The 144179-nt window shown below is 35.7% G+C and overlaps 4 protein-coding genes and 1 pseudogene across 7 annotated transcripts; 3 read left to right on the top strand and 2 right to left on the bottom strand.

The window, feature by feature from the left end:
- The first annotated feature begins 72091 nt into the window (after positions 1-72091).
- On the top strand, positions 72092-74848 carry LOC145613787 (uncharacterized; annotated as a pseudogene).
- Positions 74849-84854: 10006 nt separating this feature from the next.
- On the bottom strand, positions 84855-95147 carry LOC145614882 (BTB/POZ domain-containing protein At1g30440-like). 2 transcript variants are annotated; one of them, XM_081669955.1, is made up of 5 exons: positions 94637-95147; positions 93030-93185; positions 91747-91816; positions 88752-89969; positions 84855-85757 (listed from the first exon to the last, which is right to left on the bottom strand). In XM_081669955.1, exons 2-5 carry the CDS (start codon positions 93086-93088, stop codon positions 85218-85220), a joined length of 1887 nt encoding a protein of 628 aa, XP_081526081.1. In that variant the 5' UTR covers positions 93089-93185; positions 94637-95147; the 3' UTR covers positions 84855-85217. The 2 variants fall into 2 exon arrangements, with proteins under 2 accessions (XP_081526081.1, XP_081526082.1); XM_081669956.1 differs by having other exon boundaries at positions 93030-93162.
- Positions 95148-104798: 9651 nt separating this feature from the next.
- On the bottom strand, positions 104799-105443 carry LOC145613786 (uncharacterized). The gene has a single exon (XM_081668839.1). The coding sequence runs from the start codon at positions 105441-105443 to the stop codon at positions 104799-104801; it is 645 nt and encodes a 214-aa protein (XP_081524965.1).
- An 884-nt stretch (positions 105444-106327) lies between these two features.
- Positions 106328-124336, top strand: LOC145614832 (phospholipase SGR2-like). Of its 3 annotated transcripts, none has more exons than XM_081669893.1 (21): positions 106328-106776; positions 107509-107609; positions 108177-108353; positions 109546-109701; positions 110976-111047; positions 111123-111275; positions 111693-111743; positions 112693-112863; positions 115383-115532; positions 116201-116266; positions 116376-116963; positions 117065-117140; positions 117261-117382; positions 117487-117559; positions 118547-118649; positions 120281-120374; positions 120474-120536; positions 122705-122750; positions 123054-123154; positions 123579-123625; positions 123739-124336. In XM_081669893.1, exons 1-21 carry the CDS (start codon positions 106530-106532, stop codon positions 123965-123967), a joined length of 2886 nt encoding a protein of 961 aa, XP_081526019.1. In that variant the 5' UTR covers positions 106328-106529; the 3' UTR covers positions 123968-124336. The 3 variants fall into 3 exon arrangements, 2 of the variants coding, with proteins under 2 accessions (XP_081526019.1, XP_081526020.1); XM_081669894.1 differs by having other exon boundaries at positions 106643-106776; positions 107498-107609; XR_014107173.1 differs by lacking the exons at positions 122705-122750; positions 123054-123154; positions 123579-123625; positions 123739-124336 and having other exon boundaries at positions 120286-120374; positions 120474-120538.
- A 9773-nt stretch (positions 124337-134109) lies between these two features.
- On the top strand, positions 134110-138163 carry LOC145614891 (FCS-Like Zinc finger 5-like). The gene is made up of 2 exons (XM_081669962.1): positions 134110-134606; positions 137540-138163. Exons 1-2 carry the CDS (start codon positions 134275-134277, stop codon positions 137691-137693), a joined length of 486 nt encoding a protein of 161 aa, XP_081526088.1. The 5' UTR covers positions 134110-134274; the 3' UTR covers positions 137694-138163.
- Positions 138164-144179: the final 6016 nt, after the last annotated feature.

The raw sequence follows: 144179 nt of genomic DNA, 5'->3' as shown, positions 1-144179 counted from the left end.
TCCGTACTAATTACTAAGTGGAAATAAAAACCCTCGGTCATAGATTAGTCCAAGAACAAAATGAACAAATACATGTGGGTTAGTACCAAATAAACCACATAGCATTTAGTCACGATGATGCAAAAAGTTCTCAACCTAAAGTCAAGTTCTATGTTCGGCTATGGTCAAGCTTTGGGTGTCAAAAGGGTACCATGGTTAAGAGTTTGGACGCGGTAGCAAGGCAGCCTCCCTTGAGGGTGTATGCCAACGGGCGGCTCCGCGAGTTCGTGATGAAATCGAACTCGACTCCATGGTTTGGGTGGATTTAATAACTCGGATGAACCCTTATTGCCATGAGCGTTTTTGGGCTGTTAGAGCTTAAATCCCCCGGGGCTAAAACGTATGTAGAACACATACGGTTTTTCAGAAAAATCGAAGGAAGTCGACTGTGAGAAGGGAAAATAAGCCACCGGACTGATTTTAAGACTGCCGTGACACGGCAGAAATTCCCGTGTCACGGTACAGTGTACCGTCAGACGGTACATTATACCGTGACACGGCAGATTCTGCCGTGACACGGCAGTCAGAAAATCTGACTGGTGCCCTGTTTTTCTTCGTACGCAATCAAGTTGTTCAACTTTCCCTACGGGACAGATCTAAATTCGACGTTAAAACGTCTATGCTTATGCAAAAATGCCAAATTAATCACAGGAATATTTTTCAAGAATCTTTCAAGTCTCATCCACTCATCTCGATTAAATACCGATCACTCAAATCGATAAATAACCAAGAATCCTGCCCAGTGGAGTCGCCAAATTGTAGGCGTCGTTCGAAGTGCGCCTACATTAAAGCATGGTGAATATGCTTGGCACTCATAGGAAGTAGGAATTGACATTACGATTAGGGAAAACGATTAGGGACAAGGAAAGTAGGGAGCCGCCAACAAGTTTTTAAGGAACTTGTAAACCGTTCACGGATCATTATAAGGCAACCACGAAAAGGGACAACGATAGGCAACAACGATTGACCCGTGAAGGTTACACCCCATTCATAATCCATGAGATTACTAACTCCATATGGTTTGGAACCACGAAAGGAGGATCGGGGATGATGGTACGAACTGAGTCATGGAGTCACATTCGCCCATATTGGCCTCTACTCGATTCTTATATCGAAAAAGCATTCCTTTGATCTCAAAGGCATACAAAAAAAATTCAAATTCGCTCCGAACTATTATGATGCAAATTGGTTTAATATTAATGCAACATATAATTCTATAATATTGTGATCACTTCGATTTAACAACAAGATTAAAAAGGAACCTAAACCGGTTGTCCAAATTATCTTATTAGTCGTGATTTTCAATTACATATTCCCTTTAAACATGCAATATGGTGATCATAAAATATAGACATTAATAAACATTAATATTGGAAGCAATTCAACAATAAATCCAACAATAAAAAATCGTTAGAAAAATAATAGAAATAAAAGGAACATGATTCCTTACTTTGATTTTGTTTGCTTGCTACTATAAAAACAATAAACGCGTTAGTAACTTCAAGGAAAATTAATTAAACAATAATTAAAATTAAATTAAATTAAATGAGTTGATTTGGGGCCAAACGCTCAAAAAGTTCTACCTTTCACGCCGTGGTTTAAGGATAGAACCCCGGGTAAAGTACGGACACCTTGGAGTGCTTAAGGAAGGTATTTTGAAAGAGAGAAGGGTAGGCTAGTGTTTAGGCTAGAGCATAGAAGAGAAATGAGAGAATTAATTGATGCCCCGTACATCATAAATGAGGGGTTATTTATAGGAAAAATGTGCTGAGGGAACACACGGAACCCTAAAATGACAGCAACCCTAAAACAGTATCCCGTGACACGGTAAAGTGTACCGTGACACGGTAAACTCCACCGTCAGACGGGAGAGAATCCCGTGACACGGTACTCTTTTGAGTGACGCGGGATACTTTTAAACAAACGGGGGAAGAAAACGCGTTAGGGTTTACGCGGAAGGGACACATACTGTACCCGTGTCACATCAGGTCTCCCGTGACGCGGGATTCTTTGCCGTCAGACGGGAAAGATTCCCGTGGCGCGGGATTCCTTGCCGTGACACGGGACAGTTTTGTCCTTTTTTCCGTCTAAATTCATTTTTTAACCCTAATTTCACTCAGCTTTTAAATGCCGATTGATAATTTCGGGCCATTTTATGATTTATTAAAAATGGGCTAAAATAAGAATAACAAATAAAAGGTTTGGGCCAAAAATAAATAATAAAAAAAGGGTTTTGGGCTGAAATTAAAACTATGCTTTTACCAAACACCAAGACTGATCCATGGACCATTCAGAAATACGAATTTAATTAAATATGATTTTTGAGCACTCCCGGGATTAAATACTGAACCCGACCAATAATGACGGTGAGAGGTTGTTCATCATCGGGTTTGGTTTTGGGGAGACATTTTTAGGTGTCTACACCGGCCTAACGTTTTCCCTTTTTAAAACAAATAAAAAAAACCTTTCTTCGAAAAAATGGAATATTATATTTTAATGATTCCAACTTTGTCAATTTAATTATAATAATCCCAACGACTTTTAATTATTCTGCAATACTCTTAACTTTCATTTGCATTCTCTTTATTCCATCCGGATTACCAGTTATTTAAAGGTAAGGTTATAAAATGTTAAATAAATTGTTTGACACGTAATTCATGGTAATTGGTTAAAAATAAATAAAAATAAAGTAATTTAAATCAAAAACCCAAAAAAAATAAAAAAATGAAAGACCACCAGCCACACGCCAAACGTGGTTTTGCCACCTTCGCGGAGGTACTTGGTGTCAGGTGAGGTTATGAGGACTAGGGTTAGGGAGGGGGTGGTTCAGTGAGGGATATGGAAGGGTGTAGTGCCACTGCCAGTGGTACCTTGGTTTTTCTTGTTTTCAAGTGATTTTTCTTTGATTTAGGTATAGATGACTCTTGCTAGCTGATTTGGGATTGTTGGAAGAAAACACATGTAAAATTTGGTATTAGTGTACAATAATAAAAAAAATTGGATTAATTAAAGTAAGACAAAAATCGAGATTTTTAAAGTCTATTAATCCCAAAAAAAGTACCTAGCCACGTCACCAATTTTTATAATCTATTTGATTTTTTGATTCATTTGTAGAGTCAGATATATGACGGCACATGTATAGATGTCAAGAATTACATAAATTCAAAATTTTGTTCCATCGATTATGTAGTCACTATCTCATATTAATATGCTTATGTATTGGGAAATGAATAAATCCCTTATATTATATTAGAAATTGTACGGGATAGTATTGGCACCGTTATGACCATAACGAAATTACTCTACAGTAGCATTTTTCTTCTACTACTACTAATAGCGGCATAATCTTCATAACGGCTTTTGTCATAGCCACGTGGAGAGCTGCTTTCGACCACATAGGCACCTACTACCTTCTAAGTCCACTTGCCACCGATGACGTTAGGTGGATGGCACCAGGATGGTAACCCAAACATAAATAATTATTAAGGTACGATCTTTAACTTTTTAAGTTTTTTTCTCTCTTAAAATATTCTCTCGTCTCCTTTCTTATTCCTTTCTCTTTAGTTGTTAATTATTTTAGCATCGGAGCGGTAATTTCCGAATAATCCCCGTATTAACTAATTAGGTAATTAACTGGCCGATTAACCTTTATTGGCCCCAAGATACAAGTTATCGAAGCTTACACGAAACATAAATCATTGTTAAGGTTTGTTAAATTATTTTCTTAAACTATGTAGTGATGAATTGAAGTTGATTTCTGACCTCAAGAACAATTAATTCTGAAAATATAGTGCACAGCAGAAAACATTTTTATTGGCTTAGAAAAATGTTTGATCGAGACAATTAAATAACTGTCTTTTTTTTTTTTTTTTTTTTTTTTGGTGTGTGTGTTTCACCCAATTCCCCCTTTTGGGCTAATCCAGATTCGGGGCTTTATTTTGATTGGTAAGCTTACAATCCCCTCCCAATTGAAATTGAACATGCGGTCCTCTCTACGAAAGGCAGCCCCAGTTACTGTTGAACCAACAAACTGGCCTAATTGCTCCTAGGATTTGCAAGCATTTATATCCAATCATAAATTATTATTCGGCTATGAATGAATTTCTTTATTAAATATTAGGATTATAATTGACGTAGGTTATGGCGTTTTAAGAGTGTTTTTTTTTTTAAAAAATAATTTTTAATATGATTGTGTTTGTTATGTGTGTTTTTTTTGTGTGACTAATTTAGAGTTTGGTGGCAATCTCGTTTTAATACCCTAATATTGTAGTACTCTATCTACATATATGTGATAAAGAAAAGCTTGGTGTATTTTTTGTTTTATTATTAATTTTCTCTCAAATTTTCAAGTAATTTATTCTTTATCTACGTACTTTAAGTTCCGGGGAAATAACTTGTTTTAAAGACGGTAGATTGTAATACCCTTACAGTTTGTGATTTTATGATGTATTAAATTTGAGCATTAAATTTTTAAAAAGTCTAGGTTTTATTTTGTAAGATTAGTATAAAATTAGAGTTTTCATTATGTGAAAAAAGTTAATTGGAATTTTATTTTGGATTAAACTTCTAATTTTTCCATATGAGAACACCATCTTACTATTATCGTTGATACTTATGCATTAGTATGACATATTGACATGTATGCATGGTGTCAAGTAAGCAAGATACGGATAGGTTTTTTAAGGAAACAAAATTAATTTTATAGTTTTTTATTTTCTTTTGATGAAACCTACATCCAATTTATATGTCTTCTTAACTAAGATAAGCAAATACGAAGTATTAAACTATAATTCAGCTAAAACAGTGCAAGAATGAACTTAAAGTGTGACATTGCTGTCCTACTTAAAAAATAAATATGTGACTAAAAAGAATTCTAGATTTTAGTGCGATGAAGCTACATATCTCCCACAATAATCTTATGTTGTGCTTGTGTGATAACAACCGCCAACTAACACGACATTATTGGTCTAATATTGCTAAATTAGAGAGAAAATAGAATAGAATGGCTTGATTATTATTCATCTATAGGTAGAGTATTTATACAAAATTTACCAACATAAGATAGGAAATAATATTCCTAAAAGATATACTACCATAATCATAAACCCTAAATATATTATTCTCTAAATATATCTTAACATAATATAAACCTAAATATATTATTCCTTTAATGATATATACGGAAAATATATCAGACATATATTTTCCGATATCCCATATCTCTAACACCCTCCCGCAATCGTAGCGGCAACGAACGTTGCGATTGGAAATTCATCAATTTGTTGAAGTCGATCGAGTTGCACTACTCATCTGTTGATGTCGCCTTCAATTTTTTATATATATTTTTTTATTTTTTCAAAAGACAAGCTTTTGCAGCCACGACCCTTTGTTGGTGTCCGTAGTCTTCTGCCACGGCCCTTTGCTGGTGTCCGTAATCTTTTGCCACGGCCCTTTGCTGGTCTCCATGGTTTTTTTTTTTGCACGGCCCTTTGCTGGTGTCCGTAGTCTTCTGCTACGGCCCTTTGCTGGTGTCCGTGATCTTCTTCCATGGCCCTTTGCTGGTGTCCGTAGTCTTCTGTCACGACCCTTTGCTGGTGCCCGTAGTCTTCTGCATGCTACGGCCCTTTGCTGGTGTTCGTGGTTTTCCTACAAAACTTTTTTTAAAAAAAATAAAAATAAAAAGTACGCCAAACGTGGCTTTTCTTCATCTCCATGGAGATGTATTACGGAGAAAACAACTCACATACTCCACTAACCAAAAAAAATTCTAATTAAAGAATAGAAATTTCAAAGAGTATTAATATAGCGGAAGCAAATTATATGAATCCCACCGGTGGGTTTAACTTTCTAACCCACCGGCAGGGGGGAAATTTTTGTGAACGGTCCCAAGATTTAACCTGCTCTTGATACCATGCTAAATTAGAGAGAAAATAGAATAGAATGGCTTGATTATTATTCATCAATAAGTAGAGTATTTATACAAAACTTACCAAGATAAGATAGGAAACAATATTCCTAAAAGATATACTACCATAATCATAAACCCTAAAGATATTATTCTCTAAATATATCTTAACATAAAATAAACCTAAATATATTAATCCTTTAATGATATATACGGAAAATATATCAGACATATATTTTCCGATATCCCATATCTCTAACAAATATACCTATCACCACCAATGCGGAAAACTCGTATAACTAAGATCTCACTCCTTTATGACAAATACCATAATTGATATAAAGCTTTCAAGTCATTTGAGGGTCAAAAAAATTAAAAGGTATTGTATGAAATATTTCAAACATCAACTTTAAGCCCCACTATAATCATGCATTTAAGCATAGTGGCGACCAAAGGAAAAGATGCTAGAGATTAAAGAGTCGCCAACAAGTATTAGGAACTTGTAAATTGTTTACGGCTGTGAAGGTTACACCTCATTCACGATGATGATGGTACGAATCCAACCTAAAAGAGGTTGGACCTGCAGGACTTTAGGGTTTCACTCATTTGGGGTGAAGGTTTATGGTTAGGGGTTGCTGAAAAGGGCAGGGGAAGGGAAAGGGAGGGGATCGATTCCGGTAGAGGGAACGGGGAGGGGGGACGATTCCGGTGGAGGGAATGGGGAAGGGGTGGTTTCCGGTTCGAGGTCGGAGTCAGGGCAACATTAAGAGGAAATCGGAGGGGAGGTTGGCTGCGTAGGTGGGGGAAAGGGAGGGGTGGAGTCGCTGGCACCAATTGAAGCTCTAGGTGCCAGCCGCCGGCAGGGGGGAGGACCTGGCGATTGAGGGGAGGGGCTGGCTGGGTTATTTTTTTAATTTTTTTTATTTTTTTTTAATAAACTTAACGAAACCCTAACAAATTTTAAGTGGAAGTGAAATTTTAATTATGTGATTTTAGGTGGTAGCAAAATAAAAAATTAAAAAAAAAGTAACCAGGTAGCAAATGTGACACATGGTTATTTCGCTAGTAGCAAATGCAAAATTTTCTTTCACTTATATATATGGATTTCAAAGCACATCATTTTGACTATATATATATATATATATATATATATATATATATATATATATATATATATAAAACCGTGAATTAAATTAAGTCTTATGCTCATATGTAGAGTCAGGTGTACCATGTGAATAAGTCCCCACCAACTTCACTTGAACCTTTTCATGCCCTAACCATTCAAGTTTTGTTAATATTAGGGTATCCTAAGCTCGCGATGCGCGCAAATGGCTAACTCTTACAGAGAACTTGTACTGCATATAATTTACACCTTTGGTTTGGGTGGTAGACCCAGTACTTTTATTACGTACTATTTGGTTTATGTGCCTATGTGGTGGCTTTGTAGAAGTATAAGAAAGTAAACAAAATTTTGTATGACAATTATTTTTTAATACCCCTCAAAATTTTGATTGTGTTATTTCAAAATTATTATTAAATAATATTAAATTAATTTGCATCCCTTCATAACTTAAGCGGCAATTGTTAGTTTAAAACTCTTAATTGGTTTGCATGTTTTAATAATACTTAGTGTGTTTTTCTTCAAATGAATTGTTTTTGAGCTTTGGTCTTACGGAGTAATAATATGTGAAATGTTCGTTGCAGGCTTGCAGCTAAAAACTTAATAATGTAAGCTCTTTAAAGTTCTACGGCCATCTAATATTTATACCTATATCTAATACTAAAACAATAACTAATTAGTTATATTTTTCCTCTTAAATTCTCTCCATAACTAATACCATTTTTTTTTCCTATTATCGATTTCCCTTAATTTTATTGATTTTAAGTTCTTTATACCTTTTTCTAAGAGAGAGTTTTTTATATTTCTTGATAACATCTGCTCAAATATCACTATTTAATATGAATTGCATATGAATGTAATTGGAGCCAAGTCATACCGTTGGAGGAGGCGCGGTATTCAATCTAGCTACTAAGTGGCCCATCATACAAATAAAGAATGTTGAGAATTATCTTCGTATAACAGGCACATTAAGAAGATGATGATTGTTGTCCACTCTCTTAGCAGCATTAAGAAGGGTTATATGAATTAACATAAATAACAGAATTCTCGGAATATTTAACAGACGGTTGCGGCAGTTAGTTTGTTATTTCAAGTCGTTAAGTCGGTAATGAAGATCAAGAAACCAAGATCGCCATTTCTTGATTATATATTACCCAAAATAAATCAAACATTAAACCTCTTATTCTTTAAGAATATTGCGCACATTTTATAAACCTAGATATTTTATAAGCCATAGGATAAGCATAATCATAAGAATTGAGCAAACGCATGATGTAACATCAAAAACCAAATAGATAAAAATCGAAACAAAAATTGGCATTTCTTGATTATTTTTACTAACTAAAATAAATTAATCTTAAACCTCCAAGAAGTTATATCTCACGCAAAATTGATTTGTTTTATATTTTAACTCAAATAAATATGTTAGGCTTCATTAAATTATATGTTGTGCTACATAATATGTCGAGGACGACGAAACCCGCGGCAAAATGCAAATCAATCGATAAAACTAACAAAAGATTAACAAAATCAAATAAAGACATTGAAAACAAGCAAATTATACTAGAGTTCGTTGTTTATTGATAGAAAAAACTAAACAAGCTACATAATGTTCTAATAAGCTACAAAATACGAGTTATAACAAAGAACTCGACGCAAGTACGTAATAACAAGAATCTAACGAGAAGAACAAGATCGATCAAAACCTACAAATGTTTGACGACCCTTAACCTATCAAAGAAATTAAAAATCACACAAGAACTACATGCTACATATGGTTCGACGCGGTAATAACGACAAAGAAAAATAACTCCTCGTCTTGCTTTATTTAATTTGGTCGATTCCATGATAGACCGATTAAACCACCTTGGTACTTAAACTTAGAGAAGCGCACCAAGCAGTTGAAAAAGAATGACAAAGCAAGATCGATAATATTGAAACCTACCCATTTGAACGACCCCTAGCAATGAAATATCATCAATGTTGTTCAAGCCAATTCCACATTGCGAACCTTAGTACTAGCACGGTTTCTACGATCTTGAGAGTAACAGAAAACGCCCAATGTATTCTGATAACACGATTGGGTATCGTCGTAGGTGTAATATACCCAAAACAGTAACGCCAATAGTAGCAGAAGAACCGAAATTAGGACCGTGAAAATGATCGTATTATGATTCATTGTTTTGTTGCAATGGAGCTAGGGTTGAGAACTAAGAAGTTGAAGTTTTATTAGCGATTGAGATTGTTTGTAGTGGAAATATGAGTAGGTGTGTTGACTAACAAAGACGAGTTTCATTTATATAGGACATAACGTTTCTTCAAAAACCAAATAGATAAAAGTCGGTGACGTGGCTTGGTCGTCTGATGGCAGTTAGTTTGTTATTTGACTTATTTCAATTAGTTAAGTCGGTTATCGAAATCAAGAAACAAAAATAGCCATTTCTTGATTTTGATTTTGATTTTGATAGTAATTAAAGAAGCATTTTTAATAGTTCATGTCATGCACATAGTTTAACTTTTTTGATTAATATTGTTTAGAAAGTATTTGATGTCCTTATATAAGTAAGGGTTATAATTAGTTGTATTTGGGCGCGTATTTGTAGTGTTATATTCAATCTTGAGCAATAACTATCGTTATTTTTTTTGGGGTCATGTGTGTGGGATCTTAGACATAATTATTTACAAAAATACATCATATCTTCCTTTAATTTCTTACGATTTGAAATACGTGGTCTAGCTAACATGGATATGGTTTCGATGTTTGGAAACTCGATTTCCCCCTCGCCCTTTTCCTGTTTTCCGTCTAATTTCACTCTATTAAACCCTAATTTTATCATCAACGCAAGAATCCTAATATTTAAAGAAAAATCATCTCCTGCAGGCCACCCGGGCCATGTTTTCATACGATGGGGGTAACCTCGTCGTTCGAGCTTTGGTGGAGTTCTTTTGGGACACCACCAACACCTTTCACTTTCCCTGGGGTGAGATGACGGTCACTCCAGCTGACTTCAGCTTCATTACGGGGCTAGAGTTCTAGTCTACTCCTCTTCCTTTTGACGTCGGTGTCACCGTCTATTCACCGGAGGTTCAGGAGTTGTTGGGGCCGATCATTGTTCGGGCCCAGGCCGAGGCTCAGTCGGGACAGCTGAGTTCCCGATGTATTCATCGCTGCACACTGGCAGCAGCTTTTGAGGATGATGCTACCACCCGAGAGCAGCGGGTGCGCATCTTTGTGCTGATTCTACTATCAAGGACATTTTCCCCTGATCGAGGTAGTAGAGTACTTCTTTACTACCTGTCCGTTGTTCGCGACCTTCACTTGGTCGGGACATATGATTGGGCCAGCATGGCCTACGCAAACTTTCTATTGGGCTTGCGGCGTTCCTGTCGTCACAAGGCCTTGTCTGGAGAGGTAGCCCTTTCCAGCTTTTGGAGGGTCGTAGAGGTACATCTCCTTTCCTTTTTGAGGTTTTAACTCTAGATTTAGAAGCATAATCTTTACTGACTTTTGTCTTTTCATATAGATTTGGTTCTACGAGTACTTCCCTTCTCTTGCGCCTGCGAGGCCTTCTCCTCGCGTGCTCCCCATTGCTGCCAGTTGGGGAGGCCGCCGAGGTCCACCGGAGGTGTAACACCTTCGAGAGATGATCCTCTCGGTAGGTTTCCATAACTCATACTTTTCTCTCATCATCTTATGATATTAGTGCCTTATTTAGTGATTTTTGCAAGAGCCTAGCCCGGTCTATCGGCCTTGGGCTACCTTTCCTATCTCTGCGCTGGCGGGGCAGTACACAGCTGAGTGTCGCTACTTTCTGGGGACGTACGACGCGGTGGTCTACCCTAGGGGAGAGGGTAGCCATCCAGCACTCCTCAGATACTTTTGTCGTTCCTGCTCCTCCACCCCGGCATATGTTCCACGATGCCCTGCAGCGGGATCGTGCTGGTGGACCTACTCGGGGTACTCCTTGGAGGTTCTACGTTCTCCTCGAGTAGAGCTATGAGGAGGACCTGCTACCGTTTCTAGCGCCGGCTCCTGTCCTTTCAGAGGAGGCAGCGGTATGCTTTTATTTTTTGTTTATCTTTCTTTAGGTAGCCCCCAAGTATTCTTCTAACTTTTTATTCTTAACAGGTTGGCCCTAGGGAGTTCATTCCTCCGAGGATGTCCATACGCTACCAGGGCATGTATGGGCCGATCGAGGAGCTTATTCCTCCAGCTCCAGAGGGAGAGAAATTTGTGGAGCGGTCTATTCCTCGTCACCAGACTCGAGTAAGTAACTTCTCATATATCATCTTTATGTTTGCTTCATAATTGTTACTGACTTGGTTACTTTGGCAGTTTTCTCGCGAGGTGGTGACGGCTATGGCTAGGTGCATAGACGCCTTTCGCAGCCAGCTTGTGAGGTTGCGGAACCGTGCTACCTGTCGTAGCAACGATGTCGAGGAGGTATTACTTTTTGCTTTTATCATTTTTGACTTGCTTTTTCATTTGCTAACTTTGATTTACTTTTGCAGGGGCAGCCTATTCCTTCTCCACGCACTCGGTCGAGACCCGAGCCTAGGAGAGAGACTACTAGGTCCGACTCGAGGCGTCGCCGGATTACTTCCGGTGGTCGGGGTGGTCGTTCTGAGGCCGCCGCTGTAGAGGACTCGGCGTCATCACCTGAGGATGCTCAGATCGGGCCGACCATTCGAGGTGGGTTGGGTGGTGGGACGTACGAGTTTGGCTCGTCGTCACAGCAGCCTTTGCAGCCCCAGCCTCTTTCTGTCGGGTTTCAGGGTGAGGTTAGGTGGCCTGGCCCTGAGTTGCAGTTTGCGCCGCCTGGTGGCTCAGGGGACGATGATGGACATACTCCACGGAGTAGGACTTTCTTTGATACATTTGGAGTCCCTCGCGACGTGCGACCTCCATCGCCATAGTTGTACCTGTGTTTTATTTATTTTGACTTTTGTAGGACTTTGTCTATTTTATCCACATGATTTATGTACTAGACACTTGTATATATATGCACTTATTATTTATTAACATTTTATTTACATGACTTATTATTTATTAGTTTTTATTGTGCATGTGAGTGTGTGAGAAAGTGTAATTTTTGCGCAAAATTTCCGTCATTTTTAATATTAGTGGAGGGTACCGACTCTCTCCCCCAAAAAAAGAAATGAAAAAATGAAAAAAGTATAATTACCTACGCACAATAAAGGAAAATAATAAAAAGTCAAGTCAAACTCGAATTCAAGCAAGTAAAAACACGGTTTCCTACGCGTAATAGGTGTCGCTGTGAAGAAAGATACTGGCGCCACGTAATTAAACATGTCGCCACGCGACAGTTTTGTCGCTTGGCGACAGACTCACTTTCCTATTTCCTACAGAAATTGAATTCTGTCGTGAAAAAAGCTTATAAATAGCCCCCAAATCCTCCGTTTACTGCATAATTTAACCAGTTTATTAATTAATTAACTAGTAATCATGCCTTTAGCTAAAAGAACTTTTTGTGGATACATGAAGGAGTGGTGTCGTCTTTTAACTTCTATAGAGAAAAAAGCATTAGATACTTTCCACATGGGGGGTATGTTTGGAATAAAGGGGGTGTGTCTTGACATGGATTTTATTTACTCTGCCATAGACTATTGGGACATTAATACTCACTGTTTTAGATTTTTCCATGATGAAATATGCCCTTTACTGGAAGAATTTGGAGCCATTATAGGCTATTATTCCACAGATCTTGCGGTAATGCCTAGAGTTCGTGAATATTATTCTAAAGATTTTGAATGCTTTTTTGATCTAAGGGGTATGGCCTTAAAAAATATAGTGCATGGTAATGTAGTTGATTTGACAGAATTTGCACATTATTTTTATGACAATCGTAATCCTGAATTTCGTGTCCATAAGAGAAGAGCTTTCCTCTTTTGTATGTTTAACCAATTCCTTTTAGTTAGTGGTAAGGATAATGAAGGCCAAGCAATAATTATATCTGTTATAGAACAAGTTGAATCCGGGAGAAATCCAATGCCGCTAATTGTTGGAGAGACCATGCTATGGTTGGATGCATTAAGAAAGAATCCAAGAGCGCCTTTTCGAGGTTCTCCAATTTTATTACAAGTATAAAAAATTTCCTAATTACAAAGAACAAAAAATATTTTTACACTGTAATACTAATCAAATACATATTTTACAGATATAGCTCATGGAGAGGTTAAAATTTATTAATCCTCCTGACGATATACACACATATATTCCAAATTGCATAGTCCGGCGAAAGAAACGATTTTTGAAGATAGGTCGCCGTGAATGGAGCAAGGTGTTTGCTTCCGGTGATTTTACCATAAGCTGGATCGTCCCTTGGTGGAAGATTGAGGCGATGGTTGGTTGTAATAACCAAGCATATGGTCGTCTCCCGAGCTTGTCAAGATTGACCTTCTATTTTCCTAGTAGAGTTATGAGACAATATGGTCTCGCACAAACCATCCCTACAGGAGATCTCCGCCGTCCTTATGAATTTCCTGTGTCACAAGAGGTTGAGCGCTTTGACAAATATTGGAGTGGTAGGCCCTTATGGGAGGTGGTTAGCCACAAGGATCCACCTTGTTTGTCAAACTAAGTGAAACAATGGCTTGATGGAAAATTCCAGAAATCTCAAGTCAAGATTGAGAAGACTGATGTGAAGAATCGTCTAGGTGACAAAAAGGTCCCTGCTAAAGAACGCCTAGGGGAAAGGAGAGAATTCAAAACTCCTATTATGCCAAGGAAGAAAAGTTCTAAGAAAGACAAAGGTAATAGGAAGGTTAACTCTACGGAAAAGAAAGTTTGGGTAGAGAAGAAACATGGGGTTTTAGCGGAGGGGGAAACTATCTATACTAAAATAGAGTGTAGATCTTCTAATGGATGTCTCCTAGCAAAGGTGATGGGTCAAGACGAAGAGAATGAGGATAAAAATTGGAAGAGGATCAAGAAAGAGAAAAAATAATAGAGCATTACTTTTCCTTTGATTTATTAGACAAAGTTAATTTGTTTTAGTTAATTTTTCAGCTTTTATTTCATTAATAATGTAATTTCTTTATTAATTAATGAGATTTCAGCTTTTATTTTTAATTAACGTTTTAATTAAAGCAATGAAAACAATTACAATATTTATTTTTCGGAGAATTAATTCGAGTACGGAAGTCGAATAAATTTCCAGAATATACGAAACTTGCCCAGACACTGCTATCCGATTCACTGTCGCTGTCGAATTGGCTCTGTCGCCTGGCGACAAAATTGTCGTCTGCGACAGAGGCTATCTTCTGGCGCCAGTCTTGAAATTTTGCAGACATGTATTTTTTACCTCGGGGATACAGAATTTTGAAAAATTAAAGTGACTGCACCCTGTCTGGGTTGCCTACGTATCCTTTGTTTAAGGAATCAGGCCAAACGTAGCTCTCTTGAGTATTTTACTCAAGTACTTATGGGTAGTAGTTCTTAAGTTGGTCAAGGTTTGTCATGTTTGAAAATTCATTACCATCCATGTCCGTTAACTTAGCCGCGCCTCCTGACAGGATTGTTTTGACAATATATGGTCCGGACCAATTAGGCCTAAATTTTCCTCTTGGGTCCAAAACATTTTTCCTTAGTGCTTTCAATACCAAGTCCCCAACCTTGATATTTCTAGTCTTGACCTTCTTATTGAAATGTCTAGCCATGCGGGTTTGATAGCATTGGGTGTGATGTAGAGCCTCTAGTCGTTTTTCATCGAGTAGAATTAGCTCTTCATACCGTGCTCTAGTCCATTCGACTTCATCAAGTTTACTTTCTAACGCAATGCGTAGATTTCTAACTCTACAGGTTGTACGGCATCCATTCCATATACTAAGTTGAATGGCGTATTTCTTGTTGATGTTCGGATTGACGTGCGATAACCCCATAGTGCGAAGTGAAGTTTGTCAGGCCAAACCTTATAATTTTCAGTCATTTTTTCAATGATTGTCTTTAAATTTTTATTAGCGGCCTCAACTGCTCCATTTGCTTGAGGTCTATAAGGAGAAGAATGGTGATGTTGAATACCATACTTTTGTAGCAATTCTTCACATTCGGCTTGAAAGTGAGTTCCATTGTCACTTATCATTTCATGTGGGACTCCGTATCGACAAATTATGTTTCTTTCGATAAAGAGTGCTACATGTTTGGCAGTGAGTTTAGCATATGATTGTGCTTCCACCCACTTTGTGAAGTAATCTATTGCGACTAAGATGTATTCATGACCTCCTGTTCCGGGAGGTGTGATCTTTCCAATTATGTCTAATTCCCCATGTAGAGAAAGGCCATGATGAAGTGTAGGTGTAGAGGAGATTGAGATGGTGGGATATGTTGCAAATTTGCATAGATTTGGCATTTGGGGCATCTCTTTCCATATTGATGACAATCCTTATTCATGGTAGTCCAATAATATCCTTCTCGCATTATCTTTTGGACTAGCATTTTGCCATTAACATGTGTTCCACATATTCCTTCGTGGACTACTCTCATAGCTCTTTGAGCATCCTTTTTGCCTACACATAATAAAGCTCCACCTTTAGGCACCCTTTTGTGTAGTTCATTTCCTATGAGTACAAACTGGGAAGCTAAAAGTCTTATTGCTCTTTTTGCTCTTTTGTCAGCATGAGGAGGATATTCTCCTTTGGTGACATAATTTAGTATATCTATGAACCATGGTTCTTCTTCATGTTCTTCCTCTTGGATCACTTCATCGTCTTCTATAGTTTGAATGTACGCTGGTTTATGCCTTTTTTCTATGGTTAAAGGCATTTGCTCAATTTCCTTAGGAATTCTAACCATTGAGGCTAGTCTTGCCAAGGCATCGGCGAATTGGTTTTCCTCTCTAGATAGATAAGTGTAATCCACCTTTTCCAACTGATCGGTGAGAGTTTCCAAATATTTTTGGTAGGGAGCTAAGCTTTCACTCCTAACCTTCCATCTTTTCGAGATTTGGTTAATGATTAAAGAAGAATCCCCAAATATCCGGGGTTTCTTTACACCTAAGGCTAAAGTAGTTTCGAGGCCTACCACGCATGCCTTATATTCGGCTGCGTTGTTGGTGACGTCGAAATCTAACTTAATGGATATAGGAACATGTTCTTCTTTAGGTGATACTAGTAAGACTCCTACGCCGCATCCCTTTTGGTTTAAGGCTCTATCGAAATATAGAGTCCATGTATCATCCTCTGTCATCATTAAACTTTCGTCTGGGAATTCATTTTCTTCCGAGGGTGTCGAATATTCTATTGGGAAATCTGCTAGAAAATCTGAGACCACTGATCCTTTAATTGCCTTTTGCGGCATAAACCTTATATCGAATTGAGCCAAATTCACTATCCACCTTGAGATACGCCCGTTAAGTGTAGATCTTTCGAATAGGTATTTAAGGGGGTTCATTCGTGAGACTACGTAAACAGTATGTACAAGCATGTAATGTCTTAACTTAGTTGTGGCCCACACCAATGCGAGGCACAACTTTTCCAATGGTGTATAGCGTGTCTTATACTCGAGCATTTTCTTAGTTAGGTAGTAAATAGAATTTTCTTTACTCTCTACCTCTTGTGCAAGCATGGCTCCTATTGTTTCCTTTGTGACGGTTAAGTACAACCTTAGAGGTATTCCAGGGAGTGCTGGAGCTAATACGGGAGGATTCGAGAGATAGGCTTTGATCTTTTCAAAGGCTTTTTGGCACTCATCGTCCCATATAATTGGTACATTCTTCTTAAGCTTCTTGAATATTGGTTCGCATATTGTGGTTAGCTTGGATATGAACCTACTTATGTATTGCAACCGGCCAATGAATCTTCGAATTTGCTTTTCGGTTTTGGGCGGTGGCATGGACATGATTGCTTTGATTTTGGTGGGGTCTATCTCTATTCCTCTAGAGCTTATGACATATCCCAAGAGTTTTATAGAGTTAACTCCGAAAGCACATTTGGAAGGGTTTTATCTCATGTTGTATTTGCTTAGCCTTTCAAAGAACTTTTTTTAAGGCTATTGGGTGTCCTGGGCGGTCTTTTGACTTTATGATCATGTCATCTACATAAACCTCCACTTCTTTATGCATCATGTCATGGAGTAGGGCAGTCGCTGCTCGTTGGTAAGTAGCACCCGCGTTTTTCAACCCGAATGGCATTACTGTGTAGCAGTAAGTACCCCAAGGTGTTATGAACGTCGTCTTTTCCATGTCTTCTTCAGCCATGAGGATTTGATTGTATCCTGTGTACCCGTCCATAAACGAGAGAAGCGCATGATTTGCTGTATTATCTACCAAAATATCGATGTGTGGTAAAGGGAAGTCGTCCTTTGGACTTGCCTTATTTAGATCTCGATAGTTGACACACATTCGGACTCTACCATCTTTTTTCGGAACCGGGACGACATTGGCGACCCATTCGGGGTATTTAGATACCTTGATAAAACCTGCAGTTATTTGTTTTTGCACTTCTTCTTTTATTTTAAGAGCTACGTCGGGTTTCATTCGACGTAAATTTTGTTTTACAGGTTTCATTCCTGGAATTAATGGTATTGTGTGTTGAGCTATCTCTCTATTAATGTCTGGCATATCTTCGTATGACCAAGAGAATACATCAATAAATTCTTTAAGTAGATTAATTAAATCGGTTCTTTCATCTTTACTTAGTGTTAGTCCGATTTTAACTTCTCTTTTAATGGTTGGATCTTTTGAGATATCAACCGTTTCTGTATCCTCAATTATTGGTGTCTTGTTTTCAAGTGTTTCCATTGCTTTAATTATTTCTTTATCATTTTCATCATTAGTTAAGCAATGCTCGTCATCTTTAGATAAAGAAAAACAAGATGAATACGGGGAAGAAGACATATTATTGAATTCAGAAATCATTACATCAAATAAAGAAATGCATGTCTGTCGGGAATTGATTGCTAACTATCCTAGGATTAGAAATAGAAGGCGAGGGTACTACAACTAAAGGTTTGGAAGACTCGATAGGGGAAGACTCTAACTCAGACTCTGACTCAGACGATTCTTCGAACATTGGTCCTTGTCCTGTAGTTACTGAAATCTTCCTTCCATTTGTAGTGGTTATCTTCACCGTCTTGCGCCATCCACGCTCTTGATCTTCTATTGGAGTGATAAATTCCGAGGGATCAAAGCCTTCACTTTGGAGAACCGTTTGTAAGAGTGAGGAATCATCTTCCGCGTATCTTGGCCCATTCTTTTCTCTTCCAAAGAGGAGTCCCATGACATTAAAGTCAAAGCAAGGAGGTGCCTTCTCCTTATAAATTGGAGCTGGGATCTCGTCTAGGAAGTAACAATCCAAAAAGATCTCGAACCCAGGTTGTCTTATGCCATTTACAACGAAGGGTTCAGGAAATTCATGACAAGGATAATCCTCTCCTTCTCTTATAAATTGTCCATTTAAGGTGAGAGGATATTGATCCATGGGTATCTCCCTCTTTTGTGCACGAGCATTCCTTCGTGCTCTTGATTTTTCCTGGGCCCACTTAAGGTCCTTGCGAGTTGGTTCAAAACCAAGTCCGAAAGTATCCAATTTAGGAAGGCCAGGTAGTCCCATATGTTTAGCTATTCCTTTCTTCTTTCCTAGAGTCATTCTAGGAAAGTGTCCTTGTTTTCTTAGAATAGCGTTAGTTGTCATATTTGAGTGGAGGTCGTAATGAAGAGGGGTCCTTTCATCTTCCTCTATTAAGGAGACCTCTTCGCTAAAGCCCCACAAATCTTCATCATTTTCATCATGTTCCACATTAATTAGTGGATTTTCGACCGTTTTGATTCTCATGGATGAAGCATCAATGGTAATTGGAATTCCTCCAACTATGGCCTTTACTTGTTGATGAAGAGATGAAGGGACGGCCTTTAGATCATGAAGCCAAGGGCGTCCCAATAGCAAGTTAAAAGATGCCTTGATATCCACTACTTGAAATGTGGTGGCATGTTCAATTGCACCCGCCGTTATATTCATGGTAATTGTCCCTAGTGCTTGACGGCGTGAGTTATCATAAGCTCTTATGCCTTGAGTTGATGGAAATAAATCCTCATCTCTTATTCCTAACATTCTTGCGATTCTAAGTGGGCATACGTTAATTGCTGAGCCATTATCCACAAGAGTCATAGGAACGTTCATCCTCTTGCATATCACTGTGAGATTTAGAGCTTTATTGTGTTTGTCACCTTCCGGTGGTAAATCCTGGGAGATTAATATAAAATTATTATGAGTAGTTTTAAAATCCGATTATAATAATGTTTATGTTGATTTAATTCAAAAGTCTTATGTCATATAGCTGGGATGTTTTAATTTAATTATTTGTGATTATTTGTAAACCTTATATTAATTAAGGTTATATTTATTTGTAGGGTGTTTTTGATCAAGATCCTTGAGGTTCTTTTATTGTGTTTTGCTAAGCGAGGATCAAGTTACGATTATGTGGCTAAATACCTTGAAAGTGATTGATTTGAATAAACATGTTTGAATGATTTACGACGAATTGAATTAAATTGAATTGAATTATGACTTATGAAATAAAAGTATGTTTAAATAAATTGGTTTTGATAATAAATTGGAGTATTGATTTTATATCATGTTTTGACTAATTAATTTATTATCCATGTTTTAAAAAGGGTTTGATGTTGAAATTATTAAAATGGAGTTTATTATTCTTAAAGGTTTGAATTATTGGATTTAAAAGAGGATTTATTGAATCATTGAATTATTATTATTTATGCTTTATAAGCATGTTGGCAACCCCACTATGCGGGTTTGGTTGCTGTCAGAACCTTCGGTCGGAGGTACAAAGCTATTTACTAAAACAGTTCTGGCCTTAACCGAGGAAAGTTCGAAAAGCTAAGGAAGCAAGGCAAGAATCAGCTTAAACCCTCAAAAACAGTATACTTAAAGAAAGGAATAGATGTTGGGCCTTGGACTTTGCATGACCGGGTCTTTTTTCAATAACAGCCTTGTAACATAAGGAGACTAGCTTGGGGGTTGTGCACACTTGGGAGAGGAATTGGTTTTAAATAATTGGAATTGGTTTTATTGATTATTGACATTTGAATATTGAGAATTGGTTTTGAATCATGAGTTTGGAATTATTAGAAAATTGGTTTTAAAGCATGTTTGAGAATAAATTGAGTTTAATTATCTTGCACTTATCGTACTTAGTATATTTTGCTAACCCGTACTTCTTGTTTTGTTTTGGTTCGCCTTGTTTAGTGTAATGATAAGCAGTGTTGCTTATTTTCTGATGGAGTCAATAAATTATGCATTGGAGTCTCGGGATTGGTTTCACTAAATTAGGAATATTTGGTCCTTCTATTTATTTTTGAGTACTCATGACAATGGTTACTATTTATGGTTATTATTAATAAAGAAGAGTATTTAAGTTTCCGCTGCTAAGTATTGGTTTATTTTAGTAAGTTTGAGTAGCCTTGCGTTTTCACGCCACAGTAATACGCCTAATTCTATCTCTACGAGATAATTATACGTATTATACTAGTATTTCCGTAGAGTAAGATTTGGGGGTGTTACAAAGTGGTATCAGTTTTCAACGTCCTAAAAAGAGTAAAATTAGAATAGTAATAAAAATTGTGGGTAGACTTAAGAGGGCATATAAGATAGATAGAGTTCGCATTTATATGTGAGTCAAAGCTTTATTTTACTAAAAAATATTTTCCTATTTGTGGAAAGATGAAGGAGAAAAGGATGCTCGAGTTCTCTACGGAGGCCTATAATGGGTACGTCTCTCTGTCTAGGAAAGACTCTCCTCAACGTCGTAGGTAACTTTCCTGGGAGACGCAGGCTTGACCGTCCTTTAATCTTGATTCAAGTACATATTTATTATTTTTGAAAATAAAAAGAATTGAAATTATTTGAAACTTGAGTATGCGATTATGTGTACTTTAAAGTTGGTGTTAAAACACCTTAGGGTTTGGTCAAGAGGTCCGAAATTTTTGAGTTATTACCCATGGTTGGGTAATCTTGAGTTATGCTTGGTTGAGTTATGAATTGCTTATTGATTGCAAATGGATTTTGAATTGGATTGTTTGTGTGATTTGACACTTAATTAATTGTTTGCATGTATGTGTGAAACAGATGAAAATGATTGATGCAATTAGACACCAATATTTTGACATTCATTACTTAAAAGATAGTGGAGTCACAGTTAGTGAATTCATAACTGGAATCTGTACTTTGGCCTTGACCCTTTATGAGAAGAGTGGTGAGGAATCTATGATCCAACAACCTTGGATGGTCCTTTTGGCCTTGGCCCATTTGCCTAGGGTTGAGAAATATCAACCTCTCTTTGACAAATATGGGGATGTACTCAAGGAAGATGAGATGTGGAATGAGAAGCATCATCATGAAGGGAAGTGGTTAGCAACCATATATGTCTAGCCTTAAGAGGGACTTGCACTATGTGGAGCGCAAGTATGAACCTAGGAGGTAAGTTGTGAAAATTCCCACGATCCCAAAAGACCGCACATTTGAACCTAATGACTAAATGTACTTCTTAAATGCCCAAGTACCTTTTTCATATCCAAAGAAGCGACATAAGTATGTGGAATCTAGTGATGAGTCCGTACTACTTCTTGGTAGGAGCAAGCATTACCATTCTCTTAGCCAATCTTTGAGCTTTGAATCTTCGAAACATTCTAGCCCAAAATCCCCTTCCACATTGCTAAAAGACCCAGAACTCGTGCCCAAGTTGCTAAAGAAAAAACCTCATGCTCAAAAGCCCAAAAACACATTTCTTCTTCAAGCCAGAAGGGTGGCCACCCACGTTTGGTGTGTGGCTGGTGGTCTTTTATTTATTTATTTTTTTTGGGCTTTTGATTTAAATTACTTTTTTTTATTTATTTTTAACCAATTACCATGAATTACGTGTCAAACAATTTGTTTAACTTTTTATAACCTTTTCTTTAAGTAACTGGTAATCCGAATGGAATAAACACAATGCAAATGAAAGTTAAGAGTATTGCAGAATAATTAAAAGTCGTAGGGATTATTAAAATTAAATTAACAAAGTTGGAATCACTAAAGTATAATTTTCCATCTTTTTCGAACAAAGGTTTTTTTTAATTTTTTTATTTTGAAAAGGGAAAACTCTTCCCCTTACGGCAGCAACCCCACAACCACCAGCCAGGGCTGCCACCACCGCCGACGACCAGAGATTATTACCGGCGGTAGCAGCGTGACCACCCAGCCTTAGTGCCCAACCTCTCCTCTTCCCCTGAGCCATCTTCCTCCACCCTAAAACCCTTCTCCCTCCCCTCGAAAACCCCCCTCCCCTCACTGACCGCAAGCCAAACCCCCTCCCCTGTGCAGGCGAAACCACTTCGCCCCCCCCCCCCCCCCACTGACCGTCTCCACCTCCTTTCCCCTTTGAACCACAATCCAAAAACCCCAAAATCGAGTGGTGTTAGGGTTTTCGACCTTTTGGTGGTGCGTTAAGGGGGGGAAGGGGGTGCAGACAACCGGCGAAAGGTTAAGCCGGCACGGGGGAGGGGTTTCAGGCGTCGGGGATAGTGGCAGCCTGGCAGGTGGCGGTGGTGGGAGGGAATTTTTTTTTTTTTAGTTTTTTTTTTATTTTTAAGGTTTTTTTTTTAAAAAAAAAATTGTTAAAATAATTGACCATTGATAGTGTGACACGTGTCACATGTAACCTTTTAAATAGGTTACCAACCGGTCATGTTTTATTTTTGCCAGATATGTATCAAAGGTGGTGTTATTGTGGAATAATCAAATGGTGGTGTTATTTAGGGAAGACCGGTTAAAGGTAGTGTTATTTTTGACAAATTTTCCTTTGTTTAACTTTGTATAACCTTTCTTTTAAGTAACTGGTAATGCGGATGGAATAAAGAGAATGCAAATGAAAGTTAAGAGTATTGCAGAATAATTAAAAGTCGTTGGGATTATTAAAATTAAATTGACAAAGTTGGAATCATTAAAATATAATATTCCATTTTTTTCGAAGAAAGGTTGTTTTTATTTGTTTTAAAAAGGGAAAACGTTAGGCCGTCATATACTAATTCAAATCATATTCCGCAAGAGCGATAGTGCTTTGGGGGGAAACGTCTATACAATCATACAAATAAACTCTGTGTTTCTACGTCGCGGGTATTCAATCTAGCTACTAAGTGGCCCATCATACAAATAAAGAATGTTGAGAATTATCTTCGTATAACAGGCACATTAAGAAGATGATGATTGTTGTCCACTCTCTTAGCAGCATTAAGAAGGGTTATATGAATTAACATAAATAACAGAATTCTCGGAATATTTAACAGACGGTTGCGGCAGTTAGTTTGTTATTTCAAGTCGTTAAGTCGGTAATCAAGATCAAGAAACCAAGATCGCCATTTCTTGATTATATATTACCCAAAATAAATCAAACATTAAACCTCTTATTCTTTAAGAATATTGCGCACATTTTATAAACCTAGATATTTTATAAGCCATAGGATAAGCATAATCATAAGAATTGAGCAAACGCATGATGTAACATCAAAAACCAAATAGATAAAAATCGAAACAAAAATTGGCATTTCTTGATTATTTTTACTAACTAAAATAAATTAATCTTAAACCTCCAAGAAGTTATATCTCACGCAAAATTGATTTGTTTTATATTTTAACTCAAATAAATATGTTAGGCTTCATTAAATTATATGTTGTGCTACATAATATGTCGAGGACGACGAAACCCGCGGCAAAATGCAAATCAATCGATAAAACTAACAAAAGATTAACAAAATCAAATAAAGACATTGAAAACAAGCAAATTATACTAGAGTTCGTTGTTTATTGATAGAAAAAACTAAACAAGCTACATAATGTTCTAATAAGCTACAAAATACGAGTTATAACAAAGAACTCGACGCAAGTACGTAATAACAAGAATCTAACGAGAAGAACAAGATCGATCAAAACCTACAAATGTTTGACGACCCTTAACCTATCAAAGAAATTAAAAATCACACAAGAACTACATGCTACATATGGTTCGACGCGGTAATAACGACAAAGAAAAATAACTCCTCGTCTTGCTTTATTTAATTTGGTCGATTCCATGATAGACCGATTAAACCACCTTGGTACTTAAACTTAGAGAAGCGCACCAAGCAGTTGAAAAAGAATGACAAAGCAAGATCGATAATATTGAAACCTACCCATTTGAACGACCCCTAGCAATGAAATATCATCAATGTTGTTCAAGCCAATTCCACATTGCGAACCTTAGTACTAGCACGGTTTCTACGATCTTGAGAGTAACAGAAAACGCCCAATGTATTCTGATAACACGATTGGGTATCGTCGTAGGTGTAATATACCCAAAACAGTAACGCCAATAGTAGCAGAAGAACCGAAATTAGGACCGTGAAAATGATCGTATTATGATTCATTGTTTTGTTGCAATGGAGCTAGGGTTGAGAACTAAGAAGTTGAAGTTTTATTAGCGATTGAGATTGTTTGTAGTGGAAATATGAGTAGGTGTGTTGACTAACAAAGACGAGTTTCATTTATATAGGACATAACGTTTCTTCAAAAACCAAATAGATAAAAGTCGGTGACGTGGCTTGGTCGTCTGATGGCAGTTAGTTTGTTATTTGACTTATTTCAATTAGTTAAGTCGGTTATCGAAATCAAGAAACAAAAATAGCCATTTCTTGATTTTGATTTTGATTTTGATAGTAATTAAAGAAGCATTTTTAATAGTTCATGTCATGCACATAGTTTAACTTTTTTGATTAATATTGTTTAGAAAGTATTTGATGTCCTTATATAAGTAAGGGTTATAATTAGTTGTATTTGGGCGCGTATTTGTAGTGTTATATTCAATCTTGAGCAATAACTATCGTTATTTTTTTTGGGGTCATGTGTGTGGGATCTTAGACATAATTATTTACAAAAATATATCATATCTTCCTTTAATTTTTTACGATTTGAAATACGTGGTCTAGCTAACATGGATATGGTTTCGATGTTTAGAAACTCGATTTCCCCCTCGCCCTTTTCCTCTTTTCCCTCTAATTTCATCCTATTAAACCCTATTTTTATCATCTTCAACGCAAGAATCCTAATATTTAAAGAAAAATCATCAAACTCCGATTGTAGTCCCTTACATTAAACTTATAGGTAATTGGAGGCAAATCAAATCAGGCAAGGAGAAAACCCCTTTGTTAATTACATGAATTTATGCATTTGCAAATCAAATCAGGTAAGAAGTTGAAGCTTTTTTTTTTGCGATTGAGATCTTTTGTAGTTAAAGTAAGACTAGGTGTGTTGACTAACAAAGACGAGTTTCACTTATATAGGAATAGGACCTATCATCCAAACGGTTCTTTATTTTTTTTTTTTATCACCCGATCACTTATTTGGGCTAATTAGGTTCGTATTTTTACGGGTTTTGAAATACATGGTTTGTAATCAAATGTACAAATATGATCACGAATATATAATAGATAAGATATGAGTAAAAATTGAAACTCTTTAACAAATTTAATCAAGTCAAATCTAAAATGGATTATTTGTTCATTTGTTGACTTACTGGAAATGCATTGATATATTTATATTTATCTTTTAAACTATGATGATGAATTGCTTTAATGTTGTGCCATTATAAATATTACTTCATATTGCCAAAAAAAAATGTTTCAGTTCATAGAGAATACTACTATTTAATAAAATTTAGCCAATATTCCTGAAAAGTACCTTACTTCTGAAATGTAAATTTAAGGAAATTTTGACAATTACCACCTTCTGTTATGTCCATTTTAGCAATTACTACCTTCTATTTTTTTTTTAAATTACCACCTTCTATTTTCAAAAACATCAAAAGTTACCACCTTCTTGCCCCCCAACTACCACGTGACATCATTTTGGGCCCATTCTTTCCTTTTTCTCCCTATTTCCCTCACATTTCTCATTCCTATTTGGATTATCATCTCCCCTTTCACTTTTTTCCCCACAATTACTTTTGCATGCCCCCAGTTTACAATAATTTAATTGTACATCGAAAGATTTGCGGAAATTGACCCTTTTTTCTTACAAAAGTGACCCTATTTTCTTTATAAAGTGAACCTTTTTTTTTACAAAAGTGACCCTTTTTTTCACAAAATTGTTTTTTTTCCACAAAAATGAACCTTTTTTTTTATAAAAGTGACCCTTTTTTCCACAAAAGTGACCCTTTCTTTTCACAAAAGTGACCCATATTTTACAAAAACACACTACTCTCCGCCAACTTTTTTTTAAAAAAAAAAAAAAAATAGGTCACAAAATTCAGAAAAAATACCTTTAATTTTTTCGTTTGAACTAGTAGTAGGAGGAGCAATTGTCTCCATCTTTGAAAGCTGAACATTCGCATCATATTTCAAAACTAAAATCATTACATGAACATACCTTAAAATAACCAAAAATACAAAAAAATAGATGAACATACATACCTCAAAATTGGATGTAAAAGAAGAATTAACAAAAGAAATTACAAAATTAAGTTGAAAACCAAGATTAGATAGAAAAACAAGAGTGAAATTGAAGAACCAACAAAAAAAGCAAGAGGAAAGAAAACGAGAGTTGACAACCAAGGAGATAGAAACTAGAAAGAGGGGTAAAGAAGAGGAGAGAGAAAAAGAAGAGCAGAGGAAAGAGAAACAGGGGAAAAAAAGCAGGAGAGAGAAAACATGAGAGTGGTAACAAATTTTGAATTTCACGCATGTAATTGGTAACCACCGCCATTCAATAACTTATTGTAAACCCGCTTTTTTTAAACTTTTGTGTTTTCCCCAAACCACCAATAATTGTTCGTCAATTTTGATTTAGAGAAGTGAATTGAAGTGTTTTTGATTGTTTGGGGAAAAAAAAGTGAGAGGGGGGATGGGAATCGAGTTAAAAATGAGAAATGTGAAGGAAATAGAGAGGAAAGGGAAAGAATGAGCCCAAAATGACGTCATGTGGTAGTTGGGAGGCAAGAAGGTGGTAACTTTTGCTGTTTTTGAAAATAGAAGGCGGTAATTTTCAAAAAAAAAAAAATAGAAGGTGGTAATTGCTAAAATTGACATAACAGAAGGTGGTAATTCTCAAAATTTCCTAAATTTAATAAATAAAGATATGATTTATTATCTCAGTGCAATTTGATGTATATGTGCTAATTTAATCCTCAATTAAAGCTTAATGGTTTTCAAAACCAAATTAAAGGATCGACTAGACTTTACAACAAAAGAAACCAAATTAATTGTTATTTGTTTCCTTGTTTATATGAAGCGGTAACCTATTAACTTTTATGCTGCAAAACTTTGAAATTTTCTAGTTATATTATTCAAGTTAGCTTGCTTGCTAAGTGAACTAATTTCATAAATTAGATGTGCTTAAATTAAACATTTAGCCTGTTATTGCTGTCGATGTTGCTGTTATTGCTAACATTGCTACTTTTATATATTTTGTTGCTGCTATATATGGTTGTTGTTGTGGAGGAAATACTTGTTGATTAGTCTGATTGACAATGAATCTAAATCAAGGGGTACATGGATAATTTTATTAGTTTAATTAAGGTTAATTTTGTAAGTTTCATCCCTTTCTTTCTCCCTTCTTCATTCTTCCATTATAGCAACCCACCTTCTTCCTACTTGAAATCTCTATTGTAGACCAGCGCCACCACCCTCTATTGTTGGTAAAATACATGTCGATTCCAATAACAAAATAAAGAAGATGAAAGGGAACAAATACTTAATCTCAATAACGCAGTTGTGCCGTAGAACATAATCTACTGCATTAGAAGAGAAATACGCCACCACCATTACAGGTTTCCTGGTGATGCACACCCGGGCCCCCAATGTTAACACAACTCTCCTCGTAATTCGTGTATCCGAATCCGAAGAGTGGAATTACTCAAGAACTGTTTAGATCTCAAAAAGTAAGTTTGTGTTTTTGTATTTAGGGTTTTTCCAAAAGTCATATCATTAAAGAGACTCTCGTTTGTTTTATAAGTAGTTTGTTTTACAAGTTCCAATACAAGGAAACAAAATAAATCTAACTAGGCCCAATTGATATCCACTTCAAATAATACCTGACGCACACGATCGTGTAGAAAAAGGTACATGACCATGTAGATGGGTTTGTATGCAAAACCACACGACTGTGTCGAGTAAGATACACGACCATATATATCACACAAGATCATGTAGTACAAGATACATGACCATGTAGCGGATAGGGTGGGCAAACAATCTGATCCGAACGATCCGATCCTAGATCCGGTTGATTCGATCCGAAAAATTGGATATTCAATCCGGTTTTTTCAATTTCAGATATTTCGGATATTTTGGATCACGACTTTTGGAAAATCAGATATCCGATCTGGTTTGTTATATACAATTAAAAAAAAAATTTAAAGTAGTGTGGTATAGTGTATATCTATGTTTGTGTGTTTGGCAAAGCCCTAAAAGCCCAAATTCATACTCTAATTACACAGTCAGCCACTCTCTGTCTTCCTCAATTTCTTTTTCATGCATGCAGCCACCGCATCCAACTCACACACCACTAGTCCATCTTCTCACCTTGGTCACCTTCTCCCACATTGTCAATCGTCATCGAAGCCTCTAGGCCTTCCACCATCCGCCTCATCGGAGCCACCAAAATGAGAACACGAGTTACTTTATATTTTTTACAACTTTTGATTGTATTACTTGTTTATCCATCTAAGCACTGTTATCATGTACAGAGTGTACAAATCCATGTAAAATTTTCTATAGTTTATGGCATTGAGGAATATGGATTATGGATTTCTAATTTTCTAATTTCTATAGTACTCGCGAGTCAATGGAATTTTATAGTGACTCCAACTACTCTTAATGTTCTAATTATAATGTAGTTGTATTTTGGGTTTTTACTTTTCAGTCAAGTGAATTTTTTTTTTATTATTTTATTTTTTATAAGTATTTTTTCTTTGCCTTAATAATTTAGTGAGCTTTACTGTACTTGAATTTATTGATTAAATTTTAATTTGTTATTACAATTTAGAGAATATACGAAGTTAAACAGCTCAAAATAGAGGCATTTTGCAAATATTTTTAAAAAAAAATAAAAAATTAATATTGATACACGGAGATATCTGGTGATCCGATTCGGAATTTCGAATATCTAGTTTTTTTCGGATCGAAAATAAAATTCCCGATCTGAAATTTTCGGACGAAATTTCAAATCGGATCGGGTCGGATATCTGAAATTGCTAGCCCTAATAGCGGATAGTTGTACAACAATTACTTTTCAGCCAAGGAGTTACTCTCGTCTGATGGTTCGAACGAACAAACCCGATTAAGTTTGAGATAAAACCTATCTGATTGCATTACTAACTCCATTACTTAAGTTGGTTAAAATAGCTTCCGGGAAGAAGAAGCTACCCTAAGGAATTGATATAGCCCTAATTTACACCCTTTTGCTGCTAGCACTACTAGAAAATAGGCAAATACAACGCAATATTTACGTCTGAAACACCCTCTTTTTCGACGAAAATTCCACCGGTTGTAGAAAAACCTTTTGTAGGAAAAACGGCCTTTTCTGAAGGAATTTCCATCGGAACATTATTCCGACGGAAATTCCCAATCCGTCAAAAGTGAATTTCAGGCTCGGAAAAGTCCGTCAGAAATTTCCGACGGACAGTATTCCGCAGGAAATTTTCGACGGAAATTCCGTCAAAAGATTGTTAAAAAGAAACAAAAAAAAGCCTGCCCCACACCACCCGTATCCCCTTCCCTACTAAGTCACCTTCTAAATTCAACATACCACCACCGCAATTCACCCCACCTACCACTACAAGAATCAGGTCGATTTCCGACGAATAAGTTCTGACGGAATGTCCGTCGAAAATGCCAAAATTTCCGACGTATTTATATTACGTCAAATATTTCCGACGGATTTATAATCCGTCAGATATTTTCGACGAATTTAAAATTTTCGTCAAAAATCCGTCAAAAATTTTCAACGGAATCTAAATCCGTCGAAATATATGCACTTTTCAAAGGATTTTTCCGTGTGGAATTATTATTTCCGACGGATTTTTATTCCATCGGAAAATTCCGACGAATTTTCAGTCGGAATTTAATTTTATTTTTTTTAAAAAAACCCCTTTAAAAGTAGAAACCCTAATGTAGCCCCTCCCCCACCTTTTTCTTCCCGCCTCTTTTCTTCCCCTTTCTCTTCTCTTCCAGATCTACTTCTCTCTCCTCTTCACTTAGATCTCTTTTTCTCTTTCCTCTTCACTGCATGTGTCGCCTTTTCCTTCTCTCCTCTTCTTTCCCCTCTTCCTTACGACCGCAACAAAAACCACCACAACCTCTTTCTTCTCTCCTCTTCTTTCCGCCTCTTTCTTCCCACCACAACCTCTTTCTTACCACCACCAACATCAACAACACCAACACTGCAACAACCACCACCAACATCAACCTCAAACAATGGCGCACTGCCCAACATCCACCACGAAACAACAGCCACCGCCGCAATAACACCATCGCAAAACAAAAGCCACCGTCGTGAATATCTCATGGTCTCTGCAACAACACCACCGCGGAAAAACAGCCACTGTCGCGAGCATCTCAAGGTTTTTTTTGTAGATCTAGTTTAAACTTAGGTTAAATTGTAGATCCTGTTTTAATTTGGTTAAACTATAGATCTTGTTATAATTTTGGTTAAATTGTATATCTTGTTTTAATTTTGGTTAAATTATAGATATTGTTGGTTTTTTTTTTTTGTTTTTTTGAACATTTATGCTTATAGTTAATTATCTATGTAATCTTTATGTTAGTTTATAAATTTATTAAATTATTGTAATGATCATAGTTAATTGTCGTTTTTCTTTTTAGGATATTTTGTCAAAAACTACATATTAAAAGCCATTTTTTGCGAGAAGTAGCTACCTAATAAAAAAAAAGTTGTTGTAAGAAACTACCTATTAAAATGAAAATGTTGTAAGAATTACTCTTTACCGGATTTTCAACCTTTAACTAATTTCTCCGACGTTTACCACCCACGTGCCGATCACGTAACATTTTAAGACCTTTTTTCATGCCCCGCCAGCAGTGCTACCTTCCTCACCACCTCCCCACCACCACAACACCCCCAACCTACCTCAAAACACCCCCAAATCCACCCTCTCTGATCTCCTCCCCAAAAGCAACACAAGCCCTTACTCCTTCGCTATTCCTCACCGCACGGCGCACCACCACACTCCCCTCTATTCCTCCTGACGCGAACTAATAGCACTGGCACACAACTCTTCCTCACCATACCTCGCTCGCTGCTCATATCTCTCGCATCACCTTAATACCCATAGCCACCAACAAATTAAACAGCAGCCAAGTCGCCATTCCAACGACGCTAAACCCAACAACATAAAGCAACAACGAAGTAACCCACGACATTAATTCAACCAATTTCAACTCTCAAAATTAGCCCAAATTAAGAAACCCGCAACGCATTTTGTTAAACAGAAGTAGGGGAAGGGGAAAATGACGCAAGCTAGGGAAGCAAATAAGCAAGGGATGGATAAATTGATGGATATAAGGATTAAATGTTGATGTTAGCCACCAAATTGGGGAAAAAAAGTTGAGAATTTGGTTAATTCAGAATCATGTGACAGGCGGAGGGTGGTCAACGCAGGAGAAATTAGTCAATGTTAGAAATCCGGCAAAAGAAATTTTATTACAACATTTTTTATTTTAATTGGTAGTTTTCGCAACATTTTTATTTTAATAGGTAGTTTCATACAACATTTTTTTTATTAGGTAGTTTCTCGCAAAAAATTGCTTTTAATAGGTAGTTTCTGACAAAATGTCCTTCTTTTTATTGAAATTCCGATCAAATATGTATATCTATTGGTTTGGATTTTTTGTGGTAATTATTTCCTTTTTGTATTATTTTTTCCAGGGTAAATATCGTTTATTAATTTTTAGTAGTGTTTAGAGGTGGTGTGGCGTGAGGAATAGTGGTGTTTTGAGGTGGAGTATGGTGGTAAGGTGTGTTGTGGTGAAGGTGCATGTGTGGGGGTGGTGGTGCCGCTAGAAATTTTTTATTTTTTTTATGCATTTTCCATCGGAAATTAATAATTTTTGACGGACTTTTCCGGGCTGGAAAGCCTCTTCCGACGGACAGATTTCCATCAGAAAAGTGGTTTCGACGAAAATTCTATCGAAAAAGGTCATATTTCCCAAACTGTTTTCCGACAACCGGTTTGGACGAAAATTCCGTCTTCCATTGGAAACGAGTTTATCGACGGAAAATAGGGTGTCTCCGACGGAATTTTTCTATCGAAAATTGGATTTTTTCTAGTAGTGCAACACTGATACCACCACAGCAACCCCACCCACCACCGAAATTCCCCACCAAAATCCCTGACTTACAAATACCCACTACCACAACCCACAACCAACTCAGATCCAACAACCTAACCCAAACCTTAACCCAGATCCACCCACCTAACCCAAACCCTAACCCAGATCCACCCACCTAACCCAAAACCTAACGAACCCTAACCTTTTATAACGTTTAAAAAATTCCGACCCAAAAAAAGAACAAAACACCAAAAAATCCCCTTAAATTTTTTTAAATAACCCCCAAAAGTACCGTCATAAATTTTCAAAAAATCTGAATAAAGGACAAATAAAATCAAAATTTTGAAAAAAAAAGATACATACCTAAATTTGACCACGCAAAACCTCGAAATTGAGTTTACAAGGCTAAATTCGACCATGAAAACTGTAGATGGTCGAAATAGACCTTAAACCCTCATTTTACACCGTTGATGTTAATAATGATGTTTGTGTTGGTGTTGTTGTTCACGTCGATGTTGTGGCGGTGGGTGATTAATGTTGGGATGTTAGTAGTAGGCCTGAGTAAAACTACCCGAAAAACCGAAAACTCGAAAACTCGTTCCGTTACCGTTCCGAAATTAGGGTACCCAACCCGATAACCATAACGGGGTAGGAACCCGTTCCGATAATTTGTTATCGGGTATGATTTTTTGTTATCATTTTAAAATTAACAGTTACCCGTTATGAATAGATAAGCAATTTTTTATTTTTTTTTCCTACTTACATCTATTTTCCAATATTTAGACTATATATATATATATATATATATATATATATATATATATATATATATATATATATATATATATATATATACATATATATATATATACATATATATATTAGGAAATTTTGACTTTTACCACCAAAAAATTTGGACAAATTGTTTTTTACCACCTACTCTTTTAAAAGTTGTATTTTACCACCAAATAAACTCAAATAATTGTTTTTTACCACCTACCGTTTAGAAAACCGTTAAATCTAACGGAATTTTTTTAAAGTCTTCGATTTTCGTGCCTAAAATATGTTTTTCATAGGTTTAGGGGGGCATTTTGGCCCTTTGGGTCCAATTTGAGGTCAAAATTGATAAAAAATGATCGAAAATACCTCGTTCTGCGTGATTAAAAATACATCGAATTGCGTGAACACGCAAAATGAGGTATTTCGGATCATTTTTTACCAATTTTGACCTCAAATTGGACCCATAGGACCAAAATGCCCCTCTAAACCTAGAAAGAACATATTTCGGGCACGAAAATCGAAGAATTTTTTTAACACCGTTAGATTTAACGGTTTTCTTAACTGTAGGTGGTGAAAACAATATTTAGAACTTTATTTGGTGGTAAAATACAACTTTTAAAAGAGTAGGTGGTAAAAAACAATTTGTCCAAATTTTTTGGTGGTAAAAGTCAAAATTTCCAATATATATATATATATATATATATATATATATATATATATATATATATATATATATATATATATATATATATATATATATATATATATATATATATATATATATATATATACATCAATCAATGATTAGTAATATTCAATTTGGTCAAGACCATGTGGTAATGTTTTAATTAATGTTAAAAAATATCATAATAACTAATTTATTAAGTTTAATTATCACTATTTGATACCTTATCGGGTACCCGGACTTATCGGTTCGGTTTATGGCCTGGATATCACTTTTAGTGATATTGGTTTTCAGGTACCCGAACCGTTAGTAATAACAATACGGGTACCCGTGCCATGCTCACCCCTAGTTGGCGGTGGAAGTGGATGGCGGTGGTAATTAGAAAGAGGGGGGAAAGAAGAGAAGGTAGATGAGATAAAGAGACAAGCAAGAAAAAAGAACAAGAAAAGGAAATAGAAGAGGAGATAGAAGAAGAAGGAGAAGAAGAAGAGGAGGAAAGAGAAGAGGAGAGAGAAGGAGGAGCGAGAAGTGGAAAGAGAAAGAAAAAAGGCAGAAAAAAAAAAGAAGGGTATCTCTTAGGGTTTTTTGAAAAGTTTATTTTTCTTTATTTAAAAATTATATTCCGTCAGAAAGTTCCCACGGATTTTATATCGTCGAAAATGGTACTTTCTGACGGAAAAGTACATAATAATGTTTCCGTCGAAACCATTATGTCGCTGCTATATCTCTGTTTTCTAGTAGTGCTGTCTTTTTGTTATCGTCGTAAAGTGGTTTTGGAATGGTTGTTGAGGAAGGAGGAAGAATGGAAGAAGAAGAGGGACCTGATGAATAGTACCTTTCGGAGAGGATCAAGGGGTTGTGATGGTGATGGCGGCTGAGACGAACACAAGAAGTCGAAGATGCACTACTAAAAATAAAGGTTTTTGCGACCATCGCAAACAGTCGCTGAAAATAGCAAAAACAATCGCTGAAAATAATTGCGACCGCCAACGGTCATAACGGGGCGGTCGTTATTCATTTGGTCGCAAAAATTCATAATTACAACCAAATGACTGTCGCATAAATTTGTGACTATTTTCTTTATTTAGAACAACCAGCATTGAAACGGTCGCAAATATTAATTGTGACCGGTATTGTAAATGTCCCAAATATTACCATTTGCGACGGCTATAAGCGATCGCTAAATATTTAGGGAAAAAAACAAAAAAAAACAAATGAAACCCAGCAGAAATCAACCACAAACGAGAATGCATAAATTAATAAAACCACAAAGAGAGCTCGAAATCAAACCAGAAATCAAACAAAACCAACCATACTAAGGAAAAAATCCAACCGCAAAACGAACTCAAAATCAAACCAGAAATAACTCGAACAAGGAAATTCAAACATGAAAATCAAACCAACGGAAATCAACCAAAAAATCATACTAGAAAAAATTTCGAACAAGCTAAGGAAGTTTAAATTAGAAAATCAAACCCACCAAAATTAACCAAAAAATATTTCAAACAAGGAAATCTAAACCAGAAAAATTCGAACAAGGAAACTCAAACCATGAAATCAAATCCACAAAACATAAACACAAAACCCACAAAGATCAAACAAAACCACATAAATTAAACAAAACCCACATAGATCAAACAAAAACCACAGAAATCAACCAAAAAAATACCAATTCAACAGTCGAATAAGAAAATACGAATAAAAAACCAACCAAAATTCAAACAAAAAATCAAACATAAAATATAAACACAAAGTCATACCTCAAAACCCGAATTAACTTTGAATGTCACCTCGAATTTGGTATAATAATGTTAAATTCGACCATGAATAGTCTAGATCTAACGTTTTCATGGACGAATTCGACCTTAAAAACCATGAACTTGTTTAACGCCACCACTTAAGCATTGAACCAAGAGAAAGGGCCGTGAGGGAGAAGTTGCTTGACTCGCAACTGATGTGTTCATTTTATATACATATTTACCCCCGCCCCTTGGTCGTAATTAGTAGTTTTTTTGGCTCCTTCGAGCCACTTTATTTACTAATTTGTGTTTTCTAGTGTTTTTGTAGTTTTGCTTGAGTTTTGTAGGAATTTGCGTACTTGGAGCATTTTCCCGGATTTTCGAGGAGCATTTACAAAAGTTGGAAGGCCGCGACCACTTTTGATAGCCCAAGACCGATTAGAGGTAGCAAATCGGTGAATAAGGGCTCAGTTTTGGAGATAAGTTAGAAGGCCCAAGGAGATACCCATGAAGCCCAAGAGCTCCGCCCGGACCAGCAAGGCCCCGCCCGAAGGCGCGCCCGGCCGGGCGGGGCAAAGCAAGCCCCAGCCTTTCTCACGCCCGGAGCACGCGCCCGGTCGGGCGCGAGAAAGCTTAAGAAGAGCAAAAAGGCGGGCCCGGTCGGGCGGCCCTTTGCCCGACCGGGCGGGTGGATATTTTAGGACGTTTTACTTTCGTTTAGTTTTGTTTAGCGTATACTTCCTTGCTTAGTATTAATGTAATTTTATTAGGCAAGATAAACACTTCTTTTCACTTCTCTTTACTCTAGTTTTAGTTCCTTCTCTCTCTACTTAGACTTTCTCTCTCTAGACTTTACTTTCTCTTGTTCCTAAACTCCATTGTAATTCCGCCGTCTTGGTACGATTTCTCTCTTATTAATCTTAGTATTTTATTCATTTAATTTCTTATGTCTTGTTTAATTATTATGTTTTATTTAGCTTTAATCATGTCCGAGTAGTTCTCTTTCTAGGGTTTATGGGGATCTAATAAATAATATGAAGGGGTAATTTTATGATTATTAATTGTTAATGCTTAATTGATTTCCTATTGATTGTTTAAATGCTTTGCAATTTAGATTTGGCCAGATTTAATTGTATGAGTTTAGAAATATTGATTCGAGATTCGAGAGATGAGAATTGATGTTTAGGCTTAGTTTCAATAGGCAGATTAATTTATAAATGGTTAGGTTGAGATTCGAGAGATGAGATTTAATACCGGTAAATTAACTCTGTGATTGTAATACGTAGCGAAAGCCCTTTATGATCTGATTAATTAATGCATTGATGATTGATTATTATGTTTTACCCTGGAATATTTTTTATTAGTGAACCTATGCCCTAGGCTTTATTATTATTGATTTCTTCCCTAATTATTCTTCTTACTCATAATCTTTGTAGCATAGTTATTACTCATAAAAAGACTTGTTTCCCTGTGGATTCGACCCTACTTCCCTATCTGCATAAGCTAGTGGACTTAGGTCATTATTTTTGATTAGGTGATACGACTTTAGCCTGTCAAAATTTGGCGACGTTGCCGGGGAAACAGTTTTATTTTTATTTCTAATTGTTTTTGTAGTCTAGATTTTTTTCTTTTGCCTCAAAGGACATTAGTTCTATGAGGTAGTTCTAATATCTGTCTTTTTAGTTCTCTGTTTATGCCCAGGTGTTCCAGATTAGGTTACATTCCATTCGATCCTGAGATCGAGCGCTCTTTCCATAGACAGAAGAATTTTTATAGGCAAATCCTGGCAGGTTTTGGGAGTAACGATATTCCTAGAAATCCACTACCTAACTCTAGTGATTCGGAGCACTGTTCTGATTCAGAATTGGAGATAGGTACACCACCACCACCTCTACCTCGCAAGCTCAGCGATTATTCGCAGCCGTCCCTGACGGATTTTCCACATCTTTCTCCTACACCTGATCTCGAGGGAGTCCAGTTCGAGATCAAGCCCCAGTTTATAACGATGATAGAAAGAAAGCAGTTCAGTGGAGCTAAGGGTGAAGATCCTAATCTACACATTGCAGATTTCTGTCAATATTGCAATACTATTAGGCAGAATGGGGTAACACAGGACCAAATCAGGGAGATTATTTTTCCCATTTCTTTATGTGGAAAAGCTAAATTGTGGTTTAATGGTTTGAATAGAGCTGCACTTGGTATTACTAACTGGGAGACTCTTGCTTTGAATTTTTATAATAAATATTACCCTGCAGAGAAAACAGCTTTACTGAGGAGCGCCATTTAGAATTTTGCCTAGGAGCCAGATGAAGCATTATATGAGGCTTGGAAAAGATTCAAGGATCTGTAGAGGGAGTGTCCCCACCATAACTTGGAAAAGTGGCAGTTAATTCAAGCTTTTTACAATGGATTAGGAAATGCATCTAGGACAATTTCAGACTCCGCAGCTAGCGGTAGATTTATGAATCTTAATGTTGATGATGCAAGTCAGGTTATCGAAGATATGGCGATACATAATTCCCAATATGGGAATTTTAGAGGTTATACTAATAAGGGCAAGCATCATGTTGATTCAGTAACCCTTATGCAAACTCAACTTACTTCTATTTGCCAGAAATTAGATAACCTTAGTACTAATATTCCTAATTTTGTTGCTAATGTTTCTGTTGTTTCTAATAATGCTAATGATGCTTTTTGTGAAAATTGTGGAAGTGTAGGACATTTTAAGCAAGATTGCAGGAGTTCGATGGAGCAAGTTAATGCTTTCCAAACCTACAAGCAAAATAACCCATAATCCAATTCCTACAATCCTGGCTACCGGAACCATCCCTACCTATCTTACCGTAGCACCAATGTTCAAAACCCTCCACCTCCACAACAACCACAACCAGCACCCCCTCCACAACAAAAATATTACCATCCTCATGCTAACCAGAAACCCCCATCACAAGCCCCTACTACATCTTCTGACCCTGCTTTATCAGAAATTAGGGCAATGCTGACCAGTATGCAAAAACATATGGAGAGTAGAGACCAACAAATTGACTCTATTATAGCCCATAATAAAGTCATGGACACCCTAATTGCCCAATTGTCCTCTACCCTTCAATCTCGCCAGCAGGGAGCCTTACCAGCGCAGGGAATTCAGCCTACGGAACATGCAAATGCAATTACCCTAAGGAGTGGTTCACACTACGATGGGCCCCCAATGCCCAAAGAGGATGAACCTGATTTAATTAATATTGTTAATCCTGATTCACTTGTACCAAATGCCCCTGCAGGGCTCCAGGGTAAAATTGCTAATACTAATATTTCTGATGATTCATTGCAGGGTACAACCTCAGGGAAGGATGCACCCCAGGAGAAGAGTAGGGAATCACCACCAATTATCAAATTACCATTCCCTAATCGCTAACTAAAGACTAAGTTGGACAAGCGGTTTGGTAAGTTTCTGGAGGTTCTTAAAAATTTGCAGGTAACGGTCCCTTTTACTGAATTTATTACACAGGTTCCTGCATATGCTAAATTTATGAAAGATATTTTGACTAGGAAGAGGGCCTTTAATGAAGTAGAAACTGTAGCTTTTACTGAGGAATGTAGTGCATTGTTACAAAATAAATCTCCTCCTAAATTAAAGGATCCTGGTAGTTTCTCTATCCCTTGTCATATTGGTAATGTCTTCATAGATAAAGAATTATGTGATTTGGGTGCTTCTGTTAGTGTCATGCCATCGTCTATTTTTTCTAAATTGAATATGGGTGAATTAAAAATTACTAATATTACTTTGCAAATGGCAGATCGTTTTGTTAAATATCCCCTAGGTATTTTAGAGGACGTCCCTGTTAGAGTTGGTAAATTTTTCATCCCTGTTGATTTTGTTGTCTTAGACATGGCTGAGGATACACAAATTCCCATTACATTAGGTAGGCCTTTTCTCCATACTGCAGGAGCCATTATTGATGTTAAAAATGGTAAACTAACCCTATCTGTTGGTGATGATAATATTACTTTTAAATTAGGGAAAGTTTTGAAAGGTCCTATGCTAGAGGAAAATTGTTGTTTGATTGATGTTATCGATATAATGGATGATATTTGTGATGACAGCTTGACACAGATTCTTGCAAGGGATCCCTTGGAAGAAAAACTTTGTGGAAATTTGTCTACAGGTGATGCGAGTATATGGAGTAAAGAGGTGGATATCATTGAAAAAGCTCTTGCCATAGGAGAACTTGATGACAACGAGAATAAGAAGGTAGTAAAATTAGTTCAGGAATCAACACCTGCAGAGGTAAAGAAACCTGAACTAAAACCTCTCCCTTCTCATTTAAAATATGTTTTTCTTGATGAGCAGGAAATGCACCCTGTGATCATTAGTACTGCACTTGATGACCCACAAACTTCCCAACTTCTAGAGGTTCTTAGAACCCACAAAGGGGCAATAGGGTACAGTATTGATGATCTCAAGGGTATAAGCCCAGATTTTTGTATGCACATGATACACTTAGAGGACAACTACAAGCCCTGCATTCAACCCTAGAGGAGGTTGAATCCTAATATGCAAGAGTTAGTCAAGAAAGAGGTTATGAAATTACTTGATGCAGGTATTATCTATCCTATTTCTGACTCTAAATGGGTAAGTCCTGTTCAGGTGGTTCCTAAGAAGGGTTGGATGACTGTTATAAAAAATGATAAAAATGAATTAATTCCCACTAGAACTGTTACAGGGTGGCGTATGTGCAGTGACTATCGTTGATTAAATGTCGCCACTAAAAAGGACCATTTCCCTCTCCCCTTTATTGATCAAATGCTTGAGAGGTTAGCTAATCATAAGTTCTTTTGCTATTTGGATGGGTATTCGGGATTTTTCCAAATTCCGATCCACCCTGAAGATCAGGAAAAGACTACATTTACATGCCCTTATGGCACTTTTGCATATCGTAGAATGCCTTTTGGTTTATGTAATGCACCTGCTACTTTTCAACTTTGCATGATGAGCATATTTTCTGATTTCATAGAGTCTATTATGGAAGTCTTTATGGATGATTTTAGTGTCTATGGTTCTTCATTTGATTCATGTCTATTTAATTTAGCTAAAATCTTTAAAAGATGTGAAGAATGCAACTTGGTCTTAAATTGGGAGAAGTGTCACTTTATGGTGACAGAGGGAGTAGTCCTTGGTCATATTGTATCTGATAAGGGCATAAAGGTGGACAAAGCTAAGATTTCAGTGATTGAGCAATTACCTCCCCCAGTTAATGTTAAGGGAGTTAGGAGTTTCTTAGGTCATGCAGGGTTTTATCGCTGTTTTATCAAAGATTTTTCTAAGATTGCTAAACCACTAACTCAGCTTTTGCTTAAGGATGCCCCTTTTGTTTTTACTGACGAGTGTCTTGAGTCTTTCAACAGGATTAAGCAGGCTTTGATATCGGCACCCATCATATGTGCACCCGATTGGAATCTTCCATTCGAGATCATGTGTGATGCAAGCGACTTTGCTCTAGGACCGGTGCTTGGACAGAGGAAGGACAAAGTTTTACATGCTATCTACTATGCAAGTAAAACTTTGGATGAGGCTCAAGTCAACTATGCCACCACGGAGAAGGAGTTTCTTGATGTTATTTATGCTTTAGAAAAATTTAGATCATATCTAGTTGGTTCTAAAGTTATTGTTTTTACTGACCATGCAGCTCTAAAGTACTTGATAGCCAAAGCTGAATCAAAGCTTAGGCTACTCCGGTGGGTTCTCTTGCTCCAGGATTTTAACATTGAAATAAGGGACAAAAAGGGTGCAGAGAACGTAGTGGCAGATCACTTGTCACGAATCAGGTATGATGAGGGTAAGAATTTTCTTCCTATAGATGATTCATTCCCTGATGACAACCTGTATGTAGTAATAGAGCAACACCCCTGGTATGCTGATTTTACAAATTATTTAATGGGTGGTACTCTACCTCTTGACTTGTCCTACCAACAAAAAAAGAAATTCCTTAATGATGTTAAACATTATTTTTGGGATGATCCTTTTTTGTTTCGTGAGTGTGCAGATGGATTATTTCGCAAGTGTGTTCCCGAATGGGAGGTACATGGTATTCTGACTAGCTGTCACACTTCACCTTATGGTGGACATCATGGTCCCTCTAAAACAGTGCCCAAGATAAATGAGTCAGGATTTAATTGGCCCACCATGTTCAAGGATGCTAACTTTTTTGTGCAAGCTTGTGACTCTTGCCAGAGGACTGGCAACATCTCGCGGCGGCATGAGATGCCTCAAACTGGGATTTTGGAGGTTGAAATTTTTGATGTTTGGGGTGTTGATTACATGGGACCGTTCCCTTCTTCTAGGGGGAACCGTTATATTCTAGTCGCTGTAGATTATGTATCCAAGTGGGTAGAAGCCATTGCCACTCCTACCAATGATGCCAAGGTGGTCCATAGGCTCTTCAAGAAAACCATTTTTCCTAGATTTGGAGTACCTAGAGCCATAATTAGTGATGGAGGATCCCACTTTCATGAGCGGAAGTTAGATACCCTCCTAAAGAAGTATGGTGTTTACCATAGGACAGGGTTAGCCTACCATCCCCAAACTAGTGGCCAAGTTGAAGTGTCCAATCGTGAGATCAAGGTCATCTTAGAGAAGGTGGTAGCAAAATCTAGGAAAGATTGGACTGATAAGTTGGATGACACCCTTTGGGCCTATAGAACCGCATTTAAGACCCCAATAGGTACCACTCCTTATAGACTTGTGTATGGTAAAGCATGTCATCTTCCAGTGGAATTAGAGTACAAGGCATATTGGGCTATTAAGGAGCTGAATTTGGATGCTAAGCTAGCGGGAGAAAAGAGGCTTCTACAACTTAACCAGCTTGATGTGTTTAGGTTGATGGCCTATGATAGTGCGCGAGTCTACAAGGAGAAGACTAAGAGATGGCACGACAAGATGATCCTTCCGAGAGAATTCAAAGAGGGTGATAAGGTGTTGTTGTTTAACTCTAGACTTAAACTTTTCCCAGGAAAGTTGAAGTCAAGGTGGTCAGGTCCCTTCACTGTAAAAAGGCCCAACAAGTTCGGTTCTGTAGAGTTGTTTGATGAGCATGGTAACGAGTTCAAGGTAAATGGTCAGAGACTCAAGTTATATCATGAAGGGGCTACAATTGGTGCAGTTGAATTACTACACCTAACTAGTTCCAGTTCAACTTGAGAACACTATGGTAAGAAGGTCGTGCGGGACCTAGATAAACCAGCGCTTTGCGGGAGGCAACCTGTATTTTACTTGCTTTTATTTTCGTCTTCTTCTTTTTCTTATGAGAGGAAAGAGGAGGGAATTTAACGAGTTTTATGAGTTTTTTGGTACAGATTAGAGGAAAAGAGTTAGCCAAATTTTGAAGAAAAGCTCACGTCCCTCTTTACTCTCGGGCCCGGCCGGGCGAAACTTAGCCCGACCGGGCGCGAGAGTTGACGTATACGGAGTTTAAATTAGCCCGACCGGGCGGAGGAATGCCCGACCGGGCGCGAGAAGCAGCTCGAAATTTTGAAGAAGATCGCCTGACCGGGCGCGAGAAAAGGTTCGAAAAATGGAAGAAAATCGCCCGACCGGGCGGTGAGGCGCCCGATCGAGCGCGAGAGAAGGGTCGTGGAAGCTGAAGATCGCCCGATCGGGCGAAGTGGGCGCCCGACCGGGCGTGAGAAAATAATGCTCAATCAGTTCAGATCGCCCGACCGGGTCCCAAGCCGCCCGGCCGGGCGCGACATTCCCCCCCCCCCCCCCCGGTCCCCTTCTTTTTTTTTTCTTTCTTCTTTCCTTCTTACCTTTCCTCCATTCTTTATCTCTCTAAAAACCTTAAACCCTGTAACTTCTCTCTAAGATCTCTCCTCCAATTCTTGCCCAAATTCAGAAATTCTTACATATTTTCACTCCTCTCTTCATCCTCTACAATTCTACACCAAATTTTTACAATTTCCACAAACTTCATTTTTCGACCACTACTCTAATGGCGGCAAAAAGAGCAAGGAGCCTACTCGGAGGAAGTTCAAGCGGTTCTCAACAGTACGACCCAGCGCTACAACTCCCTCAATGGCCGACGATCAAGATCGCGACCCCGGAACAACGGAAAAAGCTTGAGGTGCTCTACGGACGAGAGGTAATTCCCTCACGGTGGTTACACCGTCCCACTTTAGAAGCTTTAGGAATTTATGGTTTTATTAGAAGATTTTTGAATGATATTGGTATGCGTAAATTTGTAGATACGCATTATTCGACATACCGTGAATTAACATGTGAATTCTTATCTTCTTTAGTTATTGAAAATCATAAAAGTGGTCCGAAATTAATTTTTAGGCTTAATAATAGGAATATCACTCTTTCTTTTGTGGAATTTTGTAAATTATTTGAATTAGAACCTGATTTGGATCGACAGTGGGATGCCGAATTAAATGGAAGATGTTTATTTTGCTTTGACTGGTATTTCTTCTGTAACTGCACAACATGCTAGTGCTAGGCCGATCCACCACCCCGTCCCCAAAATGTGGCAAAGATTTGCCGGTGTCTGTTTCCTAGGTAGGAACGAACCCCACAACTGTCAGACCAATGAACTAGCTGTAATTGGCCATTATATGTTTGGGTTCGGGAAATTGAACATAGCTAGGTATATTATCCATCACCTAGGTAGACACGCCACGGCTAGTAACACGGCCACTACCCCCATCCGTCTTGGTGGCATTATCACTAGGATAGCCATCAAGAAGGCCGGTTTTATAGAGAGTGGACCCCACCGCATGACTAACATGGGACCCGACACCTACATTACCTCTAGGTACCTTGAGGAACTGGTGTGGTTGAGGGTAGACGGGAGCCAGGTCACCCATTGGTGCATTAGGACAGGGACTGAGCAACCCTTACCTATTTTTCCTTTGCCCAACCCTGACCTGACCGCTTTTCCCCCAGGGCAAGAGTCTTACACTTATGCCCTATTAGTTGCCCATGCTAGGGGTGAGGATCCACAGCAGGCCCAGCCACAGCCAGTAGTTGAGCCTATTCCACAGCCACTTTCACCACCCCGACAGTCCTATTCCGTCCCTCATGGTGACTCTGACCTGGTTTGGGATTTGCAGAGTATAGGTCAGGCCATAGGTCGCATAGAGCATAACCAGACTGATATGAGACGGATGCTTGGGTCCGTCGACCATAGGATAGGCTACCTAGAGAGGAACTAGGGTAGGGGGCTCTACCCCATTTATGATGATTATGCTCGTCGGGGGAACATTTCCGACGAAGCTATTTACCCAGACTGGTTCCAGCCACCACCTCAGGGATACGATAGGGATCCCACTGCCCATGGTATTTACACAGACTATTCTTCATTCCATGGGTATGGCCAGGACATGCCTTTTGGGGGACCCGGGGGGGGGGGGGGGGGGTTACCCGGGGGACCCGCAGATGGTGCAGGTTCTAGCGGTGGAGCAAGTGGGTCCACACGGATGGACCAGGATGAGGATGAGTAGCCGGCTGGGCTAGCCTCGAGCCAATGAGGACATTGTCTGATCTTGGCTTGGGGGAGATTTTTGGATTTGGTATATATTTCTTCTTCCTTTTCTTTTATTTCTTTTTATTTTTGGTGTGTTTTGTTAGTTTAGATTTATTGCTTTCTAGATTAGTTTTATTGCTTTCCGTATATGAAAAATACAAAAAAATTAAAAATCAAAATAATCAAAAAAAATACGAACCAATGAATTGTAAATCATGTTTCCTTGTGCCCCTCACTTGAGAAAAATTGTTTTGATTCTTGGTATTTGATGATGAATATTGTGGATTTGTTGATCATGATTTGAAGTTTAATTACTTGGATTCCTAAACATGCATTAATTTTGCCCAACTACATGTGAATATAGTGCTTGACTAGTTGATTTGGTTAGGAATGTGTGAATAGTTCCTGGTATATCAATGAATTTGAGTATTGGTTTGCAATGAGTAGTGTTTCATGACTCACTATTATGCACATGTGGAGGACGAAGGCATTTGTTCTTGTAGGTAGCCTTCAGATTTATTTAGATACATTTGTTCCCTTCTTGCTACCCATGTTGTTGCCTTGACTTTTTATTGTTTATAGCCACATTACAAACCATGTTTTCCCCATTGGTTACTAGTCCTAAGCTTGGCTTGGGGGAGCTATTAGTGAGTGAGGTAAGGGAGTTTGTAGTGTGCACATTATTTGCACAGTTTGGGTGGGTTTGAGAAGTTATTTGTTCTTGATCATATTTTTGTTTTGATGAGTTTAATAGTGTATATATTAGAAAAAAATAAAAGTGTGATTGAAAAAAAAAAAAAAAGAAGTTCAAGGGAAAAAAAGTGAGAAAATAAAAAAAAAAAAAAAAAAAAAAAAAAAAAAAAAAAAGGAAAGTGAACTTCTAGGAAAAAAAGAGCAAAAAGAAAAAAAAATAAAAAAGTATGATGTTCAAATCGTCTAAGTGAAGGTTTATCAAAAGAAAAGAAAAAGAAAAGTTGAGTTTCATTGTAAATATTTGAGTTTGAGTTTGAGTTCAAAGTTTGTTTATTCACCCAAGTTCTTTATTATCATATTTTTAGGGGTGAAATTTTGTAAGTATTAGGTTTGATTTTTTATGATTGGAGTATATTTGGTGGATTTGTGTTGGAGTTAGTTTTGTTGGAGATGTTTATGATTATTTTTTTTTTTTGGTCATGGGTTTATTAGAATATGGCTCCCTTTTAGCATAGCTTTTCTCTCACATATTCCCAAATTTATCCTACCCTTTCACCCTAGCCTTACATTACAAGCTTTAAAAGACCTTTTTACCTTGTGCATTGAGTTGTGTAAATTTGAAAGTGTTGTTTATCAATGCAAGTTATGACTTGACATATTCCGAGTCGACTATTAGGTTGAGTGTATGTCTTTTTAAACACACGAGTGTTGTGATTTTGGGAGGGCATTGTTCACATTAAAGGGGTTGGGATGGAGAGCGATCGAGTACATCTTTTACTCGCCACATAAATGAGAGTTGAGTGTGTGAGCACTAGTCTTGAATTCTATATGCTCTTGTGGTTTGCTCTACTTGACAATTGTTGGGGAGGAAGGGTGATTAGATGAATAGGATTGGTTGATTTTGAAGCATGTTCACTTGATTTGCCTTGAATCGTTTGTGCTTGATTTTTATATTGGGGTGAGGCATGTTTTATTGTTCATTGAGGAGCTCTTTTCTTAGGGACAAGCAAAGGTTTGGCTTGGGGGAGTTTGATGTGTTCATTTTATATATATATTTACCCCCGTCCATTGGTCGTAATTAGTAGTGTTTTTGGCTCCTTCGAGCCACTTTTATTACTAATTTGTGTTTTCCAGTGTTTTTGTAGTTTTGCTTGAGTTTTGTAGGAATTTGCTTACTTGGAGCATTTTTCCGGATTTTCGAGGAGCATCTACAAAAGTTGGAAGGCCGCGACCACTTTTGATAGCCCAAGACCGATTGGAGGTAGCAAATCGGTGAATAAGGGCTCAGTTTTGGAGATACGAGGCAATTGGGCCAAGTCAGAAGGCCCAAGGAGATACCCATGAAGCCCAAGAGCTCCGCCCGGACCAGCAAGGCCCCGCCCGAAGGCGCGCCCGGTCGGACGGGGCGAAGCAAGCCCCAGCCTTTCTCACGCCCGGAGCACGCGCCCGGCCGGGCGCGAGAAAGCTTAAGAAGAGCAAAAAGGCGGGCCCAGTCGGGCGGACCTTTGCCCGACCGGGCGCGTGGATATTTTAGGACGTTTTACCTTCGTTTAGTTTTGTTTAGCGTAAACTTCCTTGCTTAGTATTAATGTAATTTTATTAGGCAAGATAATACACTTCTTTTCACTTCTCTTTACTCTAGTTTTAATTCCTTCTCTCTCTACTTAGACTTTCTCTCTCTAGACTTTACTTTCTCTTGTTCCTAAACTCCATTGTAATTCCGCTGTCTTGGTACGATTTCTCTCTTATTAGTCTCAGTATTTTATTCATTCAATTTCTTATGTCTTGTTTAATTATTATGTTTTGTTTAGCTTTAATCATGTCTGAGTAGTTCTCTTTCTAGGGTTTATGGGGATCTAATAAATAATATGAAGGGGTAATTTTATGATTATTAATTGTTAATGCTTAATTGATTTCCTATTGATTGTTTAAATGCTTTGCAATTTAGATTTGGCCAGGTTTAATTGTATGAGTTTAGCAATATTGATTCGAGATTCGAGAGATGAGAATTGATGTTTAGGCTTAGTTTCAATAGGCAGATTAATTTATAAATGGTTAGGTCGAGATTCGAGAGATGAGATTTAATACCGGTAAATTAACTCTGTGATTGTAATACGTAGCGAAAGCCCTTTATGATCTGATTAATTAATGCATTGATGATTGATTATTATGTTTTACCCTGGAATATTGTTTATTAGTGAACCTATGCCCTAGGCTTTATTATTATTGATTTCTTCCCTAATTATTCTTCTTACTCATAATCTTCGTAGCACAGTTTTTACTCATAAAAATATTGGTTACTTTGATAATTTAGATTATAATAATTGATTAGGAGTAGAAAGACTTGTTTCCCTGTGGATTCGACCCTACTTCCCTATCTGCATAAGCTAGTGGACTTAGGTAATTATTTTTTGATTAGGTGATACCACCTACCCTCCATGATCACCACCCACCCCTCTATCCACCTGATCTCCACCACATTGCAACCGCCCCCACACACTCCACTGAACCTGCATGGCTCCATCCCGATATTTCCATTTACCTTTGATTTTATATGCTTTGAAATACGTGGTCTGTCATCAAATTTACAAATATGACCACGAATATATAATCAATGAGATATGAGTAAAAATTGTAAAAAATTAAAACTCTTTTGATAAATTTCAAACAAGTCTAATCTAACATGGATATGATTTTGATGTTTAGAATAGTCATACCAACGGGCCGAAAGAGGAAATATTAAAGAAGCATTTTTAATTATGATTTTGATAGTAATTAAAGAAGTATTTTTAATAGTTCATGCACGTACTACGTTCAAGGTTTTTTACTAATATTGTTTTGAAATTATTTGAAGACCTTATATTAGTTAGGGTTATAACTAATTGTAAGGAGTCCTTCATGATTCTAGTTGAAGTTTGATAGTGTTAATTTGGAAAGCAAGGATTGAAGTGTGTTTAAATAGCTTAATACTTTCTAAAATGTTTTTAAAAATTAAATATCTACATGTGAAAATATGTTTGGATAAGTTTATTTTATCATGTTTGGATAATAGGAGTAGTATTGATTTGTATATAAGCATGTTATATAAATTCTATTCCATCATGTGGATTTGGTTGATAAGACTATGAAATTACACGATCTAGTCTTTTCTCAAGTATAACCACACTTTTTACAATTAGTATTATTTGCACCATGGTGCACATAGAAATAGGTGCATCACGTCTATACTTTTGAACATTAAATAAAAAAAAATTGAACATTTTACAAAAAAATGAACATTTGGTAAAATATATGAACACGTCACAAAAACTGAACATAAACATGCAATTTTTATGTTCATATTTTATAAAGAAAATGTTCATTTTGTATACAGTAAATGTTCAGTTTATATATAAAATTATTACGAGTTAGACAAACTTCTTTCAAAATTTGTCTAACTCGTAATAATTAAAAAACCATTGTTCAGATGTCTTTACTAAATGTTCAAAAAAATTTATTGTTCATATTTTTTTTACTAAATGTTCAAAAGTATAGGTGTGTTGCATTGCGATTGTTCAGATTTATGTGCTAAATGTTCAAATTTTGCGATGTTTAGATTTTTTTACTAAATGTTCGAAATTCACGATTGTTCAGATTTTTTTACTAAATGTTCAAATGTATAAGCGTGATATATTGCGATTGTTCAAATTTTTTAACTAAATGTTCAAAATTTGCAATGTTCAGATGTTTTTACTACATGTTCAAAATTTACAAGTGTTCAAATTTTTTTACTAAATGTTCAAAAGTATAGGCGTGGTGCACCTATTTCTAGGTGCACCATGGTGTACCTTAAAATTTGCGCACTTTTCATTATAAGATACCAGCTAGCTTGGGGCCTTGGGCGGTGAGCCCACTTAAAGAGGAAATTTGGAATAAAGTAATAGATTTTCAATACATTAGAATTTGGGCCAAAAGATCAACCCTTAAACCTTGGGTTTTTTTTATTAGTCATACCAACGGGCCAAAATAATTTAACTTTGATCACCTTTTCAAAAAAGTCAATCACCTTTTCATAAAAGTCAATGTGACACGTATATAATTGAATGGTATTTTGAAATGGATATTTTAATTTGTCATTTGGTGTTTATTAATATTGTACTTCCTTCGTTTCTATTTTGATAACATGATCAATTTAGACACAGACTCTAAGGAGTGGAGAAAAAATGTTATGGCAAGTGAGTAGACCATGCGCTTAAGCTTATTTATTCAAGTTTGTTGTGGCCTTGTGGGGTTAACCAAAATGAAGAGAAGGTTTTGCGTGAGACCGTTTCACATGAGTCCGGTTATAATGAATATACTCATTCCCCCCCCCCCCCCACTGCCACTAGTTAGCCAGTTGTCAGCGGCCGGCGACCACCCTCCCCCTCCCATCCCCCTGTGCTGGCGACCATACCCCACCCATTCCTCGACGTCGGCAACCCTTTTATTATATTATCTGATAATTATAATCACTGAATTTGAATCATACACACATACAGTTTTTGCACGAAAAGCTGAGTATTAGTAATAAAGTGATTGAAGATGTTAAATTAGCAGTTTGTTGTTATTGAATCAACTGTTTTGTTTTCACTTCATTTCTAATCCAATAGTAGGTCTGGATTTTATGCATTTGAAGTATGGAATTTGAGGATTTTGGGGGAAAAAGTGTGTTGTTTGGGGTGAGCGAGTGGGTGCTGACCCATTTGAGCGGTAGCAGGACAGTCTAGAGGACCTTTCACAAAAATCAGGTTTTTGCATTGGTTGCTCTGGTGGGGGTATCTGTTGAGCCCATGAGAAAATCCACATGTGAGTGAAAGTGTTGTCCCACATTGAAAGAGTATAAAAGTGAAGAGAAATATTGGATTGTGTATCCCACATTGAAGTAAAAAGAAAGTTATGTCCACTTTATAAAGCTAAGGGGCTACTCCCCTCATTGCCATATGGTTTTGAGGTGGAACCTCCTTGGTCGTATAAAATGGACAGTTGTGACGGGTGTGGCCCAGACCCATTTATCATGGTATCAGAGCCAGGTTGGGTTGTGTTGTGATCTAGGCCAGATTAAGGACAACTCACATGTGAGGGGGAGTGTTGAGCCTATGAGTGTAGGCGTCGTTCGAAGTGCGCCTACATTAAAGCATAATGGTGTGAATATTCTTGGCACTCATAGGAAGTGGGAATTGATATTACGATTAGGGACAACAATTAGGGACAAGGAAAGTAGGGAGCCTCCAACAAGTTTTTAAGGAACTTGTAAACCGTTCACGGATCATTATAAGGCAACCACGAAAAGGGACAACAATAGGCAACAACGATTGACCCGTGAAGGTTACACCCCATTCATAATCCATGAGACTACTAACTCCATATGGTTCGGAACCACGAAAGGAGGATCGGGGATGATGGTACGAAGTGAGTCATGGAGTCACATTCGCTCGTATTGGCCTCTACTCGATTCTTATTATGAAAAGTATTCCTGCAATCTCAAAGGCATACAAACAAAGATTCAATTTGCTCCAAACTATTATTAAGATAAATTGGTTGAATATTAATGCAACACATAATTCTAATTATTAGTGATCACTTGATTAAATAACAAGATTAAAAAGAAACCTAAACCGGTTGTCCAAATTATCTTATTAGGCGTGATTTTCAATTACATATTCCCTTTAACATGCAATATGGTGATCATAAATAATAATAGAATAAACATTAATATTGGAAGCAATTTAACAATAATAGCGTTAGTCAAATCAAATAATAATAATAACCATGATATTAGCAATATAAAATAATAATAATAAGTAATTAAATTAATTAATTACTCACATTATGCGCGCTCCTTAAAATTGCTACATCATGAATAAAATGTTAGTAACTTCAATAAAAATAAATCAAATTGAAATTAAATTAAATAAAAGGTAGAGTTGATTTGGTCCAAACCCTCAGTTAATTATACCTTTCACACCTTGGTTTAAGTACAAAACTTCGGGTATTGTATGGACTCCTTGGAGTGCTTAAGGAAAGAATAGTGTTTAAGAATATAGGTTTGAGGCTTAGAATATAAGAGAAAGAGAAGAGAATGATTTTTGGTAGAAAAGAGAGGAAGAGAGAAGGATTTGATGATCAAGCTTGTTGATGATTGAAAAAGGGGAGATATGACCTCTATTTATAGGGAAAAAAAGAGGGGTCGAATCAAGAAAAGATAAGAATTCGAATCGGATAAAACTCTTGCGATAGACAGCAGTTTTTACGGTTTTTGTTTTTATCATATCTTTTGATCCAGAAATCGAAATAAGATGAATAAGATATCTTTGGAAAGCTCTTGAAGTCTACTTTCTAACCCAATTAAAATCAGATTAAAATATATTGTAGAATAAAAGATATGTCCGAAATATTGGGACGGTGTCAGTTTTGGATAGAGTTTCGTATTTATTTTATATCTTTTTCGTTAAAGCTCGGAATTAATATTATAATGTATCACTGGAAAGATAATTTCAAGAGCTATCCAACCATATAAAAATCATATAAAAACTATGAAGTACGAAAATAATTTCTGACTATCTTTGAATGTCTTTCAATTCGAATCGAATTACTAGAGGAGTTTTATTCTATTTTAAACTCTTTAATCTTATCTTTTCAAAAAGGATAATTAGGATCTTTTAGAAACTTATAGAAGCTTCCAATTAATCCTAATTGGATTAGGAGTGGGATTAAATCCTTTGGACCCTCCGCATGATCATTGGGTCGTAAGTAAGGTGGGCTTAGGTTCGGTTTGGACTCAGTTTAGTATTTTGGCCATAACTTATTCGTTATAACTCGGATTTGGGTTTATAATATATCGTTGGAAAGCTCCTTTCAAGCCCCATCCAACCATTTAACAATTGGACCCGGATTATGGACCAAAATAAACTGATCTAAACGTATTTATAAAATGGACACGAAATGAATTATTTTAAATTAAAGGACACAAAATGAATTATTTTGGGTTTAAAGGCACGAAAAGAGAAAATTAAGTTATGGTTTGGAGAAATGGGCTAGGAATTGGGTTGGTTTATGAAATGTATCGGGATTGAATATGGATTTAAGCACTCCAAAGATTAAATACTCAACCCGACCAATAGTGGCGGTGAAAGATTGTTCATCATCGGGTTTGGTTTTGGGGAGACATTTTTAGGTGTCTACAATGAGAAAATCCACATGTGAGTGAAAGTGTTGTCCCACTTTGAAAGAGTATAAAAGTGAAGAGAAATATTGGGATGTGTATCCCACATTGAAGTAAAAAGAAAGTTATGTCCACTTTATAAGGCTAAGGGGCTACTCCCCTTATTGCCATATGGTTTTGAGGTGGAACCCACTAATACAAAATGAGTCTTTTCTCGACGCTTAAGTCTCGACGCTTTGCCAAGGGTCCAGTTTGTTTGTTTGGGCCGATATCCGGTTCCGGTTTCGGTTCCGGTAACTCGTTCGGATGAAGGCGGTGAAGAGGGAGGAGGAAACCAACAGAGAAAACCCATGTTCAAGAACTCGAATTCGGGGGAGTTTCCTTGCTACGGCGGCGGCGGAGAGAATAAGGAGGTGGAGAGAGAGTGAGAGTTCTTAAAGGTCTGAGTTGGGGTTTCAATTTCAAATGAGGAAAAATAATCTAACATCGATCGTTAACGTTAAATTTGGAGAAAACGGGAACTCATTACGGGAAGAAGCATGTAAACTGCGAAAATACCAATTTGCCCATCATTAAAATGGAAATTAGACTGAAATACCCTTGATATTAACAATACAAGTTGATATCAGATATCAACTTGTATTTGCTCGGAATGATCTGTGTTTTTCTGTGATTTCAGTTGCAATCACTAGCATAATGACTTTGGTTCTCTCTCTGAATTGTCTGTACTGAACCAAGTGGGGAAAGAACGTGAAACAGTATCTTTGTGAAAATGATGGCAGATTTACCTGCTTTAGTAAGCTGACTGATTGATATTCTTAGGTAGTATGATTCTATCTTGTTGTTCCCATCTCAATTATAATTTTATACCTGGAACATGATCTCATGATTTCCTATTCATGTATATTTGCTGGATTGACTTGACCAATATGCTTCACTAATCTACTTGATTTGTCTTATGTATTCAGATTGAAGATGCAAAACTTATAAAGGAGTTGGCAGAAACAGATACTGTAAATTATGGACTCAGTAAGAAAGCGTATAATGCATCAGTTGGTATTAGCAAGTTCTTAGATCAATATGAGATGTCCAAGCTTTTAAAAGGGCCATATGTGAAAGGTGTTTTCTAGTTTCTCTCAACTTTTACTCTTATATTATGTCTACTATTTGTTGTAGGGAAATTGTGATTGACATTATGCATATCCTAGCCTGAGTCTTGAGATTTGTGAAGGGTGAAGGACCATATTGCAGCTTAAGAATTCCTTTCGTACGATAATCAGCTTGTTTCTTTCATTTCTAAAGTCTTTTTATTTAAGTATACTAAGATTCATTGCTAAAGTCGTTTTTTTAAGTATACTTTCATTTCACTTTTGCTCTGTCTCATTACTCAATGTTCTTGCTTGTTTATTTTCCCACCCATTATTAATGAGGTGGCACTACAGGAATATGTCCACCTTTGAGTAGAATTCAGTTAATGACGTTGAGGTTGCCAGGGGGTTCGTGAATATGGTGCGTGAAAGTAATAGTATGCTGGAAGGGTTGCTAGCAGACCTAGCCAAATCTTCCCACTAGTTAGTTCATGGAGCTGCCCAAGTCAGGGAAGGGTCAAGGTAAATTGTGATGCCCATTTGGGTGTTAAAATCGGGTTGGGGGCTGTGATCAGAAATGATGAAGGGAATGTTGTTGCTGCTGCAGTGGGGCAGGAGGGTGCTGGGTGGGATGTAAGGTGTGCGAGAAGCTGCTGCCTGTCAATATGGTCTGCTTTGGCGAAGAGGTTGGGATACTCTGATGTTCAACTTGAAAGTGATGCCTTGAATGTGGTGAATGCTGTCCGAAACAATGCCAAAAGATTTTCCCTTGTGTTTCTCCTATATGATGATATTTGTAGGCTTTCTTCCAGTATTAGTTCGTTTTTAATTTCTCATGTAAATCGGTCGGGTAATACTCTAGCTCATAATGTCGCTAGATGGGAGACTAGAGGTTGTGAGTTGTGACGAATTTGTATCTTTGGGTCCTTTTCCTCAAAGTTTATTGACTTTGGCGGAAATTGATCTTCTTTAATATATTTTCCCCGCTGGTTGCCCTCAAAAAAAATAATACAATATATATATATATATATATATATATATATATATATATATATATATATATATATATATATATATATATATATATATATATATATATATATATATATATATATATATATATATATATATATATATATATATATATGTATGCAATGTTTTATTTTTATTTTTATTAATTGTGTTGATGTTTTCTTTTATAAATTTGGTGGTTAACTACGTTCTTTATTATTGTTGATTATTTTTTTTAATTTAGTTATATAGAATATTTGTTTATTTTAATTTAATGTTATTAATTAAATTTATGATAAATTTAAATAACTATAATATATGTATGATGGTAATAATTTAATAAAAAGAAAAAAAAACTTAAAAAAACATTTTAGACGCTTTTTGCTGACACGAATAAACGCAAGACAACAAAAACGTCGCTTAATTTGAGTATGTGGACATGTAAAAGCGTCACTAAAAAGCAACACAAATTTGAGATAATGCGCGAAATAAGTATTTTCCGACACTTCGTACATAAGGTAGGACAAATAAAAGCGTCCACCAATCCGCAACCACCGCCATCTTAAATGTAATACCCCGTAATTTCATACATATCTTCCTAATTAATTAATTAGGAATTATTTTATAAAAAGGGTATTTTAGTAAATTTATTATTTGGCGCCAAAATAATATTTGAATTTTGGCGCCAAAAGTATTTTGAAAAGTAATCATTATTTTGGATAAGACTTATTATCCATTTATCCTATTTTAAAAACCAGATTATTTATATATTTCGGGTATTTTAATTAAGGAAAAAGCTATATATATATATATATATATATATATATATATATATATATATATATATATATATATATATATATATATATATATATATATATATATATATATATATATATATATATATATATAAATATATTTTAATAAGTCCGAAAATCCCATTTATTTAGCTAATAATTTTGGATTTTCTTATATATAAAATCTGATTTTTATTAGTTAAATTATTTGGTGAATATTTGGTATTTTATTATTTAATTATTTATTACAATAAATATTATTTACACAATTATTTTTAATTCCTTAAAACTAGAAAAATATATTCCTAAATACTAAATAGGAAGGCCGAAAATATGAGCTTAGGAAAGCTCAATAATTTCGGCCATCCCATAAAGATTTTGGGAAAATATTTTGATAATTTGTATTTTTAATTATCTCCCTAAAATCTCCTATTTTCCATAATTCTACTTCTCCATCTTTTTTATATCCAATAATTATATTTTCTTGCCATTCATTCTTCTTAATTATTCCCCAAGCAATTCCAATTTCCTTAATATTTTTCATGACATACATACCTTCCATATTCAATTATACACAATCCCTTCAAATATCAAAACTTTCCTTAAATCTTTGCTCACTTCTCCAAGTAATCTCTTAAACCTTAATTACCATAATTCTTCCTACATTTATCTACCATGATTCATGCTCATACTAGCCTATAAATACCCCTTCATACCTCTCACATTCTTCACACCAGTTCTCTTCTTTTCTTCTCCTCAATTTTACACAAATCATCCCATTCATCTTTGAAGCCAATTTTCGGGCACTTCTGGTCAGTTTTTGGGGTAGTGACGTTTCACAGAAAGTTATCCTCTCGAAAAATCCTTGAGGTTAGGCTCAAGAATCACTCAATTCGGAGCTATATCAAAGAAGTTATAGCCTCTGAAAGTTCTTCCTATTATTTCCTACGCAAATCCAATTATTTTCTTCTCCTTTTCTTTTATTCAATTATTATTATTATTATTATTATTATTATTATTATTATTATTATGAAATTATCATTAGTAATTTTAATTATATAAAATCAGATTTTAATAATATTCATGTTGAATTAATTTAAGAGGTTCATGTACATATAGTTGGGAGGGTTTAATTTAATTATTTGTGATTATTTGTTAACCTTATATTAATTAAGGTTATATTTATTTGTAGGGTGTTTTTGATCAAGCTACTTGAGAGTTCTTTTGAAGTGTTGTTGGCTAAGTAAAGATCAAGGTACGTTGGGTGGCTAGATACCTTGAAAGTGATCGATTTGAATAACATGTTTGAATGATTTTATGATGAATTGAATTAAATTGAATTGATTTATGGTTTATGAATTAAAAGTATGTTTAAAGGATTGGTTTTAATAATTAAATTGGAGTATTGATTTTTATAACATGTTTTGATTAATTAATTTATTATTCATGTTTAAAAAGGATTGATTTTAAAAGCATGTTGAATTTATTAAAAGAAGTTTGAATTATTATTATTAAAGGTTGAATTATTGGAGTTAAAAGAGGATTTATTGAATCATGGATTTATTATTATTTATGCTTTATAAGCATGTTGGTAATCCCACTATGCGGATTTGGTTTATTGGTAAGGCCTTGGACTTTGCATGACCGGGTCTTTCTTCAAGAATAGCCTTGTAACATAAGGAGACTAGCTTGGGGGATGTGCACACTTGGGAGAGGAATTGGTTTTAATATGAGGAATTGGTTTTTGAATAATTGGAATTGGTTTTATTGAGTATTGATATTGGAATTATTGAGAATTGGTTTTAAACCATGAGTTTGGAATTACTGGATTATTTATTGGAAATTGGTTTTAAAGCATGTTTGCGAATAAATTGAGTTAATTATCTTACACTTATCGTACTTAGCATATTTTGCTAACTCGTACTTCTTATTTGTTTTAGTTCGCCCTGTTTACCGTAATGGTAAGCAGTGTTGCTTATTTTCATGTTGGAGTCAATAAATGATGCATTGGAGTCCCGGGATTGGTTTTCACTAAATTAGGAATTTGGTCTTGTATCTATTTTGAGTACTCATAACTTTGGTTACTATTATGGTTATCATTAATAAAGAAGAGTATTGAAGTTTCCGCTGCAAAGTATTGTTATTTTTTGGAAGTTGAGTAGCCTTGCGTAATCACGCGGCGGTAATACACCTAAGTTGAACTTGAGCAGGGAAAGGTGAACGAAGAGCAAAAGTCACTACTAGAAAAGTGCCGTTTTTCGACGGGAAAAATTCCTCGGAAACACCCTATTTTCCGTCGGAAATAGGGTTTCCGACGGAATTCCGTCGGAACGTGTCGTCGGAAAACCCTTTGTAGGAAAAATGGCCTTTTTCGACGAAATTTCCGTCGGAAATACATTTCCGACGAAATTTCCGACGGAAATCATGCATCGGAAGACAAATTGAGGCCCGGAAAAGTCCGTCGTAAATTTCCGACGGAAACCAAATCCGTCGGAAAATTCCGACAGAATTTCCGTCGGAAAATTCCGACGGAATTTCCGTCGGAAACTTCTACCAAAAAAAAATAAAAAAAAAAACCCACCCCACCCCACACCACCACCCACCACCACGTCCAACCCCCACTGCCACCCACAAGCCAAAAATAAAAAAAAAAACTCACCCCACCCCCACACCACCACGCACCACCACATCCAACCCCCACTGCCACCACAACCCACCTAACCCGAACTAATCCACCTACCAGACCCACCACGACCCTAAACCAATAACCTAGATCTACCACCACCTTAACCCATTCAACCCTAACCCGAAATAACCCACCCACCACGACCCTAGCCCGAAATAACCCACACACCACCGACACACCAAACCCAGATCTAAACCCGAACAACCCCCCACCTAAACCTAGATCTAACCCCACCAACCACAGTCCACCTAAACCACCCACCCACCGCCCACCACAGTCCACCTAAACCACCCACCACCGCCCACCTAAACCACCCACCGCGGCACCAAAACAGCCCCAACCACCGTAAATATTCAAAAAAAATCGAAAAAAACATCCAACAATTTTTAAAAAAAGAGATACATACCTTGTTCCACCTCCTAAACCTCGATATTGGGTTTATGAGGCGAAATTCGACCATGAAAACTCTAGATCTAGACTTTTCATGGTCGAATTTCGCCTAAAAACCTTCGTTATTGCGTCGTTGATAATCATGTGTGGGTTGTTGTTGCTGCTGTTGATGGTCGACATTCACCTCGAGGAAAGAGAAGACAGGAAGGAGTAGAAGGAGAAGAGGAAAGAGAAGGGGAAGGACCGAAGGAGAAGAGGAAAAGAGGAGGAGCAGTAAGAAGAACGAAGGAGAGGAGAAGAGGAGAGAGAAAGAGGAGCAGTAAGGAGACAGGAAGAACGAAGGAGAGGAGAAGAGGAGAGAGAAAGAGGAGGAGGAGAAAAGGAGAAAAAGAGGCGGAAAAGTGCTAGGAATTTAGGGCAAGGGATTGCATTTTAGGTTTAAGTAAAAAAAAAATTATTTTTAAAATTGTATTCCGACGGAATTTCCGTCGGAAATTTCCGACGGATGTATATTCGGTCGGAAATTATACTTTACGACGGAAAAATCCGTCGGAAAGCACATAATTTACGACGGAATTTTTTTCCGTCGGAAATTTTCGACGGAAAAAAAATCCCTCGAAAATTATGTGCTTTCCGACGGAATTTCGTGTCCGTCGTAAAGATTCTGTCGGTATTCAGCAGTTTTCTAGTAGTGAGTGTAAGCTGAGCGGGCAGCACCAAGGTTCTCTTGGTCCCATCCATCTCACCTCTTTTGTGGGGGAGAGAGGAGATGGACCAGCAATAAGCCCTTACAAAGATAAGTAAGAGGCATAAAACAATAAGTCCCAACTGAACAAGTTGAATGACATAAATAAGTCGCAGCTGAACAAGCTGAATAATATAAGTAAGTCGCATCAGAACAAGCTGAACGACATAAGTAAGTCGCGGCAAAACAAAGAACGACATAAATAAGTCATAGCAAGACAAGTTGGATGACATGAATAAGTCACAACAAAACAGGTTGAACGAGACACAAACAGGCTACATCCAAGCGAGCTGAAGGGTGCTCAAGTAAGTCTCTACAAAAACCAAGTAGAGGACATAACACATAAGCCTTCATCATAAACAAGATGAAAGGCATAAAATTTTATAAGTTCCCACCAAATGCAATAAAAGGCCAAAGAATGAGAAGGCCCTATATATACAATTAAGTCAGGAAGCTAAGTCTAAAAATCAATACGAGTAAGAGCAATAGGGAGTCCAACCTAGGAGGCTTCACCTAGTACGACAAAGGGGCTACTGAGCTAAGATTTAGGTGCTACTACCATGCCCAGCAGCATATCTAAACAAGCATTATTCTCGTTATTCTAGTATTTTGTTTATTTCACAACAAATCATAATTTGTCAAACAAAAAAAATAATCTCAAGGGCACTTTTTCATTATCGATACTAGTTCACCTGGTACAATGCTTATTTATTTACTGGTGTATTTCATTGATTGCACTTCTTGTGTGCCCTTGAGATTCTTTATTCTTTATGTTCCCTTGGGATCTTCTATTTCTTATGTCCTTGAGATTCTCTATCTCTATCTACATCCACATTACTTGTTACCTAGGCATTTCATCTACTAGTAGTTAAGTGTTCATATTCCTGATGAGCTTTTATTGTTGAACCAAGCAGCTGAGATGGTTTAATTTTGGGGTCACATGTGGAGATGGTAATGACCTCTGATATGAATGAAGTGTTATAAATGTTAGATTTCGGGAAAACTCCTCAATCTGTAGTGTGTACCATTGATCAAATATATAGAGTTTACAACGCTAGGCCTTTCACGTTAGGAATCCTAGATACGATAAACTTACAAAATAATATCCTAATCTGTGAAAAATATTATCCTAAGTATAATATCTATCACACCCCCGCAGTCGTAGCGGGAGGAGGTCGTACGCTAAGACTGGACCTAAATTCCAGAAATAAATCTCGTGGTAGGCCTTTAGTGAAAATGTCCGCAAACTGATATCTAGTAGGAACATGTAAAACCCGTACTTCCCCCAAAGCAACCTTTTCTCGAACAAAATGAATATCCATCTCCACATGTTTGGTGCGTTGGTATTGTACCGGGTTGCCAGAAAGGTAGATAGCACTGACATTATCACAATAAACTATAATAGCCTACCGCAGAGGACAATGTAACTCAGCTCAAGTAATAAATTACGAAGCCAACACGCCTCAGAGACAACATTCGCGACGCCTCGATATTCTGCTTCTGCACTCGATTTAGACAAAGTATGTTGACGCTTAGATGAGCAAGACACGAGGTTGTCCCCAAGGAAAAAACAATAGCCCGAAGTAGAACGCCGAGTATCGGGACAACCTCCCCAGTCAGCGTCAGTGTAAGTAATCAATCGATGAGAAACAGTAGGATATAAGTGTAAGCCGTGATCAATGGTACCCTGAACATAACGCAGAATGCGTTTCAATGCCTGATAATGAGGTTCCCGGGGATCATGCATAAATAGACAAACCTGTTGTACCGCACAAAAATATCTGGCCTGGTAAAAGTAAGATACTGAAGAGCACCTGCTAAACTGCGATACAAAGTAAGATCCTGCGCGAAAAGGCGGTCCTGCATCTGCACTAAGTTTAGACTTAGTGTCAACTGGAGTAGCTGCAGGCTTACAAGAGGCCATACCTGCACGCTCTAAAATCTCCTGTGCATACTTTTCCTGTGAAAGTAGCATATAAGAGGGTTTGCGGGTCACCGCAATCCCCAAAAAATAACTCAAAGGACCCAAGTCAGACATAGGAAACTCAGTTTGCAACTGAGAAATAAATCATGTACGCAACCTGTCAGATGAGGTAGCTAAAATAATATCATCAACATATAAGAGCAAATATGCCATATCATCACACTGCCGGAAAGTAAAAAGAGAGTTGTCACTCTTGGAAATGACAAAACCCAATTTGACTAGAAAATTTGCAAAGCGTTGGTACCAAGCTCTGGGAGCTTGTTTCAAACCATAGAGAGCCCTGCGGAGCCGACAAACATGAGTAGGAGCCCTCCGATCAACAAAGCCCGGAGGTTGATGCATATAAACAGTTTCCTGCAAATCACCATGTAAAAAGGCATTTTTGACATCTAGTTGATGTATCGACCACTTTTTAGCCGAAGCTAAACTGAGAACAGTACGAATAGTGGCCGGTTTAACTACCGGACTGAACGTCTCATCACAATCCACACCAACTTCCTGCGACCTGCCATCACATACAAGACGAGCTTTGTGCCTTTCAAGGTCACCATTAGACTTGTATTTATGCTTAAAAAGCCACATACAATTAACAACATTCACCCCCGTAGGCCTAGGCACCAATTCCCATGTCCCTGTCTTAATTAAAGCAATATACTCATCATTCATCGCCGCATTCCAATTTTGGTCATTTAATGCTTGTTTATATGATTTTGGAAGTGGTGATTTTATGTGACGTGGACCCGAGTTTTGAACGGTTAGGTTGCAATACTTAGGATTGGGCTTACAAATTCCCCTTTGACTACGGGTGACACGGGGGGAGGGAGGTGGTGGCCGAGTGGGCTGAAGAGGTGGCACGCCACGCATGGGTGGCGGAGTGTAATGTGGAGTGGCTGGGCTGTGAGGCTGGGCCAGGAGTGTAGTGTCCCCGCAATTGGGTTGCCGCGTGTGTGGTGTGGGGAGGGTTGGGGAGAGTTAGGTTCTGGGTGGGCCGCTGCTGTTCCAGCGTTCGCTGGCCCAGTCCAGTTATGGGGGGGAGTTTCTGCCTAGGCCGAGGGAAAAACAGCGCACGTTGGCCCACGTTGCTGGTCCGTCTGGGCTGGCAGATTTGGGCCAGGTGTGCGTGTGGTTTGAGATGGGCTTGGGGTTGGATTATGTAGGTGATTTCGTAGGTAGTAGTGGGTGAGCAATGGAGATTGTTCATCAAATCCTAGAAAATCATAATCCAAAAGTTTATATTGAGCCAAATTCTTATATGGAAAAGATGACTCATCAAACACCACATGCCGAGAAAGAATGATTTTATTTGTGGTAAGGTCAAGACACTTATAGCCACGGTGATTGGAAGGGTAGCCTAGGAAGACACATGGAGTGGATTTTGGAGCAAGCTTGTTAGGAGCGGTTGAGGCTAAATTTGGGAAACAAAGACAACCAAAGACTCTTAAATGATCATAAGATGGGTTTTTGCGAAAGAGAGCTTGAGCCGGGGTCAAGTTGTTTAAGGACTTGGTTGGCAAAAATATTTAAAAGATAGGTAGCGGTCTCTAAAGCATGAACCCAAAAGATCGGAGGAAGAGAGGCATGGAATAGTAAAGTGCGCTTGACATTATTTATGGTGCGAATCATACGTTCGGCTTTGCCGTTTTGGGAAGAGTTGTGAGGGCATGAGAATCTAAATACCATTCCATTATCTAGACAAAATTTTTTAAACTGATCATTGTCGAATTCACGACCATGGTCACTTTGAAAGCATTTAATAGGTCTTTCAAATTGAGTTTGCATATATCGTCTAAAAGTAAGAAAACATTGGAAAGCTTGAGATTTAGAAGCTAATGGAATTGCCCAAACATAATGAGTGAAATCATCAAGAAGAACCAAATAAAATTTGTGACCATTACTACTACGAATAGGAGATGTCCACAAATCGGCATGAATAATATCAAAAGCACAATAAGTTTTACTATTCGAATCATAAAAAGGAAGTCTAACATGTTTCCCTATTGGACAAGAATTACAAAAATTGGAGTGATGCTCCTTATTGTATTCAATAAAATTATTGCTCCTAAGAAAGCTCAAAGAGGGTGCTCCCAGATGTCCTAGACGATCATGCCAAGTAGAAGGAGCGACTGTGGTGAGAGAAGTGGCAAGACATGCACTTGGGTTATTGGTGGTGATAGGATAGAGGTCCCCGGAACTATTGCATCTGGTGATTACCCTCCCCGTTCGTAGGTCCTTCACAGAAAAACCATTAGGGTCAAACTCAATAGAAACCAAATTATCAGAAGTAAATTTACGAACAGAAATAAGGTTTTTAATGATTTGGGGGGCAAGGAGTACATCTTTTAGAGCTAAGGGTTTGTTCGGGAATTTAGCATGACCATAACCAATAATTCGAATGCGATGACCATTGCCTACTAAAATATGATTATTAGTGCTTAAATTAAACAGGGGAAGAAGATTACCGGAAGTATGAGTCATGTGGGAGGTGGCTCCCGAATCCATATACCATCCATTATCCGGTGTGGATAACCCCGAGGAAGAGTAAGCACTACCAAGATCCGTTGGAGTCATGGGCGGACCAAGCATGGGTGACCCAACATAATAAGACTGTTGTTGTGGACTTGGAGTATTGGGCCTATGCTGAAGTTGGCCTGAAGTGGGAAACGGTGCCGATGGGATGGCCCACTGTTGAGGCCAGTAGAACTGTTGTTGGGGCCAGGCCCAATTCTGGCCTATTGGGCCCGTTTGTTGCGAGCCCTGCTGCTGGCCCTGTTGTTGTTGCGAGCCCTGTTGCTGTGAAGACTCGCCATGGCTTTGGGACTGGCCACCACGACCCTGGCCGCGACCCTTTCCGCGACCACCCTTTCCTCCGCCGCGGCCACGTCCAGTCCCACCACTGCGGCCACCACCAGTCGTCGGCGACTGGTCAGAATGTGGCGCCGAGCTCTGCTGTGCGACGAAAGAAGAGGCAGGGGAGTTGTTCTCGGTATTGCGACGCGACTCCTCCAGAAGAAGTCGAGAGCGCGCGGTGTTGAAGGAAGGTAAGGGGTCCGTTTGTGCAATCATAGTAGCGACGGTGTCGTAATCGGTCTTGTTTAGTCCGGCCACCATACGGAGGACTAACTTTTGATCGGAAATAGGTTGATCGACATTCGCTAATTGATCGGCAATGCTTTTTAGCTGCTGACAGAATGCGGTGACCGTCTGGAAGCCGTCTAGATGAATTGTATTCAACTGAGTTTCGAGATATACCGCCCTCATGCTCTTGTTGTCTTGAAAGATGTCCTGGATACGATCCCATGTCTCTTGGGCAGTAGACTTCCTACCAAGTATTGTTTCAAGAAGATCCTTCGATATGGTGTCGTAGATCCATTGCTTAACAATGACGTCAAGCTGTTTCCACAGAGTGTCAGAAATATATGAGGGTCGTGGAGTGTTAGAGTCAATGTGGTTTAGAACATCATAAGCGCAGACATGATTCTCAAATAATTCAACCCAGCTTGAGTATTGAACTTTCTCATAATCTAAAGGGGAATAGAATTTTTTATGTTGGTCACGGTGAGAGCGGGGTGGAACTCAGGTGTAGAGGGTGGAGGAGGTGGCGGTGGTGGCGTGTCACCATCCTTGGCCATGGTTGAGAGTCGGTGACAGAGTTAGGGGTAAAGCGGAAGCAAGAAAAAATTAATTTTTGGTGAAAAAAAAAATTAATCGGATCGAAAACCTAAAGCTGTGATACCATGTTAGATTTCGGGAAAACTCCTCAATCTGGAGTGTGTATCATTGATCAAATATATAGAGTTTACAACTCTAGGCCTAATCACGTTAGGAATCCTAGATACGATAAACATACAAAATATACAAATAATATATCGTAATCTGTGACAAATATTATCCTAAGTATAATATCTATCAATAAATTCTATGGAGCTTTGGAGTTTGGATTGTTTTTTGGGAAGTATCATGCTATTCACCTATATATTACTGATTACCTAATTTGTGTAACAAAGATGCCATAAGAAGATTTTGTAGCTTATGAGTGATGGATACAAGAAAGATCTAGCTAATTACTTGTCCTTGAAATGCAACTCAAAATCTAAGGGGAGGAGAGATTAGGACAGTATTGGTGATATTAGGTTAATTTTGTTATAAGCCTGTGCCTTGTGGGTTTAAGTTTTTTGGGGGGGCAGTCCTTTTATCTCCTGGAAAAAGACCATATATATACACACGTAGTGGGGTGTGTATCTGTGTGTTTTTCTGACATTATCAGGATTAATGAGTTCTTCATGAAATCTTATCAAATTCCTGTTAGTTTTTGATGATTATTGAGGGACTTCTTTGTGATTAGAGCACACTTTGATTCTTTGGTTAATAAATTTGATTCTTGGTCACCCTTGGATGTGCTAATTACCTCAGATAGATCTGGTGAAACGACATAGCTTTCCAGTGTCTGGAATGGTGAGAATCGGTGTGTTCTAAGAGTTCATTGGTTTGCACAAAGTGGAGGACTTGATTGGCTTCCTCTTCGGGAAGATGTTGTTGAACAGTTGGAGTTTGCATATCGTAGACAGGTAATCTGCCTGTTGTGGCTATACCTGTTTATTTTATTATTTTCTTAAAAGGTTTCTGGTTCTTTGACATCCTCTGTTTGCTGTCTTCTAGCTTTGGTAGTAATGTTGTAATACCCCGTATTTTTAACGTATTTTATATTTTATTTATTTATTTATGAAGTATATTTTGGGTCAAACTATTTTAATTATTGGTTTATAGATTAATCAAGTATTTATATTTGGGTCAACAAGTATTTAATCCAAATGTAGCCCATCTTTCTTATGAACCCAATCACCCTATTTTTACTTTTGGGCCACCTATTTCAACATTTAAAGTCCATGACTATATGAAGCCCAAACCTACACTAATTACCCTACACTATATATATCTACTAGATCCCCAAAATTTCCCACACAAAAAGGTTAGTCTTATTTTCTTCCTTTTTCTCTCCTCTTTTCATTCTAGCTATTTTGATGATTTTATTTATGGGTTTTGGTTTTAATTATTCAAAGTATGTTTGATTAGTATCATAATTATGTTTTGATGATTAAAGATTGTAAATTTAAATAATAAAGTGTTTTATTTTCAGATTTCATAAAATTATAAGTTAGTGTTTTAAAATTATTAAAGACTTGATTTTTAGGGTTTTCATGAACAATTGATTTAGGGCTTTTATAGTAATGATGTTTTGAAATTTTGGTGATTATAGCTACTAATTAGTTTAACTTAATTCTAGATTATTTTGAACACATAAATTCGTGTTCTAATTTATAGATTCCCGTTCGTTAATATTAATCCCGTTTTAATCCCGATCAGGTTCTAAACTCATTCAATTTTGACAAAAAAGTAGTGTTTTCCATGTGGAAACAACGTTTTAAGAAAGACTCACTACCCATGGTAGTGAGCACCACCCTTTCGTGGCCAAATTCAGCCTCTAAGTATGATTTTCGGGCAGTTTTTGATTTTTAACGAAGTTTTTTTTTAATTTTTATCCTTGAGTTTAAAGGGTAAGAGATAATTTAATTTTTCTATGGATAATAATTTAAGTATGAAGATGTATTTTGATGAGGTTTTGAAGTGGTTTTTTATTAGTTTAAAATGCTGGAACTTTATTTAAAGTAGTATAATTGTGATTTTAATAAAAGGGTGTGATAACCTATTAAAAAGGAGTTTAATTAGGGGTTTTTAAATAATTTTCAGATTATTCTAAATAGTTTAAAGTGAGTTTAAGTTGCTGGAAATTGTGTATACAAGAGTAATTAATTTAGTATTATTGTCCCTTTATGTAGGAGACTTGATTCGGGAATTGTTGTAGTGTTTTCGGCCACTTTATGGGCTTAATTGAGGTACGTTCGCGTACTTAGCTTATTTGATGATGTAGAATCATGCTAGGTTTGGTTTTAATCGATTACAAGTAGTATCATGCTAAGGTTCATGTATTAAGTTGTGAATTATCAGTATTGGTGATTGAATTATGAAGCATGAATTTATTTGTGATGATCTATGGATTGGAAATTATATTTTTGGCATGAGTATATGGACTACATATTTATTTATGGCATGTTAGAGGGCATGTTTAATTAAACTAATTGTTTAATTATGTTTGGAATATTGAAAAGGAATTTTATTATAGTTCATATAATTTTTATTGATGCATTAAGCAAGAGGAAGGAGCTATATAAGTGTCTATGTACACAAGGAATAAATAGTATGTTGGTGCCTTTGTGCACTTAAGGTGTTTTTAACACCGAGGGATAGGATTGTTGGCGCTTTATGCGTTTAAGGTGTCTTTGACACTGAGGTAGTTTTAAAAAGGGTTCAACATTAAATTATATGTGGTCACTAATTATTCAAGAATTAAATTGGTATGTTTGTTTGATTGAATAATTGTTGTTGATTGAGTTATTATGCTTTGGGAGTCATCACCAAGTTTAATAATCTGTAAATAACGTAAAGTGAAAGAGATTACGCACCAAAACTCTTGGAACGTATATAACTTGAGTATGAACATATGGGGGGAGTTATGTGACTTTATATTTGATCATAACTTCTAATGGAGTACAGGACGTTGTATATTCCTTTTATTATTATTATGCGCTGGAATTCCGCCACCAATGTGTGGCATAGGTGATGCTGGCACGGTTAGCTCCCGTGTCAGTGGGCCTCAATTTATTGAGGTAGGTTTAGTTGGAAACCCGTTCGATGCGTAATCAACGCTAAATGAATTATTTAGTGTCCAGTCAAAGAGTCTTGTTGTTTGTTGTGTGTGCTTGTAAACAGGTGCAAAGAGGTAAGTCTGTGTGATGATAGGAGAATGCATGGTAGTGTGTTTAATTACGCTTATGTACTCAGCTTTGCTGATTGTGTGTGTTGTTTGTGTCTGGCTATGTCTTTATCTTGGCCCTACGATGATCCATTTCTATGGAGAGTAGTGGGGACAAGTGGAGATAATCTTTTCAGGCGTTGAAGCATATTCATGACGGGACATGTGTGAAGAGCGAATCATGCTAGTTTCTATTAGTTGAGAAGTGGTTTATTTCTTTCAAATATTATATTATGTTATGCTTATGAGACTAACGCAAAGGTTTTCATAATTTAATTGGTTTTGATAAGGGCCTTCAATGGTTACAAGTTGTAGGTTGATTTTATTTGACTTCGTTTGACTTTGGTTTTAATCTTTACTTTCGTTTGGTTGACTTTTAAGTTGACTCGTTTTTGAATGGTTTTGAGTTAAGTCTTTCGCTTTGTGTCTTTGATAATTGCCTTAGCCGTTTTCACGGTGGCGGTAATATCTTAGATATTCCTAAATCGTATTTTAAAAAGAGTAAAGTGTATTTTAAAGGAAAGGAATTTCTAGGGTGTTACAAATGTGGGATATAATTTCCTTTCCAGTGATAGATTATTTATCTGAGCAAATTCTGCAATTTGTTGCCAGTTGAAAGTGCTTGAAACTTTAAATATTAGGGGAGGACATACAAAACATCTAAGTAATATTCATTGCTTACTTGGGTATTTAGATTTGTGTCGTAGATCAATGCTTACCCTTGTGCTTTATTCTATTTGATGAATGAGGAAAATTTGTTAATTACTACCTCAAAAAGAGAGGCATTGTCACTTACTACCCATAAAAAAAAAGTTTCTAATTACTACCCCAAATTCACCTAAATTGCACCGATTACTACCCGAGTGTACTTTCTGGTGATTTAACTCACCTTATGACGTCATAACCCACATTTAACCACACTTAAACCTAACTCTAGTATAATTAACCTAACCAACCCGAATTTTAAAAAATTATCCCAAACTAATTACCCCTCCCCCCCATTTATTAACCTCACCTAACTGCCTAAATTAAAAAAGGGTAATTCTAATTTCTCTCTCATCTCTCTCTCTCATATGAACTCCTTCTTCTTCCTTAGCAAAACCCCCCTAAAACCCAGATCAAATTGCAGTTCGTGTGCGCTCTAATCCCATTGAAAGCTCGCAATTTGCCTAACTAACAAAGTAATTTTCTTATAAACAACATTCGAACTGTATTTTGCCAAAAATGCGGAAGAACAAAGAAGTTGTCATTGGAGGAGTAAAGAAAACAGCGCCTGCAATGCCTTCTACTTGCTCGAGCAATTTGCATACTCATCTAAAACCAAAACCAATTGCTATTGAAGATTTAATTTTGCTCAACTCTTCAATTATGAAAAAAACCCAAACTTTACAATAAACTCTAAAAAATTTGTCAATTTATCACAACATTGAAGGAAATTAATCAATTACCTTCTCAAAAGCCTTCCTATTGCGACCTAAAGCGTGCGATGTGACAGGAGGAAGAACGAATTGGCGATTTACAGAGGATAGGATGAGAGGATTTGGGTTGATAATGGTGAAGGAGTCGTTGGAGAAGTTGAATTGGGTCTGCTTATTTGATTTAGATCAAATGAGTGGTTGGGGTAAATTGTGTTAGTTAATTTGTGTTAATTAAGGTTAATTAGGTTCATTAAGGTTAAAATTTGGGTTGGTTAGGTTAATTGTACTAGAGTTAGGTTTAATTGTGGTTAAATGTCGGTTATGACGTCATAAGGTGAGTTAAATCACCGGAAAGTACACTCGGGTAGTAATCGGTGCAATTTAGGTGAATTTGGGGTAGTAATTAGAAACTTATATTTTATGGGTAGTAAGTGACAAGGCCTCTATTTGTGAGGTAGTAATTTATAAATTTTCCGATGAATGAATTGAATATTTGTTTAAAATTTGAAACAGCCTCCTGCTTTTAGAAAAAGTGTTAGGCTGGAGCTGTTTCTTGGAAGTTTATCTGCAGATAACACATAAATATATTCAAATAGCTATTAGGGCACTTTAGCATGTCTCATGGCCAGTTTCTAATTCAAAGCTCATAGCTTATTGGTTTATTAAGGTAGATTGTTGATTCGACCAGTATAGAGTAGTCACTAGTTACCAATATAATTTCTGTTATACAAATTGGCACATTAGGATAGAGAGCATTTTCTTTTAGATAGATAGTGTATTAATTGGGTGTTTTTCTTCTTCTTCTTCTTCTTCTTCTTCTTCTTCTTCTTCTTCTTCTTCTTCTTCTTCTTCTTCTTCTTCTTCTTCTTCCTCTTTTTTTTTAATTTTTTTTTAAAAAAAAAATTGTCTTTGTTTTTTAAATGTACTCCGCGTCGTTTTTTAATCACGGCGTTGGAGATCATGCACGTAGAAGGCCATGTGCAAGGTGCCCCTAGCACAGGCCCCCAATTTAAAGGGGCCCAATTTTTTTTCCAATTAAAAAAAAATCTTGTTTTTAACGCCAAAGGACAGCAAGGAGGAAGGAGAAGCAACACTGCAACATTCACGCATTCAACTTTCCCAATTCCCATTCAATCAATTCAACCTTCCATATTAATTTCTCCATGTTTTCAAATTCCTCCATAATACATCAATCAACACTATGGAAAATTGTATTGCATATTTTCCCATACAAGGAATTTCAACGGAAAAAAAAATAAACTCAGTCAAGAAATCAATTTCAATCTTCCGAATTTCTCGTTATATATCAAACGGTAATTATTTTTTCCTATACATGGGTTATCTTCCATTCAATAATCTTCATCTATCTATTCCCAATTGTTACAATTATACTTTATACAAAATCAAAAACGGATTGAAGGGTTGAAGCAATTTTTTTTTCTTTTTGAGGGGAATGAATTGTAGCAATTGAAGCAATCGGTTTTAGGTAAATTTATTATTTTTGTTTTTAATTATTTCTGGGTTTGATAATTTCAATTGAAGCAATTTTTATTTCTTTTTTTTAATTATTTTTCGGCCCTGTTTGAATGCTTCGTGTCTTCTGGTAAATTTTTTTATTTTTGTTTTTAATTAATTGGGTTTGATAATTTCAATTAATGAATTGAAGCAATTTTTATATCATTTTTTTTTTAATTTTTCGGCCCTGCTCGTGTTGCAATAGTGATATTAAGTGAGAATTTGTTCTATCTTTTATGTACAGCTTAACTAAAATTTTTCTCAAGATGTTTTAACTATTATGCACATATTCAATCTGTGATAATTCGTGAACTCGTGAAGCAATCTTCATTGTTATTTTTGATTTTTTTTTTATGTCAATTGAAGCAATTTTTAAGTTTTGATTTTGTTTATACTCTTCTATATCTAAGCAATTTTATTTTTTGAAGGTCCAAATTGGTCGTATTCTTTTGAACAAAGATTGAGAATCAACGTTATCGAGTAATTCGCCAATTCGTCCAATTGAATGAAATAAAGCTTCTGCTTTCCAGGTTTTTTAATTTCAATCCATATATATGATACTGTAATTTTATTTTATTTTTTTTTGAGATTTTGAGATTATGCCTCCTAGAAAGTATGAATCTGGGTCTCAAAAGCGTAACAAAAAGAGAAAATTAGAAGTGTTAATTAATTCTCAAAAAGGTTCTATTGATAAATTCGTTATAAAAGAACCTCAAGTTCCTCTTGTTGAGCCCGTTGATGATGTCCCTATTGAGAATAATAATGTTGATGTTGATGATATTAAAAATGTTAATGTTGATCTTGTTCGTGATATGCCTATTGCGGAGAATGTTGATGATATGGATAATATTTTTGATGATGTGCCTAGTGTTAATTGCAATGTTGATGATGTGCCTTTTGAGAATGATAATAATGCTGAAAATATTGATGATATGCCTTCTGATAATGACAATATTGATCACCGTGAAACTAGTTATATGCCTAATATATATGATCCTAGAGTTTGGGATGGTCTTGATTCTAAAATGATTGATTTATTAGTGAAAAATGGTCCTAAAAGAAACAATTCTATTGTGAAAGGTCCTAAAGATAAATCTTCAAGACGATTTACGGCAAACTTGTATACTAGAGTTTTATCAAACGGTGAGAAATGTGATAGGGATTGGCTTGTTTATTCCAAAGAGCTTGATAGAGTCTATTGTTTTTGCTGTAAAAATTTTAAAAAAGGGATGGGAAGAGGAAAATTGACAAATGAAGGATTTTCAGATTGGGGGCATGTAGGTTTTAGACTTAAAGAGCATGAGACAAGCATGGATCATGTTAAGAATATGACTACTTGGTATGAGTTGCGTCTTAGGTTTCAAAAGAATCAAACTATTGATAAGACGACTCAAATGCTAATTGAAAAAGAAAAAGACCATTGGAAGAAAGTAATGCAAAGAATTATTTCAATTGTCAAATTTCTTGCCAAACATAATCTAGCCTTTCGTGGTTCAAATGGGAAACTATACCAAAAAAGTAATGGTAATTTTTTAGGCTTGATTGAAATGTTGGCCAAGTTTGACCCAATCATTCAAGAACATGTCAATCGTATTACTAATAATGATATTCACATTCATTATTTAGGTCATACAATTCAAAACGAGTTAATACTTTTGCTTGGTTTTGCAATAAAAAATGAAATCATTAGAAAGATAAAGCAAGCAAAATATTTCTCGGTAATTCTTGATTGTACTCCCGATGTTAGCCATCAAGAGCAAATGTCATTGATATTAAGATATGTGAATGTCTCTAATTTTAATGTTTGCATTGAGGAATCTTTCTTAGGATTTTTTAATTTAAATGATACAACTGGCCAAGGGCTTTTTGATGTTTTACAAAATGAATTGAAAAATCTTGATCTTGATATAATGGATGTGCGAGGACAAGGCTATGATAATGGATCTAATATGAAAGGAAAACATCAAGGAGTTCAAAAGAAATTTTTGGATTTAAATTCTAACGCTTTTTATACTCCTTGTGGTTGTCATAGTTTAAACTTGACATTATGTGATATGGCTAACACATGTAGTAAAGCTAGAGATTTTTTTGGAGTCATCCAACGTATATATACAATTTTTACAGCTTCTACTAAGAGATGGCAAATCTTGAAAGACAATGTAAAAGGACTAACTCTTAAGTCTTTGTCATCTACTCGTTGGGAAAGTCGTGTTGAAAGTGTTAAGGCTATTAGATTTCAAATGTCAGATATACGAGAAGCTTTACTTCAAGTAGCCGATAGCAATGATAAGGATTACAATATAAAGAGTGAAGCTAAATCCTTAGCAAATAATGAGCTTGGTGATTTTGAGTTTTTAATTGCAATAGTTATTTGGTATGAAATACTATATGCAATTAATTTAGTAAGCAAGCTGTTACAATCAAAGGATATGCTTATTGATGTGGCTATTGAAAAATAAGAGGCTTGATTTCTTTTTTTGAGGGGTATAGAGAAACTGGTTTTTATAATGCATTGAGTAAGGCTAAGGAAATTGCTATTGAAATGGATATTGATCCTATATTTCCCCAAAAGCTTGAAATTAAAAGAAAAAAACATTTTGATGAGAATAAAAGCACTTCATCAAATGCTCCTCAATCTCCAGAAGAATCATTTAGAGTTGATTACTTTCTTTATATATTGTTGATCAAGCTATTAGTTCTCTTTATACTACCTCCGTTTCATATTTTTTGCAACTTTTGCCAAAAATGGATGCTACACATTATTTGCAACTAATCTTTTCTTTCCTTTTTAGGTTGTCATTTCTCTCTTTCTCTCTCCTCATCACGTGCATTCTTAATTTTCTCTCTCTATCTTACACTCACAAACAAATTTTGCCTAAGAGTCCGTGCACTCTTCAAAGTTGCAAAAAATGTGAAACGGAGGTAGTAAAGATTTGAGCAATTTGAGGAGTATTTTTGGTTTCTTATTCACTCCTTAAAAGATGAAGTCATTGGATGATTTAAGTTTGAAATCCTCTTGTTTGATTTGAAAATGCACTTATGTCTAATGAACAATCAGATATTGATGGGAATGAATTATACGTGGAGTTAAAGTTGCTTAAAGAAATTTTGCACCATGACATAAAAGGACCTATTGATATTTTGATATTTTAAATGATGTGGGTTGTTTTCCTAATGCTACTGTTGGATATAGAATTTTGTTGATTATTCCTGTGACAGTTGCAACTGCAGAAAGGAGTTTTTCAAAGTTAAAGTTATTGAAGACATATCTTCATTCTACGATGCTACAAGAAAGGCTTAATGGATTGGCGATGATAGCAATTGAGAATGACCCTTCTAGAGAAAGTAGAATATGAAGACTTGATTGATGATTTTGCCTCAAAGAGCGTTCAAAGAATATCACGTTTTAAATAAATAGAAGTTAATATAGCTTAAGTTGATATGAGCCTTGAGTTGTATTTAGTTACTATTATCAACATGAATAAAATATTCGAATTTAATTTTGCGTAATTGAATATGTCATTGTTATATGAAAGCATTTTCATTTTGCAATGTATATATAGAAAAATTGTGCATTGCCTAAATTATAGATTAAAAAAAAATATATAATTTTCACATTGTTAAGGGCCCCTTTTTCGAATTGGAACAGGGCCCCCAAAATCATTGCTACGGCCCTGTTGGAGATTTAAAACTATTCACACCTACTGCTTTGACCGTCTTCTGTGTTGTATATGTTAGGAATATAACATAGTTAAGTGGAGTCTTGTTAGATTCGTCTTGATATATATTTTCAAAATATTAACTTTTTATAAATTTTTCAAAAGTATAGTTAAAGATATTAAAGGTATAAATTGTGTATCACCAAGTGTGAAAACCCCAACGTTGCAATTAAGAATAAACTAAGGAAGTATTATGTCAGTAGTATAAGGATCATGCAAAACAATAGGTCCACCTGAACCAATCTCCATTAAACAATATAAGCTAGTCAAATAAAAGCTATTTTTTTTTTACCTAGTGCGAATTAATTTCACTTTGAAAGAGGGGTGGATGAGATTCGAACCCGTGACCATTGTGTCACGCTGGCTCTTGATACCATGTTAAAGGACCATCTAAACCAAAAACTTAAGCTGATGGTTAAAGCTCAAGAATATGTTTTATACTCTATCAAAAACCTTTTTTTTTCTTTTTTTTTTCATCATCATCAATCTTTAATACCTTTTCAAAAAATTTCTTCAAGATTGGAATGATTGATTGAATTTGTTGTCCTAGTGTTTGGTTATAGTGATTTGACAATTTTGATATAGTGGTTTGGCATCGGAGGACAATTCAACCATCTGGACTTTTTGCAGCTCGTGTTGAATTACAAGGCTATACCCTAGTATGATATTGTCATGAGTGGAGAATTGTTTCTTACATCTGAACTCAATTGTAATTATTTCTTGTTGATATGCAGGGACTGTATGCCCTCTTTACTGGAGAGGATGACACTTGGGAGGCGTGGCTGAATGTCGATGCTTTAGGCTTTTCCACTATCATCAATTAAGGAGGAAATGGCGTGAAGCTAAAAAAAAAATATCGGGGCTTTCCATCGGTGGTGAAACCCAATGGAAGCCCCTTCAAAATTAACAATGGAGGCTAGAGTTTAGGAAATAGAAGAGAGAGAGGAGGCTAGGGTTTATTTTTTTGCCAACAAAACTTTCTTCGCATTATTTACATTTATTTGTATATAATTGATCTGTACCTGGATGCCCTCTTTAAAAAGAACTGTAAATGTTTAAAGCCCTTCTGATTGCTAAACCATGCCCAATTAGCAATGTTAGTTGAGACGAACACTACAAGAGGGGGGAGGGGTTGAATTGTATGTGAGTTCCTAGTGACTACTTTTTTCGGAATATAAAACAGAATATAAAGGAACTAGCAATGCACACACGATTTTACGAGGAAACCTTCCAGGGCCCAACGGGAAGTAAAACCTCGACCCTTTTAAGGGATTTCCAAAACCAAACCACTTCACTATAATAGGGATAAACACCAAGTTACAACCTATTATAATCAAAGCTTTACTCACAAGTTCCAGAATGAACTTGCTACACAATATAACCCTATCCTACCCAATCTATCTAAGTCCCACATTTAGATTCACTCGTACTCCCAAAATACTACAACTCACAGCTTCACCCTAGAAGCTCTCAAAACTGTATGCAATGTTAAATTCACACACTCACCCAAATAACCAAACCAATACAAAGTATATGACACCTAGTATATGATAGCCAAGCTATGCACGAAACCCGAAACTAATATGACAAAGTTATAAGCTTAGCAAACTTACACAAATTAAGCACAGAGATTTCTTCACGCATAAACTCACTGAAAACTTATGAAGTGAGATCTCTACTATTTATACAAAACTAACTTGTATATCAAGTAGGGTTTCAAAAGATAAAGATGTTAATTTTCCAAATCTCAAAACACGGGTTTTAAGTATCATTTTGAAAGAAAATCTTTTCGGAAAATAAGATAAAGAAAGATTTATCAAAAAGAATAATATCTTTTGATAAACAGATTTTAAGAAATAAAACATTTAGAAAATCTTTTCTTAAAATCTACTTCATATGTTTATCTTTTCCGTTTTAATTAGATTTGCCAAGCATCTTTGTCATGCTTTTAATGGGTTTCATGTTTATCCTACTTAACATATTTAACAATAAATCTAGAAGATAAAATCTTAACTAAATTAATATTGATGCGCCGCGGTTTTGTAATTGTGGATTACTTGGGCTTCACACAGACCAGGACTGAGTTCCTGCTGTCACTTGTACTCCAGTTCTCAACTGGAACTTTGCAGGCTAAGTTCTTTCCAGAACTCACTGTCTTTAACGCAGACCAAGTTAACACCTCAACTTGTTGTCTTCAAGTTCCTGTTGGAACTTAGTTCTTGTTAGATAACTCTTCTTCTAATTTGACTAACTTTTCATCAAAGGTCTTTTCATGTTTTCTTAGCTTAGGTTACTCTTCCACCACCAAGGTCTACTTCACCTGTTCTAATCAAACACTAATAAACCTTTATTAGTTAAGTTTGTTTTAGTTTAAGTCCATCATCATCAAAACCTTTAAGCTTCAACAAGCAAGATGTCGCTTCAGAAGCGCCACAACCATAGCTGTAATTAGATTTCTCATGATCTTTTTCCTTTTGATCTCTCCAGTCAGACCTTCGGTATTTTTGTCTATTCAGAAGCATAAGAATTTTCCTCCATATCCCAGCAGCAAATCTACACTGAAAGAATAGGTTCTCAAATTATCATGATTTTTTTTTCTTTTTTTTGGGGGGGGGGGGGGAAGAAAAGACGTTCTAAATTCTAAATATTTTTGTAGTGACTAAACTATGAGTTTGATGATTTGTTATTTGTGAACATTACTAAAGCAATACAAATTGAATTTAATAATGGATTATATCATAACAGATATTGTGGTATGTTTTGAAACACATATGACAAATTGAGTTTTTGCGGAAAGTTAGTAGAAAATCAATCTAAGCCTTAATCCCATAAGTGGGGTCGGCAGCATGAACCTAAGTTAGTAGAAAATATTTATCATAATGTTACAAAAAGGCTTTGAGTTAACTCGTGATGACGTTCCCTTTACCTAAGCTGTCTTTTAGAAATAGAGAAAAGGGGAAGTCATTCTGCTAGCAATCCCTAGTAATTCTGGTACTTAATTGTATTTTTTGTATTTTTGTTTGAGCTAAGATGAACACTGAATATAGGTAAGCAATAGTTCGTATTAGTAATCAGTGTAATTTACAAACTTCCCATATTCAAGAGGTGGACATCGCTCCCAATGAGTTTCTCTTACAACAAATTTTTGTCTCCCTTTCTTACTAGAAAAACTTGCGTAGACCTTATTGTGGACCCGAAGTTTATACACACGCAACGACATTATATCGAACATAGTTACCCTTATTTTTAACATAGCTACCTTATTTTTAATATAGTAACCTTTATTAAAACTTGTATAACGTTTAATAATATTGTGAACTTGAAATACGACGCTATGAGCCTATGACCCTAATTTTAACATAGTCACCTTTATTATTTATATTGACCAGTATATAAAATATTTCATTAAAAAAACTAACCTCTTAGGCCTATATATTACCAATCAAAATGGCTTTTATTTCAACATAATGACCTTTTTTAATTATAGTGACCTGTTTTTTATTAATGAAACAACCATGGTTTCATTAATGTTAGTGGTCCCAAAAAAAATCTCGCATATAACTAACCAACAGATAGTAGCCAGTTGAAATAGTTACATAATTATCAAAAAGCATGGGCAAGAGGCTTTATATTCTCAAATGATGCTTCCATGCCTTCTCCTTGTCTTCGGGATGTGACTTCCTTAAAAAGGATGTATAAGATTAGTTCCAGAATTTGTGGCAAATTTGCCCTTACTGTCAAGCTCAGCCTCAGCCTCAGCCTATTCAGACTAGAGTAGATTATAGTAATGAACCCACAACTTATCTTAGGGCTATATATAGTTCTCGAGGGTAAAACTTCTAGGCTACATTGCATGAAGCTGATTGAAGAGACAATCGGCACTCTTTGAACATTTAAAGTGGCCCAAAGTCCATGAAGCAATTCCATACAAAAATACAGAAAAAGAGTATCTTTTTGTGCTATATGTTAAGAAAAGGGAACCTATAATTAGCGAATTAAGTTAATTAATTAGACAGAAAGAGGGAGGGTGAAGAAAAGAGCTACTTCTCCTAGATGCCGGAATCAGAATAAACCAAAATAAAGCAACTCTATACAATCAACTCATAGAAACTTGTTTCTGTCAGATTTTGTGTAAAACTCCTCAGATTGGAGTGATTCCATTGATCAAATATATATAGGGTTACAAGAGTGAGCCCTAAACACGTTAGGAGATCTCACAAGATAATTACAGAATATTAACAAACTATATCCTTCTATACAAAATAATATCGAGAATATTTATCATATTCTATCACACCCCCGCAGTCTTAGCGGGAGGAGGACGTACGCTGAGACTGGACCGAAAATCCAGAAATAGTTGTCGAGGTAGGCCTTTCGTGAAGATGTCAGCAAACTAATAACGTAAAGGAACGTGTAAGACCCGTACATGCCCCAACGCCACCTTTTCTCGAACAAAATGAAAGTTCATTTCGATGTGCTTGGTGTGTTGGTGTTCTACGAGGTAATGGGATAAATAAATGGCGCTGACATTATCACAATAAACAACGGTGGCCTTTCTAAGAGGACACTGTAACTCCAAAAGAAGATTACGAAGCCAACATGCCTCGGCAACAACATTTGCTACGCCACGATATTCTGCCTCTGCACTTTATTTAGAAAGAGTAGGCTGACGCTTAGAAGACCAAGAAATGAGATTGTCACCTAGAAAACAACAATACCCTGAGGTCGACCGACGAGTGTCAAGACACCTGCCCCAATCTGCATCAGTATAAGTAATCAATTGCGAGGATGATGAAGGATATAAGTGTAACCCGTGATCAATGGAGCCCTGAATGTAACGCAGGATGCGTTTCAATGCATCATAGTGAGCCTCTTTGGGGTCATGCATGAATAAGCAAACCTGCTGAACTGCATAAGCAATGTCAGGGCGAGTAAAAGTCAGATACTGAAGAGCACCTGCAAGACTGCGATATAGTGTTGGATCATGAAATTTAGGCCCTGCCTCTGCACTTAGCTTGGATTGGGTATCCACTGGAGTCGCCGCAGGTTTACAACTGGCCATGCCTGCGCGCTCTAAAATTTCCTGCGCATATTTCTGCTGTGACAAAAACAAGTATGAAGGAGTACGAGTGACAGCAATGCCCAGAAAAAAATTCAGATGACCTAAATCAGTCATAGGAAATCTTGTACGCAAGTGAGAGATGATGCGCTCGAGTAACAGATCTGAGGATGTAACCAACACAATATCATCAACATATAATAGAAGGTATGCCATATCATTCCCGTATTGGAAAATGAACAAAGAACTGTAACTCTTAGAAATGACAAACCCCATCTACAAGAGAAAGATAGCAAACCGTTGATACCAAGCCCTTGGGGCTTGTTTTATACCATAGAGAGCCTTGCGGAGTCTGCAAACATAGCCTGGAAATCTCTTGTCAACAAAACCGGGGGGTTGATGCATATACACACACTCTTTCAAATCACCATGTAAAAAAGCATTTTTAACATCAAGTTGATGAATTTCCCACTTACGAGTCATAGTCAAGCTTAACACCGTACGAATAGTGGCCGGTTTCACAATCGGACTGAAAGTTTCGTCACAGTCCACTCCTTCAACCTGTGATTACCATTACAAACAAGACGAGCTTTGTGTCGCTCCAAATCACCATTAGAATTCAATTTATGAAGAAAAAGCCACATACAATTAACAATATTCACCCCCGTAGGCCTAGGGACCAATTCCCATGTCCCCGTATTAATTAAAGCACTATATTCATAACGCATCGCAGCATTCCAATTTGGGTCGGAAAGGGCTTGTTTGTGATTTTTGGGAAGCGGGGAGCGGGTTATTGGATGACTCGGGGTGGTGGTGGCAAGGCCGAATTTTGGGTTCAGTTTAAAAATGTCGTGTTTGGAACGTGTTTGCATTTGAGGAGAGGGAGGTGGACGAGTTGGTGTGATGGGGGGCAGCCACGAAGAGGGGGAGGTGTGTAGGCAGGGGAGCCCGAGCCAGCAGTGAGCGTGGCTGGGCTGTTAGGTGCAGCAGCACTGCCCGAGCCAGCAGAATGTGTGGCTGGGCTTCCTAGTTGCACTGCCTGGCTCGGTGCGGGGCTGTGCGAAGCAGCAGGGGTGGCTGGCAGCTCTGCCTGGCTAGCAGAATGCGAGGCAGCAAGGCCAGGCAGACTGGTCCGCGGGTAGGCTGCAGTGTGAGGCAAAATGTCGCGGCCTGCTGGCGGACTACACTGTCCGTGGGTTTGAGGTGGGTTTTTGGGATTTTGATGCATCAAACGCAATGAGGGGTGATGCAAAAAATATGGAGATGGATCACAGAAGACAAAAAAATCATAATCGGATTGGCGATACATAGAAATGTTGCGGTATGGAAGAGTATTCTCATCAAAGGTGACATGACGAGAGATGATTATTTTGTTGGTTTTGAGATCCAAACAACGGTAACTTCTATGGTTGGAAGGGTAACCCAAAAACACGCAGGGTGTGGAACGAGGTGCTAGTTTGTGAGACATAGTAGTAGACAAGTTCGGAAAACAAAGACACCCAAAAACCCGAAGGTGATCATAGGACGGAACTACCCCAAAGAGAGCTTGAGCCGGAGTGATTTGATTGAGAGTTTCATGGTATCAATATCATCCATTGAAGGTTGAGAGTTTTTATTCTTCTATATCCTTCTTGTGAGAACTAGGAAGAATTATCTCACAAGATAATTACAAAATATTAACGAACTATATCCTTCTATACAAAATAATATCGAGAATATTTATCATATTCTATCAGTTTCAAAACCCAAATTGACTATCCATCCAATGATGAGGTCTCTTCAAAAAATGAGTAATAAATATCAATACTAGGAGGATTACAAAGTAAGTAACACTGAATAACATGTTCTGAGTAATGTTTATAGAAATGAAGAAGTTATGCGCATTTGAAGTTAAGATGTCTTATTTGGCCAAAAGTTCATCTGAACCTCTTGAAGGTTCGCCTGAACTTCCTTAAAATCTTAAATCAGCTTGTTTGGAGAAGTTAAGCTTCACGGTGATTTGCCCGAACTTTTAGTTGCTTTCTCGAACTTTCAAGACATTCCGGGTTACTACCTTTGTATTTTCGCTTGTTTGGACAACTTTATTTTATTTTAAGCTTAAATTAGTAGGTTTTATTTCTCTCCATATAAAAGGAGAAGAGAATCCGTTGTAATAGACATAATTCTTTCCTCTTTTGAACTTTGAATGAGAATTTTTTTTTTCCTCTCTCCTTAATCTTGGTGATTATTTGCAAATTTATGTGATTCTCCCCTAGTATTTGCTCTACTTTGTGTTACTACTACACAAGTCACATTAGGTAACACCAAATAGTTACACTTTTATAGTTGTACAATAATTCGATATATAAGTAATATTAAACCTTTATTGCATAATCTTGGTGATTAATGTAATATAATAAGCTAAGAATTTGTCGTTATTTGTTACTTATTCTCTCTCAAATTGCACCTTAAACATTGAAGCTTGGATTTGGGAGTTGGTTTTTCTTGGTTCTTGTTGTAGCTATATGGTATCAAGAACCTAGGTTATTAGCCTAAAAAGATTCTACTCCCCCCGTCCCACAATATAGTTCATGATTTCCTAGTTTGGAGACCCAAAATACTGTTCCTATTTCTATTTTTGGATAGCATGTAAAGACCATTATAACCTCACTTTCTTAACTTTATTCATAGAACTTCCTAATTTATCTTTAAATTATCCACATGTCTTGTACTTTTTTCCACTTTCTCTCTCTATCTTTTGTCTATATATAATTGTACTTTAATTTCACTTTTCTTCCCTTAAATTATCCACTTGCCTTGTACTTTTGTCTAACTTTTGTCTACTTTTAATGTACGTCATTTCTTAATTACAGTGAAAAAACACAAACAAGAACTACAATATGAGACGGTGGGAGTACCTTTTTAATCTCTCTTCCCCTTTCTCAAAAGATCTCATCTTTCCCCTACAAAGTTCAAATTTTTCTCTCTCCAAGTTACAAACTTACCCTCTTGAAATATGGATGATAGGTATTTTTGTGAAGATGAAGAAATTCACCTTGAGCACTCTAGATTGGATGTTCTAGAAAGGAAGTTTGATAAACTTTTTGATGTTTTGAAAAATAAAAGAGGCCCTAGAAGAAAGAGAAGTCCAATTGGAGAATATGGTTCTCACTCTCCTCACCGAAGAAGGGAACACCACCAACGTCACTATGAGGACAATCATGTCCGAGGCATCAAGTTGGAATTTCTGGATTTTGGAGGTAATCTTAACCCTAATGCATTTCTTGATTTGGTTAAAAGTATGGAAAACATGTTTAATTATAAGGGTTGTAATAATGAAAAACGTTGTAAATTGGTCATCCATAAACTTACAAAACATGCTTCTTCGTGTTGATAACTTTAAGTTCATATAGGAGGAAAGAAGGAAAATCTAAAGTCGCTTCTTGGGAGAAACTAACAAAACACTTGAATTAGTGCTTTTGTGCGTGCTAGAGATTATCTGCAAGATGCTTATTTTAAATTGAATGCTTATGTCAGTAGAGAAGTGTGCCAGGGAGTTTGAAAAGCTTTCTATTTTGAGTGAAATTGAAAAGGCCTCGAAGCATAGGATTTGCTATGCTTGTTGATGGACTTGAGAGGAAGCTTGGACAAAAGGTTCATGTTGATGCCCATGGAAGAGTTTGAAAAGTGTGATAAAATGAGTATTGTTGGTGTGTATTCTAAACCTTCTTTTAAGAACCCATTTGCTTCAAAGTGAGACAAGCAAGCCCATTTTCAAGGATGACAAAGATAAGGCTCCATGCATTCTTCTAGAATGGATGACAAAATCAAGAGCAAGAAAGTTTGCTACTATTCTACCAGAAGTTTACAGGCTACAGACATTTTGCTAATGATCGAAGGAAATCAAACTTTCCTCATTAATATTGTCTCTTTTATTATCGTGTTTAGCTATATATAATTTTGTGTTTGATGGTGAATTCCCAAATTGTTACATTGCACACATCCATTATAATAGAATAGATTGTGAAACTTTAGGGGTGAAGTGAGTATGGGATTCTAAGGAGATGGAGTAGAATTAGAACTCTTTAGGTATGAGATTTCATCAGTAAAACCCAACTTAACAATAAAATTGATAGAATGGATTCTAAATAATCTTCCATATATGTCTGTATCACTTTATTCACTGCTGCAACCGATAAGTAGCAGGCTCAACCAAGGATTCAATGACATGGAGTTCGAATCCATTACAAAAGATCCAACCAAACGACTTGTTTTTTAAAATTCCATTTCCAATATATGTATAACACATCCTCCTAAGTTTTAACTATTTGAGTGAAAAACACTTGTCAAAATAGATATATTCATTATTTGACTTAGTTTTAAGCAGAGAAATAATTGTGAAGATAAATTTTGTATTTGGATGAACTCAACCTAATCAATCTGAATGCAGAGTGAAAGAGCCGGAAATGCAATATTACGGAACAAGCAGTAGACAGTAATCACAAGAACAAGCTTGTCCCCAGACTTCAGTTGGAGATCATCACATAAAATTGCACTCGAATGCAACACCTTACGAAACAAAGATGACTAAGCAACAGGCTAAAAGCTCTGGAATAACAATTTCAAGCAACCAATTGCAAATACAAGCTATACTCCTCCACAAAATGTAGCAAAATTATATCACAGGCTTTAATCAACTAGCAGAAACAGATGTCTTAAGAAGAATGCACATGTAACTCAACGAGATTAATACATCTTGGATGTATGTAGTCCACTTCATTACAAAGACGTGGTCACTGGTAAAGATGGGAAAAGAATGTAGAATCACTAATACACAATCTGGGAGATCCTGCTCCAGTTCAAGAGATAGAAAGATGGTTAGCAGTGAAATTTGATCGGGCTTCCAAAAATAAATGAAGGAATTGGTAGAAATGGAGGCAGCAGCTACGATGAGAAAGAGGAAAAAAATTACAAGTTCTTTTTGTGCTTCCCTGGCTTTTCCTTCAACTTTTCAATTTTTCCACTTAAAACGCTACTTTGGTTACTGACTGACCCTTCTTCAGCACTGCACATTTGAGACTTCAGCCTGAAACCCAACTTTTTGGACACATTTCCCCAAGCGCTTGAACTCTTACCTCGACCAAGTTTTTCGATTTCATTTCTCATGTTTGTGCACTCCTGCTCGAGCTCAGAAACCCGCATTCTCATGTTGTCCATTCCAACTTTCAATACCTGATTCTCTTTCACTGCAGTAGCCCAACCTCCTTCATTGGATCCAACAACGCCACTTCTCAACTGTCTGGAGCCTTCAAGATTCTCTGAAACCAAAAAGCAGCCAGCAATCGAATTCCTTAATTGGAGCTGCTCAAAGAAGAGGACTTGTACTACTATTCTTAGGGGCAACCTCTCATTCTGGGCGGCATGTGTACAAGCTTCCAAGGATAATTTCTGACAATCCATTAGCCTACACAACTGTTCTCTCTCTGCTTCTGATAACCAAGGATGAGACTGCATATAACAAAATCATCATTAGACACATAAGACTCGAGAAGATGGGGCATGGTATAAACAAAAATAAACAAACTTACAAATACCTTGATAAGGAGACAGATCACAAGAGGAAAGAAAGAATAAATACAATAGGTAATTAGCCAGAATACAGGAAACGATAAATATGGACTGTACTCCTAAGAACATTACCAGATCTTCAACTTTCAACACTGTCTTCGTTATTTTTTTTTTTTTTTTTTTTTTTTGGGGGGGGGTGTGGGTCTGTGGGAGGAGGGGGGGTAGTTATGCAAAGGAGGATCAAAAGCCAATAAATCTAGGGTACTAAAATTATTAAAACTTAAGATAGCATACAAATTGATGATTCTTTAAGGCAGTCCCTCTCACAAGGCTTAGGAAGAGATTGTGGTTCCTCGATTGCTATTGCTGTTGTTGTTCATTGTTTAGGGTTTGCGATTTAAATTCCCATTTTCGAACCTTATTCTATCTTCTCTTACCTAGTTTTTCAATTTTTTATGCCAGACTACGCTTTTTGTTCGGCTAATGTATTATTCTGTTTTTATTTTGAATTTTCAGGTGATTTCAAAGTCGGGTTTTGATAAAGTTCGAATCTTTCTACAATTTGCAAGATATCCAGATCAAGAATTTGGTGATTCTGTAATTTCTGCTTCTAGAATTCGCTGTTTTTGTTCAGTCAATCTTTTACCTAATTTTCTTTTTTTTTTTCTTTTTCTTTTGTGTGGTTAGTTACATAGCTATATTAATCTTATTTAATCATGTCTTCCTTTAACAATAATCAAATCAATTTGCTTTCATCATCACTTCCAAAGTGTAAATAATACTAGTACACAAACATTTGGTTAATACTTGTATTGTGATGCGTTCTTGATCAATTCATGCTCAGTTATAGCTCTGTTCAAAAGTGTATGACTTTTGCAATTCTTAATCCTTGCACTGATTTGAATCATCAGTTTCTGAGTTTAAAGAAAACTTTAAAGGTTGCCTTCTATTTGGATTTGGGTATGTTTCAAATTTGGACTAAAACAAACTTGTAATATTCTAGGTCTTGATGTATAAACTGATGTTGTCCCGTGACTTAGGGCTTAGAGGTTTAGATGCTGGGCATTTCTGCTGAATCGTTGTGTGTAGATGTAAGGTCTTTATATCTTTTTATTTGGAATATTAAATAGCAGAGCTCCTCCAATTCAGTTGAAAATCTGTTTTTATCTTTGTTTCTGAAGTAAATTAGATTGATAATGGATTATTGGATATATTCAACTTCTGGTATGAGGTATGATATTTGGAATGGGAATAAAACTTATCTGGAACCACATACCTTAAACCAGGTTTTGATTACATATAATGCAAAGTATGAAAGTCAAACCCCCATTAACCTCATTTGTTCTATGATCATATTTGTATGTGTTGTCTCACTTATGTGCTGGTTTTAGATATCTTTGATTTCCTGGCCTAACATATCCTTTTGTTTTTGTGCTCAACGGTATAAATTTCCTCTCTGGTTTAATCCGAGTACAAACTTAGAAATAGAGTTTGTTATAAATAGCATTTAGACACATCCATATTTTACGTGTTAACACTCTTATGGTTACTTTATCAATTGAATCTGATTTTCTGTGTCTTTGCAAAACCCAGGTCTTCGCAGACATGGAAGAATGGGATGTCAAACCGGAAGAGAATACAAAATTTGGAGAGACTAGTCCTTCAGCTGTGACAATATCCTAGAGTCTAAGTGTCTCTGCATGTGTACTTTCTTATAATGGGAAAAGATAAATGCCCACCCCAGTCTGTTTTAGATTATCTCAAAACATATTGATGGCAAAAATATTAAAGATATGATGTGCTTGGTGGTTGTCCCAGCTACAGAACTTCTATGTCTATCTTATGGTGAAGGATACGAGTGAACGTACTATAACTGTGCTTTCTAATTCATATATGATGCTGTTTTGGTTTTTGACAAGTGAAATATGTCCAGGGTACTAGTAGGAGTTCAAAGTGAAATTGGTGGAATACAGGTTTTGCTTCACAATGAGTCCAATGATTCTTTGATGGAAAGATCATATTTGAAGTTAGTGGAGTAGGTATCTCCTATTTTGAGTTTGATTGGTATCTTACCACAACCCTACCTCTGTAGATACCCTACCTTGAAGGCTGTGAGGAATCTGTTCTACAAGAGGGGTTCTGAAAGGTTAACAAACAGAGAATTGCTTTGACTGACAACTTTATCATTGAGCAGGTAACTATCTCTGTTTGTTTTTATTTTCTCCTGATAACTAAATGATTTTTTAGGGTGAAGATGAAACACATCTTTTTGAATTGCAATTCTTGAATCTTATGAAATGTATTAAATATTCCTGCCATTCTAATGATTAGTTTATCTGACTATCAATTCAGACAAAACCTTTTCTTTTTTTATATATATATATATATTAACGTAGCTCAACTACTATTCTCTTCTATTAAAATTTATAGCTAAAACTAATATATGATGCTAAACCAATCAGGCTCTTGATAAGTTTGCCACTTGAAACTGAATTTATGTTATTTATGTTCATGATTTCAGCATGTTCCTCTTTTCAAATCCATCTAATATTATGAATGCTTTGTTTATGAATGCTTTGTTTTCTAAGCTCTTTTTTTTCTTCTTCTTTGAGTACTATTTTAAATTGTGATTGTGTCTTATGATAATGTTTTAACCTTATGGTCAGCTGCTAATAGTCTTTTTTTATTTCAAAAAAAAAAAAACACTATTAACAGCTGGCCTAGTACTACGCCAGTTGCAAATAACCACTATTAGCAACTGGCCTAAGTACTATGTTAGTTGCAAATAAAGACTATTAGCAGCTAGCCTAATACTATGCCAGTTGCGAATAAATACTATTAGCAGCTGGCCTAGCACTCTGCCAGTTGCGAACCAGATTCCATGAGAAGAGATGCAACAAAACAGATACAAAGTATGTAAATATTTAAAATTACCTTAAGATATATGTCAATAGCACGATAAAGGCCATCATCCAAGGGCCTTGCAAACTCCGGAACAGCTCCAGCAAGGGCTTGAAATTTAGGAAGTTTTAAATTAATATCAGGTGCCACCTCAGCAAGGTACCCATCAATCAATTTAGCAACCATTGTAATAGGGGTCAAAGAAGGTGAGCCTATCAATTGTCCATCATCAATGGAACAAGGGGAGGCACCCCCATTTGCCTGATCCATGATGAGGAAATGCTCGAGAATCCTGTGTACACAATCCACATTATATAGAGTTTCCATTGAATAAGAAAAGTTGGGCATTAAAAGGTCTTCCAAATTTGCTTGATCAAGCTGCATTCCAACTCTCTTTTCCAAGGTTGATATGCAAGCTGAGTCTGCTCGAAGTATCATGGCAGTTCGAAGTAGGCCAAAAAGGAACTTGGTTGAGACAAGCCCCTTCTGCATGGGAAGCAATCGGTCAATCTCTTCAACCAATAACCTCTGGTCTTCTTCAGACGGTGGACTTGACATAGATGGAGGCCCAAGACGGGAGCTGGAATCACCTTGCCGCCGGTTCAGTCCAGGTAGATATCTTTTAGCATAATAAGCAATGGATCCAGAAATAATCTCTGATTTGATGCCCCGAGATTCCATGACTGATATCAGCCTCTTGTAAAGAGGGAAGCTCAAAGTTGACGCGTCATCATACCACCAATCCGAGCTTGAATTTTTAGGTCTAGCACCTGTGCTAATGCCATTCCACAGAACACTGCCACCAGGACTTTGCATTGGGCCACCACGCTCCACAACAGGCCAACCAAATAGATTGGGGTCAGTGCTTGCCTTGACAGCCAATGCTTCAATACATCTCTTTGTAATGTTGAGTTGATCAGCATAGGAAAGTATGTCATCACATGTTTGGAGAGCTCTCAAAGACTCTTTCCAACTTTTGAGGACCACTTGAGTTAAGAATGTTTCTGTTTGAAAAATCAGATTACCTTCTCCATATTCTTCAGTCATTTCAAGATGTTCAGCAGCACAGCGCAAGTATACAACATTTGAGGATGTAAGTTCAAGTTTCACACCATAACAGAACTTCGCAACAAGTTCAAACATTTTAGCTCCACCAGGCAGATCACTTAAACTTATAACAGAACCCTCTTCTCCTTCAACAGCTTCAGCAATTAATCTTTCCATGACACCACTCCGTGAGAGTAAAGGAAACTGTAGCAGCAAAGTTGTGAAATTATGTCATGGGACTCATGGCATAAAACAAATAGAATAAATATTGGAATTTAGTTTTTTCTTTAATTTTCACAGCAATACGTAATAATCCATCCAAAACTATGTAGAATACATTACAAATGTAATCGCAAACCCATCAAAATCTCATAACCCACCTAAGAAACTCCCAAAAAATATTAACAAATAAATAAAAAAGGACATGAAGCAAAAACAGCAACATTAGGTGCATAAGTTTTATCTTAAAGTTCACTACCAAGAATGCAATAAAAATAACATGGAAATCCTTACATCAATGCTCATATAGCCTAGTCCAAGCCACATATGATGCATCTAGCATGATTGCATTATCAGCATAAACTAGATTATGCAAGTGTCAAAAATAAACTACAAATTCATCTTTCCGTTTAATATTCTGAAGAGTGATGCATAACAGATATTTGGTTTAGCAATAATCATCTGATTTCTTGGTGCGCTTATTAGCTCATCTAAATATAATGGTATATTTGTTAGGCGAGAAAAAAGGAAGAAGGTGTTAACAACTTACAACTGTGTACATAGAATGTAAGATCATTAACAAAATTTCAAGTGTAGAAGCAAATTTTCCCTCAAATGGATAAATGAAAAATCTTGAACTAGATGGTTTCCAACAAACTCACAATAAACAGAATAATATTTTCAAACAAGTAAATCATAACATTAATGGTTTAGCCACCTTCCTCGTATATTTATGCCAACTATATAGAAAGAGAAATGACATTTGATCCCAAACCTTGTATTTATCCAGAACTTAAAGTTAACCTACTCATATCTGGTTCTTATTCAATATAGATATATCCCTGAGCACCACAACTTAAGCTTGGTGCATATTGCAAAATTAAATTAGTTGTTTGTACAGTTCATGAGGAGTTTATGAGAAAAGATGAATATGTATATTTTAAACTTGTGCATAATTTTTCTACTAAATGTGCAAATTTTAGTTTACAATTTCAATTTCTCGAGAAACAGAATAGGGCACATTATGTTTACAATTTATGCACATCCAATTTTAGTCAAATTTTTCTGCACAATATATATAAAACTAAAAGTTTCATGTTGCAAAAAAGGCTAAATGAAAGAGAGGAAATAAACACAATAATTTCCCAAGTAACCTAGTATAATTTCTCAACCAAGCTAAGACCGTATACACTCTTGTCTTGTTGTTGACTTCTTATAACCAATTTTGTTACCTATATTATTGGTTCAACCTGGCTTTATGATTGGTAGATCTAGATTGACACGGTTAAAAGTTGAATAAATACGAAGCATTTTTCAAGTACATAATATGTCTTTGACATGGTAGAGCATACTGCATATCTTGTCTTATTTTAGAAAGAAATTATAGTACAATTTGTAGAAAAAAAAAAGAAAATTTAAATGCTTAAGCAAGCTACAATGTATTGGTTGACACTTCCTTCACCCTTATATTCCTCCAATGGAAGTAGTAATAACAACGAAAAGGTTCACTGAATTTATCTCGATCCTATAAACTACCTCTGCAATAAATCATCTTTTCTAACAAATCATCTTATTTATGTGATTAAAACTTCTCAGCATATAACGGAGAGAAAACAGATTAAAGCTATCATACAGTCAACAAAAACATATTACAGTGAAACATCAGTGCAAAACTGGAAAACAGAGATTTTCATCAATGGCAAGTTGATTAAATTAAATGAAAAATTGCCAGAAGAAAAGGAATAAAAGAGGTGCACATTACCTTGTGGAGATGGAAAGACATTTCTCCAACTTCAACGACAATATCGCTTGGAAGACCAGTTGTGCAGAACCTGTAAATGGTAAATAGAGCAATTTTTCAAAGTGTAAAATCAGATAGCAAACTTGATATATAAAAGGAGACGTATATTCGAGAACCAATGGCAGACGCTGCTCATACAATTATGCAAACAATAACAAGTTTCTTGAGTTATAGATATAAGTTCATAAGCTAGCTAAGGCTCTGTGAGGCATATAGAAAAGTTTCATATGTCCACCACAATGGAGTAAATTTGAGAGCAATGGAGCACGTAATTAACAACAATTCCAAAACATTGGTAAGAATGAAATTTCTCAAGTCAGATATGACAGTTTGGTTTGAAGTTGAAACAGTCACTTTCAGTCTTTTGCTCATTGACCTCTCTCAGTTCATAAACAACTCATCCATTATCATTTTCTGCTACATTTTTTTGTTTGATATCGTACATTTAGCCTTATTTCTTCCCATTAAACATTAATGACATAAATTCCACCACCACAACTAATGAGTCATCTAAGACCAACAGTCTGTGTTACTCGCACGAGGATATCAGTGCCATACTTCCAAATTGAGAGCTATCTAATAACATGGACAGGACACAGCATTTGTGAAACGTAAGCCCTACTTAACAAGAAGCTTACATATAATTACACAAAGACTAGATAGTTAGCTAGTTTCTTATCTCAATCCCCACAAGCCTGAGAGTCCAAACAGATACATAAAACAAAATAAAAGTTGAGATGACATAGCTTATAATTTAGCACCATGATGAAGTCTTAACCAAAGTATGCCTTAATATAAGGCCACTAACAACCAATAAACCCAAGTTCTAACAAAAAGCCTCATTTAGAGAGAAACAATTATATTCCTCTTATCTATCAGCCTACCTACTCTTCTGCTACAATTTTTAACACTCTTCCCTTAAAGAAAAAAATGCTAGAAACATATATAGCATCACCAAAATAAAACAAAAAAACTGGCAACATTCATCACAACCTTGACAAAATTACTTTAGCTTGATTAAAGGTGTCATATAAAAACATTTAATGATAATGCATTATTCATTGTATCTTGCCCTAGTCTTGGTAACGAGTGTCGAGCACATATACTTGAGGTAAAATGAAGTAACACTAATCCTAATATTCCTAACCCGAAGAGGCCGCTAATTCGGGATTATAACATCAATAACATCAAAGAATTGAATAAAATAGAATGAAACAGAAATCAAAGATGAGAGAAACCATTACCATGCCTGCCCTTTTCTCTGAAATGCATCACTCTTAGATCCCAACTTCACACAAGCCATTTTTTCCACAATGCAGTCCAAAAATCAAAGTGACAGTAACTTGCTCCCTTCTTCAGAGATCACAAATAAGCACCCTTCAAATCAAATTTACCAAAACCTAAAATTTCAATACATAATCAAATGTAGGCTCTTTAATAAGCAACTCTGCATCAAAATCAACCCTAAACCTCAACAAAATCACCCATTTTTAGTGTAAAATCAGCCAAAATTTGAGCAAATCAATGAGTAAAGAAGCAAAACCCAGTTCATTCCAATCACAAAACAAACTGCTTAAAGAAGCAAAACCCAACTCTGTAACCAAAACTAACCTACCTTACCATAACAACCCATAATAAATTAAAAAAAAAAACACAGAAATTAGGTCAACCCCTCAAAGATTGAGTAAATAACACTTGAGAGTACTAAAGTTTGCAATGATAAAAGCCCTAATTTAGCGAAAATCTGATGATCTTATCAAGGTAATCGGAAACAATGGTCTTCCAATAAGGACCCATAGCCGCAAAGAGACAATCATTACACATTACACTTATACTGTACTAAAGTATAAAGGGACAAAGAGACAGCGTTTTGCTGTAACTTTTTATGGCTTCTAATGACAAATTTAATATGATTTACATAGGGTAATAATTGTAGCATCAAGGAAAGGGACCCATAATTCCTAACAGCTGAGAAATAAAAAAATAAAAATTAAAAAAAAAAACTTGAACATGCGTATTAATGGCAGCTTGGAAAAACTTACCAAATAACTTTTAAAAATATAGTGTAACCACCCTTTTTGGGTGAGCATGTGGGGGTTTTGCCTTCATGAGTACTCATGTTTTTCTTGATATTTGTTGCTTAGATTCTTTTTACTAGGCGTTTCAAATTATATTTTACTGCGGGAGTAGTTTTTACTACGACTAGGAATGTAGGGTTACTTATCACTTTATCAAGGCTGGCAATCCTTGACCCAACCTGATAACCCGAACGAACCCGATCAGAAGTTACAGAGGAAAATCCAAACCCAAATAACTCGAATTCGACCAGATTTGACCAAAATTTTATATTTCGTAATAACATTAAATTTTACACTATTTTTTATTGTTTCCAAGTATAATTCGAAATTCACCTGAACCTGACCCATTGACCCGAACCTCACGCCAACCCACACAACATGACAACAATGACACCTCTAAACAACAGCAGAACACATTGCAGCCACCTAGCATCCACCAGCCTCATCCCCACCCTCCTCGTCGCTGGCAACAACAATGATAGCAGCACCATCCAACAGCGCAAGCAGCCACCTGCTGCAACAACCACAATAAGCAGCGCTGCCCTCACCTCTTGCCGCACCAATCACAGCCGTCAACAACCACCACATCTCCCTTTTAATCAAATCGAAATTATTCATGAAACCTTACTTTCTTAGTTCTTAATCATCCAATTTGATTTGAAATTAATCAATTAACTGACAATAAACAAAAATTCAATTCGAATTCTAGGGTTCTTATCGAACTAAATAGAAAAGGGATAATTACAAGAACCCTAATTGGAAGATTTACGCACCTTTAAACTCGATAATTGCAGCGTTTCAAAACATTCTTCATGATCCAAAAGCAATGCTGATTGCAATTCTTCCAGGAGGAAGAAGATGTTGTGGAAGTATGAAGCTAAACAACTTTTTTTTAGTGAAAAATAAACATATACAACTGATAATTTCGACCACAAAAAACTGTCAAATTAACCAGGAAATTAAAGTTGATTCAATGGAGGAGTGATAGTCCGTTCAGTGAAGGAGAGAGCAAGCTCACAACGCCGTTTCAATGAAGGAGAGAGAAAACTTAACACACCACTTCAGTGGAGGAGAGAGAAAGCTCATACGCCACTTCAATGGGAGAATTGAGAGTACACTTTCATGGAGAAGATAAATTAAAGCTCACTAGTTGCTTTAATGGAGAATTTGAGAACGGAAAACCACATCAATCTTCAATGGAGTACGGAGCTCGTAAAATGCTTCAATGGAGGAGAGAGAAAATCAAAAACGGGCAAATCGGGTCAACTTAGGAGAGAGAGACAGTTATATTTATATTTTTTATTTTTATTTTTATTTTTTAAGAATGTTAGAATTTGAAAGCGTAAACCACTCACTCACTCCCTAACTAAACTTAGGGTTCGTTTGATATCGTTGTGGCTTTCTGTTTTTTTGGTTTTTGTTTTTAAAAGTATATATTATATATGTCACATAATTAATCAAAAATTATTTAAAAAATTTATTAAAATCATGATAATTTTGAAAACTGACAACAAAAAAGTGGAAATACCTTTTTCTTGTTTCCTGTTTTTGGTTTTTAGTTTTAAAAAAAACAGGAAACTGAAAACCAAAAATGATGCCAAACAAGCTATTTGTTGCAATTCACTCCCTAAACTTGCAAGTTACTCACTCATCCGGTCATTAGAGGTAATAATTCCGGTAGTAACCGGTTAACACAAGTAACTCCCTAAACTTTTGAATTTTTTTTTTATTTGGAGTATCTAATCAAAACTGAGTAACCAATGGGAGGTCACCTTGGTAAACGAGAAGCCATCATTACCTCTCACAATACCCGAATTGCAGGAAAGGAAAAAGGACTTCATAACAAAGCTTTTTATAGAAGTTTTCTTCATTATTCCATATTCCGCCAAGAAACAAAGCTCCAAAAAAAATACGTAGTAAATAAATAAATATTTGAAGCTTTCTCTTTGAAGATGAATAATGAATTGAATATCGTGGCCTATAGCTCATACCCCAGCCAGAAAGCACGAAGACTATACTTTGAAGAAGGTATATTCTTGTACGTGTTTTTTTTTTTTGTTTAAGTAAATGTCAGAGCATGTTTGGGTGAGATTTTTTTTGAAAATTTTGGTTATGTTTTTGTGAATCTAACTTAGAATAACTCTTTGAGACTAACAAACCACTGTGACACCTCTTTTCCCCTGAACTCATTCCATAACTGCTCTTGACATATTTCATATTTACTTCTCTATTATTTTGAGCAGAAATATTTTGTAACTTTTTTTTTCAATGATTTTTTGTTGCAGATTTGATGTTTAGAAGATTTGAAAGCAATGGAATATTTTATAACGGCCAGTTTTTTGGAAGCAAAAGAAACAGATTTCTAAAAAAAATTCAGGGAGTTGCTGCAATTAATTCAGAAAACTTAGGGAGTTGTCAGAAAGTTTAGGAGGTTCTTGCATTTTACCTGTTGTTGTAAGTCAAAATTCTCTTTAGTGAGTGATTTGCAACTTTTGAAAGTTTAGTGAGTGATCTGCAACTTTGTGCTAAGTTTAGGGAGTAGTCGTGTAGTTTACTCGAATTTGAAATACTCCCTCCGTTTTAAAATACTTGTTACACTTTTCTTTTCCTGTCGTTTTTAAATACTTGCTCAATTTCCTTATTTGGAAAGCTTTTACAATATTAATTAATTTCTCTCACCTAGTAGACCCAACATATATCATATTTTATTAATAAGCTTTAGGTTAGAATTTGAAAGTTTGATAAATTGGGTATAATTCTATAAGGCCTGGATTTAAAACAAATACAAATTCAAATATTAACATTACCCAAACTTGTTATTTGGCCCAAATCCAGCATTTTAAATGAAATGTTTAAAACCAAACTGTCAATTAATGAATTCAACATCAAATTACAATTAGAAGATCATGATCTCAATTAGGAACAATCAACACACGCGCAATTAAGCATGCTAATTATCCTACTAAGCTAATTCACTCATGTGCAACTAGCCTAGCATAGGCATGGAAGAATCTAGACTCTCAACCAACTCACTTCCATACAATTGATTAAAAGCACAATTAAAAAACAAGAATCAATTAGCTAGAAAGATTTTAATCAATGTAAGCATCATCCATACACAATCATCAAGAATCAATTGCATACTAATCACAATCAATCATTCAATTTATCAACATAATCTTCATCCATTTTCCTAGAACAAAATCTAAGCAATCATAATGAAGAAGAACATGGAAAACAAGAATTACAGCAAGAATCAAACAAGTAAACTAATCATCTACTCTAATCAACAATGAATTAAGCAAAAACAAAAATTAAACAAAGCAATAATAAAGACAAGAGAAAGTTAGAAAAGATCATTGAATAATTGAGAAGAGAATCAACAAAGTTGCTTCTTCAAGCTCTCAAATCTCCGTTGAAATCCAAGCTTTCTCTCTCTAAAACTACTCTTAAACTAGAGAGAGAAAATCATAATCTAAGCCTAATCCTAATTAGAGGAGAGAGAAAGTGTAAAAACTTGCTTCCTCAAGCCTCACGAAAGTCGTTCTATTTATAATACAAGAAAGAAAAAAAGAAAATCTGGAGATAAAACGCGAAGAAAACCCAGAAGTACGCACCCGCGGAGAGGTATCTCCGGGGCATCTCCAGGTCGAAGCGAAAATCTGGAAACCTGCAATGTCGCGCCCGCGGGGTCAGCAGCCGCGCCCGCGGTGGGGAAAGGGGCTGCTGCGCCACGGTGTGGATTGCCTTGCGACGGTGCAGCCTGCTGCGCCACGGTGCATGTTGCTAGGCTGCGTGCTGTTGCTTGCTTGCTTCTTAGCTTCTTTATGGCTTCAAGGCTTCTTCAATTGAATTCTTTCGCCTTTTCTTTGGTCATCAACTTCGAGCAAAGTGCCAAGTACCTAGAAAAATAGATCAAGAGAGAAAAGAGTGAAAGATCACATAAAAAAGCACGCAAATTAAGCTAGTTGCCGAGCAAAAAGCACATTATTCACAGCTAAGGCCTAAAAACATAAACTAAGACAAAATTTACTAAAACAATACTAAAAGGACTAGAAATAAAACCGTTCACGGATGTGAAGGTTACACCCTATTCACGATCACAGAGATCGTTAACTCCATAGTGGTTTGGAACCGTGACTGAATATTCGGGGATGATGGTACGAATTCAACCTAAAAGAGATTGAATCTGCCCTAAACGATCTCTAGCTAATTAATTATTATGATATTCATGTGCGCTTTCCGACCAACATGCATTCTTTAAATTAATCATAAGCATATTTAATCTACGTTGGTTGATTATTAATGCACAAATAAATCTATTATTAGCGATCACTTGAATTAAAATCATATTAGCCTAAATCAAATTATTAATCAAATTATTAATCATCTTATTAGGCGTGATTTCAAGTACAAATTCCCTTTAAACCTGCAGAAAGAGCGTGATCAAGCAATAGCAATAAATATTAATATAATCAAGCAACATAATATTAATTGACACAACAATCAACGTCATAATATTTTCAGCTTTTGATGTGGGCTAATCCACTCTTGGGTGCCATGATAGCAAAATTTTCATTTATGCTTCATGGTATTCAGCCTGGTTGTTTTTGCCTCAAAACTTTGGGTTATAGCCTTATAGGATGTTTTTTTTTATCATCCTTATGTAATATAAGCTCTTTCTTTGATTAAATTAAAATAAAGAAGTGTAGTCCAATCAATTTAGATGAAGAAAATTTGATTTAAATAATTCAACCTTTGACGTATCTATTTTTAATAATCCAACCTTTTGATTATTCTACAATAATCCAAGTTTTGGGGGGTGTTCTATTTTATTAGACCAAAATGACCTTCTACCTGTTCTTCAGGTAACTTTTTTTCCTTTCAATTTTTTAACATAAAAAAATATTAAAAAAAAAATTATTCCCAAATCCCAACCTTCCTCCTTCTTTCCCTTCACCTTCACCTTCAACTTCACCGTCCCCTTCTCCGACCACCCCCACCCCCTACTGCCGATCTCCCTCCCCTCACCCCAATGCAAGTGCTCACCCTCTTTAAAGTTTGCCATTGATTGATTACTTCCATAAAAATTCCCAAAACAACTCAAATTCCTTCTCTCCCACAATAACCAACCTCCAAATTAAAATTCCCAAGATTCAGTTTTTCAGAAAACTAACCAAGATCATTCCTTGGTTTTTGCAAATCAAGATAACAACTTTGACTTTCCAATTGAAAATAAACAACCCCACTTACAAATTAGAAACATGAACAAATCAATCCTATTTTCAGATTTCTGCAAATCCTTGTCTCAACCCAGAAGAACAAAAAACAGCCGAAATCTAACAATCGACAATCGAGAAGAGGGGATAGGGAAGGGCCGAGTTTCCTGGTGTAGAGGGAGGGTGCGCGGGGTTTCGAGGGTGAGATACGCGTGGATGGGGTGGCTGGAAATTGATAAGATTTTTGGAAAGGTGGCCGGAATTCGAGAAGGGAAGGTAAAGGAAAGTGGTTTGGAGGTGTTAGGGGAAGGAATGAGGATCGGAAGGGCAAGTGGTAAAGGGAGGTTAGCAGGGAAGGGGTGACGGGAAAGGGAAAAAGGGGCGGCGGGAAAGGGAAAAAGGGGTGGCGAGGGGAGCTCGAAGGAAATGGGATCGAGGTCTGAATTCATGGAGGGGTAAAGGGAAGAAGAAGAAAGGGAAAAAAGATTTTTTTTTTTTTTATTTTAAAAAAAGTTGTGTTTTTTTTAAATTATTTTTTTTTTTGGACAAATTAAAACGCAACACGTGGCAGGTGACCTGCTGTTTTAGGTTAGGTGACCTGTTTGGCCTAATAAATAAGAACACACCCTAAAGCTTGGATTATTATAGAATAATCAAAAGGTTGGATTATTAAAATTAAATACGTTAAAGGTTGGATTATTTAAATCAAATTTTCCTTTAGAGGATGGTTTTAATTTAGAACATCTTAAGTGTTATTCCAAATTGATTTTTGTTATTTGTTATGTTTTTTCGATACTAAAGTTGCAACTTGGATTAGTATGTATATCTAGATTATATTGCCATTGTGGTGGGTTACAAATGTGCTGATCAGAAACTAATTTGAGTATCTTGTTTTATATACACATTAAATAAATTATATTTGTATGTAAAAAAGTTTGTCTTCCTTCTCGCCTTCTTCTTTCTAATTACTTACTTTCTTGATTGATTATTGCTTGTAGTCGAGGGATGTTTGGCATGATATAGTTTGTCGTAATTTCTCCATTTTATGTTGTTAATCGAGAGGTAATTTCATGGCCCTCCCCTTATGTATACTTTTTTTCCTGATTTTTAAATTTCTCATTCTAATTTCTTGCTTTGAACAAGTTGGGTGATGAATATTTAACTCTGTTGATTTGTATGTTGTATAGGTTTTGAATCCTACTCTGATTACATGCTGATCCTCATAAAATGTAAGCTTAATCTAACCTTCAATGCTTTTTTACTAGTTATTTTATGTTTCTCGAATTTTTCTGCTTGCTATTTAAATTATTGAGCATTGTTTTAGAAATTGGGATTCTGGTGAGTTTCATTGGTGTTGTTTAAGTGCAATTAAGCCCTTTTCTTCAAGTAGCCGTAGAATTGGATTCCATGAGCGAAATCGGGTAGATAAATGGCTAATAAGGTTTTGGGTGAGGCCAAAATTGTGAATTATTATATGCTAATTTATCACCAAGAAATTTATTAATTAACAAATCAGCTTGGTTAGTAGGCATGAGGCAACAAGGTGGCTTAGGCTTGATTGTGCAGGAAGCCTGCACACACATTAAAAAGTCATAAATTACGATGAGTATCAAGCTCATAGTTGAACTTCTATGGTTTAGATGTTCAAAACATGTTATTTGGTAATTGCTTTAAAAATTATTATTTGGTGATTTAAGGTTTCCAATAAATTAATTCATATAAAGATCAGTTAAGCTCATAGATGAACTAATAGGGTGATCATGTGGTAATTGCTTTTAACATCCAGTTGTAAAGGGGAAAAGAATGAGAGAGGATCTTTTACAATGGAAAATGAGAATTAAAAATAAGATTGAAGTCAATGTTGTTATATTGGACAAAAGCTTAAGGGGTATTGTTGGAAACCTTCCTAGCATGGTCAATCTCAATTTGATTTCTAGACCTTTTTATAGATTAATATTCTTGGATGATATGACTTTTTTTAAGTTTGCAATGTGGGTAGTGAAGTTCTGGTCAATGTTCAGTATATAGTTGTAGGAATTATTGGTAGTTTTGCTTTCCCTTTCCTTTTATTATTGGTACATAGATTTAATTTCAGTTTCTTACAAGAGTTGCTACTACTGTAGTTTGATTGCAAGGTTGCTTAATTTAATTTAGATGTATTATATATTCTATTTGAATTGGCTAATATATTATAAGCTGGCTATTGAGCATATTTTCCCTATAATGTCTACAATTTACTTGATGCTATGTAAGAGAGCAGAGTGTTTCAAAAAAAAAATTGTAATAGGCCAAATATATGAAGCATTATTTTACTCTTAGACTATCAGTTTACTACTTTTTTCAATTCTCGTTGTATTTACGGATGCTCTTCCATTTATGAGTAGAGGAGTGAGAACCATGAGATAGAGCATTGGAAGTTCAGAGACGATGGAAACAAAAACTTCTGTTATGGACCAGGCCACAAGAAACATGCTTGCATAGCATGTAGCAACTTATGTCACTATTATTTTTTTGCTGTTACAAATGTCTGTTGTTGTTGTTGATGCTTACTGATGTCACTGGCTCACTGCTATCTGCTGCTACTGCAGTCTGCTGGCCTGGTACTGCTGAGTGCTGACTATTGTTACTCCAAGTTGCTGCTGCCTAATGTTGCTTTAGCTGGTATTACTGCTAGCCTTGTACTGCTTGCTGCTGTTACTGCTAGCTGATGCTATTGGCTTTTAATTTTGCTTTTTCTCTTTAGGAATTTGGTGGTCTAATCTAGAGATCGAAGTTGACTTTCTTTTTGTTTTGTTCATTACATTGTTCAGTCATTAAAGAAAATTGGTGTTTATGGCATTTTTTTTTAAGATGTTATAAAATTATATCAATTCAAATTATTGTCAATTGTATATGTTAATTTCAAATTCGTGGTTGTTGTACATGTTAATATTATTTTTAAATTAGAACAATAAAATGTTGCATATTTAAAATTATTATTATTACTATTATTATTATTATTATTATTATTACAATTATTACTAAATTAGTTTACAAAAAGGGATACATAATGTCTGATAAAGCATTACTATATGTCAAAAGATGATTGAAAAATGTTACCTAATTATCAAGACGGTGATACATTAGTTTGAAAAAGTGATACAAAATGTTGGATAAAGTGTTACTATATGAGTATTGTAGACACCCTTTGTGTCTCCCCAAAACCAAACCTAGTGATGAATACCTTTTGCGTCGAATGATAATCGAATGAAGTGAAAGTGTGAAAAGTCAAGTGTTGCGGTTAGTTTTATTAAAATTATTTCTTTCTGTTTTTTGAAAATCTACTCTATTTTATGAAAACGTCCAATTAAGTTTAGTTTGGTCCATGATAAGGGTCCAATAATGGTGTAGTTGGATGAGGCTTAAAAAGACCTTTCCAACGATATATTATAAGCCCAATTCCGATGAATAATGAGGAAATTATGGCCAAAATACTAAACTAGGCCCAAACCGGATTTTATCTACGACCCAATGATCATGTGGAGGGTCCAAAGGTTTAATCCCATTCCTATACTAATTAGGATTGATTAGAAGCTTCTATAAGTTTATAAAAGATCTTAATTATCCTTTTTGAAAAGATAAGATTAAAAAATTTGTATTAAATAAAAACTTTCCTTTTTTAAGTCCTAATTCTATTCGAATTTAAAGATGTTCAAAGACAGACGGATATTATTTTTGTGCCTCATAACCTTTATCCAAATTTGATATGGTTGCTCCCTATTTAATTATTTCGATGTAGAAAACATGTTTAGATTTGATTACTTCCTAGTATCATGTTAGGATGTTATTATTGCTTTCTAGTATCATGTTTAAGGTGTCTTTTGTTCTCTTTAATAGCATGTTAGTACCATGTTAGGGTTAAAGCTTTGATCTTTATTATTTAGTGACATACTAGGGTTTGTTATTAATCTTGTTAGTATCATGCCTAGGATCTTGCTATTATTATGCTTTAGCATTGATATGATTATTATTATTATTGTTATTATCATGATTATTATGATTATGACGTTGATTATTATTATTGTTATTATTATTATTGTTATTATCATGTTGCTTGATGTATATTATTATTATTGCTTGATCACGCCTTTTATGCATGTTAAAGGGAATTTGTACTTGAAATCACGCCTATAAGATAATTAATAATTTGGTTTAGGCTAATATGATTTTAATTCAAGTGATCGCCAATAATAGTTTTACTTGTGCATTAATATTCAACCAACATAGATTAAACAGGTTTAGGGTTAATATAATGATTGCATGTTAGTCAGAAAGCGCACATGAATACGAGTAGAATAAAGTAGAGGCCTATTTTATAGGGCGGGTCCTCTCTCTTTTAGATTGGATTCGTACCTTCATCCCCGAACACCAGTCATGGTTCCAGACCTATTGGAGTTGACGATCTCATGGATCGTTAAGGGGTGTAACCTTCACCCTGTGAACGGTTTACAAGTTCCTAAAACTTGTTGGCGACATTTTTGCTCTAGCTTTCTTCCCTTTGGACGCCACCATGCTTAAATGTATGATCACAGTGGGGTTCAAGTTTGGGATAATGCTTGAAATATTCCCTACAAGTATAAATATTATTAATGGTAAGTAAGTGTTACCTAAGAAATAAAATGGAACACTTTAAAAATGATACTAAATTTATAAAAAAAATGTTACATAAGAGGGTTTATAGTAACACTTTCAAAAGTGTTACCATACATTACCTAAAGTGTTACATAAGACCTCAGGTAATATGGGCGGATGTATCACCCACTAAAGTGTTACCTATTGTCTACAATAACACTTTTACCACTTTATGTATCAATTTTTGGGTGTTACTTAAAATTAATTATGCATTAGTGCAATTATGCCATTTGGTTAACTAATGCACATGCAGACTGCAGTGGTCATGGATTTGATGAACCGAATCTTTAGGCCATATTTGGATAAGTTTGTGGTGGTTTTCATTAATGATTTTTTGATCTACTCCAAGAATATGGAGGAGCATGAGGATCATTTGAGGAAATGAGCACCAGTTGTATGTTAAGCTATCGAAGTGTGAGTTTTGGTTGGAAAATCTATCAATGCAGTTAATTCTTTTGCATCAAGATCCTTGACGTCTTTGGCATGGGTATGAATTAAAATTCTAGATTTTTGTTTGCCGTAAAAATATACTTCATAAAATTTTTTGGTTCATAATTATTGCAATATAATTAACTGAAAAATTTAGTAAAACTGTGCATGGCACGGGACTTAAAGCTAGTATTGTTTACTAAATCTTAACGTATCTTAAATTATTATTTTATGATTGTAATAACTACTCGTAATAAATAAATCAAGATATGTACATGATATTTCATTAACCATTAATAACAATAAATTTACCTTTTTAGTTGGAAAAAATTCAATAAATAAATAACTTACAAACTTTCTAATCAACAATTTAGACCTGGCAAATGGGTCGTTTGGGTCGGGTTGGGTCACTTTCGGGTCAGCAAATATTCGGGTCGGGTTTGGGTCAGGTTGGGTCAGCTCGGGTCACACTTCTGATCAAGTTCGGGCCGAGTCCGTTCGGGTCGGGTTAGTTTGGGTTAGGTCAATTTTTAGGACTAATTTTCGGGTCAATTCTGGTCGGGTTAGTTTTTTTTTTTTTTTTATTGAAAGCACGTTAGAATCGGACTTTTATTAATCAAACGAAATCAAGGTCTGCCAAGGCCAAAATGCCTTGGGGAAAAGAGCTAAGAAAAACATATTCCGATCCACTAGGGGGAAACAATCTAGCAGCCAAGTGTGCAACACTATTACCACAACGCTTCACATGGTTAAACTTAAAGCTAACAAGCCTATTTCCAGCATCAATAATATCCTCAAAGACGAGATCAATTGGAGATCGACCAACCTGCCCTTGGTTCACAACATTCACCACAATAAGAGCATCACCTTCCAATTCTACCTTGCTGAAGCCTAGCTGCAGGGCTAAGAGCAGCCCCCATCTCGCAGCCATACCTTCTACCAGCTTCATAGGAAGCTCCCCTGCACATCTCTTCACCCCAACAGCAATAAGCTTCCCCGCAACATCACGAATTACAGCCCCTAATCCCACTCCAATCCCTGTAATAATCGCTGCATCAGTATTTACTTTCACACCTCCATCAGCAGGAGGCTGCCAGCTGCTTCTAGACGCCACAATACCAGCTCGAACACACCCCACAACATTGCTATACTTTCCATACTCACTTACGAGCCGTAAGTAACCCAACACACCACTCACAACGCAACTCCATGGATTATTGAAGACCACAGAATTTCGATAAGACCACGCAGCCCAAGCCATTGCAGAAAAAGTAAGAAGCTCATCTTTACTAAGTTAATTCTGGTCGGGTTAGTTCGGGTTAGGTCAATTCTTAGGACCAATTTTTGGGTCAATTTCGGGTCGGGTCAATTTCGGATTAGTTAGTCCGGATCGGGTCAAGTTTGTGTCGGTTCACCAAATTAAATTCACTTTAAAAAAAAAGTTGAAAAAATAAATTAAAATTGCTAAAAAAAAACCCGTGATGATTACCTATTACTAAGGAACGAAAGAAAGAAGCCCTAAACTAACTAATTCACCATTTCACCCTATTCACTGCAGGAATCAGGTCACTTCGGGTCAGGTTGGGTCGATTCAGGTCAATAAATTTGGGTTAAAATCGGGTCAGGTCACTTCGGGTTCGGGTAAGTTCGGGTTAGATCAAGTTTGATTTCGGATCAGTTCGATCCTCGGGTCACGTTCGGGTCAACTCAATTTCGGGTCGGGTTTGGGTCAATAATTTCGGGTCACTGGTTGGGTCATTCGGATCGGGTCAGGATTGCCAGGTCTAATCAACATAAAGGAAAATATATTATCTAATATCATTTTAATAAAAACTCCGTATAATATTTATACAAATAATTTGTTATTGATTTTATAATAAATTAAAAAATACGAGACATACTTATGTATCAATTGATTCATTAGAGTTTAATTATAATAGTCGTTGAATTCATTTGATCGAATCGATTCACTAGTTCTGTTTATTCACAACTGTAAAAAAAAAAAAAACCAGTTAACCAAAAACTAAAAAAACTTGCCAGAAATACAAAAAAATCAGTTTCCCTTTGCCAAAAATAAAATTGGTACACCGCTAGAACCACCTACCGATTTGGTTTCTGGCACTGAATATTCCTTCCCGGAATTCCACGCTGCTCAATCTCATTCATCTTTCTCACTTTCTCTCTCCTCTTCACTCCTTTCTCTCTTACTTCTTCACCCCATTTCAATTCTGGGTTTTTCTCCAATCCACTCAATTTCAACTGGGTACTTTTTGTTTCGTCAGAATTCATTCGTCGTATTCATTTTGGTGGCTCGGGGCAAAATTCGACAAACGGGTGTCGCAATTGAATGATGGGTGATGATGGGGTTGCTAAAATTGAACGAAAAGAGTCAATTTCAGATGCAAGTGTTGTTGAAGAAGAAGAAGCTGAGACTGATCCTGCTTTGCTCAAGAATACACCCTCGAATATTCGAAGATTAGCTGATGAAATCGAGCAATTTGAAGGTCGAAGGAAGTATCTTGCCCAAACTAGAAGCCCTTCTGATGGGGGTGATGTTAGGTGGTACTTTTGCAAGGTTCCTTTGGGTCTAAATCGTGAGTGTTTACTTTGATCATTTTTATTACAAGTTGTTATTAATCATGTTTTATATGGTTTAAGCATTAATTGTTGTTATTATAAATATAGGATGTATTGTTGTGTCAAATGATCATATAATTGTTTATATTATGAGAACATATGGTATGTTCATGTTCATAATCTATTAATTATATGATAAATTTTGTTGCCCAAGTAGTAAAAATATTGCTATTTTAATAATATGTGAAGTGAATGTACATAATGTTATAATGTTTGTAACATATGGATTAATGTTGATGATTTTGAACTTTATGTTCATTAATGGTGATCCTGGGTGTAGAATATGACTTTTACATACCTAAGATCATGTCATTTTCCATCTTGGTGTAAACTTTTAGACTGGCACATTCTCCCCTGTGTCAAGTTCGTGCGGGGAGCGGATGGAAAGGAGAATGTGAGAGGGTATAAGTTTACACCAGGGTGTCGGATGGACACTATTTGAATGTTGTGAAAATATTATATATGATGTGTATAAGATCATAATTTGGTGATGTTATGCTGTCGTTTGGTAGCTCCGTAGCTGTGTATGTATTTATGGAATGTACAAGCTTCTTAATTATCGATCATATAGTATCTGTTAAAGCTAGAACTAGTGACTTTGCTTTTAGATTCCAGTTAGCATTTGTATGCTTTTTAAATCCAAGGCTTTGCTTCGGTGACATTGCTTCTGATGGGTAGTGGTTGGACAGAGTTGGCTGCCTCAATTCCACGTGCGGAGGTTGTTGGTAAAGGAGAGTATTTTCGCTTTGGTATGAGAGATTCACTAGCGATAGAGGCTGCTTTCTTGCAGGTAAGGTGCCTGTTAACTTGAGTAGATGATTGAATGCCTTCATATTTATTATCTGATGTCAAATATTTACCTTTTATGTTTGTCAATGGTATGTGATGTAATGCATCCCAGGAGCCTTAACTTCTTTTGGGACTCAGGTGAGAAATACTTTGCGCTAGTGATAATTGTACTTATGACAGAATGTCAATGAAGGTAGAAAGGCCCATATGTTGTTAGTTTGTTGTATGGAGTATCGACTGTGATTACTCCTATCAGTGTTAACTATGACGATTAGGAGGCATGAATTCACATTTCAGAGTCATAGGCCAATTAGTCTATAAATTCAAGGAAACGAAATGACTATCTCATTATATCTCATGTGGCTCCAATTGCACAGCAACCTTTGAGAGTGAATTTTCTTTCTTGAATCCTGATGTCACAAATCTTTTCTGTCAAACTTCTGCTGGGTTACAAGGCTGTTTGCATTGCTGTACCCTGATGCCATAGTTGCCTTTTCTCTTTTGGCTCTTAACTTTTGCATATAAACTGCTTTTCTAAAATATATCCTTTTTTGTTTTTTGGCAACAGAGAGAAGAAGAGTTGCTGTCTTATTGGTGGAGGGAATATGCAGAATGCAGTGAAGGCCCAAAAGGACAGACTGGTTCAACTACTGTAGCAGATCTACATAAAAACCCTTTAACATCTGAATTATATGTTGTGGAGGAAGAGAGAGTTGGAGTCCCTGTGAAAGGTGGTCTTTATGAGGTATGAGCTTCTTCAGTTCTATGTGAATAAATGAATCAACTGCAAAGTATACTGTCTGCTATGTAGCTGGTTCTGTGATTTAGGTATTTGATAAGGATAAATATCTTGGGTTATAAGTCTTATAACCTAAGTATGTTTCATTCTATTTCCCCATCCCCGTATGTCTTCTACAGCATAGAGGAATTAATAAAGTAGTGGGTAATTCTCATAACAAAAAGGTGGAGAAATAGACCTGCATGAATAATATTATTAAAGTCTTGTCGGTTTCTGACAAAAATGTTGAGAAGAAACTCTGATTTTCATTTTTGGGCTCATTTTGATTATTATGAGCTGATAAAAGGCTTTGCTTGTGGTCAAATTTATTTGTCACTTTTTCATTATTGATACTAGTTCACCTGGTACAGTGCTTATTTGTTTACTGGTGTATTTCATTGATTGCAATTCTCGTGTGCCCTTGAGATTCTTTATTCTTTATGTTCCCTTGAGATCTTCTATTTCTTATGTCCTTGAGATTCTCTATCTCTATCTACATCCACATTACTTGTTACCTAGGCATTTCATCTACTAGTAGTTAAGTGTTCATATTTTTGATGAGCTTTTGTTGTTGAACCAAGCAGCTGAGATGGTTTTGGGGTCACATGTGGAGATGGTAATGACCTCTGATATGAATGAAGTGTTACAAATTCTATGGAGCTTTGGAGTTTGGAATTTTTTTTTTGGGAAGTATCATGTTGGTCACCTATTACTGACTACCTAATTTGTGTAACAAAGATGCCATAAGAAGATTTTGTAGCTTATGAGTGATGGATACAAGAAAGGTCTAGCTAATTACTTGTCCTTGAAGTGCAACTCAAAATTTAAGGGGAGGAGAGATTGGGACAGTATTGATGATATTAGATTAATTTTGTTATAAGCCTGTGCCTTGTGGGTTTAAGTTTTTTTTTTTTGTTGGGGGGGGGGGGCAGTCCTTTTATCTCTCGGAAAAAAGAACATATATATACACACGTATTGGGGTGTGAATCTGTGTGATTTTCTGACATTAACAGGATTAAGGATCTCTTCATGAAATCTTATCAAATTCCTGTCAGTTTTTGATGGTTATCGAGGGATTTCTTTCTGATTTGAGCACACTTTGATTCTTTGGTTAGTAAATTTGATTCTTGGTCACCCTTGGATGTGCTAATTACCTCAGGTAGATCTGGTGAAACGGCATAGCTTTCCAGTGTACTGGAATGGTGAGAATCGGCGTGTTCTAAGAGGTCATTGGTTTGCACAAAGTGGAGGACTTGATTGGCTTCCTCTTCGGGAAGATGTTGCTGAACAGTTGGAGTTTGCATATCGTAGACAGGTAATCCACCTGTTCTGGCTATACTTGTTTATTTTATTATTTTCTTAAAAGGTTTCTGATTCTTTGACATCCTCTGTTTTCTGTCTTCTAGCTTTGGTAGTAATATGGAATATAATATCCTTTCCAGTGATAGATCATTTATCTGAGCAATTTCTGCAATTGGTTGCCAGTTGAAAGTGCATGAAACTTTAAATATTTGGGGAGGACATGCATAACATATTAACATCTAAGTAATATTCATTGCTTACTTGGGTATTTAGATTTGTGTCGTAGATCAATGCTTACCCTTGTGCTTATTCTATTTGATGAATGAATTGAATATTTGTTTAAAATTTGAAACAGCCTCCTGCTTTTAGAAAAAGTGTTAGGCTGGAGCTGTTTCTTGGAAGTTTTTCTGCAGATAACACATAAAATATATTCAAATAGCAATTAGGGTAGTTTAGCATGTCTCATGACCAGTTTCTTATTCAAAGCTCATAGCTTATTGGTTTATTAAGGCAGATTGCTGATTCGACCAGTATAGAGTAGTCACTAGTTACCAATATAATTTCTGTTATACAAATTGGTACATTAGGATATGAGTGCATTTTATTTTAGATAGTGTATTAATTGTTTTTTTTTTTTTTTTTTATTTTTTTATTTTTTAAATGTACTCCGTTTCCTTTTTTTAATCACGACGTTGGAGATTTAACACTATTCACACCTACTCCTTTGTCGTATACGTTAGGAATAACATAGTCAAGTGGAGTCTTGTTAGATTCGTCTTGATTTATACTTTCAAAAGATTAACTTTTTATAAATTTTTCAATAGTATAGTTAAAGATGTTAAAGGTATAATTTGTGTATCACCAAGTGTGAAAACCCTAACGTTGCAATAAAAAAAGAACAGAGGAAGTATATACGAAGTATATTTTTTGTTTCTTTGAAGATTTACTCTTCAATATGTTTATGTCAATAGCTATAAGGATCATGCAAAAGAATAGGTAGCTTAGTTTTGTTATAAATTCGATTACTGAAATGAGTTGCTTTCTTTGTGAGCTATTGAGGAAATTTCTGGCGATTTCTATTTCTCTGGGTATAAAAGGGTGGTATCAAAACTTTTTTTTTTTAATTTTTAATTTTTTATTTATTTATTTTTTTAACATCTTCATCAATCTTTAATACATTTTCAAAATTGTTCTTCAATATTGGAATGATTGATTGAATTTGTTGTCCTAGTGTTTGGTTAAATATAGTGATTTGACAATTTTGATATGGTTGATTTTCCTATCTAGGTTTGGCATCGGAGGACATTTCAACCATCTGGACTCTTTGCAGCTCGTGTTGAATTACAAGGCTATACCCCAGTATGATATTGTCATGAGTGCAGAATTGTTTCTTACATCTGAACTCAATTGTAATTATTTCTTGTTGATATGCAGGGACTGCATGCCCTCTTTACTGGAGAGGATGACACTTGGGAGGCGTGGCTGAATGTCGATGCTTCAGGCTTTTCCACTATCATCAATTTTGGAGGAAATGGCGTGAAGCTAAGACGAGGATATGCTGCATCTCCATCTCCAAAACCAACACAGGTTCCATTTTATAGACCACCTCCCCTGCGCGCCTTTTGTCTTTTAATTTTAGAAAAACCTTATGCTTAGTGTTACTAAGCATAAGGTTCCTTAACCTAATTATCAATTCACTAGAATCTGGTATGTAGTAATGTAGACAATTGCTGACTTGCAAATTGATTTTTGAAACTGTCTTAAATGATTATGTAGTCGGGCTTATAACCTTACTGTGACTGTTATACTAGGCCACGAGCTGCAAGTCATCTGCATTGCCTGGCAAAGTGGTTTTGATTTTAACTGCTCATTACTGCAATTGTGATCACACCCAAGATGTTAAAACCCTAGTTTTGTTTTCTGTGTTATTGGGAAGTTGAGCTCAGCTCTCTGTGTATGATTATATCAACCTCTTGTTTTTTAAGATTTTATTAATTTTTGCAGGATGAGCTGCGTCAGCAAAAAGAGGAAGAGATGGACGACTATTGTTCTGAGGTACATGCCTTTTTGCTTCTTTTACCCCCCCCACCCCCCCAACCATGAAACAAAAAGACAATGTAGAAAGGTGTTCTAACTTGTACTCTATCTTAGATATGGTACTCTATTATATGGATGCCTTAACGGAGTGTGATGTTTATAATACTATAGCAAGGTAGCAACTGCAGGCTTTATTTAGGGGTGTTCTACAAAAGGCCTGATTGATTGCTTAAGTTTTTTTTCTCTATGACTTAAATACAAAATACAAGTTGTTAGATGATTAGATCTTATGATTATATAAATTTCTGACACCATCAAATTCCCTTGTCATTGGGTTACTTTATTCTAAATATAGACTGCGGATAGTGCCTCCTGCCCTTAAACAATGCACTTCTGCTGTCATTTTTTCTTTTGTGTCTCATGTAACCTAGGAACAGTTGCTGCCATGTTCTGCTCTGTGCCTTTTAAATTAAGCTTATAGGCCATCGTGACTATATTCTGGATTTTTTTTAGAGTAGCTTGTTCTCTTGACCTGGGAAAGCAAGTTTATGCTCTTGCATGTCCAATAGCCAAGTACTTCTGTTATAGCTGCTATGGAATCTGAAGAAAAAAGGGGTGTAGAGAGGGGAGAGATTGATGTCATGATCTAGGGTGAAAATTTGTAAGTTGTTTGTGCAAATCAGATTAGAGGAATATGCATGATCACCCCCCCCCCCCCCCCCCCCGGCTACATGATACATTTACATGTTCTCAGATTCATACACGTCATTCATTTTTATTGGGAATACTTATTCATTCATCTGAACATTGTTTCTGTACAGTAATTTTTTTGAACCGTTTTTCACTTGGCTCTTGATCATTTTTTACTTTCTCCCCCCTCTTCTCTCGCAGCTTAATGACATGTGATTTTGGGTATATGGATTTATTTATTTATTTATTATTATTAATGTCATTTTTGTATTTTTAGGTTCCGGTTCGCCATCTAGTTTTTATGGTTCATGGCATTGGTCAAAGACTGGAGAAATCTAATCTGGTTGACGATGTGGCAACTTATCGCCATATCACCTCAAGTTTAGCTGAAAAACACCTGACATCATATCAGCGTGGCATTCAGAGAGTCCTCTTTATTCCATGCCAAGTAAGTTTAATCGTCAGGTGTTTGTATGTTCTTATTATGTATTTCTCATTGTGCTTCTCTCTGTTAATCTTTAGTTTTGGTTTTTTGGTATGGACTTGGGGTGGGGAGGCTACGTTCTGGAATCGATCTAGGAATTTTCTGAATGACCCTGTATTTTAGCACTTTAGAAAAAGCCAAGTTATTGTAAGTTTTGCGAGATAATTATTGAGACGGTATCATGAATATATATGTAAGGAAATTTTGACTTTTACCACCTCCAAAAAACCACTTATTGGCTTTTACCGCCTACATAAAAAAAAGTTTTATTTTACCACCAACAAAATTTCCAAAAATTGGATATCTCCACCAACTAACGGATTTCATCCATGATTTCGTTAGTAGGGCCCACCTTTTTGACGTTTCTTTTCATCTCCCTCGACCTTCCATGCAACCAGCTGGCAACGAAATCAACCCACCTCGGTTGTTGGTCAAAATTTCGTGTGGGGCTAGGGAGGGGCCATAATTTGGTGTTGGATAAGGAGGGGGTCAGAAATAGGTGGTGGCTAATGTTTTAGGAGTGCGATGTGCGAAATTTAGTGGTGGCTAGGGTTTTTGGAGTGGTCGGAATTTGGAAAGAGGGGGCATTATGGGTGGTCGGAATTCAGTGCGGGTTTTGAGGTCGGAAATTGGTGGGAGGGGGTCGGAATTCGTGGTTGTGGCTGATGCGTTTGGGTTGAGGGTGAGTAGTGGTTGTGTGGTGGCTGGTGGAGTCTGGAGTGGCGCCGGTTTGATGCTAGTTTATTGCCACTGTGGTGCAGCAGTGGTGAGCAGTGGCAGCGATGGGGATGAATGGGTGTGGGGTTGGGCTAGCTTGGGCCGCCGGTAACAGCGATGGGCGGGGAGCCGATACCAGCGGTGGGGCTGGGAGCAGGTCTGGCGGTGGCTGGGTTTTTATATTATTTTATTTAAGTAAATTATTTTTTATTTTATTAAGTATTTTATATTCCTTTTTTTTAAAAAAAAAAAATTTATCCAATAATATTGTGACATGTGTACATGGTAGGCCCCACTAACGGATTTATGGAGGGAATCCGTTATTTGGAGATGATAGGTGGTAAAAGCTAACTTTCATTTTTTTTATGTAGGTCACTAGGTGGTAAAAGCCATTAAGTGGTTATTTGGAGGTGATAAATGTCTAAATTTCCTATATATATTAATGTCATATGTCACATCAAACAACTCAACTGCCCTTTGTAGTTGCCTCTATCTTTCTCGGCCTCTCCCCTCCCCCGCTCCTCTTTCTCTCTTATTCATGGCTGTAGGTCTGAATCATTCCTCCCCATTCAGGTGGCCTTCCCTTGAATGTGGGCAGGATTGGAGCTACAATGTTTTTGCGGATGATCTGCATGTCCATACCCTAAATATTGTTTTTTGCATACCCTAAATATTGTTTTTTTTTTTTTTTGTTTTTTTGTATTAATTTTTTTTCTAAATGCAGTTAGAAAATATTCAAATGGCTTGCGTTTTGTATTCAGATTTTTGTGAAAGTATATATCCTTTGTTTATTTGGCTTTTTTCCTCTTGACATCATTTTTTATCATTTTATCTTCCCTTTATTGTTTCATTTTCCATCTTCTGCAACTACTCTCTGTTCTTGCTGTTGCAGCACTCATCTGCCCCTATTGCTTCTGGTGCTCCTGCTGGTGTTGCATTTGCTCGTTGTTTCTTGCTGTTGTGATGTGGCAGTGACCGCTTGTATTTCCAATTTCTATCTGCTTCTCTTGTCTCTCTCTCCTGTTGTTTGGAACCCAATTCAAATAAGTTTTGTGAAGTTTGTTCTGTGAGATTTTCAAAAGCAGTAGCAAGAAGGGAGGCTCAATTAATTACTCCTCATTTTAAGCAAAACAGTAAGATCTATATATAATAATTATAATATTATATAAAAGTTAGTAGGGTAGAAGTACCCCTTAAAAGTTAACCATACCCTTTTACATTTTTAGTGCACCCTAGTTGTCACAAGCTTTGATGGTTCATGAGTTTATATCTATAAGCTCCCATTAACAACTTACCACTATTTTTGCGTCTAACTCCCCATAAGCTTCAATCCTCTTGTCAAATTTTGACATAAGTTATTTTAGACCCTAGCTTTTCTCAATTCTCTTCAGTGTCGCAACACGGAAGTGTCAAAATATTGTTTCAACTAGACTAGGAATACATGTAAAAAGGGTATACTTGCAGCTTTGATTTTTTGGGGATGGAATCAAATTGCTTCTCTTTGTTCAAATATTATCTTGTACGAAGACCATGGGATGGAATAGCCAAACACTTCTCTCTTATTATTTGTGATGCATGCAGCTGTGGTTTCTAGTGGAATTTCCTTGTGAGACTTGTGACAAAAATAGCTTAGCTTTGAGCTGTGCTCTGTAGTTGCATTGTTACTTGCATGTTAGTTAGAATACTTTTCTTGCCTGCAGAGATTATAATTTGGATAATTGGGTCTTAGCTAAATGAAATTTGCATACTTGGCTTTTGTATCTCAGTGGAGAAAGGGTTTGAAGCTCAGCGGAGAATCTGCTGTGGAGAAAATCACATTAGATGGTGTACGAGGCTTGCGCACTACACTAAGTGCGACTGTTCATGATGTGTTGTACTACATGAGCCCCATCTATTGCCAGGAGATTATTGACTCGGTATTATAGCATTATTCTTTGTGCTCTTTATTGATTATGCGCTTCTTTGGCCAGGGTAATATGATTTACAAGTCAATAAATAAATGTTTGCTCTTGTATGGAAGAGTATACGTTTAGCATGTGGTTTTCATGTCACAAATGCACTGCCTCCATTCTTTTGGAAGTGTGATAATACATATCCATATTTTAAGTACTACTTTATTGCTTGATGTCTCTCTTGTTAATCATCTACCTCCCAGAAAATAGCAGATGTTAGAGAACTATAGCTATTGTCAAATGTATGTCCTTGTTTTTTAAAGGTATTGAATGATGAGATTGGTAATCAAATGTTATTTTTTTTAAAATTCTTTTTTATATTCCATATTTGAAGTTTGGAGTTGTGCTGGTGTGTAAAATCTGTCTATTATAGCTGACATTATTTTTGTTCTCATGATGGTCTGTTCTATAATAATTAGATTTGAATTCCTTGTTGCTGGCTAGTGTATGCTTATAAGTTGTACATATTTAATTCTGTGCTGCATTGAACTTCCTCTTTGTTTTTATTTTTCTCCTGGAATTAATGTCTCTGTGACCTTATTCCTAACTGTGGGTCTTACTTAGATTAAAGTGGTGTCAGTTTGATGGATAATATAGATGATCTCATAAGATGGTCCATTGTCCTTTCACAGGTTTCAAACCAACTGAATCGTTTATATCTGAAGTTTCTGAAGAGGAATCCAGGGTATGACGGAAAGGTAGAACTCTGTGAATTTTACTTTCTTTCTCTGGACTGACTTTGCACTATTTTCAAAATCAATTTGTTTTGCAAAATGTTTTGCTAAAAATGCATGATAAATTTTGTAGGTTTCCTTGTATGGTCATTCCTTGGGAAGTGTTCTCTCATATGATATTCTCTGCCACCAAGATAATTTGTCTTCCCCATTTCCAATGGAATTCATGTATACGAAGCATGACAAAGAAGACGAGACACCGGAAAAAATTTCTAAATTACCCTCTGAAGTCAACTCTATGGATGATGGTACTAGAACTTTTCAGGAAACTTCAAATGAAGACAGGTCAGGAGGACATCATGTTTCATCTTTGCCTGAAAATGTTAATTCTGAAGACCATCTAGTTGAGGATATTAGTCCAACTTCCTTCACTATTAGAGATGAAAGTTCTACGCTGAAAGTGAGTGAAATGCAAGATGGCACTAAATCTTCAGCAGAAGATGGTCAGGATTACCTTTGCAGCCCTAGCGATGTGTGTCCTGAAGAAATTGGAAACTCGAGTGAAGCCTGTGATATAAATTGTGACACCACTGAAAACTTGGAGGCAAATACCAATTTGGATAGTCTCGTGAACCCTGATGCTTCAGAAAATGCAGCCGAACCTCTGCAAACGTCAGATACAAGTGATGAACACAAAAATATTCAAGATCTCAAGTCAGAGGTGCGAGGGAATCTATCTTCTGCCTGAACTTTACATAATTCAGCTTCCATTGTTTATTTTATTTAAAATTTTTTTTAACCTTTTTCTCTCTATCACTACAGGTTGAGTTTCTAAAGGCACGTGTTGCACAATTGGAAGCTCAACTTGGTTGTAGTACTAGTAGCAGGTCTTTTGAAGGTGATCAATGATCTTTCTTTATTTCCACCTAATTCAGTTCTCTTCTTCTTATACTTCCTCTGCATTGATATGTCGTAGAATGTGTATTTTATGTTATGTTATGCATTATCTATTTTGCAGGGAGTCATGAAGTTCATCCAGGCATTTCAAATCAAGATGAATCCAAAAAGATTTTGGCTAGTCAAAACGATTTATCCACAAGTTATAAACCTTTGATCAAGTACACCAAGCTTGAATTCAAGGTAATTAAAACTGTTAATACTATTGGTCTATTATATTCTTGTATTCCCATGCGTAAGATCTTTAGTGCAGTCCTTTGAATTCAAACCTGTTTGCTATGCAACAGGTACATACATTCTTTGCAGCTGGATCCCCTCTTGGTGTCTTTCTTTCCATTCGAAATGTCCGCATTGGAATTGGTAAGTCCTAAATATATTTGGATTATTCAAATTTTGTTCTTGTAAACTTATGCTGATGGTGTTTTTCCCTAGTAATCTATACTTTCCATTTATCAGAGAATAGTATTTCCTTTGTTGTTTATCTAGTAGTTGATGTTGCATATAGTTTGTTGATCTTCTCCCTTATTGTCGATCTTTTCTTTTATTTCTTCTTTTTGCTATTATTAACTTTTAAAATTGTAGGTAAAGGGTGTGAATCCTGTCTGTACAGCAATGATTATAGAAATTCCTCTTCGACCAAAATATTCTTTTAGCTGATTCATGAACATTAAAGACCTATATATTCTGAAAAACAAAGCAATTTCCTATATATTTTGGGTTGCTGTGTAGTTTAATGCTATATTGCACTCCTGTATTTGATTTTCAGTGACATTTTTAGTTAATGTTAATTTAGGACCATTGAGATTGTCTCATGATGTTTTTAGAAATTTCTAAGTCAGAATTCTGTACTGTGCAAGTTAAGAAGCGTAAAGGCCTTATTGTTCATGTAAGATGAGATAAGGGCTAAAAAATAAGTTCAGATAAGATTTAATAAGCTCAAATAAGATAAGGATTGATAACATAAGATATGGGTTAATCATTCCAATAAGGTCTAACAAGACTTGATAATAAGGCCAAATAATAATAAGGTCCAGTAAGATACGGGCTGATTAGCTATGATAATAAGATAAAATAAGTTCAAGGCCAGTAATTTTGGAAAAATGAAGTGAAGAGATTGCTAACCTAACTACACAAAATTTCAACTGTTGTATGCTTGTATCTTTTTATCCAGTGCTTATTTTGGGTTGTTTATGCTTAACTTGGGGAGCATCAGCCTTTGTTGTATAGGATAGGGTTGCATACATTTTTATCGTCCTTGGACCTGCAATTCCTTTGAATTACTCTTTCTGTTTTCATTGCATTTGTAGGGTTTCACAGTTTTATGTATCGTGATTTCTGCTCTTGTAGGTAAAGGGAAAGAATACTGGGGGGAAGAGAATATAAATGAAGAGATGCCTGCTTGTCAGCAGATGTTCAACATCTTTCACCCTTTTGATCCTGTGGCATATAGGTAATCTCTACCTTCTTATTACACTTTTAAAATTAGACTGCTACTCAGACATGGTGAAATTCATTGTTTACTGGTTTTGACACAACACTAATAGGCTGTAAAATCTTTTTCAATTCTGGATGCTGCATGATTACCCACTGTAAAAAGGGTTATGGCTTGAATGTGGAAAGGGGGGCAAAGGGACAGGAGAGACAAAAAGAAGGCATTAGGGGTTGGACTTTGGAGAATGAATTGTTGCTTGGATAGGATGTTTATTGTAAAATATTTGTAACCATTGTATGATCCGGTTAGAAATCTGTTGATGTCCATATGGCTTTTAGGCTGCAAATACTGTATAGTTCAGTTGTTCATTTTGTGGATCATTTAATTCAGGAAAACTTCTTTGCTTTGTGTCTCATTACATACCCATCTAAATGGTTCTACTGAAATATAACCTGATCTGTTTAAAGATAACCCTTGTGAAATCATACATGTACACCACACAAATCTCTAATTTTGAGTTCATACTCGTATTTGCCACCTGACATTGAGCTAGTAAAAGTGAGTAAACTGTTCATGCAAGTGTCTCAGAAAAGCTCATTTTCTTTGAAAGAAAGGAGGGACAAGGCTGATTGTTGTTTACTTAATACTGTTAGATTTTAAGAAGAGCCAATATAGTAGTCAGAATTTCCTAGCCAGCTGATCAAATTTTTATATTGAGTTTATAGATGTGAATCAGGATTTGACCATGAGGTAGAATCAGAATTGAGGTTATTTGCAAGAATGTTGGTGTGGCAGGCATTGCAGACAAACTTAGGAAAACGCTGCGTTGGTTCGGGCATGTAAGACGGAGACCCGAGGGTGCACCGGTACGAAGAGTGGAAGAGTAGGACCATTGAGGGGTTAAAAGAGGGATAGGGAGACCGAAAATGACTTGGTTGGAAGGAGTTAGGAAGAATATGAAGCATATGGATTAGCATGAGAATGAGGCATTTGATCGTAAGGGATGGAGGAGGAAGATTTTTCTGGATGACTATACGGAATAATCACTTTTGGTTCATGTAGCCGACCCCACTTATGGGATTAAGGATATGATTGATTGATAGATTTGAATTAGAGTTGAGAGCAAATTAAGCAACTTTGTGTTTGACAGCTTAACTTCACCTCTGTGTATAAAATCGTCTAGATCCACAATTCCAATGGTATTCCATTCACTGCCATGGATAATTCTCATTTTTATCTTCTTTGTATGCTGGAATCTTCCACCCCACAAAAGGCAGAAAACCAGAAGAGGCTCACTTGATTTAGCTCATTGGTTATGTTTTAAGAACCACTATCTTTTCATGGTAAGCGAAAATAGGTGGTAAGAGAGTTAAAAAGATTTCATCTTATTTCTTTAGAGAAAAGGACCAATGGTCAGAGTGCCAGACTAACTTGAGTGCTATAGCTTGTACTTTGACCATGTTGCTTTCTCGCTTTTTATTGACCAGAAATCCAGAATAATCTCTGACCGATTCGTGGCTTTGTAAAAGCTGCTTTGAAAATTATTAGTTATTCTAGTTAATACTTGCATTTATTCTGCATGTAATGCTTGTAATTGCTCATTTGTTTATATGATGTATAAACTATTTTTTTTTGGGGTCTTATCTCAGAATAGAACCTCTAGTATGTAAAGAATATATCAGCAAACGCCCTGTCATAATTCCCTATCACAAAGGAGGCAAGCGATTGCATATTGGACTTCAGGTGTGGCTTTCAGAAAGCATCATTACCTTTTCAATTGCCATTCCTTTTCCCAGTCCTCTCACTCATTGTTCTATTTCTGGATTATGCTATGAATTGCAGGAATTTGCTGAAGATTTTGCTGCAAGATCTGAGTCATTTGTGAAACATCTAAATTCTGTCAAGGTGAGTTCTACTATGGCCTGTAGTATTGCCTTGTGCTCTTATATTCGTGTTACCACCAATTCTAGTTTCTATAATCACAAGATGAATGGTAATTACATGCTGACTGAGATCAACGTTAAGATGAATGCTCTATCTTGTTGTATTGCACTAATGCTCTGCTATGAAATTCTCACATTTTAGAGCTGCGCACTTATCGATGCTTTTGCTCATAATTTTGATATATATTTTCTATAAGCACCCCCTACTCTCAGCCAAGTTTGCAACCTGGTAAAAGAAAGGAAGATCAAGGTCCATTGCTAATGTACAGAGCTGATGAAAAATTACCTGAGGGAAACCTGAACTGAATTCGCATGTAGTCTGTTATCCCCCTTGTCTAAATCCCTTTGTTAATAGCTTTGGGTTTGTGTCAAGGTTGAGAGTAAATTCCGAAAATGAAATTGATATACACATATCCATTGACATTCTTGTAAAATAGTAGGAACTTTCAGTTTCGATTTTTTTTGTACAGCATTGGCGTCAATAGTTTAACATTTGTTTACAAAATTACAACATTGGTTTCAAAAATGCTAAATCTACTCTTAAATGTTCAACCATTTTCTTTGCTCTTAATGAATTTCCCAATATACCCTTACATTCAGCTAAATCATCAAAATACCGCATTTTTTACATTTATTTGTATATAATTGAAATGTACCTGGATGCCCTCTTTAAAAAGAACTGTAAATGGTTTAAAGCCCTCCTGATTGCTAAATCATGCCCAATTAGCAAGATGTCGCTTCAGAAGCGCCACAACCACAGCTGCAGTTAGATTTCCCATGATCTTTTTCCTTTCGATCTCCAGTCAGACCTTCAGTATTTTGATCAATTCAGAAGCATAAGAATTTTCCTCCATATCCCAAGCAGCAAATCTACACTGAAAGAATAGGTCCTCCAATTATCATGATTTTTTTTTTTTTCTTTTGTTCCTTTTTTTTTTTTTTTTTTTTTTTGGGGGAGGGGAAGAAAAGAGGTTCTAAATATTTATGTAGTGACTAAACTATGAGTTTGATGATTTGTTATTTGTGAACATTATTATAGCAATACAAATTGATTCTAGTAATGGAATATATCTATAACAGATATTGTGGTGTGTTTTGAAATACATGTGACAAATTGACTTTTTGCGGAAAGTTGGTAGAAAATCAATCAAAGCCTTAATCCCATAAGTGGGGTCGGCTACATGAACTAAAGTTAGTAGAAAATATTTATCATAAATGTTACAGAAAGGCTTTGACTTAACTTGTGATGATGTTCCCTTTACCTAAGCTGTCTTTTAGAAATAGAGAAAAGGGGAAGTCATTCTGCTAGCAATCCCTATTAATTTTGGTACTTAATCGTATTTTTTGTATTTTTGTTTAAGCTAAGATGAACACTGAATATAGGCAAGCAATAGTTCATATTAGCTAATCAGTGTAATTCACAAACTTCCTATATTCAAGAGGTGGCCATTAGAGGTGATCATCAATGACCCGGCCCGCTAGCCCAGCGCGAAAAAGTGTGGGTTTGGACAAGGCTAAAATTGCATTTTAGTTCAAAACCCGAGCCCAGCCCGAAAAACCCGACACTATTTTACGGGTTTGGGCACAAGATTTTATGCATGGGCCCAGCCCGGCCTGATTTTTTTATCACCTCTAGTGGACATTGCGCACAATGAGTTTCTTTTACGACAAATTTCTGTCTCCCTTTCTTACTAACTTTCTCTTTTTATGATTACATAGAGCCACTTACAAAAAGCATTACTACATAACACACTGCATAATACATTCTCCTGAAGTTCAGCAAACTTCCTTTTTAATTTTATTTTTTTTGCATAAGCTGATAACTGCCTCTTCGTTAGTAATTATCAGTAATGCCCTTCTACTTTTATAATAATTCATCAAATCAGTTATTCAGGATCATTGAGTTGATCCTTGCATATTTCCTGTTTATGATAGTTCCAGTTCTCATATTAATTTTGTTAATGTTGCTGAGCCCCAATTTCAGTTGAAGTTTCTTGAAGGCAGTCAGTTTAGTCCTTGCAATCTTTCTGTCTGCTGAATATTTTATTGCAATATCCAAAATATCCTTGTATCTTAGTGCTGTTCTGGATAAGAAGTATGGGTTTTACAGAAGTATCATTGTTTTGGCAGGTTCAGGTGCTTACGGTTTGTCGATCAAAGAAGGACAGACTCGAAGGTAACTGCAGATTTTCTATTTTCTTAATATAGGCCTTCCTTGTCGGTTGGACGAGGATATTCATCGTACAACCAGTAAGGTGCCACCAAGTATTTATTTATTTTTTTCACATTAGTTTACAATGTGCACCGCATGGTCAAAGATTTAGCCTTGGTTGAGTTGGTTCTACCATGCGCAATATACTAGCAGTTCTACATATAAAGTTGCCCTGGTTGGACTATTAAACAAAGGAGCCTCATAATTTTTTAAAAATTGTTCCTCCAATTGCTACTTTTCTTTCTGTAATTATTGGATATATTGCAGAAGAGGAGGAGGATGTCAATGAAGAAGTGCGATCTTATGGTTCTTATATGATGGAGAGATTAACTGGGAGTGAAGATGGACGAATCGATCATGTTCTTCAGGTCTGTGTACTATTATTTTAGCTCCCCCTCTCCACCAAAAAAAAAAAAAAAAAAAAAAGAAAAAAAAAATAATAATAATGTGTACTAGGTAGTTTTAGTAATAGTAAGTATTAATGTAGTTTTATGGATTATATAACTCTGAAATTTCAGGGAGGTCTTTTTTATATGGGAAATTTTTTACAAAAAAATAAAAAAAAGTAAGGAAAGAGCTTACAAATTTTTAGAGTATTCCAAAGTAGTGAATAGTTTGTAGTATAAGTGATTATTTTGCACATGTTGGTTATAGTTCGGAACCTTGGGATTGTTTTTAACCAAAATTCCTTCTTGGTCATAAATTTAGTTTTTCATTACTGTAATGACTCCTCTTTGGACTGTTTTCTTGCATTTCTTACTTTTGATACGGATTTTCTTATGAATCTTGCAGGATAAAACTTTCCAGCATTCATATATATCAGCTATTGGAGCACACACGTATGTTTGTGTAGTATCCTTCAAATTTTTAATGTTTCCCAATCACTAGTATTAAATGGAACATGTTATATTTATCACTTAACTGCCTTACATATGTTCTGTTATATGTGCAGAAACTATTGGCGCGACCATGATACTGCACTCTTTGTGTTGAATCATTTATACCGGGACATTCCTGAATACCCTGATCAACCAAGGCATCAGAGAAGCAAAACAAAAAATGACAGTATCTCTAATAGATTGCCAGATACAAAAGACATTGGTGAAGAAGAATTGCCATTAACATTCTCTAGCAGCAATCTGATAAAAAAATCACCCAAGAAAACCAAGACATCACGGTAGAGTTAGCTATGTAGAACTGAAGACTCTGACCAAGTTTACATTAGGAGTGTAGATACTGCCTCTGTGTGATAACTATAGGGTTTGAACGCTATAACTGGACATAGAAGGAAGGCACAAACTACTTGGGAGTATTCTAGTGTTGTTCCTGTTGGTCAATGCTGTGTACTCGAGTATCCTTTGTACATAAAACAAGTTTATATAGCCGATAGATGTATTTTGTCCAGAATTTCAGAATGATAAATTAACACGTCTTGTAAATTCCATGTACAGCCACATAATTATGCTTGTATTCTATGTATGGTATGTATGGCTGAAAATTTTCTGATCAATGAACATAATCAACAGCTATATTTGTGTTGTGTTTCTCTACACTGATCGCCACTCTCCCTCATTCACCAAATGGTTCCTTCTATTATTATCACCATCTTTAAGTCACATTGAAGTCTGCAACTCTACTGCGGTAATTTGCATTGAAGTTTTCTTACCATCGATGAAGAAGCTTACCTTCCCTACAAGTTCTATATGAAGATTGACTTTAAATTTTGTTAAGACACTTCAAATACTTTATAACATGTTTTCGGTTTTTTCCCTTGGAAGTCTGATTATTCCTTGTTTTGGGATCAAATATTAAATTGAGTTCTGGTTTTTGAATTTTCAATATTTTAACTAACAATAGTTTTGGATCTGAATTTCAACATTCCAATTCTCACTTTTGAAATCAATTAAAAATCAAACAATAATATGTGAACTTTTTGTATGCAACTTTACTATGATGATTGTATAATTTCCACCAGTTAATATGGCCTATGCAACGAGCCAATGTATGTGCAACAAGTCCCTTCACCAAACTTCAAAAGAACGATGTGTTCTATCTAGGCACTGCAATAACCAGAGCAACCCTGAGGGAGTAACCTGAAAATTTTCATCCCATTTCAAATCGAAATATAATGACAGGATTACAGGAATCCTCCCAAATGCTCTGTCTAGCCACCCGTGTTGATGCAAGAACTGGTGCATAAATTTAATAGGATTTCCTATAGACATGCTTTCTTAAATTACAATAAGATTCTTTGTCAGAGACTAAAGCTCAACGAGAAAATTTATCAAGATGTCACAGAACTTATTGTACTCAACTAGCTTCCTACCATAACTGATGGAATTGGCTGCTGACCTACGTATCTTTATTCTCAGCCCCACCAACCTTCATGGATGACAAGCTGACAATATCACTATTCTTGATCTGATCAAGTTGTTTTTTACCACGTCGAAGCAAGTATTCTATGTAAACAAAATTCTTGCGATCAATTTGCTTGGAATTGCGGCGAAACTCTTCAGATACAATCATTTCAACCTGACGACGACCTTCAGGTGGTTTAGTACGGGCTGCTCGCAGAAAACCTCTGTAAAGGTTCAGGACATGCTTCTGCAACCCTGAAAGCTTTTGTCCACCAGTGCTTCCCATAGCATAAGCCAAGATCCGATATTAAATTGCTTTAGCCCAGCTCAAAAAAATGCTGCTTCACAGATAAAAAGATGGCATCAGTCCTCCATATGAATTTTGACCTCATGACACTATTATGTATAGCATCATAAGAAGATTCTTGCCCATAGACCTTAGGCTTAAAATTTTATTATACATCGATCACAAAAACAAGAAAAATGAACAGCAGCTGAAATTCATTCAAAATTAATTAATGTCTCAACAAAGCATGAATCCCAACAAAGTAATCAAAGATAGTTGTTTTTCTAGACAAATACCCAGAAGACCTCAGTTATTTCAACCATTGAAGGCCCGTACTTTGGCTATTTTGGCACTGGATGGCCAAGTGTCTAGAAAACAACTTCTGTTTCCTAGTAGATTTCTTAATACAGTTTCCTAGGAGTTTTCAGATTCAGTTTTTGAAGAAACACTTTTGATTCGAGGTGCTGGAAATAGAAACAGTTTTACACTGTTTGGCACTAGTATTACATCTTCACTCCCATTGCGTAATCTGATATTTTTTAGCCCATCATTTACTATTTAAATATCAAAGTCCCTAATACTAAAATGCTAACCAATAAATCAGTACCACTTGATACATGACACAATTAAACTTATAAGTCTAGGAGACTCTTTGTCAATACACTAGCAGTGCGTTTGGATAACATTAGAGGAAGGAAAAGAAGGGGAGGGAGGGGAAGAGGAGGGGAGGGAAAGGGAGGGGAGAGAAGAATGGTGAGTTTTCCTTCCAAATCTCTCCATTGTTGGAGGGTTCATTTTCCTACAATTTAATCCCTCCATTTCTCTTCCCTCCAATTCCCTTACTTCCTCATTTGTTATCCAAATGAAAGATATCACATCTCTCCATTTCTCTCCCCTTTTTTTCCTTCCATTTCCTTCTATCCATACACACCGTAAAACTTCTCCATTCTATTTTTAACAGTATGAGGACAAATTCCTTAAAATAAAAAGCAGGGAACTTCCTTTGGTTATACGCTTGGATAATGTAGCAAACAAAGGTGATTTTCATATTTATAATAAATAAATAAATAAAAACAAGCAGATTTTGATTGATTAAGAAACTGTGGACATTTTTATCAAACCAAAGTATGTCCCAAAAAAAACTCGCATATAATTAACCAACAGAGTAGCCAGTTGAAATAGTCAAACATTCGTACATAATTATCAGAAAGCATGGGCAAGAGGCTTTATTTTCACATATGATGCTTCCATGCCTTCTCCTTGTCTTAGGAATGTGACTTCCTTAAGAAGGATGTATAAGATTAGTTGCAGAATTTGTGGAAACATTTCCCATATTATCAAGCTCAGCCTCAGCCAGTCAGCCTCTTCATAAAAGAGTAGATTATAGTAATAAACCCACAACTTAAATTAGGGCTTATAGTTCTCCAGGGTAGAACTTCTAGACTACTACTACTAGACTCCTCACATTGCATGAAGCTGATTGAAGAGACAATCAGCACTCTTTGAACATTTTCAATGCCCTAGAGTCCATGAAGCAATTCCATACAAATATACAGAAAAAGAGTATTTTTTGTGCTGTATGTTAAGAAAAGGGCTTTAATTGATTCAAAGGGAACCTATACTCAGCGAATAAAGTTAATTAACTAGACAGAGAGGGAGAGTGAAGAAAAGAGCTCCCCCTTCTGGATGCCGGAATCAGAACAAACCAAAACAAAGCAACACTATACAACTCATACAAATTTATTTCAAAACCCAAGTTGACTATCCATCCAATGATGAAGTCTCTTCAAAAATGAGCAACAACAGCTCATGACTTCATATATCAATTCTAGGAGGATTACAAAGTCAAGCAACACTATTATATTGAGTAATGTTCATAAAAGATTTCTTCCTGCTCTTTTCCAACGAGTCGAATTCCCTTCTATGTTCTCTCTAAGCCCTTTGAAAAGGTAGACGGGGCATATAGTTTCCCTCCTAACTTTCGGTTTATAACATTCACAAGTGAAAGTTTTCTCACTACATCGAATTCTCTCCAACCTTTTAGCACTCAAGTGAAAGGATCAAAAGTCGCGTAAACTATTTTGGGATGTCCATAAAATGTTACATATCCAACAAGATACTAAAAATCCGTTACATTTCCAAACATATCCCCACTTACATACTTTGCAAAGGGAATCTTTCACTAATAGAATGTGACAATTAACACTGATAATTGAATAAATCCACAAAATTCCCAGAGTTAATAGCATATTTTGGGACTTGGGAGCCTCACCTTCATAATCATACAACAATGAAAAACCAATTACATTACAATTATTTTCATCCTCATGCTTTATATTATCATTACCCATAATCAAATGAGTATAAAATCAATCAAATTAATCCACAAAACAAAAAGCTAATTAGGTTGCAATAATAAAACAAATCAATTTCAATATTCAACAAAAAAAAAAAAAAATCAATATAAAAGTGAAAATGTAATTCAAAATCAATATCCAATTTCCATAATAATTGATCAATAAAAAACAAACAAGGGAACAATTGCCCAAAATTGAAATATTGATTAATAAAACAACAAATTGTAGAAAAAGAGAAAGATAGGAGAAGAAGGGGGAAGAAATGCTTACAAAAGTGGCCATAAACAAGATTGAAGTTGAGCAGATTTCTGGAAGAATTGCAATAGAAAGAATTGGGATTCAGAAAGTTGTTAGAAGTAAGTATTAAATATTAATGGCCACTCAATTATACGGGTATTATTAAGCCAAGCCAACTTCAAAGGAAAGAGTCGAGTCGACGATGTAGAAAAAGAATTCAACTTCGATTATACTCGACGATGTAAACCGGATTTTTTTTTTTTTTTTTGAGAAAGAAAAACCGGTTTTTATGTCGTATGTCTGTTTACATGATATTTTTTGAAAAATTTGTAAATTGTAGTCATTTAAAGTTCGTAATTTGCAAATTGCAACCATTTAAAAAAAAATTGCAAATTGCAGCTCAAAAGTTCATATAAATTGTAAATTGCAGCCCGATTCAACTCTTTCATCAGTTTACATGTCGAAAAATATTTGGTAAAGGTTTTAAGGGCCATTTTTATCCTTAGGAACCAAATTTAGCTCGGAATTAGCAAAAAAATAATGTTAGTGCCTCGTTTTGCGTAACAAAAATGTATCGATTTATGGAAAACTGTAAAAATGAGACACTTAGGTTTTTTTTGCTAATTCTGAGCTCAATTCAGATCCTTAAGAACTAAAATGGCCCCTAAAACCTTTACCGAAGATTTTTTCGACATGTAAACCGATGAAAAAGTTGAATCGGGTTGCAATTTACAATTTATACGAATTTTTGGGCTGCAATTTGCAATTTTTTTTAATGGCTGCAATTTGCAATTTTTTCTATTTTTTTATAGGAAAATTTGTTAAAAAAAACTTTAAAGGATAATGACCCAATCAACCCAAAACTAACACAACCCTTGACCCGGTGTAGAATTGACTCGGAATATGACCTGCAAATTATTGACTTGAACTGAACCGACCCAAACTCGAGAATGACCCAAATCCAATTTTACCAATTGAAACCCGAATTCAACCTTACAGGTTACTAACCCTACCTAAATTCAACTTAAATGTTCATTGACTCGACCTTTTATCAACTCAACTTGAATTTAGCTTAGACAGCCTTGCCATTTTGTAACTCTTGCCCTCTTCTAAAATGTTTTTGTTGAGTATAAATCGTTCTCCAAACAACACTATATGGAATTAATATCATATAGGTTGTATCAAACTTGATTTGTACTAAACTTGAGCTCAAAAATGACACGATTTGAACTTATCTCGACCTAAACTTAACCCGGTTGGACAATGATCCAAAGCCGATAATGACCCAATCAACCCAAAACTACCCCAACCTTGAAATAATCTGCTACAAACCCAAATTAAAACCAAGACAACATAGCTCAAACCCAAAATGAACTAACCCGAACTTGACCCAACCCGAAGTCGATCAAATGATGCATAATCTTACATGACCTAACCTGAACCCTACATGCATAGTTTTTTAAGATACAATTAAGCACTAGAAAATGTACAAAAAAAATGAAACACGACAACGAAGAAGAAATGAGAATAGTAATATCTTTCAAAGGTAGAACCCAGGCCCGATCCTTAACGTGTGCGGCCTACGCAACCGCGGCCCAATAATGCTGGGGCCCTTAAATTCATAAATAAATAGAATTTGTTGTAGAAATTATATAGTACTTCCTTCGTTTCTTTATAGTTGCAACACACACTTTATCACGGTATTTAAAAAAAGTGGACCTCACATGTTATAACATACTTAAAATGGGATTAAAATGTTGTTATGAGTATAATCAAGTGGGTCATTTGCTTTAAATAAAGATAATAGTATGATTTTCACCATAAAAACCTTCCTTTTATGGTGTGTTGCAACTATTATGACATTTCCATTTTAAGGAAGTGTTGCAACTATATTAAAAAAAAAAAAAAAAAAAAAAAACGGAGGGAGAATATGTTATTGGGCTCAGTAGTGAATGTGCAAATTTTAGTTTAGGTAGGTGCGTTGTTCGATTTCCATGGGACTACTTTAAAGTTTTTTTTTTTTTTTTTAATCTTTCTTTCTTGCTCTCTTTTATTTTTATTTCTATTTTTTTTTTCAAAGGTTTAGATCCCCATCTATTATCACATGTGTGCTATATTTTTCATTTTTAGCCTTTGGTTTAGCCCTCTCTCTTTTTTCAAATATAAGTGCTATATTTTTTTATTATTGATCTTTTTTAAATAAGTGTTTATTCCTATATTTTGGAAGATTGTAACAATATTTTAATAGTTTTATCCCCAATAATGGTCTCGACTCAATTTCATTTTTTTAAAAAAAAAATTCCAATCACTCTCTCCCCTTTACAATAACCTATAAATACTTTAATTTTTTTTTCCGACATATTTTGCTTAAATAATAATTTAATACATATATTTCTTTATTCTAAACCTCCGTGAAAATCAAAGCGGGTACTTATTAGAAAGCGCGAGATTATTATACATTGTATTTTTTTTTTAAAAAAAAGGGCTAATATTATTTCAATTGCACAAGGCCTCCATTATAGTTGGTACAGCCGTGGTGGAACCCCTTTCCATTTGGCCAAAATCCTACCTAAGCTAGTAAGCCCTCGATAATTTGGAGTCGTTTTGCCATATTTTGGGATCCTCACCCTTCTATATTTTCTCAAATAATAATTAAAGGTCCATTAATTCATACTTGAAATCATTAAAAATAAATAAATAATAAACATTGATTAAATTCTAGTTGCAATTAATATATTGTTGTGATAGGTTTGCACGAGTAGCCGAGTACCATCCTTACAGAGGACCCAAGGATTTTCTACAAATGCGGCTTATTGTTACTATTATTCCCGCACTCATACATGGCTTCACATGCGTGTTATTTAGCAAAATTCGCTCAACTTTCTTAAATAAAACTCTCTTGTCCCGATAGGAGTTTTGTTAATTTGCGGATCATGTATAGTGATTATTGTGAGCGTATTGATTAGAGGTGTTATAAAATGATCCGATCAACTAAATCAGACCTGATCCGAATTTAATTCAATCTAAAATTTAACTTGAATGTTATTAATAATTTAGAATTGTTTGAATCCGAACTAGACCGTATCTAACTAGACATGACCAAACCAGACCTAGTGACCTAAAAAGATACCACCTCTAAATGTGAATTTGTGATTGTCTTTGCTAATCATTTATGGAAAGTGAGACAAATCAAGAAAAAGATATAGATGGTATATTTTAGACCTGATCAATGGGCGGGCCTGGCCGAGGCATAAAAAAGTCCATTTTCGGGTCGGGTTTGGCTTCGGGCCAAAATTTCCATGCCCAAACCCGCCCAAAATGGACGGGCTGTGCGGGCTTTTCGGGCTATTTCGGACCAGGCCAAAAAATGAACTAAAATAGCTTTAAAATGCATTCCCAAGCCCGCCCAAAAAAATAAATATTTAGGCCGGGCTGAAAAATGCTACCTAAAATCGGGCCAAGCCAGCAAGCCAGGCTTGTTTTGATCAGCTCTAGTATATTGGTATCAATGGCGGATGCAAAGCCAATTGAGTGGGGTCCCTCCACTTGAGCATGAAATAAAAGATTTTTTCTTATAAAATTAATTTTTTTCATATAAAAATTACTTGTATTTTTATCAAATGACCCCATTAAAATATACCAAATGTATTTTTACCCCGTAATTATTTTTTCTGGATCCGCCACTGATTGGTATTGGTTAATTTAAACTGATGAAATATATTCTCTCCAAAAAAAATGATGGAATATATTTGATTGATACTCCGTATAATAACTACTCATAATTAAGGATTGAGAAAGGGTGTAACCGTGTAATGGTATAATGTAAGATTATACCTCTTTTAACTTAATTTCACTCACCTTTTATTTTAATACGAAATAAATTGAGTATAATATTATTTACTTATAATAAAGAATGATTTAAACAAATACGGATTATGAAACACTTCTTTTGTTCTTCTATATTCGAGTCAGTTATTGTAGATACAAATATTAAGAATATACAGAGTATTAAACAAAGTGATTGTATATAACATACAGAGTTTAAGATTAAGTGAGTACCTATCAGATCACCCCTCCATATTCCATTCCAAAAAAAAAAAAAAAAAAAAAGATAAGATTAAGTGAGTACTTGGTAAAGATTGCATTGGAGTGAATGAAAAATGTGTGTAAGCATGCAGTAGCACAAAAACAATGAATTTAGAAGAAGGAATTGTTGCAAGATTCTTGGGTCGATCATGAGTGAATGTTTTAAGTATCTTGGGTCGATCATCCAGAAGAATGGTGACATTGATCAAGACGTAACCCACAGAATTAAGTCAGGGTGGCTTAAATGGAGAGCGGCCACGGGAGTGTTATGCGACCGCAGCATTCCCCTACAGTTGAAGGGAAAATTCTACAGGACTGCCATAAGACCAGTGTTGCTCTATGGTACAGAATGTTGGGCTTCTAAGAAAGAGCATATTAAAAAGATGGAGGTTACGGAAATGCGCATGTTAAGGTGGATGTGTGGAAACACTTTAAGAGATAGAATCAGAAATGAGGTTATTCGCAAGAAAGTAGGTGTGGCAGACATTGCAGATAAATTAAGGGAAAATCGTCTGCGTTGGTTTGGACATGTAAGACGGAGACCCGTGGGTGCACCGGTGCGAAGAGTGGAAGAGTGGGATCATGGAGGGATTAAACGAGGAAGAGGGAGACCAAAAATGACTTGGTTGGAAGGAGTGAGGAAGGATATGAAGTGCATGGATTTACGTGAGGATGAAGTTTTGGATCGTAAGGGATGGAGGAGAAAGATTTATGTTGATGACTACACGGAATAATCATATTTGGTTCATGTTAGCCGACCCCACTTTTGGGATTAAGGCTTTGATTGATTGATTGATTGATTGATTGAATTGTTGCAAGATTCTCAGGGGATAAAAGGGTACAAAAAATACACACATACATGATCAGATAGCATCTCAAATTACTGCGCTTCTCATAAAGTCATAGTACACTACACTTGAATAATAAACTAACCTCTCCTACAGCTATTCTTTGCCTGCATTGTCCCCACCTCTACTCCCTTCTCCATATCTCACATTAATACGGAGTAAGACAAACTCTTTTTTTATTTTTTTATTTACATCATACAATTATTACGCGGAGTACTTGTATTTCCTGCCTTTATATTATAACTAGCCTTCTGACCCGTGCAATGCACGGTTTGTTAATAGAAAATTGCATTGAGAGATGAGTGGGGAAATACCAATAAATAATTGTGAGTGTAATATGTAAATGAAAACATAATTAAAGAAATAAAAATTTTGGGACTTTAATTTGAAATGAAACTTAATAGAAAGAAGTTGGAGGGACTAAAATCAAAGAGAGAAAATAAAAAGGTTGAATTAAAGAGGGGAGATGAAGATGAAGTGTTTAATGAAAGAGTTAAGAAAAATTGTATAATTAAAAATAAAAAATGTAAAACGACATGTGGCACATTGAGTTGAAAAGGGAGATAGGGAAGTGTAATTAGAATGATGACATATGTCTTTTTTGGTTTTCTTTTTTAAATACTAAGTATAGATAAGGATATCATATCTCTGCAACACACATTCATATACGATTAAACGGATACTAAGCAAAGCTTGTTGAAATTGGTGGGGATCGGAAATGACATTAGGGTGATTCCCTTACCTCACCCCTCTACTCTCAAGTCTAAAGTGGTTGACATACAAAACTGGACTAGCTTAACCTGTGAGAGGTACCGATTCAGTAGGGTCCTTCATCTTATCTTTTTAAAAAAACGAAAAAAAAACATGCATTAATTACCAGACAAATTAGTAATATAACGCTAGTAAAATTGAATAAATTGATACGGAGTAACACAATACCTCTTTTATCGATAAGAAATTACTAATTCGTTTACCTCTTCTAATTAGTTCTTTAAAAAGGCGTACTATATTGCACTTATTAACAAAAAACAAAGCAAGAAATATTAATAAATATAATAATAATAATAATAATAATAATAATAATAATAATAATAATAGTAGCATAAAAAAGGAAGCAACCCACTCACACACTTGATTCTCACTCTCCACCATCCTTCCAATTCCTAAAACCTCAACCAACGGCCAAGATTCCCTCCTCATTTCTTGCTCTTATTATTATTTCCCACTCCATACTCCTTTTATCCTCCCTCACTCCCTCCCCTTCTACTCCTCCCTCCCTCCCTCCCTCCCTCGACGACGACGACAACGACAAACACGATGTTGTTGGGCAAGAGAGCTCGCCGTCACCCCATGAAGAGAACCACCAGTATGACGGAGTTCTCTTACGACGATCTCTCCATCATCCATCCTCATCATCCTCCTCCGCCATCCCCGTCATCCGATCAACCCCGTGACGGGGTTGATCATCCTTATAACACTCAACACCTTCATAAAGTTATGGGTTTTGTTTCTCCTAGAGGGATCCATAGACGTAACTCTGCTGATTTCGCTCTTCAATCTACCAACTCTCCTACTAACAATACCTTCCTTAGAACTTGCTGCCTTTGTAGCCGCCGCCTCGCTCCCGGCCGTGATATCTACATGTATAGGTATGTTGTGAAATCTACAACTTCTTTTTAAATTTACTACTTTAATTCATTGATGGTTGATGTTTTAGTGTCGATGACTGCAAAAGGTACTGATATAGACGAGATTTGATTTAAAATTATGGGCTCTTAGCATAGTTTACAGCCCCTTTAGATTATATCAACCAATAGATGATACATGGTTGTGATTTAGATATAATTGAGGAATTTACTTCTAATAAAAAGAAGTCTAAAAGGGTAAAGAACTAAAGAATAGTAGATTCTTCTCATAAATTTTTTTTTATTCTTCTCATATTATTATTCCATTGGTTTTCGGCCAAACTATGCAATGTTTTCTATTGGTCCGCTATAGAATATAGATTCCTTGTAATAAAATATGAAAAATATATAAATTAAATTTGTTGACCATTATTATTAAAAAAAAAAGAAAAAAAGAATATTTATATTATACTTTGGAATTTGGATTTAGTACGCCAGATCAAAATTTATTCCCTAGAATTTTCATGTGGTCGAGTTGTATCTCTACACTTTTTGTATGAAAAAAAAAAATCTCAATATTATATACGAAAAACTAGAGAATTTCTAACGAGTAAGTATAATATTAAAAATAAAAAAAAATTAAATAAGCAGAAGTATATATTCTTTCAAAAAAAAAAAGTAAAAGTATTTAAATTAATTAAGACCGTTCAATGTATTATTGATTATAATAATAATGATGTACGAATGTAAATTTAATGCTTATAATTAGTTCTTAAAACTGTATATAACGAAACGAAACCGTGAATTAATTAGGGAGTACTATACATATATATATTTGTGGTGGGTCTAAAAGGCAATTATTAGAGTGATTTTTATTGAGTGGGCGTTGTTTTTATATGATGATGTGCCAAAATTATAGTCGTTTTCTGCCTAGCAATAATTTTGGACACTATGGGCCATGGTGGTACAACTGGGTTACGAGTTTGATTAGGAAAGAATCATCATGATTTCTTTCAACACTAGAGGCTAGAGCTTGTAAATTGTAATCATGTTATATCATTATTATTTTAGTTAACATGATGCCTAATTATTTTCATTTCTTTTTCAAAATTACTTAGCAATTGATTGTGACTTTTATTTATTTTTAATATAACATACTCTTTTCGGGATCAAATAATTGTCCTGTATACTATTTTAATTTGATTGATTTTTAAATGAGAAATTATTTGCTTATTACATCAACTCATTCAACTCAATTGACGGGCCCTAACAGTAGTAACCTCACTTTCATTCTCTATTCATCTAAATTTATGTGGCGTAGGGTGTTTTGATAAATTTTACTCAATCATCCTTTTTTTTTTTTTTCACATCATCCACAAAAAAAATTATACACCATTGTACCATTTACCTCTAATATGTGTCCCAATCTAATTATTACAATATGACAATTATTTGAGGACGATTGAATCATGTTTTTTGCCTCCATCAAAAAGCTTCATTTCCTATGGAATCGGATTTTAATTAGGAGAGAAATTCTAAGGAGATATTGTCAATTTGGAAATAGTTTACTAATTTTAGTGGAGATAAAAGAAAATATAGTTAGATAAATGAAGCTTTGTTGATTTAAATTGAATAAATGTCCAAAGAACTTGTAACATCGTAGCTGAGGGTTCGTTTGGCATCGCTGTGGTTTTCTGGTTTTTTGTTTTTTAAAAGTACATTATATATGTCACATAATGAATCAAAAATTATTTAGATTTATTAAAATCATGATAATTTTGAAAACTGACAACAGAAAAGTGGAAACACCTTTTTCTTGTTTCCTGTTTTTGGTTTTTAGTTTTCAAAAAAAAAAAACAGGAAACTGAAAATGAAAAATGATGCCAAACAAGCCCTCACTTAATGGTTTTTTTTTTTTTTTTTTTTTGTGTGTGTATGTGTGCGCGCGCGCGCGCAATAGCTCACTTAATGTATGTATGGCTTGGTATAGCTTAGGAACAAGATTTTTTTTGTATTCTACTTTGACGGATCTTGATATTTCTTAATAAAAGGCCCGGACTATCTTTTCTTCAAAAAAAAAAAAACAAAAAAGAATTAAAATTAATAATTGATGATTAACTCTACCAATATAGCTTAGGAACAAGATTTTTTTTTGTTGACACACAGAAACAAGAATTTTGAGAGATATAGATCTTTTATTAGAGAAGCTCTACAAATATTTATTATGAATTTCTACTTATTTTGTTATTTTAAGTTTGAATAAACAAAATTATATTACTCCTCTCCCCTTGCGTATAAGGCCCTCCTTTCTATACAATCCATAACTGTCTCAATCCCAATCAAAAACTTATTTGTCTTTATTTTTGTTTTCTTGAATAAGTATTTGTATAAATAATAGGTTATATCACTATCTTGTCCATTCTTAAATTATACTCCTTAGCTCATTATAAAATCATTATTACAATTCAAAATTTTAAATTTACCCTTAACAATAATCAACAATATACTCGTACTTTTAAGACATAAACTCAAATTCCGATCCCAACACACAAAAAAAAAAAAATCAAATAAAAATTAAGTGATTTTTTTATATTGATACATGTAACTAAAGGTGAGCAAAGACTTTAGGTGCCATGGACTAAACCCTGTAAATTTGAGCAGGAGTCCGGTTATAAAACACTAATACCTATTTTCATTATTATATTCAATATTATTTTGCGAATGCAATATTATTTTCATTATTATATTCATGAAATTGAAGTAAGAATTAATTTAGGTGAGCAAATTGGCATAACTTAGTTTTCACTAATTGACACCTTTAAGTAAATCTGAAAAAGAATCAAATCTTGAGTTATTTAGATTTTCTTTAATTTATTTTTGCTGTCTCTTTATTTTCAAGAGTATAACAATTTTGACTTTTAATTAATTTTTTTTTTAAAAAAAAAATAATTTTGCAGAGGAGATAGTGCATTTTGCAGTTTAGAGTGCCGGCAACAGCAAATGACACAAGATGAAAGGAAAGAGAAATGCACTCCTAAAGAATCCAATTCTTCTTCATCTCACCCTACACCTGTCTCTTCTTCCAAACCCGAGAAAATCGCTGCGTTGTAAGGGCTATTTCCTACAAAACGACGAGTTTTGTATTTTTTTTTTTCCTTTCCTTTTTTCCCTCTCCCACTTGCAAGAAATATAAATATATTAAAAAAATTGGAAGCTTTATGCTTGATATTACAAAGGTGAGTGTGAGGGATAGCTCAAGTGGTTAGATCTTTCCTCCTGCTGGTTCCATGTAATTCTGGGATCGATACTCATCATCCGTCGTTGTAGTCTCTAAATACCAAAAAAAAATTATAATGGGAGGTGGGCAAAATAGGAATTTCAACGGTATTTGAATTGTGACCGTGGCTAATCAATCATCTTGTATTTGTAATGCACGCTTGTAAAGATTTACCAGCTGTTACTATGATGAAAGGTTTTGAAATTTGAATATAATGGTAGGCTTGGAGTTCTATGTGTATATGTTTTGCAACTTATGTATTTTAACTTTGTAATAGTAATTATAATTGCTTATTTAACCTAAAGTCCCATCCTCTTAATTCACTTCAATTCACTAATAGTTGCAAAGTTCAAACGGCATTCATTTACTTGAATTGATGGTTTCGTAAAAGGCAAAACCACAAAATGAATTGGTGGTTTTGTGAAAGGTAAATACTAAGGCCCTTTTCTCTTACGTTGAAATTCAGTTCAGTTTAGTTCAGCTCAATTCAATTCAGTTCAGTTCAGTTCAACTCAGCTCCTAATTTTCTTCTCTTATAATATATTCATTTCATTTCAGTTCAGTTCAGCTCAATTCAGTTCAGTTCAGCTGCCCTAAATGAATTGGTAATTTCATGAAGATATAATTAAAACTACAAATTCATTTAGACTTTATCAACTGAACAGCTGATCAATAAAATTAAGGGTCTGTTCTCATCCGATTATTTTCAGTTTAGTTCAGCTCTAATAAGTTCAGCTCCTAATTTCATTCTCTTATAAAATATTCATTTCATTTCATTTCAGTTCAGTTCAGCTCTAATAAGTTCAGTTCAGTTAATGAGAACAAAACCTAAGTGTCAATTCAATTAGTGGTTTTACCTTAAAAAGTGTGTTTTTAATCATTATTTTTTTTTTTTTTTTTTTTTGAGGTGCAACTTAGTTAAGAATTTTGATTTCTGTATACAATTTCTATATAATTTGTTTTACTAATAAGACACTTCCTCCATTTTTTTTTAGATGTAACAGATTGTTTTAAGATGTCTAATACACTTTGTTGTAATAAAATACAAGTGGGGTATGTATTATCTTTGGGGGGAAGATAATAATACTGGGGAGTATTTTTTTAATGTAATTGTGAAGTGTGAGAGGTGAGAAACTATTAAAAGTGGCCAAGGATCACGAGAGGGAAGATATACTCCCTCCGTTACGATTTACTCGCAACAATTACTAAAAATGGCCGGTACACATTACTTGCAACAAACTCATTTTTTTTCCTTTTATAGTAAGTTATTTTGTATGATTTTACCAAATTACCCTTACTTTTGAATTTAAACACCCTAATTAAACTACTAATTTTATCTCATTAACTTAAACTCTACATTGCTTAACATAACCATTTCCACCAAAATCATTCCCCTCCCAATTAAATTCATCATCACTTTCATTTCCCAGCCACCACCACCATCATCACCACCACCACCACCACCACCACCACCACCACCATACCTAGAATTTCTCTCTCCTTTTTCACCGATCTCCCCTCAATATGACCGCAACACCTCGCCGGAAGTCACTTAGCTTTCATTTCTCTCTTTCTGTTCTTTCTTTTCTTACTTGTCGTTGTTTCGTCATTGTTGCTAAAGCTCAAGTTTAAAGGTTTTATGGACAAATTTAAACCATCAAAACTCTAGATCTAGAGTTTTGATGGTTTAATTTAACCATAAACCTTTAAATTTTCAGATTTGTCCTTTCCTAGGTTCGAATTTTGCGGGTTCGTTGGTTGTTCGACTTTGATGGTTGGTGGTTCGACTTTGGTGCAGGGTTTGACTTTTCTGGGTTCATTGGTTGGTTGGTGGGTGGTTCGAATTTGGTCGGTGGTGCGACTTTCTGGGTGGTTCGATTTTCTGGGTTCTTCGAATTTGGGTGGTGGTGGCTTTAATTTCTGGTGGGTGGTTCGAATTTGGTGGTTGGTTGGTTGGTGGGTGGCTGGGTGGTTCGAATTTCTGGTGGGTGGTTCGAATTTCTGGGTTTGGGTTCGAGTTCGTGGGTTGTGAATTTTGGGATAGTGGGTTCGTGGGTGGTGGGTTACGGGGTTGTGGGTGGTGGTTCTGGGTTCGTGGGTTGTGGGTGGTGCTACGTGGTAGTGGTGGGTGGTTTCGTGGTGGTAGATGGTGGTGTTGGGTGGTTTTGTGGTTGTGGGTGGTGGACTAGTGGTGCTACGTGTTGTTGGTGAGGTGTTGGTGGTGGTGATAGGTGTTGGTTTTGGGTTGGATTAGTACTTAAGTGTATCCCTAATTTTTCAATAATCAAGCTTATGATCTTTTGCCTAGGAGTCCGCAATTCCCTCATTTGTTGCGAGTAAATCGTAACGGAGGGAGTATAATATACGAGTATTAAAATATGCGGAGTACTACATAGAAGTATATTTTATCATAAATATTAGTGCAACACTTTGGATATAATTTCAATAAAGATATGTAACAATTAAAATTTGACTCAATCATCATATCATATACTTGTAACTAATATATAAAGCTAAACTTTTAGCCAGGTCACGAGACAGCGACACTTGGCATTTTAACTTTTCAATTAGTGTCGCGCCACCTTAGACAGATTTGGATAGACTTCATAAGATAAAAAAAAAGTTAGTTAATAATTTCATTTTCAATCAAATTAGGATAGAATTTTAGAATAAGATTGTTAATTTAGACTTTTATTTTCGATAAAATACCAAATAATAAACTTATAATTAAGCCACAAGACAACATTTAGCATTTCAACTTTTTGTTAAGTGTCGTACCACGTTGGATACCACGTTGGATAGATATAGATAGACTTTGTAGCATAAAAAGTTAATTTAGAATTCTATTTTCGATCAAATTTGGTTTATTGTTATTTAGAGTTTTAATTCAACAAAATACCAATATTTCATATATACAAATTGAATTATAATTTTATCTTAAAAGTCCATAAACAACCCGGGCATCGCACGGGGCACAAAGTGACAAAACTAGTTTCTAATATTAAAGCTATACAATATATCTGTTATAATGAAACCATTTAACTAAGAGAGTGCTTTTTTTTTTTGTTTTTTTTTGTTTTTTTTTTCATTTTTAGACATTATTATATCTACGTACTCTTATAAGACTATATTCTCTTCATCATAATTTTGTTGAACTGAAATTATTTTTACTTTTAATTAATATATATATATATATATATATATTTGCTCAATAGAGTTACTAATTTTTAATTGGTTAAATTTATTTTATTTTACAATGTTGAATATAAATTTAGCAAACTAAATTTATTTTTGATGAATATTATTGTTTTAACAACGAGAACATGTTCTTTCATAATCGTTGCATAACTAACCTAGTATACTCCAACTAAATGTACTTGCGATGATGCAATCATCAACTACACAAAAGTGTGTTGGACAAACTCACAAACCTCTTTTCTGATGTAGACAAACTTTACACTGAATCTTATTAACGTTGATAATACTGATTAATGATCATCCACGTACAAATTTTTTGTTCAACTAGTCTTTTATTTCTTCTCCCCACTCTCCGTGAAAAGGCATTAGACGCATGCAATTTCCATTATAAATTTATAATATTATATACAATATTTTTTTTTTTGACACCAAACCGAGCCTAGCTTTATTAATTCAACAAAAGATCGAGATCGTTACAAATCACCCCATGAATTTCCGGGGGATATTCTTCTAACCACACCCGATACTAACATTGTTATTATATACGATATTTATTAGGTCATTTTTGTACAAATTAATTGTCAACAAATCTTAGACTAGATTATAAGACAAACTCAAACATTGTTAATTATTTGTATCAAAGTTACATATACTAACAAGGTCTTGACTTAATGGTTAATTAAGCCCGATTGAGAATTCATGTAAGATTTTTGAAAGTTTATTTGATGTACTTGAAATTGTTTATTATTTATTATTAAAAGCAAAATACAAAGTACTTCTTATTAAAAACGATCAGGTTGACACCATTAGTTTTAGATCTTGCTCCGTCTTCTCTTTACCAAACTTCTAATATTAAACATTTCCGTCCAAATAAAATTTACCAAACTTTTAATAATAAAATGTTCTAGTATGCACTTACCTTCATTTGAATCCAAAAATTTACCAAACTTTTAATAATAAACATTTCTAGTACTTAACCCCATGAGCTAATTAAATATGCTTATTCATCTTTGGGGACAAGAAATTTTACTTTAATATTACATAAAAATTAAATAAATAAACTTGATTTAAGAATTGATTACCTATGACAACTTCAAATTAGGAAAGCAACTAAAAGCAAGTGGTCATTTAATTTGTTTGCTTTCAATTGCTGAAATCACATTCTTCTTAACTTTTGTTTAGTTAATTAATTTTAATTAGCATCTAATGCACTCAATTATCTTATCTTAACTTTATGGAGTCATCAAAATACTTCATTAGTCATCTATGTAAGAGTAATATTTTAAATTTTTTTTCTTTTCCAAATGAATTAAGGATTCTGGTGAATAAAGATGTCATTGCCTCAATAGATTCCTACTAATTTTGATTTTTATTCTTTTGAGCTAAGCAACAACTTTATATCCAATATACTAATAGCATTTATTATCCGCTAATCTTGGTATATTAAAGAAGCCTCTATTATTGGAAGTATGATGTCAATAATGTTGGAGGAGGTGGGCACTAATAAGGTAGTGGTTGGTTGTATGTCATGAACCAAATTGATAAAAGTATACTGTAAATTTGTAACTTACACCCTAAATTTAAACCTTTCAATTAAATCAATCCTTATCTATTTTATTTAATGTAAACTAAAAATCATCATTTATATCTTCGCAGTGTTACCTAAATAACAATGAATTGAAACCAAAATTTTTAACAAGTGATCTAACTAAAGTATATTATTACAGACCAAAAACTAATACTCCCTCCGTTTCATAATGTTAGAGCATGTTCACATTTACTGAACTGATTGGAGCTGAATTGAACTGAACTGAACTGATTGGAGCTGAACTGAACTGATTGGAGCTGAACTGAACAGATTGGAGCTGAACTGAACTGAACTGAGCTGAAATGAATATTTTATGAGAGAGGGAAATTAAGAGCTGAACTGAACTGATTGGAGCTGAACTGAAATGAACTGAATTGAACTGATTGGAGATGAACTGAACTGACTGAACTGAAAGTAAGTAAATATGAACAGGCCCTAGTCCCATATGGAATCAATCACATAAAATAAGAAAAGAAATATATTTGGAATCTATCATTAAAGTACAACATAATTCATAATTAGTTTACCTTATTTAACTTTTTTTTTATTTTTTTATATGAAAGCACAAGTCATAATTGCATAATTTAAGGTAAAAATTTCCTTACTTAGAGTCATGTCATCAATCTACAACCAATTAATTCCAAAAAAATAAGTTATAAATGAAATATGTTCAACGGGTAGATCTTTTTGAAACGCCCAAAATAATATTTGGGACTAACATTATGAAACGGAGGGAGTACTACCTTTGTTTTGCTGAGTTTTATTCAATTACTACAGTATAAATTTTGTATTAATAAAGAGAGAGAGATAGAGAGATAGAGATTTATATACTTGGTATATAACAGAGTGTAGACACCCATTTGTGCCTCCTCAAAACCAAACTCAGTGCTGAATACCTTTCATATCAAATGATAATCGAACGAAGTGAAAGTGTGGAAAGCCTAGTGATGCGGTTGTTTTTATTAAAAATCCTTCTTTCTGTTTTCGAAAACCTGCTCTATTTTATGAAAACGTCTAGTCCAGTTTAGTTTGGTCCATGACAAGGGTCCAATAATAATGTAGTTGGATGGGGTTTGAAAAGATCTTTCCAACGATATATTATAAGCCCAATTCCGATGAATAATAAGGAAGTTATGGCCAAAATACTAAACTGGGCCCATATCGGATTTTACCTACGACCCAATGATCGTGTGGAGGGTCCAAATGTTTAATCCTATTCCTAAACTAATTAGGATTGATTAGAATCTTCTATAAGTTTCTAAAAGATCTTAATTATCCTTTTTGAAAAGATAAGATCATAGAGTTTGAATAGAATAAAAATTTCCTTTTTTAAATCCTAATTCTATTCGGATTTAAAGATGTTCAAAGACAGTCAGATATTATTTTTGTGCCTCATATTTTTTATCCAAATTTTATATGGTTAGATAGATCTTGAAATTATCTTTCCAATGATATATTATAATATTAATTTCGAGCTATAACGAAAAAGATATGAAAGGAATACGAAATTCTATCCAAAACTGACACTGTCCCA

The sequence above is a fragment of the Chenopodium album genome, chromosome 25 (assembly GCF_948465745.1).
Source record: "Chenopodium album chromosome 25, dcCheAlbu1.1, whole genome shotgun sequence".
Classification (NCBI taxonomy): Eukaryota; Viridiplantae; Streptophyta; class Magnoliopsida; order Caryophyllales; family Amaranthaceae; genus Chenopodium; species Chenopodium album.
The sequence above is the reverse complement of the archived record's forward strand: the minus strand, read 5'-3'. Positions and strand labels throughout refer to the sequence as shown.

Bases quoted from the DNA above. Each gene is read 5' to 3' on its own strand.
- LOC145614891 (XM_081669962.1), top strand. From the start codon at position 134,275: ATGTTGTTGGGCAAGAGAGCTCGCCGTCACCCCATGAAGAGAACCACC. The intron at 134,607-137,539 runs GTATGTTGTGAA...ATAATTTTGCAG, and splicing joins CGTGATATCTACATGTATAG to AGGAGATAGTGCATTTTGCA.
- LOC145614882 (XM_081669955.1), bottom strand. From the start codon at position 93,088: ATGGCTTGTGTGAAGTTGGGATCTAAGAGTGATGCATTTCAGAGAAAA. The intron at 91,817-93,029 runs GTAATGGTTTCT...TACCATTTACAG, and splicing joins CAGAGAAAAGGGCAGGCATG to GTTCTGCACAACTGGTCTTC. The intron at 85,758-88,751 runs GTAATTTTAAAT...TGTTATATGCAG, and splicing joins CTATTGACATATATCTTAAG to TCTCATCCTTGGTTATCAGA.
- LOC145614832 (XM_081669893.1), top strand. From the start codon at position 106,530: ATGATGGGTGATGATGGGGTTGCTAAAATTGAACGAAAAGAGTCAATT. The intron at 112,864-115,382 runs GTAAGTTTAATC...TTTGTATCTCAG, and splicing joins TCCTCTTTATTCCATGCCAA to TGGAGAAAGGGTTTGAAGCT. The intron at 123,155-123,578 runs GTCTGTGTACTA...TGAATCTTGCAG, and splicing joins GAATCGATCATGTTCTTCAG to GATAAAACTTTCCAGCATTC.
- LOC145613786 (XM_081668839.1), bottom strand. From the start codon at position 105,443: ATGGCTTGGGCTGCGTGGTCTTATCGAAATTCTGTGGTCTTCAATAAT.